This window comes from Thalassophryne amazonica, chromosome 1, assembly GCF_902500255.1.
Source record: "Thalassophryne amazonica chromosome 1, fThaAma1.1, whole genome shotgun sequence".
Lineage (NCBI taxonomy): Eukaryota > Metazoa > Chordata > Actinopteri > Batrachoidiformes > Batrachoididae > Thalassophryne > Thalassophryne amazonica.
The window spans coordinates 13495177-13615854 of NC_047103.1; the positions used below are offsets into that span (position 1 = coordinate 13495177).

General features: G+C 40.3%; 3 protein-coding genes across 7 annotated transcripts; 2 read left to right on the top strand and 1 right to left on the bottom strand.

Annotated features, from left to right (window-relative positions):
• Nucleotides 1–5646: 5646 nt before the first annotated feature.
• mtmr6 (myotubularin related protein 6) lies at nt 5647–32099 on the bottom strand. Its single transcript, XM_034164653.1, has 15 exons — nt 31909–32099; nt 22888–23019; nt 19843–20005; nt 15569–15726; nt 13756–13884; nt 12795–12929; nt 12557–12689; nt 11772–11881; nt 11324–11449; nt 11177–11226; nt 10815–10908; nt 10613–10719; nt 8975–9109; nt 8735–8861; nt 5647–6269 (listed from the first exon to the last, which is right to left on the bottom strand). Exons 1-15 carry the CDS (start codon nt 31930–31932, stop codon nt 5907–5909), a joined length of 1986 nt encoding a protein of 661 aa, XP_034020544.1. The 5' UTR covers nt 31933–32099; the 3' UTR covers nt 5647–5906.
• A 4036-nt stretch (nt 32100–36135) lies between these two features.
• nup58 (nucleoporin 58) lies at nt 36136–83149 on the top strand. Of its 3 annotated transcripts, XM_034164772.1 has the most exons (14): nt 36136–36542; nt 39381–39544; nt 39655–39684; nt 42384–42656; nt 42838–43003; nt 45323–45388; nt 47314–47488; nt 48072–48151; nt 48415–48533; nt 53543–53625; nt 53828–54029; nt 77181–77264; nt 79528–79617; nt 82288–83149. In XM_034164772.1, the coding sequence occupies exons 1-14, from the start codon at nt 36463–36465 to the stop codon at nt 82455–82457; spliced, it is 1782 nt and encodes a 593-aa protein (XP_034020663.1). In that variant the 5' UTR covers nt 36136–36462; the 3' UTR covers nt 82458–83149. The 3 variants fall into 3 exon arrangements, with proteins under 3 accessions (XP_034020663.1, XP_034020746.1, XP_034020822.1); XM_034164855.1 differs by lacking the exon at nt 77181–77264 and having other exon boundaries at nt 36137–36542; XM_034164931.1 differs by lacking the exons at nt 77181–77264; nt 79528–79617 and having other exon boundaries at nt 36137–36542.
• Nucleotides 83150–86976: 3827 nt separating this feature from the next.
• On the top strand, nt 86977–105315 carry ropn1l (rhophilin associated tail protein 1-like). Of its 3 annotated transcripts, XM_034165182.1 has the most exons (7): nt 86997–87065; nt 87970–88043; nt 89014–89146; nt 90286–90409; nt 91912–92073; nt 101998–102173; nt 104064–105315. In XM_034165182.1, exons 3-7 carry the CDS (start codon nt 89016–89018, stop codon nt 104140–104142), a joined length of 672 nt encoding a protein of 223 aa, XP_034021073.1. In that variant the 5' UTR covers nt 86997–87065; nt 87970–88043; nt 89014–89015; the 3' UTR covers nt 104143–105315. The 3 variants fall into 3 exon arrangements, with proteins under 3 accessions (XP_034020926.1, XP_034020996.1, XP_034021073.1); XM_034165035.1 differs by lacking the exon at nt 87970–88043 and having other exon boundaries at nt 86977–87065; nt 89006–89146; XM_034165105.1 differs by lacking the exon at nt 87970–88043 and having other exon boundaries at nt 86993–87065.
• The last annotated feature ends 15363 nt before the right edge of the window (nt 105316–120678 follow it).

A 120678-nucleotide genomic window follows, 5' to 3' on the forward strand; every position in this document is an offset into this window, starting at 1 on the left:
TAATCTAAAATAGCATCACGCCATGCAAAGTGGAACACCTCACATTTGGATCTACGCCATTTCCGTTCCAAACCTCTAGCCTTCTGCCTAAGGACATGCAAGTAACCATTGAACCAAGGTGATTGTGCCTTGGGAAGGCATGGCCTTAAAAGAGGAGGCACAATCTTATCAAGTGTGTTTTTGAGTGCTGAATTGAAGCTATCTGCAAGACTATCCACTGACTGAATACTCACCAAACTTGAAGTTAAAATCTCAGGCAGTCTAGCTTCAAGTTCAGTCATAGTTGAACGTTTAATACGTCGCCACGGTAATAGACAAGGTTGTTGCTCCACTAAATGCGGCAGCGTAAATGTAAACCTAATAAGCGAATGGTCAGAGACCACCGATGCAAGAGGCAAGATGTCGATATTTGTGATAGCAAAGCCATGTGCGAGGTCATGTAGGCCTTTAGTGTTGAACATATTGTGTTGTTATTTTTGATATCTACAGTCAACATTGTCAAATGCCATTCTGTGGCACTAAGAGTGTCATATTGTTGTTGGAACATGAAAAATTGCCTGAAAACCTACAGTTTGACACAAGATCACATAAATCAAATAAGTAATGACAATTTTGTGAGGGGAAAAAAACATTTTTGGGTTGCTTTGGTGTCCATCTTATAATTAGATGCTATCTTGGATTTCAGTGACACTGTAAGACAGATCCACTCTGATCGGAGGATTTCTATACAAAAAAATTATTTTCAGGACGTCATTTTGGCAGCCATCTTGAAAAATGACCATCTTGCAAAAAATTGGATCTTCAAGTGGACAATTGACCAGTTTTGGTTGGCAATCATCATGCCAAATGTGGTGCTTGTACCAGCATTTGCACAATTTTGCTGTAAAGTTGATGTTATCTGCTCCATTATGTGCATGTGACATCACATGTGGATGTGGTGCGTCCATGAACACTGTTTTTTTTGGGAGATGGTTATAGGCTTGATGGGTATTTGCATGTGTAGCAACAGTTTCTGTAGCGTGTAAGTGCGGTATTGCCTCGTCTTCAGCTGTGTTTTAGCTTGGAGTGCACTCATCATCTGAATGATTCAGAGTGCTGGGAGAACACTCAGCAGCTTGTCTCTCAATGTTTAATGTGAGATAACGTGCACTAAGTCCATTACACAGAAACCACTCAGTTCATTGTGAGAGATCTATATGCTCTGAGGAAAATTATTTCATACATTTTATTACAAATTAAAAGCTGCCAGCTGGGTAAAACTTTCTTTTCAGATTGAAGAAGATGTTTGTGCAGTAAATCCAGCCCGATAAAAATCAAATCTCTTCTGAGCTCTGATATGAAGCAGTGTTACAATATCGGTCTGGAATTTACAAAGAATTACGATGATCTCATAAACAGAATTTGAGCCAAACAGCAGTCAGGCTCAGATGTAAATGTTAAGGGCCCCTTCACACATAGTACGAATAAAGACAAATCAGGGAAAATCACAGCAAAACAGCTTGTATGACCGAACCACGAAAACATTAAGCAGACGTCAAGAGGGACATGTGGTCGGGCGGGCGAGAATGATCCCGCTGCAATGGTTTCGTGTACGAGCGTGCATGACCAGTCACGATCCATCTTCAATGCTCTTACTGAGGGAAGGTTGTTTGCCAAAATCTCACAATACATGACCCCATCCACCATCCCTTCAATACAGTGCAGTTGTCCTATCCCTTTTGCAGAAAAGCACCCCCAAAACTGATGTTTTCACCCCCATGCTTCATGGTTGGGACAGTGTTCTTGGGGTTGTTCTCATCCTCCAAACATGGCGAGTGGAGTTGGTACCAAAAAGCTCTACTTTGTTCTCACCTGACCACATGACCTTCTCCCATGCCTCCCCTGGATCATCCATTAAACATTATCCAGATGGTTACTGGTGAACTTCAAACGGGCCTGGACTTGTGCTGGCGTGAGCAGGGGGACCTTGGGTGTCCTGCAGGATTTTAAACCCTGACTTACTAAGGGCCCCTTCACACATAGTACGAATAAGTACAACTTAGGGTGACTCACGGCAGAAAAGCAAGTATGAGCGAACCACGAAAACATGATGAGGTGTGCATGATGCTGCTTGAATTTATATATTCAGTAGGCCTGAATAAATCAGACAAATTCTTGATTACCATGGTAACCAAAGTGCTTAAATTATTTCCTATTGTTCATTCTAGCTATGTTTGCATACACAATTTAAGTGGAGCCCAACATTAACTTTCTGCAGGCAGTAAATGATATTTATTGTTTTACTGGGATAATGATATGAAATTTTACAAAATTTTGGAACATATATACTTTTAATTAAGTCAAACTTTACACATACAACATGAATATTATGGGAATGTTCGCAAGCATGCCAATTGCACGCTCTCTCAAAACTTACAACATCTGTGGCATTGTACTGTATGATAAAACTGCACATTTCAGAGCGGCCTTTTATTGTGGCCAGCCTAAGGCACACATGTGCAATAATCATGCTGTCTAATCAGCATCTTGATATGCCACACATCTCGGCAAAGCAGAAATGCTCACTAACACATATTTAGACAGATGTGTAAACAACATTTGACAGAAATAGGCCTTTTGTGTATATAGAAAATGTTTTAGATTTTTGAGTTCATCTCATGAAAAATGGGAGAAAAAACAAAAGTGTTGCATTTATATTTCTGTTCAGTTTATGTAATTTAAATAAAATATCAGTCACTGGCCGGGCTACAATCTGACATTAAGCACATTAGTATAATTCATTATTAGCTTGCTAAGACAATTCTATGCCAACTAGCTGAGCTCACACAGAGCTTCTCATTTATTTCCTGTTACTTGTTATGTTAGAGTCTCACCTTGTTTGATTTAATTTCTGTGTATACAGTAGTGTTCAGAATAATAGTAGTGCTATGTGACTAAAAAGATTAATCCAGGTTTTGAGTATATTTCTTATTGTTACATGGGAAACAAGGTACCAGTAGATTCAGTAGATTCTCACAAATCCAACAATACCAAGCATTCATGATATGCACACTCTTAAGGCTATGAAATTGAGCTATTAGTAAAAAAAAAAGTAGAAAAGGGGGTGTTCACAATAATACTAGTGTGGCATTCAGTCAGTGAGTTTGTCAATTTTGTGGAACAAACAGGTGTGAATTAGGTGTCCCCTATTTAAGGATGAAGCCAGCACCTGTTGAACATGCTTTTCTCTTTGAAAACCTGAGGAAAATGGGATGTTCAAGACATTGTTCAGAAGAACAGCGTAGTTTGATTAAAAAGTTGATTGGAGAGGGGAAAACTTATACGCAGGTACAAAAAATTACAGGCTGTTCATCTACAATGATCTCCAATGCTTTAAAATGCACAAAAAAAAAAGAAAAAAGAAAAAAAAAAAGAGATGCGTGGAAGAAAATGGAAAACAACCATCAGAATGGATAGAAAAATAACCAGAATGGCAAAGGCTCACCCATTGATCAGCTCCAGGATGATCAAAGACAGTCTGGAATTACCTGTAAGTGCTGTGACAGTTAGAAGACGCCCGTGTGAAGTTAATTTATTTGCAAGAATCCCCTGCAAAGTCCCTCTGTTAAATAAAAGACATGTGCAGAAGAGGTTACAATTTGCCAAAGAACACATCAACTGGCCTAAAGAGAAATGGAGGAATATTTTGTGGACTGATGAGAGTAAAATTGTTCTTTTTGGGTCCAAGGGCCGCAGACAGTTTGTGAGACGACCCCCAAACTCTGAATTCAACCCACAGTTCACAGTGAAGACAGTGAAGCATGGTGGTGCAAGCATCATGATATGGGCATGTTTCTCCTACTATGGTGTTGGGCCTATATATCGCATACCAGGTATCATGGATCAGTTTGGATATGTCAAAATACTTGAAGAGGTCATGTTGCCTTATGCTGAAGAGGACATGTCCTTGAAATGGGTGTTTCAACAAGACAATGACCCCAAGCACACTAGTAAACAAGCAAAATCTTGGTTCCAAACCAACAAAATTAATGCCTCGCAGATGTGAAGAAATCATGAAAAACTGTGGTTATACAACTAAATACTAGTTTAGTGATTCACAGGATTGCTAAAAAAGCAGTTTGAACATAATAGTTTTGAGTTTGTAGCGTCAACAGCAGATGCTACTATTATTGTGAACACCCCCTTTTCTACTTTTTTAAACTAATAGTCCAATTTCATAGCCTTAAGAGTGTGCATATCATGAATGCTTGGTCTTGTTGGATTTGTGAGAATCTACTGAATCTACTGGTACCTTGTTTCCCATGTAACAATGAGAAATATACTCAAAACCTGAATTAATCTTTTTAGTCACATAGCACTACTATTATTCTGAACACTACTGTATGTGTGTTTGTACTTGGTGTAGCTGGTTTTTTATATTGGTGTCAAGCACCAAAACAGCTGATACTGGTTGAGTCACTAACCAGTAGTCATTTGTGTTACAGTGCATCGTGTACTCACACAACGCTGTGACATGGCAGACGTAGAATTAGACTGAACCCAGATTAAACCCACAATCATATTATCCAATCAAAATGAAATATTAAAATCAGATTAAATGATCAATGAGGCTAACCGGTGGCAGCTGTATGTCATTAGCATCTAAATGCCACACTGGGTTTTATAAAACTCACTGGTTAAACAACCAGACAATTAAACAAAATCGCTCACATTGTCCTGAAATGTATCCAGAATGTTGATTTTTTTTTTTAAGTAAATTTTTGGAAGAACATCTGCTCAAATCACCAGTATTCAGATTAGTTTGGATTAGAGCCCTCAGAAGACATTAATTTTTCTGATGCCAAAATGTTTACTAAGATTTCATGTCGGCAAATACGATTACTTATTCGTTTGCCAGAATAATCTTGAGGCACCGTGAACCTATTTAGACAGCAGACAAAAACTCTCCAATCACAGCTACTGAAGCTTCCCACCACAAAGACACTACAAGTGTCTTTTGGGATGTTATACTGTTAATTTATTCACTACATCAAACCACGTTGGGTTTTGTTTTCTGCAGGAAATTCAAGCAGATTGTGCTGAAATTGACAAGAGAAACCTTAATGATAGTAGTATTTTTTTTTTTTTACCAATTTGTACAAACATCCACCTTATGAAGACACGACCAGGCTCGTACCCCATGGCTAATTTGACTCTAGACCAAAATATTCAATTACAGGTGAAGACTCGTCGAATACATCTGATGAGTTACATGTTATTTTTCTGATTAATAAAATGTGATTTTTTTTGCGTGCTTAATTAAAATGCAATTACTTCTAGTTTCCAGAAACAGTTGTGTGCGAAAGTGATCTGATGTCCTATATACACCCTGGGGTCCATTGGTGGCAGTGCTCATCTCCATTCCATAGCATCAAGCGGATGAGAGTCTGTCGCTCCCCCTGGATGGGACGCCAGTCCGACGAGGGTTACTTCCCCAGCCGAGGCCAGTACCTATTTACAGCAGGGTGGACTGAGACAGTGTAGATTAAGTGTCTTGCCCAAGGAGACAGGCAGATAGTATGAGTGAGATTCAAACCCATGTCGGCATATTGGCATGCCGCTCCTTATCCACTGTCCACTTGGGAACAAACTAAAACACTAGCTGCATTTTTCCAGATGAATTTATTCTCTCATCGTAATCATTAACTTTCTATACTTTTCAACATCCATAAAAAATGACTTTTTCCCCTATAAGTGCAGTAAACGACATATCCGGGCTTTCCATAGAGATTATTTAGACTATACAGACACACACCTTCATCCAGTCCGTCCTTTCAGGACCATTATATAATCACATACACAACAACAGCAATCCCATCACGTGACACATTCCCTGTCCCTCGGTATTCCACAATTCCCATTTTGTCTCAGCAGGTCATACGTGCCACTCCAAACTCCAGGCTGACAACAGCTGGCTCTCCTTTGGCCAGATCACTGTTGTATTTCCCCTCCAGCTCTCCATAGCTCTGCTTCCTGCTCTCTGTGCCGCTGCTGCCCTCTACTGTCCGTTCTGTGTCAGTGCTCTCCGTGGCCTCCTCCCCCACTTCCTCCTGCTCGTCTTCCTCTTCTTGTTGCTGCACCTCCTTCTGGCTAATGGGTGCTCCCAGGATGAGGGAGTCGGGACGCGGTGGAAGAGCGATGGGCTTTGATGAGGAGCGCTGATCTCTGGTGGGAGGAGTTGCAGGAGGGTCAGAGGGCACAACAGGGGTCACTCCAAGTTGGTGGAGCCTCTGAGCAGAGAATAAGACAAAAGTGTGCTTCATATTCAGAAATATTTTTTCTGGTCAGAGGTAGGCCTGTAACAGCAATTACTATCACCTTATCGTACGATTTTAGCTGCACGATGCCAGAATAAACACAGTTATATGTACAGTACCTTGCAAAAGTATTCGGCCCTTTGGTATTTCACATATTTTAATTTGTTTACACCAATTCAAATACAAAAGTAAATCAGGCTTCTCAATATAAAAACATTATAAAATTATCTTCCTTACACTCAAACTCAAAGCAAATCTCTACAATTTGATATAAATTAATTAAAAATTTAAAAGCCAAGGTGATGGGTTACATAAGTAATCAGCCCCTTTGGTATAATACCTGCAAATAATCAATTTTAGTGCCACTTTTCTTCAGACAAGTCAGTGGATGGATACATGAACATTTCCAAGTCACTCAGTATGCCTTGGATGTTATTTACATCAATTACAAAGAAGCTGCCCTGTCATTAGGAGGGGGCTAACTAGAGCACAATAGGTGCTAATTAGAGCTATTGTTTAGTCACTAGCCTATAGCAGGCTGCCTCTCAGCAGGAGGTGTCTGGTTAGGTTTAAAACTCCAACTTTTGTGGCTTCTGTTATTCTTCTCTGCAAGAGTCAAGACAGAAGTCAGACTACCAGAGCAAAAATTTTAGCTGAAGAAGCTTCTGCGATTTGAAGTGAAACGTCCTTGCATCAAGCAACCCAGTCCAGTCAAAAATTCAAGCTTCTCTACTATGGAAACATCCTGGACAACTGAGAGCCTTCACAGAAAAAATTGCCAGAAGATTGATTCCCACCTGTGGCCTTTCTGTGCAGAGTTTGCATGTTCTCTGTGTGTTTGTGTGGGTTTCCTCCGGATGATCCGGTTTTCTCCCACATTTAAAGACATGCAGGTGAGGTGAAATGGAAACTTTATAATTGCCTGGGTCTCCCTTGCAAAACCTGGTTTTGCAACCGGGCAATAAAGGTTTTCCGACCTTTATTTGGTTAAATAAAGGTTAACTTAAATTAAAACATCTGAGATACAAGCATAGAGCTGATCTGTTTTGGTGAAGGAAAATCCTTCTCCACTCTGCTCCACGTCAGGCTCCAGAGAGGGTTCACAGCCTTCAGAGCTCTGAAGCCGAGCTGAGCAGCGGCTCATCACAGCTTACCTCCAAGCTAAGGACTGGTGTCCCAACAGAACACTGGAGCAGAGCAGGAAATTGCTAACAGATGGTCCAGTCGTTAGCTGGTAAGCTTTCAGTCTCTGTGTTTTTTCAGATGCTGTTTAGATATTTATGTTGTATGTTCATGTCCATTCATGTGCACTTTTAGCTTCTTGGTTTGTAAAGAAACTAAGCATTTGGATCGAAAGAAAATACGCGTTCGGACCGATTGTCATGGAAACCGGTCCAGAGCGTGCGTGCATAGCGTCGCAGCCATATAATAAACACTGTTTATTATATGGAAAACCATGTGCGGTGAGTGTGAGTATCCGGTTTATACGATGACGGTTTAGGCGAGTTTACTGTATATAAATGCAATGTAACTGTATGTAATTCATACAATCCAGTGGCTTCGCATTTCAAGATATCACAAAGTCCTGAGGTGCACAACTTCAGCAGAGATCTACAAGGGGCAATTTCCGGTTTGTAAGTTGTAATCTTTGTGGTTGTTTGTGTGGGAATCTGTAGTATGAACTCCTGATCCTAAGCACCTCATCCTTCCCAGATGAGCTGCTAAACAATGGAGCATCACAAAACAAAAACTACCTGTATGAACCACTTTCCTTCTTTTCAGACCAGTTAATTCGGGTGAATCACTCAAAATACTGGCACCTTCTGTGCCCACCATTGCTGTCGTCTTTACTGGAAATTGTTGTGCACTGATTTTCACACCAAAGATCGTAAAATTCAAATTGAGATTTGTAAATTTATACAGTGCCAATTCACGACAGGGTGGCCTCAAGGCACTTCACACTCAGAATGCATTACATAGTGCATTATGAGAAAATTACAATGCATTTATGGAAATGTGAAGCTACTTGATAAAAAACATTTATTTTTGGCTACTGGCCCTCCAACTGGATTCATTTATGGCTCTTCAAAGGAAACAATGTGTGCACCTCTGGTCTGTCACCTTAATTTAAGTGCTTTTTACCCTTCTTTGTCCCCAAGTCAGTTTTATGTTTGTGTACTCTTTTGTATTTCATGTGGTTTTGCTTTATTTATGTTTGTCTTGTCAATATTATTTCGCAGTCAAATTCTGATGTCTGAATATGCTTATAAATTAATGGTTCATTGCTCTTTGAAAAGGTGCAATTGCATTCACGGTGCCATAAAATATCTTTAAAATGACAATAATATTGTTTATGATCATCAAACGGCTAACTGATGTTAGGACTGCACAATAGTTTAGAAATGTGCTGCAGTGAGAATGTGTGAGTGAGAGCTCACACTCTGCAGTGCTTGCAGCGTGCTCTCCGTCTTGCAGCTGTTCTCCCTCAGAGTCAGGATGGTTTTCAGGATCGACTGGCGCGGATGCATGGACCGATCAAACTGGTGGTACATGTTCCTCCAGAACCTGGAACCATGTGGGTCGACAAGAACAGAGATCTGATTCCAACATAAAATGACAGACCAACTGAAAAAAACAGCACAAAATAACCAAACAGCAGAAAGAGGGATGATACAGACTTGAAGTGGTATGGCAGGGTAGAGGGTTCCAGCACGGGGTGCACTTCAGAATACGCAGGACTGTAGAACGGATTCAAGTAGATCTGTTGTTCGCTCAGTAGAAAAGCCCACAGTGAGTGAGTGCGCTCTCTCAGCCTACAACACAACCACACCTGTCAGAGAGAAAGCAAGGCTACAGCGCCTCCCTCTGTTCCCACATCGATATTAATACTGTTTTCATTTTTATGGCTGTTCAAATACTATTTTAAATGTCACCAAAAACAACAACAACAAAAAAACAATACAGCATTGAGACTGATTCTAGATGCCCAGAGTGAGGATAAAAATGGACAAATATATTAGCGAGTGAAATATATATATATATATATATATATATATATATATATATATATATATATATATATATATATATAAAAAGACACCACTCGGTCATATTACTCGCTAAAATCACTTGGTCATTAAAAAAAACAAAGATGTCACAATAATACGTCTCTTCAAAATATCACATGACAGTAATTTGGTACAATAGCCATAATTTGCTCTACTGATTCAAAGTCCTGCAGTATCAACAGTTGTGAACTCTATGTCGAGGATAGCCAGGTGATAGCTGCTTGGGAAAATTAGTCCGCGTGTGGCAATTTATTACTGGACCCAACTCAAAAGGTTGTAAGAGCTGCTTACGAAAGAGGAATCTGAGCAACAGCTGCCAGAACCAGTTTTTATTTAAACCAAATGGTTGGCAGAATAAAGTGCAGCATTTGTTGAATAGGTCTGGATTATGCGTCTCTTCGTAAGAAATGAAGCTGTTTCTTTAACAGAAAGCTTCTTTTCCTGGTCTAATCCTGGTCGAGCTGACGGTGCCGTGGGAAGAGGGCTGCGAGGAGGCCCACGAAAGGAAGGCTGCAAAATACCAACCTCTGGCCCAAGAATGCCGAGACAGGGGCTGGCAGGCATGGGTTTTCCCTGTAGAGATAGGGTGTAGGGGCTTCCCAGTGAAGTCCACATGGAGCTTCCTTTCTGCCATAGGGATGGACGAGCAGAGTAAAAAGCAAGCGCCTTGCCGGATGGGGGAGAGGCAGAACGTGAGTCATGCTGGATCTGGAGCAAAAGGGAGGAGGAAAGCTGGAAGCCGGGGGCAGATGGGCAGTGAGCTGGCCACTCACTGTGGGCCCACCAACTGGAGGGTGTTGTGGTTCAGGGCCGAAACACCCGGTGAAGGTTGGACACCACCTGACGACATCTGTCCCTGGCCTAAAGCTACAGCTACCTGCTAAGGTAGCTGAGGAAGGCACCAACAAGTGTATTCATCAAGTTTTCTAGAACTGTGACACAGTTCATAGCTATCATTTATTTCTGAAGCATTTTCTAAATTCAATTTGGTTTATTTGTACAGCACCAAATCACATCAAAGCTGCCTCAAGGTGCTTCACAAGAGTAAGGTCTAACCATGCCAACCCCTCTGAGCAAGCACACAGGCGACAGTGGTAAGGAAAAACTCCCTCTGGTGTTATTGAGGAAGAAACATCAAGCAGACCAGACTCAGAGGGGTGATTCACTGCTTGGGCCATTCGAACAAGGTTTTTACAAAAGACTGGGGGGTTGTGGTGAGACAAGGGCGTGTATTGGTAGTGTACTCACAGAAGCTCCTCCCTCTGTCTCTGACTGTTGCCCAGGAAGTTGCCATACTGACAAGAGTGGACGTGCTCGTGGATCTGAAGCAGGAACCACTCGCTGAACTCAAACGCCTGAGGAGAAGGTGAGATGTGCACACACACACAAAATGCATGTGAGATACACATTTTTTTGTCTGAATTGAATACACATTTGATGTGTGTCACACCTGTGGGAACTGCTCACTCAGCTGCCAGACGCACTCAAGGAACTGAGTGAAGATCGGCGACACTTCCTTTGGATCCCCGTCCAACTGGTCACATCTACAAACACGAAACACAAATATGCATTAGAATCAGTCATTCAATACCTTTGTATCTTCCCACATATTTGTGGGGGCCGATCACCTTTGTCCTTCTAGCTGTTTGTAGTATTAATGACAAAAGTTTACATCAGTGTCGCTAAAATATCTGAATGCATGGTAAGAGTTTCCAGCAAATTTGTTTCTTGTTTTGTGTTTACACAACAGCTAGAAATGAGACCTCTTAAGTATATTAGTTTTATACTGAAGTGACACAATCAAAACTGCACCTGTCTGCAAACTTGTGGCCAAAGGAGATCCAGTCTTTTTCTATCAGCACCTGGAAAATGAGGTTAAAAGAAGTATCATGCAAGAGATGCAAGGCACAAATAATATTTTATTCTATGTTGTTATCCAAGTCAAATTGTTTCTGGTACCATGAAGCCCTTGATGGTTCGGTAGTACGGATCCATGAGCAGCGCCCCCAAGGAGCAGACCTGGGCCGTTCTGTCCCATCCATCTGAACAGTGGACTAACACGCTGGCTCCTTCCACCGTCACCGCCTGGATCAAAGAATTTTTGGGTAAACGCACAACAGTATAACAACAAAAATGATCAGAACACAGTGAAATTTGTCTCTGGAGAGCAAAGGTCCATGATAATAGTAAAAAGAGACCAGAGAGAGAGACAATGATCAACTGTGAGGTTTTACTAGAAATGCAGAGAAGGAGACTCCTGTAATATGCTTTATGTCATAATAATTAAATGCATTTTTAAAGGTTTATTGTGGTAGCACATCATGTGTATACTCTTCTTCATTATCCTGATAACTACGTACACCTGTAGAGAATGAAATATTCAGGAGCTAGAAGAGGACAGAGTTACCTTTGCAAGGAAAATTGCTGCGTCTACTATGACTTTGATGTGCCGCAGCCAGCCACTGCTCTCTAACCCAACCAGGTAGTCACTCATGGACAGAGACCGAGTCCCTAAAACTGGGGGAGGACAACGCTTCATGAGCCAGTTAGTGAAGACTTTTATCTGACTCACTCCAAAATATTTATTCCAATGGCAACAAATAAATATGTTGTCATACAAAAGCACCCCCCAACAAAAACATATTTTGCAATAAAAAACTATGTTAAAATAACAACATGCACCATTGCAGTGTAATTCTGTCATACGTTTCTCCAAGAAGAGGTGGGGCTTCCTTTCATCTTAATATTCCTTAAAGATATTTATGGTTGTGTGTGTTGCCGAAACATTGACACAAACTGTCCTCTCCCTATATTCCAAACAATGTTGTTTCAGAAAGACAAATTCCAGCTAGGCAATTAAAAAAAGAAAATATGGACCAACAATTTCTAAATTAGACACATGTAACAAAATTGTCTAATATATTCATTTAAATGTACAATCACATTCATCAAAATATGCAATATGTTGATTATTTGGAGAAACTTTTATGACATTTTATTGAAAACATAGAGTGTATGTATATTTACGGTGAGGGTTAATATTTGGTAAATTTGTCTAACCTAAATAGGTCTCTATCTGGAATGAAACAGCCCTGTACCAGACATAGCCATCTGTATAACTACCTTTTGTATTAAAGTGAACTGATCAAAACCATACTTTGTCCTTTGTGGAAATAAGATTGTGTTTTTAACCTTCGAGTAATTTCTGCAGACTGGTCCTCATTACGTGGATGTTTTCGATGCCTACAAACTGGAAGCGGATGTTGGAGTAGTTGTCTTCGTTCTCGTAGCCTTTGCCTGCTGCTCGGTTAGCGAGTGCATTCAACTGCAGGGCAAAACGAACACATAAATCACAACCTAATTACAGAACTTCAAACACTGTTCGTCATGTATTTAAGCAGTGATAACAGATCGGCTGCCATCATCGTACCTTCGGCCGAGTGTCCATGACGTACAGAAATCGGCTGTTGTGATTGGCCTTGCTGATGGCCTGCAGAAGGCTCTCGTCCTCCAGGCATCGTGCACTAAACCCAGACAGAGGCTGGCTGGATCGACACACTGCTGCCTGTCGGGGTGAACGGATAGGAAAAGTAGAATTACATCTTTTATCATCCATGACAGGGATTGGTGCCAGTGCTTATCCCCAGATTCCAGGGCATGAGACAGATGAGAGTCTATGAGTCCCCCTGGACAGGATGCCCGTCTGATGTAGTTTACTTTCCCAGCCAAGGCTGGTACAGCCCAATGGACTGGGACAATGCAGATGAACTGTCTTGTCCAACAGCATAAACAGGAAGTGTGACAGGGAATCAAACCCAGGTCTACATACTGGTAACCCAATTCTTATCTGAACTATAGGAGGAAGTGTTTCATATCTGAAGGCAGTCTACATATAATTCACAGATGTTATAGTAACTAAACAGCTTGATGGAAGATCTTGGTTGTGGCGGCCCTATGGGTAGACAAGTTCTGGTGACCACCAGGATACTAACAGCAGGAACTTTTATCAGGCATTCAAACAAAATGTAGTTGATAGACTAGTTGTATCAAACTTCTTTATTTATGTGTTACTGTTAAAGTGGCCCTCAAGGGAGAAAAGAATGTGATCAGTAGTACGGATCCATGAGCAACGCCCCCAAAGAGCAGACCTGGACTGTTCTGCCCCATCAGATGGATAGGACAGAACGGCCTGGCTTTGGGAAACTTGCAATCACGACCCTGAGTGATACGACATACTTTCACTGGTGTTAAAAGACTAACTCCTCCATCATGGCACCAACTCACTGTCACAAATATTTTTAATCCTAAAACTAGTAAAACTCTCATAATGAAGAAATTTGTAATGAAGGTGAACTGTACACTGCTGCTACTACAAATAACTTATTGAGTACCTTCTTCTCTTGGTAGAAGTATGTGAGCACAGGAAAGCGTCCTTTACTTCTGAACTTGGAACTCCCCACAATGATCGGTTTACTGGCAGTGATCGGAACATATAGCTCACGAGGATATGTTTCACAAATCTAAAAAAAAAAAAAAAAACACAACAAAAAACAAAACAAAACAGCATAAACGTAATGACGCATAAAATACTGAGAGAACTTGCAATAATGCTGAATAACAGTTGGCTCATTTCTTGTACTGGAATCTGAAACAGTGAAGCTACACTGCCCTCTACTGGATGCACATGCTTAATGTTTCATGGTATAAACCAGTCTGGGAAACCTTTTGTGCTGCTGCACTCTGACAACGGCCAAATAATAACTGATGTGCATGTCCGCTTGCCTTTACAGTTGGCCACTGGGAGCAGTGTAATAAAAAGCAACAGAAAGTGCAGTGTAGAAGAAGAAACCTGAGATTTCAACCTTTTAGCATGATATCAAGTAAAGTAAAGTACCTTTATTGTCATTGTACATATACAATGAATTACCACTAGGAGCAGTGGGCAGCCACAGCTGTTCTTTCCTAGTCATAGCATGGCATTCATAGCATCTTATCTCTCATGGGGAGATGTTAAAACAAGGCCAGTACCTGGATTATCGGCATTTCTACCTTACATTTTGGATGTTTTATTGTTTATCTTCTGTGTTATCATGAAACTTTTCAATTATACTCGTATTTTTCTGTAAAGGGGTATTGTCATAATTTTGGTATAATTATCCCAGTTTGCCATGAATAAGCAGATATACATCATTTATTGTTCAGTATATTGAAAATAAAAAGTATAACATCAATTAAAAAAAATACATTAATTAGGTTTGTGATAAAAACAATTCTTGAAGTTGATTTCAAAAAGCAACAAAAATTCACTATATACAGATTTTTGCCCATGTTTTAAGTGTTATCATGGTATTCGTCTTCAACATAAAGCAAAACAATTCACATCACTGAAAAGGAAATTGAAAAGCCTTGTCAATGGTGGAAACAATTTTATGATAGCTCAAGGCAAGCAAATGTTACAAATAATTGAAACACCACACCACTTAAAACCAAGGTGCAAATAAAATGAGGAAAAGTGAAGCACGGATAGCCTCACATAATTGACCATTACTTGGTAGTGCATACCTCTACAACATGACAACCTTGATATTCTTACTCCTGAAGCTCTCGTCTTTCCGTTAATATAATTTTCAGGTATATAGGATGACGCGTGAATGGATTTGAAAAAAAATTACCCCTTGGATTTCACAGTATGATGTTTTATTTCCTCAGTAATCATAGATTAACTGGACCCAACGTAATCAAGCTACCGACAGCAGCTAAAAGTGCTAACATGGCAAACATACAAAATTAACTTGACATAAACGCTGGAGCTCAGATCCCTTAAATTTTTTACTAGGAAAATTCACCACACAGCAAGCCATATTATAGATATTTGCAGTAAAATGCTAAGAAAGGAGGGACATGGTCCTCCACAACAAGCAGCAGCCACAGCTAGCAGTCACTGGCTTAAAATATGTTAAACTGATGAGTTATTTTTTTTAAATGATCCACTGTACCGTTTTCGTGGAAGGAGACCAAAACTGCTTTTGCACCACACTGTAAACATGTTTAGTCCTCCTCTAAATTTGGACATTTTAACATGGGCTTCTATGTGAATCTGCTTGGATTTGGAGGCATCTTCAAATGGCCATTCGCGCAACTGCCACTTTTCCCTCTTCTGGGCAGGTTTAATTTTAGACGGTTGAGGTTGAGGCTCGCTCCTACCTTGTAGTCTCTGTTGATGTCGGTAAGCTGCCATTGGTCACAGGGGACACCCATCCTCTCAAACTCTGCCCCCAGGTCGATGAGCTGCCATCCTTCCTCTCTCTGCTGGTCGTTCTGTTTGGGGTTGTAGGAGAATGCGTAGAGATCCTCATAGGCAACTGCACAGAGGAGACAATTAGAAAGAGAAACTATGCAAAGGTGCTTTCAGACACCAGGCTGCAACCACCATCACTTCTGCCTCACTATGTCACCAAAGGTTCATGCATTTTTCCTGAAGATTTTCAGTGAATCAAAAGACAATGCAGCTGATGAAAGCAAAAGGTTGCTACACAGTCCAAAAAATAATAAAGAATAATAAAAATAAGAAGAGAACCCAACCTAACACAAACAGCGCAGTTCATGCACAACAAACTGCATCTCAGCAGCTGCCCCTCTGCATGATGTTTTAAATCCACAGCTTATAAGTGACTCAGCTCCACCTCCATTGTGAGAACATCAGTTCTGACCCTGCAGCCTGCTCTCATAAATGGACTGCATTTATATAGCGCTTTTCCATCTCATCAGCCAAACTCATCAACAAAAAGATTTATCGCATCCAGTAAACAGAGTGATTATCACTGTGGTGTGGTTTGGAATGGAAAAAATATGTTCTAATTAGCTTCAAAATATAGACACAGTTATTGATGGATTTATATCTCCCTGTTTGTAATGCATCTGCTGGTCAGGTCCAGCAAGGCACTACTTTTCCATTTCAGATTTTTTTTCTACCTCACACAGTTATAAAGTGAATTCAACATTTTTTTTAAATTGGGTGAGTTTTGAGTGTGTACGTGTTTATGGGGACGATCTAGGTGTGATTTCTGTGGTTGACATTATCAATCCACAAAGACCAGCTGTAAAGACTTAGTGAAGGTCAGCAGCAAAAATTGTCACACATGCCTGCTACGGCTGTGCAACAAAACAAAACAAATATTATATCACAATAACGATGACTATGATATTTAGCAATATATGGTACATTTTCTGTAGATTTTAATGAAATAATAGCATATATAATGACCACATGAAAAGGCTTATTTGTTATTATATTTTAAATTAGAATCTCAAACATAATGCAATGTTAAAAATACCCTCAGCTGTATGAGCATAAAAATAGAAATGTGACCTTTTGACCTCTTAAAATAGGTCTAGGTCAGCCATCTTTGAACTTGTCCAAGGTATGTGTCCCAAGAATGTTCCCTGTGAATTTGAAGACCCTGGCAGCAATAGGACTAGACTTATGCTGAGAACAGACAGACAGACGGACAGACACATGGATGGATGCAAAGCCTTCACAATACCCAATGGCCATATTTTAGCCTCGGGTAAAAATTAAAGACATTCACTCGTATTGGATAAATGAAAAAATCTGATTGCATTTTAACAATGAATTTTCTTTGTATATAAACTTTAGCTTGCAACAACACTGAACTGGAAAAACATAAATACAACCAAGTTGGATTTTAAATGGTTAAAACAGAACCCCCCCCCCCCCCCCCCCCCCCAAGGCCACACCTACAAAACACTTGTGTGCGTACTGACCGTATGTCTAATGGGCCTTTCACACTGAATACGTCAGGCCAATCCATCAATGTCTTCCAATCCGTCGGATGCATTTCCAACACGTCTGACGCATCCGACGCGTGACGTCAGACGCTTCGCTTCGGAAGCGGGTTAGGGTTAGGGTCTGGCTGTTTCCACAACCTCAAAAAAGTTCAGGGATCGCCATCTTGAATTTGGGTCGCCTGAACCACAAAAAAGCTTTAAAAAACAGCAGTAGAACAATTCTCCCATCACCCTGCTGGTAGAAGCTTTTTTCAGCTGATTTTCGGAGTGACGCCGACCGAGGAAGGACTGACGACTTGGTGGGATATCGATCGAACTGCGACAGCGGGCCGACCCGAACAGAGAAGCCGGCCTTCAGGCATCATCACTGGGCAGACCGAGGCAGGCAGCCAGGGTGATGGAGCAGACCCACTCAGTCCGAAGTGTCCCACTTTTTGTATATATGCGAAGTCCCAGTTTGCTCAACGGAGTTTAGTTCTACAGCTTTATCGAGGTGGGAATAATGTAAAAATAAAACGTAACGTTTACTGAACTGCTGTGAAGGTTTAATGATCAGCTAACGTTAGCTTAGCCTTTTAGCACAGTTGATCTGAGTGAACGCTTTAATTTGTAAATGGTTCAGTCTTTTTTATTTTTACCAAATAAAGATACAGCTTTTTTTTTTTCAGAGACTACAAAAGCTCAACTTTAAATAACTTTTTTCGGCCGTTTTTTCCATCAGGTTTTTTTTTTTTCATTTTTCCCCCTTTTTTAATGTATAAACTGTTTAGTGTTTCTTTATATTTAAAGAAATATTTTTATTTGTCCCAATCAGGAACATTTGCTGTGCACACAACCAAACTTCCATTGATGAACTGAACACCATGAAGTCCAGTCGAAAGAAAACATCTTTGCTCTTCAAAATAGGACAAAAGTGTCTTCAGCAACACCACCAGAGTTCAAAGCTGCAGAAGAGACCTTCATCTGGTCCCGAGAATCCAGCATAACATCACCTGCTTCTAAATAAAAGGCTCTTTCAACAGCAACTATTTTATTATTTTTTAAAAAGCTGTTTCATTTTATATTTTAACAATAAATGAACGGATCATTAAAAATGTCCACGAATCAAAGTCCAAAGACATTTGCACAGGTAGAAGCTCTCCACTTATTGTGCTCAAATTCATATTTTAGAAATGACTCTGTCCTGATAACAACATTAAAGGCAATTACATATTTTGGCGAAATTACAAGTTGAAATGACCATTAAAAAAATTCATCATGAGGTTTATGTCACAGAAATCCTATTTTACAATCACACTGCAGTCATTGTTAAATTATTTCCTGTTGCATTTATAATAAACATTTGTATTTATTTACAGTGTGTGTTTTTCTGGTTGAAATGAGATATAAATAATCGACCAGACTTTAAAAAATGTACAAATTTCCATGTTATTTTATTTGTCTAAAAATAAATGTCCGAGGTTCCTTATGTTAAACAAGAAATTATCTAATCTGAAATAACAGGTGGTTTTAATTTACAGATGAAAGGTTTCTAAAGAACCATTTATTGATTTATTTAGCTATTTTAATTACAAGTGTTCTAAACTTTTTTTTTTAACAGTAATCAGAAATTCTGAGGTAACAAACAACAACAAAAAAAAAACATTTCCAAGGATTTTTCTTCAGAAATCTGCTCTATAAATGAGCAGTCCTGTGACACGTTTCTGTTTTTGTACAGATCAGTGGTTTCTGCATCGATCCGTTTTGTATAGATCAGTGGTTTCTGCCACTAGTCTTCTGTGTTTTGGCCCGATGCATCATTCCTATTGGACAGCGCGAAGATACATCACAGCTCAGCGCGTCAAAAGTTGGATTGGATTGAACTTTGACCGCGTCAGCCTGCCGACAAGCGGCAATACGCGCTCCCGTCAGAAGCATTGTTTAGCTCGACTTTAGACGCGACGCGTCTGACGTGTCTAAAAAGCAATGCGTCTCATTCAAAATAATGCTTTTTAGACCGATTTTGACGCTTCTGACACGTCTGACGCTTTCAGTGTGAAAGGCCCTTTAGGCCAGTTTGCTGTAGGGAGGACAGACAACTATGTTTCACAAAGGTTACAAACACAGCCACTTCTGCAAACATGTGGAAAGTTGTTTTTTTTCTTTTAAATCAATATCACTGAATTTGAAGACCCTGGCAGTAATAAGACTGGACTTATGCTGAGCACACACAGACAGACAGATGGATAGATGCAAAGCCTTCACAATACCCAATGACCATATTTTGATGGCCATCAAGAATGTGACACCATGAAATAAATGATACGGCATAATATGAAATGATCTTGTTCTTCTGTCATCTTATGATACATATCGTCACAGCATTAAAAACCACGGGAAACAAAGGATATGTGAGCTACAGTAGCTTGGTGTGTAAAAAAAAAGAAACAAAAACAAAAAGAAAACACTGAAAATATTCAACTTTACTTTCATTGCAATATTTATTTGTTGGGTGTATCAGGCAATTTAAAGAGCACATAAAAAAAGTTGAAATATTTACGCAACATGAAATGAAATAAGCTTGAAAAATTTAACTTGAAGAATGGGGGAGGGGAAGCAATAAATGTACAGAAGTTAAGTGGACATTAATGGACGGACAGATGGAAAGAGACAGACACACTGATACCCACCAGGCTGTAGAAGGTGCTGCAGCGAGCTGTAGATGTCATGGCAGTCTCTCTCTCTCTGCACCACAAAGTGAACAACTCTGAAGTTACGACACTGAATAACCAGAGGACAGCCTGAGGTGGTCAGGGACAGCTTCTCCACAGAGGCTATGTGATGGTGCAAGATCTGCATCAAAGGGACAAAAGAACGAGGCACAGAGAAATGCTGAGGCAGATGATTTTAATGTCAAGGGGATGAACAATTTAGTAAAAGCATAGTTCAAACCACTTATAGTGGTCTTGTCCCTGGAACACAGCGATGGACAACAGCATGCCACGGAGGGCCTCTGGTCCTCCCTTAAACATCCTGATCACCTGTGAAATCACCTGGTGAGGTGATGGGTCATAAGGAAAAACTGCACCGTCTTGACCTTTTGGGATCACTGCACCGTATGGAGACTCATAGCGTGTGCAGTTTAGTTATCAGTCTGTGTGTCCTCCAGGACACCTGTGCACAAAACTCTTTATTCTGTTTTGTGGATTTTGTGGACATTTGAATTTAATACTGAAAAGTCCATTTATTGTACATTTTGCATTTTATCTCAATCAAAAGTGCCCCAATTACTCATTTGTAACAATGAGGTGCCAGCTGGCACGCTCACTGAATAGACTACTGTAAGTTTGATCCATATTGCGGATTTAGCGGATATTTGATGATAACATTAAAAAGCCCTTTTGATCTATATTTTGTATTATATTTCAGCTTATGAAAAGCTGCTTCTAACAGGACTTTGATCTTGAAAATGTTTTCCACAGTAAAAATGGGTGGAATTGGAAACTAGTGTTGGCAGAGGTTTGTGCTCTATGAGCGCAACGGTCTAGTTTGTCTTCATATGTAATGATCGGACTCATCTCTGATGGGGATGAGTCCGCCTACAGGCTGGAGGTCCAACGACTGGTGTCCTGGTACAGCTATAACAACTTGGTGCTGAACACTGAGAAGACAGTGGAGATTATTTGTGGACTTTAGGAAGAACACAGCCCCTCTCCCCTTCATTACCCTGGCAGACACCCCCATCACCATAGTGGACACCTACTGTTTCCTGGGAATCACTCTACCCAGGACCTCAGGTGGGAGTCCACCATTACTTCTGTTGTCAAGAAGGCCCAGCAGAGGATGTACTTCCTGCGGCTGTTGAAGAAATTCAACCTGCCAGCAAGGATCATGGTGCAGTTTTACACTGCCATCATCGAGTCCATCCTCACCACCTCCATCACCGTATGGTACGCTGGAGCCACCACCAGGGACATGCAGAGACTACAGCGCATTGTACGCTCTGCCGAGAAAGTGATTGGCTGCAACCTTCCATCTCTTCAGGACCTGTACATCTCCAGGACACTGGGGCGTTCAGGTGGCATCAGAGCCGATTCTTCTCACCCTGGACATAGTCTTTTTGACCTTCTCCCCTCAGGCAGGAGGCTACGGTCCCTTCGGACCAGAACCTCCCACCATAAGAACAGTTCTTTCCCCTCTGCTGTTAGCCTCCTCAACAAGAACCTTTAGAGCTCTACATTGTTGCTATCACCACCATTTATGACCATTTATCATCACCATTTATTTATCTTAGCTCATACATTCTGTACATTTTGTAACATTGTTATAGTGTAAAGTTTTATTATATATTACTTGTTTTACTGCTCTATTTTTTTTTTGTTAGCACCAAGTACCAATGGCAATAAATATGGCAATAAAACTTTTCTGATTCTGATCGACATTCACATGAACTTGCTTTAGACAAGGAACCATAATCATCTGTTGGGCAATTACAGCCACCATTTGCTGCCAAACAAAATTGTCATTTTCAAAAATATCTGCTAAATCAGGATTAACATTTACCCTCCTGTGAGTGCAACAAAAAAGCTGATAAGAAAAAATAAATAAAAATCTAAGTGGACTCACGTGTTATTGTAGTGTTTGAAACACTGTGGGCTGGCAATCTGTGTCAATCTGATGATTTCTTCTGTTTAATCCGCATCAAATATATGTTGTCCACTAAGTTGTCCAATGCACGATTATTAGTTCAGCTTGCTTATTTTTGGAATTTAAGAATCCATGTGTTAAGAAACAGTACATGCTGTGGTGTGCACACATGCTACACTGAGTTCCGGTACATTGTTAAACTCACCCCCCAGGGAAATATTGCTACAAACAGAGTTCCACACACAGAAAAAAGGTGCGACTTATATGCATGTTTTCCCTCTCCATCTAAAAAAAAAAAGTATTTTTTGACAGATGAGACTTATTCTCAGGAGCGAGCATCATGTTTGTTGCACATGTCAAAGAAACAACTAGAAACAACTTGACGGGGATACAACGGCAAATCCGGAGTTAACGAAAGTCAACAGGGACAAAAGAAGGATGTCAACATGTTTAATGACTGCAATGTGAATTCCAAAGGGAGTCCACTGTGCATATAATTAAAATGTGCATTCATTAGCATCAGTAATGAACATTTAAACTCACTCACAAGCTTTGTCATAATGTTGACCTCACCAGCTGTTGGTGCACAGAAAATCAACCACTGCTGAATATTTCATGAGGGACAACAACTTTCGGGCAAACTCGAAGCAACAGCCTGATCCTCATACATGCACACATGCACGCAAACTCACACCTGCATGATACAGTGAAAACCCCAATGCACAAAATTTACTTTTCTCAGCACATAATGCAGGAAGGATGGCGGTGGAAGTGTTGGGGAAGTTGAGGTTATGACCTGGACTTTGCTGCCCAAAGCATTTGCAGAAAGGTTAGACAGTCCAAAATGGAGGCAAGACACTGTAATTAAGCTAATACTGTTATTTTTGTAACATATCTTATCCAGGCAGAGTGTATAGATATTCAATGTTTATTTCCTTCGATTAAGCACAGGCACCAAATTAAAAGACAGCGGGACTTTTGTGACCTCTAACCTTGATTATCATCTGATCCTAACCAAATAACTCAACACACTGTACAACAATGTAAAAGTTGTCTCACACACTGTTTTGCATGTAATGTAAACGTACCCATATCTCGTGAGTGGCTGTTGGTGAGTTGTTGGAGGTGCTCTCTACAAATATGAGGTGTGTCGCTGTGAGATACAAAGTGCCGTTGGTGGATTTGTTGCTGAAGCGATCCAACAGCCGCACCTGCTCCACCTGTAAACACATCGGTAAGAAAAGGATCAATATGTTAATAAACTGTTTGGAACAAGTCGCAGCATTGGTTACTTTGTGATCAACAAGAGGCCAGTGAAGGAATACAACCTTAGGGTTGATTCTTGTTTTGAAACAAGGTTCGGTCAGATCGGCACACAGAAATGATCACACAGACTGCATTTTGCTAGAACAAACAGGCGTAAATTTATTCCCCACAAAAGCAGTTACATCAAGCACAAGTGGTTGCAGCGCATAAAATATCTCTTTCTCTCTTACCGTGACGCCTTTAAGGTGGAGAGCCAACACCTTCGGCAGAGTCTGCTGTGGGTTACGTACGAACGCCCAGCCGGTTGACAAGCGCACTCTGCCGAAGGTGTTGGCTCTCCACCTCAAAGGCGTCACGGTAAGAGAGAAAGAGATATTTTATGCGCTGCAACCACTTGTGCTTGATGTAACTGCTTTTGTGGGGAATAAATTTACGCCTGTTTGTTCTAGCAAAATGCAGTCTGTGTGATCATTTCTGTGTGCCGATCTGACCGAACCTTGTTTCAAAACAATTCTTTATGAGCTTTACAGTTAATCTGCCAAATCTGTCATGCAAATATTCTGCAAAACAAATGTAAGTTAAACAGGGCTACAATGCAAATAAGTTATTAATAGAAAACTTAATGAGTAAAATGCAGATTGGGAATATATATATATATATATATATATATATATATATATATATATATATATATATATATATATATATATATATATATATATATATATATAACACACACAACAAATTCAGCATTGAAAATAGAACCACGTTTAAAATGAATGAACTCCTCTGCTATATTGGTGAATAAATGTATATTTGGTTGATGAAACCGGATTAAGGCTACAACTGACCATTTACAATAACTTGAAAAAATTCAAAATTAATGGATACTGAAACTAGATACTATATATAGAAGAACGGGCACACTGAGCGCAACATGCACCTTCTGTGCAACATAGAATTATTTTATCGTTGACTAACACACAACCATTTTACCATATCAGCTCCAAACTGTTTGACTTAAACAGTTGTGGCATTCAATTTAGCAGTGACATTAAGTTTGTCACAACTGTGCACCTTCAAGGCCACCCAAGGTCAACTGTGACCAATCAAAAAGTGATATGTGACTTCATACTTCATTACTGCTTAAGCATAAACAAAGTGTATGTTTAACCAATTCCTCAACACTGCCACTCTAACAATTCCCTAAAGGCATTACGCCAAATCTGGGATCTTGTCACTTGTAACCGATTTTTCTCAAAATCATGGTACTTTATTCTTGGTTAGCACCAATCATTCCATCAAGTCTGGTCCAAACTCTTTGGGTTACGTTGTTCACAAACATACAGACACACAGGATCATCCATGCACTACCACAGTGGTAGCACATTATTATTGGACCACTGTGCACAAGTGTCTCTCAGATGATCATGAAAAAAACAGATCTGCCAGATAATGAGTTAGACAAAAAATTCAGTTTTTTTTTCTCCCCCTCACACAGACACATTTTTAAACAAAATGCACAATAAACAAACTCATGAAGGTGAGAGCCGCTGACCAAATAATGTGAACAGTAATATTCACATTTACACGATGCACGCCATATTGGCTTTGATTTTCCAACCTCCTTTAAGCAGTTACCAGCATAGTCAACACACGTTATATATTTTTGTACTGGAGCGTTCTCATGGTTTGGTCTGTGGTCAACACTTGCATGTCTGTGAACAAAGACACAAGAGTAAAACATTTACCAAAGTCACAGCTTTCACACATCTTACCAGGGATCATAAAAAAAAAAATCCAGCTTTATAACAAGTGACAGTCAGAGCAAACATTAGCTGTTAGTTTGAGCCTATCACCAAATCTCCAACACACAATAAATGGATTCATGACCCTATGGTCACATGAGCTACAAATGACAGCCACAAGCAGTTGGCTTTGTTGCTTGATGGGCGTTCCTGTGGCATGCATGCGTATATCTCCTTAAGATGTCCTGTAAATCACTTCAGAGGTGTTACCTGATTACAAAATGCTCACTCTGATTGAAAAGAAATGGCAAGTCATGACTTTGCCTCTGTCACTTGTAGCTAATGTGACCGCAGGGTCATATTCAATCAGAGTGGGTCTTTTGCAGTGACAAGACAATAGTCGCTATGCCACTAGCTAATAAACAAGAAGTCTATTTTATACAAATAGTTAGCGATCCGACACGGTGACTGCCAATCCAAGTAAAAAAGGCAGTGTGACGTCTGCTGGCTGCTTGGTCAAACAAAATAATCCAAGATGGTGGAATACGCTCCGAAACATCTTATTTCCATATAAATCTAGCATGTTTCACTTCTAAATCTAAAAAAACATTGTTTTTGTAACCAGATAATCCATCTGAAGTGAGTTACAAGACACGTTACGGCAATGCTAGCACGCTAACTAGTGAGACAGGAGCATCATTGCAAAACACGTTGGACCGAAACAAATCAAACAAACTTTGGTTCTGTTAAGCAGTCAAGCATGAACTCATAGTGAGAGTGTTGCATTTTCTCATCCTTTATAATCTATCATTAAACATTGTGCACATTAGCGCCAAGTAACCACATTGGCCACGCCCCGGGAGTGCCCATCAAGTTGACAAACGTCAGCTGTTTGTCACCCTCATTTGTGGCTAAACTCTGGCCACCAGTATTGGATAATTTTCAACTCCATCTGACAATAATTGTTTTGTTTTTTTAAGCCAAATGTTGACTTGTTCCAGCTTGTCAATGGTAAACCTTGTGATACCGTTGAAATAAAATACTCCATACAATGATTTTCTTGTGAAAAATTGCAGAAATCAAAATGTGCAAACAGAGATAACACACAATATTAGAATTTGTGGTTAAGGCTTATTGACTGATTTGTGCTAAACCCACAGAAGGTTCCCAGTTCTTTTTCTTGAATATTGATCAGTTCCAGTGAGGCAGCTGGGCCGTCCAGCTGCCTCACTGGAACTGATCAATATTCAAGAAAAAGCTGTCAAACGAGCCGACATAAACTTCCCAATTCCACCAGGATAACTACAATCATCACATAGCCAAAAAAGTCTCAACAAAAGCTCTCTAAATCCATGATTCATCACAATTGCGCTTCTCTTGTTGCGTCACACATCCTCTCATTCATTTCCGTTTTCCTGTTGCTCTGAGAAACGGCAGAATAATCAAGCCCAGCACTGTCTCCAAGCAGCCACTGCAGCACAGCTCTGTGGTCGACTGTCTCCACAGACTCAGAAAACTCAGACACGCTTTGCAGAATCTGCACCACTGATGAAGAAAGCTGATCGTGTGTTTGTATTTTTCCAACAAAGTCATGTCGCAATCTAATCTAGCGACCTTACAGCACTTCAGACGGGTTTGTGAGAGACGGCAACTTCAACAACACCCAAGATTAAACTGGTCCGAAAACCTTGATCACCTCCCAGGCTTTACAAAGTTTTGAAACAGTCAAGTGACTGAATTTGAAAGGGACTTTTTTTTATATTTCAGCCCAGTATACACTAGAGTATGGAGTCTACACTCACACCACAGTTCTACCTCCGCCAATGAAGTTGAAGGAGGTTATGTTTTGGCCATTTGTTTGTTTGTGAACAGCCTGGAGCCCACAATTTTTCATATATCGTTCTAAAATTTTTACTGAAGATACATATCCTGATAGGCAAGAACTGATTTAATTTTGAAAGTCATAGGTCAAAGCCAGGAAAAAAATCCCTATCTTTAACAGTAAATGAATTTTCAACAATTCATAACTCCATCAAGAAAGATCAAATTTCTTTCATATTTGAGAGCCTTATGTAGGATGGCATCCTTTACCAACCAAGAAAGTTTGATCCAGATCTGATCCAGATTACAGATTTTGTGGCCATTTACGAGGGCTGTCCATAAAGTATAGGTCCTTTTTATTTTTTTCAAAAACTATATGGATTTCATTCATATGTTTTTACGTCAGACATGCTTGAACCCTCGTGTGCATGTGTGAGTTTTTCCACGCCTGTCGGTGACGTCATTCGCCTGTGAGCACTCCTTGTGGGAGGAGTCGTCCAGCCCCTCGTCGGAATTCCTTTGTCTGAGAAGTTGCTGAGAGACTGGCGCTTTGTTTGATCAAAATTTTTTCTAAACCTGTGAGACACATCGAAGTGGACACAGTTCGAAAAATTAAGCTGGTTTTCGGTGAAAATTTTAACGGCTGATGAGAGATTTTGAGGTGATACTGTCGCTTTAAGGACTTCCCACGGAGCGAGACGTCGTGCAGCGCTCCCAGGCGCCGTCGTCAGCCTGTTTCAAGCTGAAAACCTCCACATTTCAGGCTCTATTGATCCAGGACATTGTGAGAGAACAGAGAAGTTTTAGAAGAAGTCAGTTTCAGCATTTTATCCGGATATTCCACTGTTAAAGGAGATTTTTTTAATGAAAAAGTTTGGGGGGGGCTGACAACACCACAAAAAAAAAAAAACTTTGATTCAAGTGCATGAACTAAAGACATACTCTTGACATTTGATCACATCTAATTTATCTTATGAAAAGCCACTTTTAACAGGACTTTGACCTTGAAAATTTTCCAAGGTAAAATTTTGTGGAATTGGAAAATACAGTAGTGTTGGTGGAGGTTTGCTCTCTATGACCACGGTGCTGTAGTTATTTTGTTGTGTTTTGCAAAATTAAAAAATACTTTATGCAACACGTTTTACAACACTAAAACTCAATTTACATTATGCAGAAAAAAGTACAAGGCAAACTGTTCCGAAGTTCCTAAGTTTCAAGCAGCATCAGTGAGTAGAGTTTTAATAGTGTGCCCTAACCCTAACTGAGCCCAGAAACACAGGTTACTATTTTCAACTTCACTGTTTCAGCCATATGATGTGAAAAATGACTGCCAGTAGTCTAAGAGGTACGATAACTAAATACTCTGCAAACACATCAAAAATGTGGATATAATCCTTTCAAGTCATGCGTAACAGTTGGTACAGTCATGCACCAACTTCACTGTAAGACTAGCAGATATTTTACAATATTTAAAAGCAGTTTATTCAAAACTAGGTCAAAGTTCTCCTATTAACAACTGCAAAACTTTTACATCAACATGGATGAAGCCAAAAGTAATTATATCATTAATATGGACAGAGGTGAAGACTCTCACTGCTTAATCCAGGTGATATAATTTTTTTTTAAATGTCACATCTGATCAATTAGTGTGACGCCTACAGAAACACACATTTCTGCACACCAGATCGAAATTAAACATTTGATGTGGATTATTTTCTCCAGTGGAAGCCTCCTCATATTTACTTTATTACAAGTTTCGAAAAATCATGTGAGAGATGAGCCACAATGTTCAAAATGATACAATAAGAAAAGAGTAGTGCATAAACTGTTCCAGATTATCTGATCTAGGATTACTAAACCACACCCTGATTTGGGGGAAATGTTCAGGCCGGCCTGTGGTGCGTCAAATATGATTGATTGCAGTCACTGTTTAAGCTCTGTCTTCTGGTACGTGCTGCCTGGTTGGCAAAACATCTCTGGTAGCAGCGTGCAGGAAAAGACATTAGTGTTGCCAGTTGTTGATGTCATTCTGCACTCTGCAACATGCTCTACTGTCTGATAAAGACATTTATTCATGTTTGTTTAACGTGAGCATGACTGCTAATTAGATTTTCTCTGTCATACAACAATCAACAAAAATATGTGGAAAAGCTCAAAGCAGTGATAGCATCGCCATCGACTGTATGGACCTCTCTGTTACGCCACATAACTGTCGGGGGGAAAAAAAATTAGGCTCCAATCTTGGTGACGCACATACATGCAGTGCCAATGCTTTTAAGGTGTGTCCACTATCACACTGTTGTTTAGACAAAGCTTGGCGCACACGCAACCAAGCTGGGGTAGTTCTCCACAGTTATCGGGTGTGTTGCTCATCTGGTCTGGGAGCAGTACTGGTGCCACATGTCGCCACATCCACCACACCAAAGAACCACCTCAGATCCTGGATGACAACCCCCCAAGCAGGCAACCAGTCCATCCCCACCTCTTGAAAGTTATCATCCATCTTCTGCAGGCAGGTCAAATGCAGGTGTGTCCTTGCCCTTTTCCAGCCACTAGAAGTCACAAGACACAGTCGTTTGACAAAAAGTAATGCCAGTGGTACCCAGGAATCCTCAGAAGAGAACTAAAGACATCTACTTGTCACCTTAGATCAATGGTTAGTGTCCAAGTCTCACAACTACAGTCAGACAGGGAGCACCAGAACCCTAAAGACTTGGGGCCTCATGTACAAAGCGTGCGTACGCACAAAAACCTGGTGTACATGCAGATGTGTCAAAAGTGACGTGTGCGTGGAAATGTGCGGTGCGTCACGCAAAAATCCTGGCTGGCGTACACACATTTCTACAGTTATTGTGCCATCTCCGACACATACAGGTGACACGGGGAACCGTGAATAGTGTGAAAACAATAAGTCATCAGAGTGATGTGCACATCAGAGACACACCGATGAACATTACACGCTCACGTTTGCAATTATATGGATGGACATAAAAGCATGCGCAAAGTGATGTATAAAATGCCACTAACAGTGGCTGCATTAGCGTTGTTAGAGGACCTTGCAAATGGTGCAATGTGAAGTGAGCGTGTATTCAGGGAACACAAGGTTTTACTTCCAAATTTTGATAATTGGCTTATAAACTGATTTCGGATAACAAGGCCACTGTGACTGGAGGTGCACACAGAACTGCGGTTGACCCAGAGCCCAATACAGCGATGAGCAAGGGGTTGCCTGTGTGCACACAGGTGCTGACCATGCTGGGCTTCCTGGCATAAAGGGCATTCCAGCGTGAGCTGGCTGATCAGTCAGGAGTGTGCCAGTCAACCTTGCGCCGAGCCGCAATCATCCAAATCTCATCCAGGTACATTACAACATTACAGCATATTTTGCAGCCAGTTTCCCGAATGTAATCGGACCTATTAACTGCATCCATTTTGCTATAAAGGTGCCATCACATGATGAATTTGTTTCTGTTAATAAGAAACATTTTCATTCCATCAATGTTCAAATCATGTATGATGCGCAAATGCGCCACATTAGGCTGGAGGCTGTGTAACTGTAACGAAAACCAGAGCGGGCACATTTGGGGAAGTGCGCATTCAAATATGTTATTATTATGATTATTAATATCTTGTTTTTATTTTTACTTGACGGTAAGCTGCAGAGCTTCTTACCAGGCTTCCTGTGTTCAGTATTTGTCAGTAAACGCGTGTGTAAATTGTGAATGTCACACTGCTCCAGAGGCACACCTCACCTTTTTAACGTCAGTGTGTGCGCGCTGTTCTGCATGTCAGCCTCTCACTCACACACACACACACACACACACACACACGCTCCGTAGCTTCCACGAACATTTTTTCCCAATTTCATGATTAATCCATTTAACACTGAATAGGTACTGAATAAACTGTCCCTGTGTGTCTCCACATAATTTCCAGTCATCTATAGTATAATATATAGGCCTATTTACATGAAATTGCATATTTAAATGGGGCGTGGCCAGGGAGGAGTTTGGTTCCACGCTCAATTCCACGTTCAGTGGGATGTACAAATGGAACGTGCGTGAATTCATGCCTACGCACACTTTGATACATCAGAATGTATTTGTGCTTATGCCAGATTCAGGGTTTGGGTGTGTGCCAACTTTTAGTAGAAAGTCCATGCAAGTCTTTGTACATGAGGCCCTTGGACTTTCTTGGACTTGCAAAGATACTGGCATCGCCAAATACCTCTGTCCAGCAACCTTATGAGTCATATGTGGCCAACAATAAATTATTGTTTTGTCACTGCTTTTTGACTTCCAAAGACAAAGTTATTGGACAAATCAATCATGTTAAAACTAGAAGGCTCTCAGAGAGCCAAGGCCACGTGTGTTCCGTAAAATATGTTCTGGATCAAATTCAAAATAAAAGGTCACTGCAACCAACACCATACCACACAGAAAACACAAATGTCTATTCGTATGGCACCCATTGCTTCAACGAGCCAACATCATGGTTCATGCACAATCCTGACCCTTAACCTTAACAATAAAGTTCAAGCTTGAACTATGTCCATCTTGACCTCACAGTAGTCACAACACTTTGTTATTGGATGCCCTATGAAGTGACAGAATACAGTGTCATATTAATAGCCACTTCAAAATAAAATCCATCATTTTCTGGGCCATCTTCTCACCAAAGTTCATCAACGTGCTCTCATGACTTTTTGAGTTAAATGTTGTGTCAAACATTCTTCCAGATCTCAGTTCTAGAATATATTCCAGATCATTTCCCTTATTTCCCAGAACATTATCTATCTGCTCGCCAAATATGACTGAAATCCATTCATGCATTTCATGTTTTATGGACCAGAATGGAAATAAGTTATTACACTTTGCTGTGTTGTCCTTGATGTGCATTAATTACATTTTACTAAACAATTTCACTCAATCATCACATTTTAAGTTATCCCGCTAAAATGTAAACCAACAAACAATATAAAACCTAAACGCAGAGGGGGGAAAAAAAATCCAACAATAAATTATCAAATAATTATAAATAAATCAGGATGTTTTGTTGTGTCCTGCACACTTTATTGTCAGAATCAGTAGAAGTGTGTGTGATTCAGCACAGAAGCCGGAAAAAAACAGCTAGCTCACATCCGACAACATTGATGCCAGCAGACACACGAACATGAATATTTATGAGATGTTAAGAACAGACATGTTGAGAAAAAGCCAACGGAGCAGGCCGAGCGGCACCAGCTAACATCATTTAGCTGGTAATGTTAGCTACCTTTGGCGTTCGGATATGCTCCATTTTCCAAACAGCTCCCCGCAACTCAAACGACTCCTCCTGGATATAAATGTATCATTGATGACAATAAGCTGATATAAATACTGCACAGACCACCTTTATTGTGTCGGTGGCACCCGATGGTGTTTACTGTCAAGCGTTTTTTTTTCTCATCCGGTTTCATCCGCGTACAGTTCACCGCAATCACATCGGAACCAAGGATGCCGACTTTTCAAATTAAAACCTCAGTCACTTAGCTGATGAAATAAAAATATAATGAGCTATTATAGAAGAAGAGTGGAAAAATAATAGTATTACATTTACATAATTGTCGTGGCAATCCCTCAGTGGTGAGGAAGCTTGTCTCTTGGTCGATTCTTGGATGGGATGGTGGAATTTTACATCCAGGGTCGATACAGACATAGCTGTGTGTGAGTTTGTTTAACCCTCGGGGGTCCGAGGGCATTTTTTTGGACAACTCACTCGCCTGGCATTAATGTTTTATTATTGCTGTTAATAGCTCTCCCTGCATCCCACAATCAAGTTTTATGTCTCTTTTTTTCAGGACAACCTGTACTTTCAAAATATATATGCTATAGTTGTGTTTTATAAGTGTAATAAAGGTTTACAATCAAAAATAAGGAAAAAATAAAGCGAAAAATCATTTTCCACACACATTTATTCAAAACACACAGCAAACTATAATAAACAACTGTTTTGACACTTTATAAAGGTAATTTGAGGTCTTGTGTGAAAGACTGTACAACAAAAAGGTTCAAACAATAAACACAAATGCACATTTTAAACAATATATACAAAATGGTCTATGCGTTTTGTTGTCCATTGATACGGTAAACAGTGCCTTACGCAGAGAAAGCAACAGAGTTATCCAGTAACATTCACATGCAAACTAGTGGAACAATCCTGATAGTTACACACTCTTTGTTTGAGCATGTGAGATTGTCATCAGAGGCTCTCCATCTGGGAAATCCCAGATCGGGGTCTGAGGACCTGCTGCAGCCTTCATCCACCTTCACAGCCATTGGATTACAAGCCATCATCTGTTCCGCCTGATTCACCCTTGAGGACTTCTTGCTTCACCAGAGCCCTGTTAGCTGTCTCGTGTTGAGGGTTTCTGTTGGGTCTTCATGGCTACACTCGTGGCCACAGAGCACAGGGCACCATATTTCACGCCAACAGACAACCCCAACTTGATCCGTTACCCAGGTGTCACAACGTGGATGAGGGGTTAGATTTTCACATTCACTACGTAATCATACTGGATTACTAATCACCAAATGTGATCACCAAATCAAACAAACCAATCTTGTCATATTGTCAAAAGAAAGATCTTGCGGTGATTATTGGCAAGACCCTCACGTTTCATGAACAAACAACTGCAGCCATGAAGAAAGTGTACAGCGCACGTCCCCCAATCTAGATGAAATATTCATCCTCTTCAAGAGCTACGTCAGACTGCACCTCGAGTAAGTCAACGTCATCTGTGGCCCGATCTTCAACGGCAATCAGGGTGCCATCGAAAGGGTGCACCATCAAGCAACAGAGCCACTTGATGGACTCAAAGACTTATCTTACCAATTCAGACTTCAAAGGCTTCAGCTGTCCAGTTTGTAGCAACACAGTTGTAGATTGGATATGATCCATCTGTACAAGATTATCCTCAATATATAGACTGTCTATAAACCAAGCTCTTGTGCCCGATGTCAGCACCCATGATTATTCTGTAAAGCTCTTCAAACCTTGAGCAAACCGGTACAGCAAAGCAATCTTCTTCAGTCATAGAGTTAATAACTGGAACAATAGCTAGCTCCTGAGTGGACAACCAGCTCGAGTTGAACAGATCAGAACCCAAAGGCATATATGCCTTATTCCTCAAAGACTAGCCTATACTACTACTATATTAATAATACATCATTTTGAAGAGTAGAATTAAACTGCACTGCATGTTATGCTAACCATATGTCACGCTTGTGCAAGCATAATATAATAATGGTCGTGACCGTATAGACCCAAACCTTAAACAAACCTTACTCGACCCTTCCCCTATTCACCACAGAAAAATAAATTGTATTTTCAACCAAGAATTGAGCGAATATTGCCCTGTTGACAGTCAAGATCATTGATGATTACACACCTCAGTCACTTGTTGAAATGATTTTTTGGTTTGATATGCTGTTCTCCTTTTTACATGAAGTATGGATAGCTATGCAGGTATGACTAGGAAAAATGTAAACCTAAAGCCAACCCTACGTGGCCTTTTAATTAGCGGATCTTCTGAAAACAAATCAGAAGGCTAACTGCCACTCAAAGAGATGCAATGGCTTCAACTCAGACCAAAGCTTTTGGACAATTGCAGTGTCTTCCTTTTGTCAGCCAATTTTTTGACTTCACTTAACATCCGCAAGAGGAGCAGAAGCCTATGCAGGAAACCATGTTTCAATATCTCATCTAATTCCTGAGATATAGTTATTAATATATTGTAAATGACTCTATAGGCTCTCAGTCATCCAGGCAAAGATCAGAAACTGCCTGAAGTTTAGCTGAGACAACTGGGCTACTTGTTGAGCTGGGAAATGTTTCACCAGTCACCCAAGTGGCTTCATCAAAAACGATGATGTTGACCTTGATCGATGACCTTGACGTGACCTGTGCTGTGAGAAGATTGTCCACTGAGTTTATCCACTAAGAAGATGTAAGTCCTATACAGGCCTTGAGACTATCCCCAGATTCTTACTGTGAAGTAAGTGAAAGTCTACAGCTTCCCTTGGATGGGACACCAGTCTATCACAGGTTACTACCCCAGCCAAGGCCAATATCCATTTACAGCTGGATGGACTGCTATAATTAAATGAAGTGTGTTATTATCCAAGAAGTTTAAATGAAGTTGCTCTTTGTGTTTTGACAGGCAAACAAACAGACAGACAGACATGACCAAAGATAATAGACCTGCATGTACGTAGCATTAGTCAAATAACAACATTCTAAAACAGTAATGCACGAAATGATACAGTACCTAACCAGAATGGCAACATCCAACATCACAATGGAAACATTTTCAACATATCTACTACTATGAGCAACAGGATTGTCCTTGTGTCTCACATCAGCCTGTAACCAAGGTTCTTGAAATGAAGCAATATGTCCACCTGGTGGATATTTTTCCATTAATGCAGGTACAACAGAATTTTGCCAAAAGCTCAAGTATATACTGTAAATATTTCATGTGATAGTTGTGGACAATTCCCTGAGCAAAAATTGGAGCAGCCAAAATAAACATTACAATTATCAGGCTGGTTGGTCAGAAACAGTTAGACACAAATACACGACTTGAACAAACAGCTCTGGTTGCTAAAAGGCTTTACTTGTGAGGATAGCAGAGATCAGTACACGAGTAGGCAGTCCAGAAAATACAGGAGTACAAAAAACATCAGGCTGAGGCATAGTCGATCAAACGACAGGAGGTCAGGAACATTCTGAGGCAGGCAGAACTATGAAACACAAGGAACAGAGCTGGAAAGAGGCACAAGGCACATCAATCCGGTGAGGGACTAAAGCACCCAGTGACCTTATACAACCCCAAGTGAGGAGCTGCAAATCAGATGTGTGTGGAAAGCACCAGAACAAGGGCGTGGCCAGAGGGAGTGAAACACCCACCACCAAGAACTAAGAGACAGACAAGAGAGACAGAGACAAACAGACCCAAGCAGAAAAACCCAGCAAGAGAAAAACCATACAGAAAACCAATGAATCAGAAAAAAACTAACAAAACAGACCAGAAATGTAAAACCAGTTAACAAGACAAACCTCAAACCCTGACCACAATATCAGCAACATTTACAGATATTTGACCACGTTTTAGGTATGACACCAATAATACAAATAGAACATGACATCAGTTTCCCTCTTTATGTGTTTACATTGTGCCTATACTTATGTTCCAGTGCTTGTTTTTCTAATATAAATTTTTATTTTACAAGTTTTTGTTGTTTTTAAACTACGGTGTTATTATGTAAATTTGGTATTGTTAAGCACTTTGAAATATATGAGCTTAGGTGTTCATATTTTTCGTAAATGTCAATTTTCATGATTAAGGAATTTTATTTTGAAGTCATAACCGATTGAACACTAGGTTGCATTTACAGCGTAGTTACAGAAGGTAAATGTCGTGTCACGTGATTAACAATAGACTTGATGGGAAATGTAGTTCAGGAAAATCAATGAAATTACCCAGTATGCACTTGCGTTTTGGAAACTACGGGCGCGGAAAAGGAAAAGTATAACTTAGTTTTCTTGAGTGCAGGGCGTTTGAGCAGCCGTTAAACGTTTGAAGAAAACGAATGTATTTAATAATGTAGTAACAAATGTTTGTACTGTTTCTCCCGATATGTTTTAGCTTGAATAAAAGCGCGTGTTTGGCCTTCACGTCGGCATCTCTTTGGGCTAACTAGCGTATTAGCTGTGATGCTAATAGTGGCTAACGCGACACCAGCAAGTTGATGTTAAATTTAGACAACTGTTTAAAATAAAAAAAAAATGTCTGGCTTCAATTTCGGATCGGGGACTCTCAGTTCTACTAACACAGGTGGAGGATTTATGTTTGGAGCCGCAGCCAGGTAATAACACTTCAAAACGTAACTTTGCTAGCATTAGCGTAGCCAGTGTTTAGCTGACATTAGCATGTAGCTGAATGTGGGCGTTCTGTTGCATAAAAATATTAAGCGATACATTATTCGTAATATTTTTCAGAAATCGAATTTAAGCAAGAACATGAGCAAGAAAGTTAAGACATACAAGAAATTTATTTTCAGGTATTAATAATCTTAATGTGGCAAAAAAGGTTCAGAAACACATGCAAGTTTAACCCATCTGTCAAGTCTAACAGAATTTTTATTTAAGATCTAACTCTGGATAGGAAAATGTGTGCCGTTAAATTTGAGCTGGACAATATGGCAGAGATTTTAATCTGGATATGTTATTACAGTTTGTTTCTAAAATGTAAATTTTATTTGTGTCCTCCCTCTTTTGTTGTACTTTTGCAATGACCGTGAAGAGGTTCTGATTCATTAAACCTTGAAAGGTTCTGAGACACTTCGCCCCGTCAGTTTTGCCTCCACATCCTCCCTATTATATAACTGTGATATGGTATTGCGTGCATATTTAGTATGCTTTATTACTATGTTTATTGAATGTGCACAGACCCAGCAAAAGCCATCCAAACTTTATCATAAATGCTTATAATACAATATCAAGTGCTATACCTCGTATAGACCACGAGGTCCATTGGGGTTGCTGCTGATGTCTGGATTTCGAAAGCATGAATGGGGCGAGAGTCTGCGGCTTCCCCTGAACTAGATGCCAGTCCTACAAGGTTAATTTTCCAGCAAAGGCGGATACCTGTTAACAGCCAGTGTCACGAGCTGAGATTACCCCCATACTAGAGTTGTATATTCGTGCCTGTGCAAAAAACAAGTACATTGTTCTGTACCATGTTTACCCTGTCTGTGTGCAGACCAAATTCAGGTTTTTCTGATCTTAGCTCCACAAAAACAGGAAGTTTGTACTGTAGCGAGTTTATCCTTCCTGTGTGCCTACCAAAAGCAGGTTCACAGGCAGGTTATTTTTCTTCATAAATTGAAACCAGCTCTCATTCCTTTCTGACGATCCCTGTTCATCATTAATGTGCCTTTTTTGTGGGGCATCCAACGATGCGGTTCTCTGCCATGGACAGAACCATTATTATCCCCCTTCACAGCTTCATAAACTAAAGATATTGTCCCTCATGTAAAAGAAAATAATAATATCCTTCACTCCGTGTGTGTTGTGGGATTTGCTGCGGCTCTCTGCCATCACTTTTTACCAGAATTGGGGCAACTTTAACTTTTGACCCCTGTACAAACTGAAACTGACCTTTGTCACCATTCTTGCTGTAAAAGGTATAGTTTGGACTATCTATGAGGACTTTTATGAGGTTTAATTTAACACAATTTTTTCATCAACTTCTTCTGCGTTTAGAATGCTCAATTTGGTAACCTCACAGAATGCGAAGATACTTAAAACTACATGTTAGCAATTAACTTTATGCTGATGTTCTATCAGTTGATGTAGTCACAAACTTAAAATTTATAAACTCAAATTTACTGCTCACCCAGATTTGGCCCTGAAAATGCTCACCTATATTACAGAAATATAAGGAAATATGTCACAAAAAGAACAGTGTTTTTTTTTTAAGGTCACTGGCACCCCGTATGAGGAATTGCACTCACTTTTTCTATTATGTAACAATCTTGGGCCATTTTGACATCAAATTTTGAACTGACCAAAATTCAAGTAAAATTTTGCCTGTTGGAAAAACTAACTTTGCCAATCCTATTCAATCTACTTGATGGGTATATGGTGAAAACTTCATCACAATCAGAGTTGGCCATCCAGCCACCCCCGCATGATTTTCTCTGACACAGCTCATTAAGGTGAATTTCCATCCCATTACACAGAGGGGAAAAAAAAAATCCTACTGAGAACCATGGTGCTTGGTTTCAGTGTGAAAAATTCTTGATTCACACCCCACCCCTGCCCTTTTCGCCGTGTAATGTTGGAATTGCGTCAGGTTGACCATCTGGTGTAAAAGTTCTGTCAAATCAACATGCAGATCCACATCGGCTCTGCTGTGGCGACCGCAAGTGCAAACGGGAGCAGCTGAAGGAACTTACTTTTCTAAAATTCCAATAATAAACCCTCAGGTTTCTTCATGTTTCAGTCATTATAGCCGTCACACTGACAGTATTACTCAATTTTATATTGTGATAAATACTGATCAGTAGGATGGAAAATAGTTTTTTGTCATATTACCCAGCCTTTTTTACAAAACATTTAATTGCTTATTAAAATATTTGGTAAAATTTGGTAAAAAAAATCTGTGTAAAGTACAGTTTTGGCAGTAGGTCCTGGTCAAATTTGCTTTGTAAACTTAATGTTGTGCTCCTGTAGTGATTAAAGGTGCCCTGACACTTGCACTACTTTGATCCACACACTTGCACACACTTGTCGTGACGTTCTCACTCGCTGTGTTCCCAGCTGGACAGCGTGCTTTGTTCCACTGGCTGCCACGCATTGTGCGCTGGAAGCTGCATATGTAAAATAATTATTTTGTAGCGGGTTAGTCATTTTCTGTCTGAGTTGGCTATTGAAAGTAGCTCTAATCACTTCCGGAATCACAGAGGAGCACTCCAGCTGCTCCTTTTCTCATGCGCGCGCGTTTAATGAGGTGAAGAACGTATTTGGAGCCATCTAAAAATGTAATGATTTGTCATGTTTATATTGTAATGGTTTTTTTTTTTTTTTTTTTGGTTATATCATTTTAATTGTAACAATGTTCTGGTTTCTGAATGTGTTTTACTTCTGCTGGTCTGGAAGAGCAGTGATTGAGACTTTTTTTCTCTCTGTCTCCTTTTAAGTGCACCTGCAGCCAGCACTGGTGGCTTCTCCTTTCCTACTGCTCTGGGTACAGCAGCTGCAGTCCCTGCCTCCACTGCCAGCACCACCACGTCTCTTGGTCTCGGAGGGAGTCTCTTGGGTCAGAAGCCCTCTGGAGGTTTCACTTTCAATACACCCTCCTCCAGTAAGGAAACTACATTAATACCCAAATGTCAGCACCAACAAACTGTGCTTTGCTTTGCTTTAAGCGTGCAAAATTCAAACCTGTTATCTTACAATGTTGATTTGTTACAGGTGCGGCACCAGTGACTGGCCTTACATTGGGTAAGATGGTGATTTGAGAGGCCTATGAAATCAGTTGGTGGACACGTCTGGGAAATAACACATTGTGATGTTGATGTACTGATCTGTCTGATGTTAAAGACTTAAAATATTTGGAAAAGATGACAGGAAAACCTGTCACAATGTTGAAAAAAATTTAAAAAGGGAGGAGGGGCGGAAGAACACATTTCTTCCCTGACCCAAGGACCATCGCTCCACAAACACTTGTCCTGTGCACAGACATACAGAAGCATTCGCAGCAGGGCTGCCACAATTAGTTGTGTAGTCAGGATTACCTTGACTATCAATATCAGTAGTGACTAATTTCATAATCAACATCATCTTTTTTTTTTTTTTTCTTTGTTTTTCTTTCAAAACTGCCGCTGTACCTTCTGCTGACTTTCTGTCCTTGACGCACATGCATCGTAGTGGTAATCCGGGTCAGCTATGATGTCACCAGAAAAGATATGCCCAAACAATGTCATGACTAGCCGGAAATGGAGCTGTAAAGTTTGGAAGCATTTTAACCAAGTTAAAGAGAAAAACGTGCAATCCAAAATCTGCAAGGCAGAACATGACTTCCACGGCACTACAACAGTGATGCAGGAGCATCTGAGAAGAAAGCATGTTGTGGGACAGTCGTCGTGGTAAGCTAATTGGTTAGTTATAGCCGCTAACATTAACGTCTGTAGCTACTTATTTATATTGATAACTGCAAACGTTGACATTAACGATGATTTCATTAGCCTTAGCACATATATGTTATGTGTTTGCTGTAACGTTATAACAGCGATGTCTTGTTTGAATAGGAAATGTGATTATGCTAATTAGAGCTGGGCGATATGGCCTAAAATTCATATCACGGTATAAATTGAATCCCTTCATGGTAACAGTATATATTGCGATATGAACGCAAGTGTAAAAATTATTATGGAATTGTTTCTGAATGGGTTATATACTCCCTTAGCAAAGCTAAATTGATTTAAAAAAATAACAAACAAAAACATAATGTAATTTTGAACATGAACATTTATTGTGCAGTTCTCAAAACTCATAATTAAAACACAGCACTCTATGGTGCAGATTAGTGCAAACGAACACAAACACCATTTTTATATCTTAGAATGCAAATATAAATTGTAAATTTCAAAAACATGAACAAATGTAGCAAAAAATATTTACAGCTATTTCCATTAAAATGCAGGAAATGCTTCAGGTGTTTTTTTAATTTTTTTATAAACAACTATGTACCTGCAATAAGATGCCACCCAAATTCGTTTTGTGCCACTCAGGAAAAACAATTTCTGTCCAAAACAAGACCTCTCTGACTTGTGTTGGAGATGTAATTTTGTACATTGGAGTGATTTCACACTTTGTCATTCTTGCTTCTGACCAGCTGGAGGCAGTCTTAGTACTTTTGTCTGCCTTTGGTGGCATTTTGTCCAGAAAGTCCTCAGAGACCACCCCATGTGGGTTGGTGATCCTGATTGGCTTAGGTCATTCATTTCCACCAATGATAAAGGGGAAGGTGTGTTTTAATCTGCATCTCCTGCCCCGAGATGATGTTGAATGAGGAAATGAGACTGTTTGCTGCGGCATTCGGCGAATACATGCACCCAATTACGACCATAAAATTCACAAAAAATCATTGTGAAAATTATTAATCATAATTCACATTGTAGTAGGCCTATTAACAGAATTTAACAACTGGTATAGAGCTTGAAGTGTGCACCGTTTTTTTTTTTTTTTTTTTTTTTTAAACCACCTCCTCCTGCTCTGTTATCTCTGTGTTTGCATCAACAAGCATTATCGCGATTGGTCGCTGGAGTCCAAATCTCTACCACATATACTGCTCACCCCTCATGTTAATGCTTTATAACGCTGCGTTACAATGCTAAAAAATGTTTCTCTTCAGTGGAGGACTTTGTTACCAAGCCAACAACATGGGGGAGGTGATGGTCTAGTGGTTAAGGTGTTGGGCTTGAGACCAGAAGATCCTGGGTTCAAATCCCCGCCTGACTGGAAAATCACTAAGGGCCCTTGGGCAAGGTCTTTAATCCCCTGTTGCTCCCGGTGTGTAGTGAGCACCTTGTATGGCAGCACCCTGACATCGGGGTGAATGTGAGGCATAATTGTAAAGCGCTTTGAGCGTCTGATGCAGATGGAAAAGCGCTATATAAATGCAGTCCATTTACCATTTAACATGCACACCTTGGCAAGCAAATATCCTGACTGAAGCAATCTTGAGCATGTTTTTGACTGACATGAGACTGATCTCGCTTCACCACAATGATGGAAAAGAAATATGATGCAGCCTTTGAGAAGGCCAGTCTCTCTCTCATTATTTTTATTTTTATTTTTTTGTCTCTCTTGCTCTGAAGTTCAATTTGCTTTATTGGCATGAATGTATTAACACTATATTGCCAACCATAGCACATAGTCAAATAAATAAATAATTAAATGATATAATAAATAATAGTAACATTCAAAGACAAATGACAGCTGCATGCTGGTGCGATAAGCCACAATTTCCGTATGATCTGATTTGTCGACTAATTGCAAAAATAATAGTTGACTAGTCGATGATCAAAATAATCGTTTGTGGCAGCCCTAATTTGCAAACCCCGAGGCCTCGTCTGTCTGTTTGTCAAGATAACTGTCAAGGCCACAACCTGCTCTAGCTTTCCTTTAATCTCTCTCAGGCGCTGCAGTCAGCACCGCTCCCTCAACTGGCTTCAGCCTGGCTTTCAACAAGCCCACTGCTTCAGCAACGCCCTTCTCTCTCACCACCACCACTTCCTCATCTGCTCCCACAGGGGCCGCTTTAACATTTGGCTCTGTCCTAACCTCCACCGCTCCACAGCAGTCTGCATCCACTGGTTTCACTCTTGGTCTCGGTGCCCCAACAGTTGGTACTGCGGCATCCACAGTCCCCTCGCTAGGTGGAGGTCTCTTCACCAGCACAACGTCAACAGGTGAGGAGCAAATAGGTGACCTCTGAGGATGCACATCAGTCTTTACATGTGATCTTGAACTACAGCAGCACAGTGGTGAGACATCAAAGGTGCCTTAGCTCTAAAATGAACAAGCTGTTGCTGCTGCTTTTTGCAACAATTCACACATCTAACTAGTACATCACTTGTGTTTACGTTTCAGGTTTGGGCCAAACCACTCTGGGAGGTGGTGGATTAACGTTGGGTTCTTTGTTGGCTACCTCCACAGCAGCGTCGACTGCTCCGGCTCACAGTATTGGTCTGGGTGGAGTGGACTTCAGTACGTCATCCGATAATAAGAGCGACGCTTCATGTGGAGCCACCACACAGTAAGTCCTGTGAATCATCTGTATATGGTGTGCAGAAGCCATAGTTTTATGTCATGCTTTATATGCACTTCTTGGCAAAAAAAAAAAAAAAAACATATTTCATTTCATCAAACTACGAGGACTGTTAGAAAAGTATCTGACCTTTTATTTTTTGCAAAAACCTGATGGATTTGAATCACGTGTGCTTGCATGAGCAAACCTTGAACCTTTGTGTGCATGCATAAACTTTTTCACGCCTGTTGATTGCATCATTTTCTGGTAAGCAGCCTTTGTGTGAGGACATGTGCAGTGCGCTCGGTGGATTTTCATTACAAGGAAAAAGACGGAACGACTGGAGCAGCGCCGCATCAAATTTTGCCAGAAACTGGACGACAGCCAGGTGGAAACCATTTGGATGATTCAGACGGCTTTCGGTGACTTTTCATTCGTGTGACTATCCGAGAAATTGTGGAAGAGGTGGGCATGTCACAGCATGTCCTGTGAGACTTCAACACGGAGGCGCTTTTGGTCCGCCGTTAGCAGCAGCATGTCTTTCACAGCCACTCTTTTCATGGCCAAATCTTCTGTCACAGTGGAATGTACCGAAAAAGTGCTGATGTCCACCTCTTCCGCAATTTCTCGGACAGTCACACGACAGTCCCGCATCACCACAGCGTTCACTTTGGAATGATCTGCTCATTTCAGCATGTTGATGGCCGACCAGAGCGTGGCTCGCTCTCCACCGTTGTGCGGACGTCTTTAAACCGGTTGTACCGCTCCTTAATCTGTGTGATGCCCGTAGCATTGTCACCGATGCATGCATGTTTTTTTTTGTTTTTTTTTATTATGAATGGCTTTTAGAAGTATTTCTTCAGTCTTCTGTTCTAAGTGGCTTTCATCTTTGTGTATGTACTAGGCATGTGGAGATTAATTGATACAAATTGATATCGAGATAAAAATGTGTGCAATGCGAGTGCATCGATTCATTCAGTGTGCACAGATTCAATTGATGGGTGAACTTGTGATCGCATCGCTCGCTACCTGCTTGCATCATTTTTTTTTTTTTTTGTTGTTATTAAATGCACCACGGACAAAAGCCAGAAAGCACATTTCTACCACAACAAAGCCACATCAATAGCCTTTTTTGCTTAACGATTCCCTTATCGGTCCTTCAGTTCGGGACATCGGAGCGGCCGTTGCATTTGAGGGTGTGTATTGGGAAAATGATCATTTCTCTACGTTAATTGTAGACTGCAGCAGGTCTGCTCAAAGCAACGCTTCTACCCGCTATTCACTGGTTCTCTGCTTTGCTGGTTTTCAGAAGTGGCAAGTCCACAGTTTCTTCATTGACCCCTCTCATAGCCATTTAAAGATGTCAATCGTGAGACAGCTTTGTGTAGATTAAAGTCATGAACTGGGACTCTTGTCTTGTTGCGGGGAAGAAACGAGAATCGTCCTCCGTTCCACACCGGAGTTTTACGCAATGATTCTCTGGCGTGAACACCAGCTGGTGCTTAAACTGAAGTTGTCCATTAGATAATAGTAATAATAATATCCTCTGTTTTATGGGACTAAGTGCATAGCTCCAAAGAGCCGCATAGATTTCGGTCAGAATTAATAACTTCAGAGCAAATTGCCCTTTTAAATCAAATGACACCTCTTTCCAAATGTTATAATACAAAATGAGACGTCCTCCATTTTTTATGAATTACATCCTGATGTGCAGTGCAGCCAGCAAGAGCTCAGCTCAGAGTCTATGGAGTTACATTTGTGTCATTAATGCTTTTGACAAAAACTACAGATTTTATTTCTATTTCTGTCCAGAGATCAAGAATCCATCATGAACATCAAGGATCCAGTAACCATGTACAGATTTGATTAATTTTCATTTATGTCCAGAGATCAAGGATCCGGTGACCTTTAAGACACAATAAAATGTTGTTGACATAGAAAACCTGTAAAGCCTACTTTTAGTACACAGAAAATTCACAAGAGTCTGATAAGAAAATTGATAAAGAATCAGATTGATAAGCGGAATCGATAATGGCATTGGTATCGATAAAATCTTATCAATACCCATCCCTATCGTATAGCACCAAATCGCATTGTGAGGAATTGAATCGCCATCAAATACATATCACATCGCATCGAATGGGGAATGGGGTGAATCATATTGTCACGTATCGTATCGCTGACAGTGTATCGAAGTGCGTATCGAATCGTCAGTGATGAGATTCACGTGCCTAGTATATACTGAAAAGTTGACTGATTCTATCACAGTTTGATTGGTTTAGTTTTCTGAGAACTATTAATGTTTCTCTCACTCTCTCTCTCTCTCAGGGACAGTAAAGCTTTGAAAGATGAGAACCTGCCCCCAATCATTTGTCAGGATGTGGAGATTTTCCAGTAAGTGTGGTACAAGTACCAGTGATGGTACTCTTCATTCTCATTTAGAGCAATTTGTTGGGGGGGGGGGGGGCGGTAGAAGAACTGGCACCTAGAAAAAAATTCTATATAGACACAGGGCCAAATGCGTTCATTGGAGTAAAACTTTCTATTCAAATTTGTGTTTGTAAACTTGGCGCACTGTGATGGTCAGAAAAGATTTAATACAACTGAGTCCTACTATAGTCTTAGTATGACAGTCAGTAGACATATAGGGCTGAATGATTTATTAAAAAAAACATTCAAAGCTGATGAACCCGCATGGAGATAACACCAAATTTGACATTTTGCATTAACTTGAGTATTGCGTGCCACTGAAGCAAAAAGTAGCATTTTTCAGCACTTTTGACTGCCTTTCAGAATTTGCCAATTTTCCAGAATTCCTCCCATCTCAGATTGACACTGATCGAATTGAAGCTGGGAAGTAATTGCTATATTGAGACATTTCAACCCTTGTGTCTGATGATTTGCGGGCGTTGATGCTAGATTTTACAGTCGCAAATCATCAGACACAAGGGGGTTATTCCCATTCTAATCCAATTCCATTGTTTGCATGCTTTATTTTTCTGTAAGTAATTTGGCCGGTGAAGCTTACCGTAGCAACAGCGTCTTCATGCCAAACTGGAAATCCTGTGAGCAGACCCACAGATTTCTCCATCTCGTCAACTGCATTGAGTAATTCCGCATCAGAATCCACACCATTACTTTTGTATGATAGATTAAATTCACCCATTCGGCATCGTCATTGCTCCATCAGTTTCTCTCGCTCTCAGCTGACAGTGGCATTATTGACATCTGTGTAGCAACGCGGTCAGGGTGCAGAGTAATACATCAAATGTGAAGCAGTCGAATATTTTGCCACATCAATTTGATATTTTATGGACTGAAATCTCACATGATTAACCAATCAGATTTGTGGAACAAATATAATTGGATTTGAATGTGGGTTTTCAGCACTTACTACAGATGAGTAATATTCAATACATTTGTGTTAATACTTTTTTATTAAGTAGAGCAAGAATTAGGTTCTCTTTCATCTTCATGTTCAGTCATTAAAAAAAAAAAAAAAAATTCTTGCCAGCACCCATAAATTTGTTATACTGTTTCTGCCCTCACTGCTGACATAGCAACAAAAGCAGGGCACTTCTGACACAGATTAACTTAAAAGAGGGGAAAAAAAAAATCCAGAGTATTTATCATTGTAACGGTGTAACTTTGTAGAAAGTGACTTTGTTTCGAACAAACCTGGTTTTGAGAGAATGTAGTGGAATTTTGATGTAAACAGCACATCTCTCTGCCTCGTATTTAATGATTAAACAACACAAATGTGCATTTGTTCTGACTTCTTAATGAATTTGCAATGCAAATTTGCTGATTGACTGATGCATGTTTTTCTTTTTTCTTCATCTGTGGAAACGCGATACAATTTCAATTTATTTTCATTTATATAGCACCAAATCACAACAAAGTTGCCTCAAGGCGCTTCACACAAGTAAGTTCTAACCTTACCAACTCCCAGAGCAAGCACACAAGCGGCAGTGGTAAGGAAAAACTCCCTCTGATGATTTGTGGAAGAAACCTCAAGCAGACCAGACTCAAAGGGGTGACCCTCTGCTTGGGCCGTGCTACTGACACAATTTACAAAACAGTTCACAAAATGAATATACAGGAAATGTTGCTTTGTGACCCGCAGACCTTTTATTCACCCTAGGGACACAAAGTAGTCCTGCACCCTGAGATACAGCTAAAAGACATGCTGTTTGTTTTGAAAAGATGCACAATCTGTCACATAAATGAAGGTTTCTGATTAACTGCTTTGTGTCAAAGAGCTTTTTGTGTTGTCTGAGTCTGACCCATCATTAATTTCCACTTTTGCTATTTTGTAGAAAATTTGTGAAAGAGCAGAAGCAGGTTCAAGAGGACATCAGCCAGATGTCCTCGAAGGCCATTTCAAAAGTCCAGGATGACATCAAAAGCCTTAAACAACTTCTCTCTGTCAGTGCCAGTGGCTTACAGCGACAGGCACTGGCCATCGACAAGCTGAAGATGGAGACGGCGCAGGTAAAAAAAAAGAAAAAAAAAAGACGACAATTACAATACAAACCTGAACAAGCTGTCAAAGTACAAAATGGGAAACCAAAATTGTTGGCCAGTGTGTACTGAACACAGTATAGATAAAAGATTCACAGACTCTGAGCAGTATTTTGCACGCACGCACACACACACACACTTTTCGACCAAAAGATTTTTTGAGTTTTTGTTCTTGATGTGGTGAATCTTGAGGTATAGTCAATAATTACTCAAACCAGTGTGACTTTGACAAACCGAAAAGCAGTTGGTTCTCGTCGAAATTTTACTTACCAGAATAATGTGGATTTTGTGTATTGTGCAATAGCAGCAGTTTTACAAGTTTTTGTTTCTGACTGCAGCAGTAGAAGATGCAGAAAGGCCCACATCAGTTCTCAGTTGACTGTAGGACTTGTTGTGCTTATGGGCCTGTATAATAGCAGAGTGATATTATTTTAAATGGTGAACTGTGTTTGTGTGTGTGTGTGTCAGCTCAAGCTTATGTTCTGAAAATGTAGAACCAAAAACGTACCAGAACTTGTAATGCAGAAAAGCAACTTTCTTCTTCCCTCTTAAGGAGTTGAAGAATGCCGACATTGCACTGCGTACCCAAAAGACTCCCCCTGGTCTTCAGCACGAGAACACAGCTCCCTCAGAGTAAGTGAGCATGTTGGAAAGCAATTTAGAATCAATAAATAAATAGGTGTTTGTGGTTGGTTGATCTCCACATTTTCTTTTCTTTTTTAAGCAGAAATTCACAAGTTTCTTAAACTCTTCTAATTTTTGTCTCCCTTTTGACCTCACAAAATCTGATGCTTAGCTTCATAAATCAGTATGCCCATCCTCACAAAGTAGTCAGACATTTTGTATATGTCAGGTTTTTTATTAACAAATTTATTCATGTTGTGTTTCATTTGTAGTTATTTCCGTAGCCTGATAGAGCAGTTTGAGGTGCAGCTGCAACAGTACCGGCAGCAGATAGAAGAGCTGGAAAACCACCTGACCACGCAGAGCAGTGGTTTCCACATCACCCCGCAGGGTCAGAGGAATGTTTTCTGTCGACATGCATCCAGATTGTCTCATAGGAGACAAAATAACTGTTTATATTACTGCTGAATCCTGTATCCAGACTCCAGGTCTGCTGTTGGGGTATACTCGCATATTAAAGGACATGTTGCACAAAAATCATAAGAGCTTGGAGTTAGGCGATTAGTGGCCATCCAGTGACACTTTGCACCGATCGCAAGGTATATAGCATTCGCAGCAAACAGTTACGGAGACAGAGTACTTGTGTTTCAGACAGCATTTATGTAGCGTTGAGGAAACATCCCAGGGCCTTGTTGAATGGGGTATACATAGTAAATGGACTGCATTTATAGAGCGCTTTTCGATCTGTATCACAAGCTCAAAGCGCTTTACAATGATGCCTCACATTCATCCGTTCACACAGACACTGACACATCGATGTCAGGGTGCTGCCATGCTAAGTGCTGACTACACACTGGGAGCAACTAGGGGATTAAGGACCTTGCCCAAGGGGTCTTTGTGGTTTTCCGGTCAAGCTGGGGTTAGAACTGAGGATCCTCTGGTCTCAAGCCCAACGCTTAACGACTAAACCATCACCTCCCGTGTAGCTACTAACGTTAAGAATGGAGTCGCAGATTAATTGCAGTTTACATAAATGTGATGTCGTGTTATGATCACTCATTTTTATTGAATTGAATTTATTATATGCCCATGCAACAAAATTTCACTCATATACAACAACAAAACTCATAAAGTAGTCAAAGAAAAATAGACGGTAAGAGAGAGAGAGAAAAAACTATGTACATGGTGCCTAAAGGCGTAGGCAGAAGCAAAGCTTATCAATGCCTACACCTCTCCGTGAAGTCAAATCAAACCAGGCATGTGTGCCTGTTCATAAACGTTAATTTTTTAAACGAAATCTGAACAACAGCAGTTCATAATTACAATTAAAAGAAAACAAATATTTCCCAAACAGCTCCCAGTACAAGCTAGTTACCACCTACGTATTTCAGTAGAAATGGTTCAAGAATAACACCACCTTCATACAACACAGCTCAACCACTTTCATCTAATACATATCTGGAGAATACATTTCTTTGTATAAATATTTGAACCGGTTGATATCTGGACATCGCTTGAGTTTCTCAGGTAGATTATTCCATTTTTTTAGGACCACAAATGGAGACACAGACGTTTTAAATGAAAACTTTTAATTTTAATGTAGTCACAGTAAAACCAGCAGCTCTCCACTGTGAGAGGACTTAGTGCATGTGCACATCCATTAGTCATGAACGTAGCCTGTTAAACAGTCTGCTCGAGGCTCATCTTTGTGCATGCTTATAAGTGTTGTCATCAACGTAACTGAAAAATCTAAGGCAGCCTGAAAAATGGCTGACAGTTCCGCATGCACATTCACAGTGGGCGCTATGTCGAGATTAAAACAGTGTGCTGCCCCTTTAGATAGCAGACTCTGTACACATCAAGATCCAAAATCTGACACTCTGTCAAAGTAAAATAAAAAATAGCAAGGAGAACAAAATACAAAAGCAAAAAGACAGAACACTTGTAGAATGAGTTCTAAGATTAAATATGTATTGCCCACACCATCATAAATAAAATGAAATAAATTGAAATCAAAGAAGTCGACACGCACAGATGGTGCACAGTTGACAGCCGGAGAACAATGTCTATGTCCATGCCAGCAAAGAGGTCCCGACTGGCACTGTCATTAATCAAATGAATATAGAACTGAGTGTTATCTTCCAATGTACACTCAGTATAAAAATGATTATTAATTTTGACCCTCAAGGTTTTTGCTTTTGGTGAAATAATGTTTCTCTATATGCAGTAAAAGAACTGTAAGCATCCAAAATAATTTCCTTGCCGTGTTTATAAAATAGGAAATGGGAAATTTTGGAAGACCTTAAATGAAATTAAAACATTAACTTTCACTGGGGGCTAATAATTTTGTCCTCATCTGCATATACTGTTAGTATAGGCCCAAGTAGTACAGTTATACAAAATTATCAGTGATTTCTCCCCATTTTGTATTTCCCACTTGATCATTCCTGACAGCTACATCCTCCACGTCAGTGGCAGCAGCCCACTGCTCGACCTCTGGCTCCAAATGGTAGGGCAGTATTTCAGCAGACCCTACTGCAACTGCCTCAACCATCATAATCATCATCAAATTTGCTGCCAGATGTCAGGGTGACTTCCCCATCGTATCTGATAAATCAGAGCCATCACTTTCAAATGAACGCTCAGAAGCTTTGTTATCGGACATAGCATCATTCGTTTCACTCTGTCTGTCAGCCATCGGAATGTTACTGCATTTGCTAAAATATACGTCACATGGTGAGAAATACCGAGTAAATGCACCTTGACACTTGCACAAATTTGATCCCCGTACTGTGATGCAATCTGGTGTGCCAATGAGTAAACCCACCGTAAACTGTGCACAGCTGTGTGCCAGTGTGCAAACAAAATTTTGAAATGTTCAAAATTTCTGGTACGAATTAATTTCGTGCCACTTGCCTGAACTAGTTGTGAACATTGTGCAGCCTATTTTGAAACACTGCGCGTCCATGTGCGCAGGGCATCTGAACCTGAAATTAGATTATGAAGAGGTGCGTGTTGCCCGTGGGGATCCACGGGCACTAGATTGGGTAGTGTTTATGAAATTGGTAGCTGGCATTTTTGTGGTAAAGGTGGTAATAAATTAAGCAAAACTTCTACAATGAGTTGGAATGGCGTGTGAGTCCAGAATGTTTTAGAACCTTTGACCTCAAGAATTTTTAGAAGAACTCAACCATTTTATTTCCTGTTAGTCATTTTTTATGTTAACCTCTTAAACCCTAGAGTCCCCAAATTTGGGGACTTGCCCTGTTTTGGAACATTTGAACACTCATAACTAACCAATGCTGACACCAACATACACTTATTATACATCAAAATGTCAAGCGAAGTCTCCTCTACAAATGTATCCACTTCATTCACATATCAACTAACCACATCTGAAACTCCAAGCAAATAAAGACATAAATTGGAATTCATTTTTTGTGGAAAAAACCTCATTTACTCCTACCAATTATTATTTGCTTTCATTTTTTTTGCATCCACAACATCCCCTAGGACCTGTCTTTTAGCTTATCCAAACTTTTGCATTTTTGACCTTGTACAAGCTGAGAAATAAATCATAATGTATGGGTATGTGAGTTTGGTGAAATAGGCTCTAGGGCTTAAGGGGTTAATTTACTGTCTTAATGTATTTATAAATTGTTTAGGTTCTTGTTATCATATACACTGTTATTTCATTTCTACTTTTACTATTTTGTCATTTGATTTTTAAATGGACCACAATGGAAATAAGTGTTTTCACTTTCTTGTGTCATCCATATATTTTTATTGTATCTACAATTATATTATGTACTTGCATTGACCTTAAAATCACTCACCACACTCACGCTTTTATTATAAAAACGACTTACCACCCCGTGCTGGAATGGCGTGAGTCCAGAAAGTAGTTAGCAACAAGCAGGCACGCATGCACGCACAGCTGCTGTAAGCAGGTGGTTTTAATTTGACAGACAGTGGGTGAAGACATTAAAACCACTAAACATTTCACTCATAGTACCAACATGAAACTTAAGTCACTCCTGGTAATAGCAACATGAGACGTCTAAATTGCCGAAACCAGTTGTGCAACAAAAACACAAATCAATAACACTAACAACACTGTTAAACTAACATAAACCAAAATAACATTTAAAACCTCAAAACCCCGAACTCCCATGGTGCATTGCAGCACAGCGTCTATTTTGTTTATTGGTTAGCTAAAATTGCTAATGTCTCCAAAAATATTTGCCCTATCATCTTTCCGTTTTCACAGCATTCATCCTTGACCCAAAATACATAAGCAAGCTAAATGGCAAATGTCAGCTCTCCCTGGTTTTTGCGTGATTGAAGCCACGCACACACACACACACACACACACACACACACAGAAGCCACTTGCCTATTATAATATAGATAACTTTAACTTTACAGATACATTATCCAACTCTTAAGAAGGAATGAAAATGCAACTGTTTTACCAATCCATTACTCTGTGTGTGTGTGTGTGTGTATATATATATATATATATATATATATAATCAACAATTACCTTTGAGACAAGATTTCAAATGCGTTCTCCACCACATGACACACACGAGACAAACTGCAGCTGTAGATAATTTCTCTGCAATTCTGGGAGCGACAAGAGAATGGTTTCATCAGTCAGGTTCTGAGCGAGAATGCGTCATTGGCTACGAAATTATTTTTTGTAGTGTGGCGTCAAGTGTGACAAAGAGGGATGCATTGGCACAATGAATTGCGCAGTAGTGTGGGGATCAAATTCATGTAAGTGTCAAGGTGCCTTAAGATGTTTTCTGGAAATGCACCTGCTGACTTGCTGTGCGACAGGAATAATTAGCAATAAAATACATCAGCTACCACTTATTATTGCCGTATGTGCGCAGATAGACTTACAATCATGAATACTTTGATGTTGTTCTTTGGTAACCGGGATGTTAAATAAGTGCAACATGTCCTTTAACGTCGCAGTTTTTCCAGTTCTACAGAGTTTTTTAGACTCTTTCAGCTCAGTGTTTTATTTTTGCAGATTGCACTCTTGCTGTAAGTTTGAATGTCATCACTGTTAAACCATCACTGGAAAAGTGCATAGAGCATGAAACATTTTGTTAGGAGTTGGTGAAAACTGTGATGAGAAACCAGGTTTCATCTTGCCGTTTTCTGTATCACAAGATTGTAGCTGACAACATCTGTAACAGACACTTGTATTATTTGTATTTTAATATAATTGCAGTCTGGTGGCCAAATGATTAGTATTTTTTCCTTCCCTCCAAGTTGGGGGGCGGTGTATTAATATTCCTGCTGATCCTTATTTTTTTTCTCTTCCTTAACATTTGCAGATGTGCTCACAGATGGTTTCTCTTCTTTGTGTCTTTGTCCTCACAGATCTCACCCTGGCGATGCAAAAGTTGTACCAGACTTTTGTTGCACAGGCCGCCCAACTCCAGTCTGTTCATGAGAATGTGAAGGTCGGTTCCTGTGTGTGATCATAGACCAGTTAAATATTATTATTCCACAGCACGGAGTGGAAAATGTGGGTTTTGGCCTCCGTAATCTGTCCCATGAAGATCTTAGCTGTTTAAATCTCGAGTCTTGAAGTTATACTTCAGAAAAGGCGTTAACACTTTTTTTTTTTTGTCTTCTCATTTTTATTCATCTGTCATGTCACAGATTTTAAAGCATCAGTATCTTTCGTACCGCCGGGCCTTCCTGGAAGACTCCACTGACGTCTTTGAATCCAAGCGTGTGTCGAGGAGGAAGTGGCAGAATGCACCGCGAGTCACAACCGGACCTGCCCCGTTCTCCAGCGTTCCCAACGCTGCAGCGGTTGCCATGGCAGCCACACTTACCCAGCAACAGCAGCCAACTCCAGGTCTGACTGCCTACAAGTTCTAGAAAGTTCTCCTTCTCTACCCCTGTTTCAGTAAAAGACGGGAGAGGAGAGGGAATGCAAAAACTGTTTGAGGGAAGAATCTGTGCATTTTAAGGGGTGGAGAATATTGTGCACCCAGGTATTTAAAAATAGATTAGAATGAGCGATTAAGAAAACAATAAATTGTGCCAAGCTGTTTTACAGGTGCTTTCTCAAATGGTAGAAATGTAGGAGGCAGACGTTGCTTGGTAAACTTGTGCTGCCTTACCACATCATCTCTGGTAGTGCTGAGAAATTTTTGAGACAAAAATACTGTTTGTTTGGACCCATTTATTGGGTGAGCCTTACAATAACAGCTTGAGGATGCATTACAGGAAGACCGTGTGGGAACTTTGTCAGACCCGGGCGGTGTTGGTGCCAAGTTGCAGAACTACACACTTGAAAAATGCCACACAAACCCAACGCGATACCAGTGATGTGATGGGCCTCACTACCAAATGACTCTCTGTGTCTTGGATGTTGGAGCAGATGTCAGGTTGTTGAAAGAAGGATGCAGCCTTAGAGAAAGTTCAGCTCTCTCTTTGACTCACTTGAATCTCAAAATTAGGGCTTCAGGTTTGGAGCCAGTTTTATTCTGCTGATGTGGGGAGCACCTGATGATTTAAATTTTCAGTGAGGTTACAAATCTTAGTCTTGCTGTGTTTTAGATCGTAGCAAATACAGTGCTAGTCAGGATTAGATGTGTATCTGTGTGTGTGGCGGGGAGGGGAGGGCTAGTATTCTAGGATGTGTTTGGGTGACCGGTTTATTTATAATTCATAGACTTGTTATAAAGTAGCTCCCACTGGGTTTAGTCCGACTACTAAGAGGTTGTTTGCATGTAAGGAAGGTCTAACATATTGAACGGCACTTGCTGGTTTCACTGAAAATATATTTTGTAGAATTGAACGAAGCATGCATCTTATATCTTTCTCCAGGTTCGAACCAATAACAGGCCGCACGTACTTAAAAATGAACAGTCACTTATGTGTGATACGAGGCCTACATGAACTTGATCTGAACAACAGCTCTTTTGTAAATCAAAAAAGGCAATGTACATTGATTGTGTACACTACTTAGACTTATTCTGAGAGTACAAAGATGTTTTATTTAACAGTATTATGGATGCAAGAAGATTTAAGATACTACCTAATGTTTATTCAGAGACCAGTGTCTTCAGCTTTTATTGTAGATGAACATATTCCAAAAAGTTAAATAAAGGCCTGTACAGTAAAATAATAATTAAAACCTGTGGGCAAATTTTACCTCAACACCATTGACATGTTTATTTATGATGCCGTTTTTACGGGTATATCACCTTCTCCTTGGAAAAACAAAACAAAAATGACTGTACTGAAGTTATTGTACTTGGCCCCACAAATCTTAGAAACATGGTGTCTAACCAGATCCTTACTCTGGATGGCATTACCCTGACCTTTAGTAATACTGTGAGAAATCTTGGAGTCATTTTTGATCAGGATATGTCCTTCAATGCGGATATTAAACAAATATGTAGGACTGCCCATATTGGCCTCTCTTCATTGGCTTCCTGTTAATTCTAGAATAGAATTTAAAATTCTTCTTCTTACTTATAAGGTTTTGAATAATCAGGACCCATCTTTTCTTAGGGACCTCATAGTACCATATCACCCCAATAGAGCGCTTTGCTCTCAGACTGCAGGCTTACTTGTAGTTCCTAGGGTTTGTAAGAGTAGAATGGGAGGCAGAGCCTTCAGCTTTCAGGCTCCTCTCCTGTGGAACCAGCTCCCAATTCAGATCAGGGAGACAGACACCCTCTCTACTTTTAAGATTAGGCTTAAAACTTTCCTTTTTGCTAAAGCTTATAGTTAGGGCTGGATCAGGTGACCCTGAACCATCCCTTAGTTATGCTGCTATAGACTTAGACTGCTGGGGGGTTCCCATGATGCACTGAGTGTTTCTTTCTCTTTTTGCTCTGTATGCACCGCTCTGCATTTAATCATTAGTGATTGATCTCTGCTCCCCTCCACAGCATGTCCTTTTCCTGGTTCTCTCCCTCAGCCCCAACCAGTCCCAGCAGAAGACTGCCCCTCCCTGAGCCTGATTCTGCTGGAGGTTTCTTCCTGTTAAAAGGGAGTCTTTCCTTCCCACTGTCGCCAAGTGCTTGCTCACAGGGGGTCGTTTTGACCGTTGGGGTTTTTCCGTAATTATTGTATGGCCTTGCCTTACAATATAAAGCGCCTTGGGGCAACTTTTAGTTGTGATTTGGCGCTATATAAATAAAATTGATTTGATTTGTACTGCGGCCTGTTTCTGCAGCTTTTCTCTCACAGTTTGTAGTTAAAGTGCAGTTATTTATCTATGGTTATCAGGGTCATTTCTAGTCATGGTGGTGTGGCATTAAATTTGAAAGCAATATTCAAATTTAATCAGGCTGTAAAAGCAGCAGGGTTTGACAGCTCACATTGTAAATTTGAAAAGTCAAGCCCAGCACTTAATCCACAAATGTATTTCTTTAAATTTGTGATACTAATCCTAAAATGCAAAATGTCTAAAGCGAGAAATGAAAGGCTGAATAAAAAATATTTTGGAAATTAGTAACCAGGTAGCAGTGTGACATGACTCAAAATCGTTAACATGAAGTTTGAAGTTCTCTTTAAATATGAGTCCCACAACTCTTCTTTATTATTTGGTTACAGTAGCATGCACGAGTTTAGGAATCTTTGGTGTATTATACATCTGAATTTTCTTTGATTTGGCCTCCATTACAATCACTAAAATTTATGCTTTTTAAACAAAATCGAATTTCTGCAACATACAGTGAGGAAAATAAGTATTCGAACACCCTGCTATTTTGCAAGTTCTCCCATTTAGAAATCATGGAGGGGTCTGAAATTTTCATCTTAGGTGCATGTCCACTGTGAGAGACATAATCTAAAAAAAAAAAAAAATCCGGAAATCACAATGTATGATTTTTTTTTTTCTTTTTTTATATAATTTATTTGTATGTTACTGCTGCAAATAAGTATTTGAACACCTGTGAAAATCAATGTTAATATTTGGTACAGTAGCCTTTGTTTGCAATTACAGAGGTCAAACGTTTCCTGTAGTTTTTCACCAGGTTTACACACACTGCAGCAGGGATTTTGGTGCACTCCTCCATACAGATCTTCTCCAAATCTTTCAGGTTTGGAGTTTCAGCTCCCTCCAAAGATTTTCTATTGAGTTCAGGTCTGGAGACTGCACAGGCCACTCCAGGACCTTGAAATGCTTCTTACGGAGCCCCTTCTTAGTTGCCCTGGCTGTGTGTTTGGGGTCATTGTCATGCTGGAAGACCCAGCCATGACTCATCTTCAGTGTTCTTACTGAGTGAAGGAGGTTGTTTGCCAAAATCTCGCAATACATGACCCCATCCATCCTCCCTTCAATACGGTACAGTCATCCTGTCCCCTTTGCAGAAGAGCACCCCCAGAGTATGATGTTTCCACCCCCATGCTTCATGGTTGGGATGGTTTTGTTGGAGTGGTTCTCATCCTCTAAACATGGTAAGTGGAGTTGATTCCAAAAAGCTCTATTCTGGTCTCATGTGACCACATGACCTTTTCCCATGCCTCCTCTGGATCATCCAGATGGTCACTGGTGAACTTCAAACAGGCCTGGACGTGTGCTGGCTTGAGCAGGGGGACCTTGCTGCCCTGCAGGATTTTAAACCATGACAGCATCATGTTTACTAATGTAATCTTTGTGACTGTGGTCCCAGCTCTCTTCAGGTCATTGACCAGGTCCTCCTGTGTAGTTCTGAGCTTTCTCAGAATCATCTTTACCCCACAAAGTGAGATCTTGCATGGAATCCCAGACTGAGGGAGATTGACAGTCATCTTGTTTCTTCCACTTTCTAATAAATAATCATAACAGTTGTTGTCGTCTACCAAGCTGCTTGGCTGTTGTCCTGTAGTCCATCCCAGCCTTGTGCAGGTCTACAGTTTTGTCCCTGGTGTCCTTAGACAGCTCTTTGGTCTTGGCTATGGTGGACAGGTTGGAGTGTGATTGATTGAGTGTGTGAACAGGTGTCTTTTGTACAGGTAACAAGTTCAAACAGGTGCAATTAATACAGGTAAAGAGTGCAGAATAAGAGGGCTTCTTAAAGAAAAATTAACAGGTCTGTGTGAGCTAGAATTCTTGCTGGTTGGTAGGTGTTCAAATACTTATTTGCAGCAGTAACATACAAATAAATTATTTAAAAAAAATCATACATTGTGATTTCCGGATTTTTTTTATTTTTATTTTTTTTATTTTTTTAAAGATTATGTCTCTCACAGTGGACATGCACCGAAGATGAAAATTTCAGACCCCTCCATGATTTCTAAGTCGGAGAACTTGCAAAACCGCAGGGTGTTCAAATACTTATTTTCCTCACTGTACATTAAGTGTAAAAAAAAAAAATGTGTATGTCAAAGCCAAAATAATGGAATGCATAAGTATGGACACACTTCGAGCATAATACCACTACATGTGATAAGTCAGGGCATGGACACATGAACAAATTTCAGAATCACAGAATATGTCTTGGAGAAATTGTTTTAGTGCTGTGTGGTGAATTTGTCTGGAGTAGGCCATTTTCAAGGAGATTAGTGAGGGAAGCCACCAAGATGCCATGACGAATCTGCAGGAGTTACAGGTGTTTGTGGCTGTGATTGGAGGAATATGTGCTTACAGCTGCTTTTGTCTGTTGCTTCATGGTAGAGTTCAAGCCCCAGTGATTCCCAAATATTTGTATGCCACTGTGCGGTAGCTATCCAGCACTCCATGCTAGCCATTCAGCTGTATAGCTGCTGGGTTGAGCTAGAATAATTAGTGACTACCCAGGTGAGTTAATTACTTGAACGGGATGTTTGCATGATGTGCGCTTATCTATCAACTGACAGCAGACAGTCTGTGTTTTTGGAGCTGTTTAGTATGAGGTACCGCATAATTTAATTTGCATTTGAATACAGCTAAGCTAACGAAGATAACTTTATGCTTGTTGGGCATTATTCACATCTTCCACCCCAAAAGTATTATTCTGAAGTTGGCTTCTAATTCACAGCTTCCAGTCTGACAGTTAAAAGGAAAGTTGTGGCAAAACCTGTTTTTCTGTGGTGTTTTTAAATAGAGTCTCAACATTGTCTGAAATGCATTTTCAGGGTTATGAGAACTTTGTTTTTGTGAAAATGCAGGAAAGGGGCGTTTCACTTTTCTTTATGTCTGAGCACATTGGATGTGGTCTAGGTCAAAAACCTGATATACTTAGACTTATCAAACCTGCTCTACATTTAATGCGCCTTTTTAATGGAGCTCTCCATCACTATGACCTAAAAAGTTGTCGACCATGGATGAAACAATTACTCTAAAATCAGCAGTCAGTTTTGGATTATTGGGTTCGCCCATCTGTGTTAATTCCTTAGCTGTTATTGATTTTCTGGCAGAACTTTAGAACAAATGTATAATTCTGGCATGTTAATGTGGACGTCCTTCCTCAGTGATGCCAAGTCTGTCCCTGGCTTTGTGAGATATTGTTTTGCTCCAGAATCCTTGGCTTAATTCTTTAGACTTCTTTTTTCCCTCTCCCTTTTAAGTGCCAAGTATAAAGAAGGCACCATTTCTTCAGGTTTGTTCTTAAATACAACTAAAGATTCTGCTATTAATTGTCAAATTGTCAGTCATTCAGAGGCTTTTAAAAGTAATTCAGATAATTTCAGGAATCTTAAATGCTGCTTATGAGGCATTCATTTGAGTGTATGTGGACCTTTGACTAACTAGTACATGAATCCAGAATTGACATGACTAGGTACAGTGGTTTTTGATCTGGGCCTGATGGTTTGAAAGAGGAGTTAAAGAAGCCATCTATGTCCACTGTGAGCAACCATCACTGAACAGAGGAGTTGCATTATGACACCAGCTTTCCCCCGTCTACAATGCAGTCCTGAAACCCTTCCCAGGTACCTCAACCCCCATTCAGTTTTTCTACAGGAAATTGCAATAGGTCACTTCTTAAGGTGCCCTGACACTTGAATGACTTTAATTCACACACTTGTACTCACTCTGGTGTGCACGAGAGTAAACTCATTGTAAACTGTGTGCAGCTTTGTGCATGTGCGCAAAGAAAATTGTGACATGTTCAAAATCTCCATCACACATTAATTACGCAAATTACGCAAACAATTCAAAAACACCTCGTGTGAGTGAGAGTGATTGAGTCAGCGCACCGCATCAGAGGGCAGCTTATCTGAACGATTATAATGACATGTTAAATCTATCATAAACATACTTTTACAGCTGCTCTCAAGAAGGGATGAACATGCAACTGTTTTACCAAACCATTACAATATAAACATGATAATTACCTGTTTAGATGGCTCCAAATACGTTCTCCACCTCATTAAGCTCGCACGAGAAAAGCAGCAGCTGAAGTGCTCCTCTGTGATTATGAAACCGATTACAGGCATTTTCAACAGCCAACTTGCACAGAAAGAGTAATCCGCTTCAAAATAATTATTTTGTATACGCAGCGTCCAGCGCACAATGCGTGGCAGCCAGTGGAACAAAGCACGGCCTTCAGCTGAGAACACAGTGGGTTTGATCCTCATGACGATGTGTGTGCAAGTGCACGGATCAAAGTCGTGCAAGTGTCAGGGCACCTTTAGAAAGGGACAAAGCCCCCACATTGGTTTCACCTGAAACCACTGATGGTGGTGACCCCCGCCTTCTTTCACACCTTGGTGCATGTGATTAGACACATGACCAGTTGTGGGTCACATACTACCTCCATGGGACAAAACCCCCCACTGGGGTTTATGTACCTGGGACGCTTCACCTTTTGTTTTTTTTGTTTTGTTTTTTTTAAACTGAAGAAGCCTTTTGGATGCGAGGTGAAATGTCTTCAAAGTCCAGTCCCTACACAGAAACATAAATGGAATAAATCTTTCACAAATCTGAAATCACATTGTAAAGAAACCTCAGCATCTCTGGGCTAATCTAGTCCAGATTTGACAACTTTTAAGTAGAATCAGTTTTGATCTGGATCAGGGCCAATGTGGTCCAGACAGTTTGGGGGTGGAATGATGAAATGTCCCTTTCTTACATCTTCAAAAACAGTTTTTACATATCAGAAAGTGCATTGCAGAAAATGTTGCGGCTTTATTTAAAATACTTAACAGACTTTAACGACTGGAAGATGTGCAAGAAGAAAAAGACGAACTGTTTCAGCGCTCAGTGGATTTCCCCTTAACTTTCCCTTTAACTGCTGAGTCAGAAGCTACCTTTCCATCACCTCATCAGCAATACCATTTGTGACTATGTATCAGGTGTGTGTGTGTGTGTGTGCGCGCGTGCGTGCGTGCGTGTGTCGCTGTATCCTATTTACTTAAAAATACTAATGTCTGGGGGCCTAAGACATAAAACAAAGTTGTCAGTTTAGAAGTATATTTCAACGTTCTCACACCTCAGATCTCTTTGCAGAAGCTCTTCTAAACAAACCTCAGGCTCATTTATCATATATGGCACGTAAGAATGGGAACTTTATTTCAGCAAATTGCTTACTACTCAGTGTTACAAACTAAATTAAAGTTTATATTGAAAAGTGGAAAAAAAATGAAGTGCTGCTGTTCTTGGCATTTTGGTTTGTGTTTCTGAGATTCTTATACAACCCCTGGCAAAAATTATGGAATCACCGGCCTCAGAGGATGTTCATTCAGTTGTTTAATTTTGTAGAAAAAAGCAGATCACAGACATGACACAAAACTAAAGTAATTTCAAATGGCAACTTTCTGGCTTTAAGAAACACTATAAGAAATCAGGAAAAAATTGTGGCAGTCAGTAACTGTTACTTTTTTAGACCAAGCAGAGGGAAAAAAAATATGGAATCACTCAATTCTGAGGAATAAATTATGGAATCACCCTGTAAATTTTCATCCCCAAAACTAACACCTGCATCAAATCAGATCTGCTCGTTAGTCTGCATCTAAAAAGGAGTGATCACACCTTGGAGAGCTGTTGCACCAAGTGGACTGACATGAATCATGGCGCCAACACGAGAGATGTCAATTGAAACAAAGGAGAGAATTATCAAACTCTTGAAAGAGGGTAAATCATCACGCAATGTTGCAAAAGATGTTGGTTGGTTGGTTGCTTTGTCTAAACTCTGGACCAAATACAAACAACATGGGAAGGTTGTTAGAGGCAAACATACTGGTAGACCAAGGAAGACATCAACGCATCAAGACAGAAAACTTAAAGCAATATGTCTCAAAAATCGAAAATGCACAACAAAACGAATGGTAGGAAACTGGAGTCAACGTCTGTGACCGAACTGTAAGAAACCGTCTAAAGGAAATGGGATTTACATAGAGAAAAGCTAAATGAATGCCATCATTAACACCTAAACAGAAAAAAACAAGGTTACAATGGGCTAAGGAAAAGCAATCGTGGACTGTGGATGACTGGATGAAAGTCATATTCAGTGATGAATCTCGAATCTGCATTGGGCAAGGTGATGATGCTGGAACTTTTGTTTTGTGCCGTTCCACTGAGATTTATAAAGATGACTGCCTGAAGAGAACATGTACATTTCCACAGTCATTGATGATATGGGGCTGCATGTCAGGTAAAGGCACTGGGGAGATGGCTGTCATTACATCATCAATAAGTTTACGTTGATATTTTGGACACTTTTCTTATCCCATCAATTGAAAAGAATGTTTGGGGATGATATCATTTTTCAAGATGATAATGCATAGAGCAAAAACTGTGAAAACATTCCTTGCAAAAAAGACACATAGGGTCAATGTCATGGCCTGCAAATAATCCAGATCTTAATCCAATTGAAAATCTTTGGTGGAAGTTGAAGAAAATGGTCCATGACAAGGCTCCAACCTGCAAAGCTGATCTGGCAACAGCAATAGGAGAAAGTTGGAACCAGATTGATGAAGAGTACTGTTTGTCACTTATTAAGTCCATGCCTCAGAGACTGCAAGCTGTTATAAAAGCCAGAGGTGGTGCAACAAAATACTAGTGATGTGTTGGAGCGTTCTTTTGTTTTTCATGATTCCATAATTTTTTCCTCAGAATTGAGTGATTCCATATTTTTTTCCCTCTGCTTGGTCTAAAAAAGTAACAGTTACTGACTGCCACAATTTTTTTTCCTGATTTCTTATAGTGTTTCTTAAAGCCAGAAAGTTGCCATTTGAAATTACTTTAGTTTTGTGTCATGTCTGTGATCTGCTTTTTTTTCTACAAAATTAAACAACTGAATGAACATCCTCCGAGGCCGGTGATTCCATAATTTTTGCCAGAGGTTGTACTTTAAAAATTGGCATAAAATTGGTCTATTTCTGATGTCATATGTCTGAAGATTTTGTAGTGCTTTATTTCTGCCAAGGATGTGTGTTTATAAGTGATTGTTGGTGTCAGACTTGACATCACTCAAACTTTTCAGCTGAGCTCCATAAAATTTGGAGGCATAAACAATCATATTGAGGAAAAAAACACTAGTTTTCCTGCTGATCTGGAGTATGTTGTCGATTCTCTGGGTCTTTGTTTACTTGTTTTTTTTTTTTTTTATAACTATATTATACATGGTGTGATGGAGCATTTTCTAAAACTAATAATAGTAATTTCTGATTGAACTTGGTGTCATGCATATCCTGTGATGATGAAATTTCATACAGAATATGAATTTGATTGGGCTACAAGTACTTAATAGTGTTGGTATTTGCCACGATTTCCAAGTGCCTTTCTAAGCCGTCAAACAGTTAATAGCAGCAGCCAGTAGGTTGAATTGATGGTACAGGATGATAATTTACATAACATACTAGCAAAGTGTTAATGCAGGTTATACTTTAAATATATTCCTGTTGAATTGCTTCTTGTTGAAATTGCTTAATGCTATGTTACAGCCAGTTAACTGATTATGTTGGGAAATGCAAATAAATCAACCCGGCTGCTGAAATCAGTGCATTTAGGGCCTGATTTACAAAAGGCTTTTGCGTGCGTGTAAGTAAAAAATGGGGGGGGGGGGGGGTGCGCAAACACCATATTTCCCACAAAAAAAAGGGGAAAAAAATGGGATTTTGGGGGTGTATCCACCCAAGTGCGCAAAACTGAGTGTTGAACATTCAAATAAGTGAGGTTTGCACATGCAACATGATTTATCAAAGCTAAAAACAATTTCAGGGGCTGAAAGTGGGTTTGTAATTTAGCACTTTTAAAAACTTGGTGCCAGCTTACCCACTGTTGCGCAATCAGTTCGCAACTTACTGTGCAACAGTAAGTCCCTTCGGCTGCTCCCTTGTTTGCACTCGGGGTCGCCACAGCAAATCCAAGGTGGATCTGCATGTTGAATTGGTACAGGTTTTACGCCGGATGCCCTTCCTGACGCAACTCCACATTACATGGAGAAATGTGGCAGGGGTGGGATTTGAACCCGGAACCTTCTGCACTGAAACCAAGCGCATTAACCACTTGGCCACCACCCCTGCGCAATCAGTGCACACACAAATCTGCAAATCTGATTGTTATTCCCTGTGAGCTGTTTGCATATGCATTTTTATATTTTCATTCTATAATCTACATTAACACAGACAACACCACAATAAAATATAAATATATAGTGGCCTGTTTTTAATGTAACAAAACATCCACTAGCAGTCAGCATCACAGTCTGTGGTCAGGAATGTGGACAGATGCTGACATATAGAACAAATAAAAATGATTCTTATTCTGTGTCAATTTCTCCAACCACAGAAGCCTATAAATATTCTCTTCATGTTCACATTAACACCAGAATCTGTTCATGCGCTGTGGAAAAACACCTCTGTGACAGGAAGGCGCATTCGAAGATCGTTGCCTTAAACCAGCAGTTTAATAATAATAATAATGATGATAATGATAATAACAAATATATTTATCCAGGATATCCTCACTTGCTACAGTGTCCAGACAAAAGAAATGGGCCCTGAGTAAGTTTCTGGCAGTGTGAGTTAAATTAATATCATTCATGCGTCTGGGTGCTTTAATCCGTGCTTGTCGCACGCTGTATCTTCTGTGAAAGACTAATCATTTTCAAGGCACTTTCATTTAATGGTAAATTGGTAAATGTTCAGTAAGTGACATTTTCAGTTAAAATGTCTTGTGTGCATACCTGCAAGTGGCTTGTTGAATTTTATTTTGCTCTTATGGTCATTAACAAACGCAAAATTCTCTTTGACATACTGCTGTCTACATCATGTTGCCACCTGCGGTCGTATTTGCTGCGTAAATCACCTGCAAAACGTTCTCCAGCCAAATTCGCAAAAGTTTGAAAATTCAACCCGGTTATCACTCGTTACACGGATCTTAGTAAATTAGTCCAGTGGTGTCTTAAATGTTTGTGTGGTAACTCACAAAAATAAGGGATGATCTTGAAGAGCTACATACAGACCCTCTGTGACTTAATCAGTGTTTGGTTGTGGAAATTATGAATTGGCTTTAAAAGTAACAACTAAATATTGTACCAAATGAAGTGATTTTCTTTAACTTTGCACTTTCATTGTTAAGACTTATGTTTCTCTTGCGTACATAAATCAATGGGTCGATGAATCTGTCTGCATTTGAAATGGTTTAACTGTCACTGGCCACATACCTCCATACAGCCTTTACATTAGCATGGACGTTGAGCAAAACATCCACTAGAGGGCACTGCTTGAAAGTTTGTGACATCAAACGTGACAATGGTCTAAGAAGTAATAATAATAATAATAATAATAATACATTTGCAAAAACACAAGTGTAGCCAGCAGTGTAGATGGAGTTATTCTGTAGTTAATTCATTTTCTGCCACTTTTCTGCCAATCCGGGTCTGTGGTCGCGGTGGCAGTAGACTGTCCTTGGCCAGGCCTCTTCACCCTTTGTCAGGGTTCCTGAGGCATTCCTAATCCATCTTGGAGATATCATTCCTACGGTGTATTCCGGGTCTTCCTCGGACACGCTGCCTCTGACCATTTGGACGTGCTTAGAAGACCTCCCAAGGGGGATCACCAGGAGGCATTCTCACCAGATGCCCAAACCACCTCAGTTGGATCCTTTCAGTGTGAACAAGTACTGGCTGTGAATCAACACCTTATTGTGGTGGAGGAGTTTGTGGGCTCCTGGTATTGCTTCCTTGGGCCAATTGGTCTCAAGTGAGGAGACAGACTGAGGGTCATTCAAAAATGACTCACTCACCCCTCCCTCTTCCAGCCTGCAAGCACCTGGTGGTTGGGCCGACAGCCATGAGCTCAAGCCAAATGAACAATGTGGTGGCGTGTCCAAGTGGACTCGCCACCCAAAGATGGACAGTGAAAGGTCTGGTGTGTTGTTTGGTGTGCATTGGACAGAAGTGTAAACCCACACAGACTGATACTGTTGGTATATAACCATAACTATAGATTCTGGCCTTCAAAGATGTTTTTCTTTTTGTAGTCAGGTATTTAGTTATTGTATTTTGTTCCAGCCTATAGGTTTGTGTGCAATTTAGTCCATATTTGGAAAGGTATGGCAGATGTTGAAGAGTACCACAACATACATCTGTGCCTTTTAGTTTCAAGTTCAAGTTTTTTTTTTTGACGTGGGCCTGGGCAATTAAACTCTCAAACAGGGATCACAAACAAATTTATGTCTGTTTCGTGATAAGACATGCAACATTTTACTGTATGGATAGGTGTTTCCTCTTGCTTTGTTTCAGATATGCAGTGCAAGCTTAGTCGTTGTGCATATTTTAAAAACATTAATGTGTTCTTGTAATTATGAAACAAGCCTATTTTTATTCACACAGATCAACACTGCATTATTCTTGCTCTTTAATAAACTCAAAAGCATAATCATATTAATAATAGTATCGGCCAATAGCAGCCAACTTGGTGTCACAGTCAGTGTTGTAGCAGAGCAAGTTTTAAAACCAGATTTTGCTCCCCTTCTCTTAAAGTATGCATTGGGGCTGTTTTTAATAGATGACACTTGATATACCTTTAGTACTGGCCAGTCAAGGTACCACTTGTACATAAATACATTTTTCTCCTCATCTTTTTTCTCCCTCATGGTAACAGAGACTGGGTCCCTTCTGTAGGGACCCAGCCATCCATGGGGCCACTGTACCCAGAGGAGCAAGTGAAAGAAAGCGCTCTCCACTTTAGAGTAAAGGTCTACTTTTATAGTGCAGCAGATAACTGAAACAATCCTTCACTTGGTGATGCAAGCATCAGATTTGACATGAATGTTCTTCATAAATCAGTGTTTGAGGAAAAAGTGCTGGCCACTTGAAAATCCAATAGGGCGGCCAGGTAGGGGTCAATGAAGAATTGCACAAGGGTCAAAATCTAAAAATTCTCCAATCATATTGAAAGCTATACCACATTATGTGTCTGGTCACAAAGTTTGCAAAAAGGTATAGTTTGGATGATCTATGACTGAATGTTCTGGAGTAATGGGGTAAAAACAGCAAGAATGGTGACAAAGGTCAATTTCAGTTTGTACAGGAGTCAAAAGTTAAAGTTGCCCCAATTTTGGTAAAACATGGTGCAAATTATTGGTTGAACTAATAGGATTAATAAATGGAATAGTTTTCACTGTGTTGAATGCTTGGTTTGCAAAGTAAATGTCAAACAATGTCGACGTCCACTGGATTCTATGGCATGTGACAGATGTTACCCTGTAACGTGACAACTGAGCATGACACACGGTTAACTCAACCAATAATTTGCATCACATTTTAGAAAAATTGTTGCAACTTTATCTTTTGACCCCTGTACAAACTGAAACTGACCTTTGTCATCATTCTTGCTGTTTTTACCCCATAACTCCATAACAGTCAGGCATAGATGGTCCAAACTATACCTTTTTGGAATATTTATAATCAGACAAATATTTTTGGAATATTTATAATCAGACAAATAATGTTATACTTTTCAATATGATTGGATCATTTATAGATTTTGACCCCTGTGTAATTCTTCATTGACCCCCACCTAGCCGACATATTGGATTTTCAAGTGGCCAGCACTTTTTCCTCAAACACTGATTTATGAAGAATATTCATGTCAAATTTGATGCTTGCATCACCAAGTGAACAATTCTGGCCAGAAATCATAGTTATCTGCTTCACTATTAAAGCTATTTGACATTTTGCACATAACAGTAACAAAGAGAATGAATGTATCTTTAACAACTAAAATATCATTCAATCACGATTACTGTGTCCTTGTCTTAAGCCGTGGTCACAACCCGCCGTACTTGCACGTGCGTGCAGTCTACTTGCAAAAACGTGGGCTAAATTTGGAGATCCGTACTTCGTAAGTACTGCCTCAGTACGAATTTAGGAGCACGCAGACACGCCATAGAGGTTTTAGTGCATGCAGAACCTTCGCTGTGGTCAGGCTGCGGATTCACCAGCAGTACAGATAACGCACGTTGTGAGTACTGCCTCAGTATGGATTCAAAGCAGCACATTTTCATTCAATTACTATTGAATTAACCAAATCCGTACGTAGGCGGTACAGATTTGGAGGCCGACAGACTTGCATGCACAACGCAGCTTCTCACTTGAACTTGGACATTATTTCCAAACGTCAGCAACACACACTCCACAGCTTCAGTCTGTTAACTAGCTGTAACTTTTCGAGGCACGTAAACACTCGTACAATTGACTGCTGCAGGCTGGACATGCTCATGCATCGCCGACGCCAAAAAACACCTGCCGCTCCGGTCCCGCTCATAAAAAAAGAAAAGCGACCCCCCCCCCCCCCCCCCAACACACACACACACACACACACACTGTATTACTGTCATCTCTCTTTATCGTTACACTCCTAGAGACGTGCGTTGAACGTACTCCCTCCCTCCTCTTGCTACTGCCTCCGTACGTTTTCACAAAAACGTACTGGCCGTGGCATCCGCAGAAAACGTACGGCGAAAAAAAAAATGCACGGTGGGTTGTGACCGGGGCTTCACTCTGACAATGTTGCAGTAAATACAATTAATGAGACTTTTGTGGTCTCTGTCCACAGTCAGACAATTTATCACACAGTCTATCAAATTAAAAAACAAAAACCTTATCTGTGATGGCAGGTTTGACTAACTGCATGTTCCTGCTGAGGGGGAGTGTTTTTTTTGTTTTTTTTTAATCACCTTACACATTACAAGCTAGTTGTTACCCATTTATTGTTGTCAATCAAATAACTTATGATTGTGTATTGCTTTAAGGCAGTTTTTTTGCGCAGTTCAGTGTTGCCATTATTCTTTTTTCAAGGTGCTAAATTGTTTTGTTTTTTCATATATATAAAATAATTTTTTTAGTGCAAATAATAAGCCCACTGGTCTCTTCAGGCTTCAGTCATTATGCATTTCAAACTGGCAGCATTTCTAACTTGATAAATATTGAAATCAAGCCACAGGAGTTCTGTGACAGAGTTCTGCTTTTTTCCAGTTTTTTTAGGTCATTTTTTAGATTAGTGCAAACCTGTTGTGTTGTAAATTTCTTTTAGCTGTTGTTTCCTTTAGCTGTTTCTAGGTCATTTTTTAGATTAGTGCAAACCTGTTGTGTTGTAAATTTCCTTTAGCTGTTGTAATGTATTATGTTATTTAGGTCAGGCACCAATTTGGGCACCCCCAACGCGCCATTAGGCTCGGTTGCATTAGTGGAGGACCATAGTTTTTTGGCAGAGACAACGCTGCGTGAGTTACCTATTTGCAGAGGGTTTCTACTTTATCAGAGATGGATGTTGCGTGGGGTTGACAGTGATTCCTGCAGAGTGGGGATGTTTAAGTGGTATTATTGGGCAAGGGCTAGCTACCTAGCTGCTATGTGTTGTTCTTAGAAGATGTCTGCTTATGTTAAGTAAGTTTGGCCAATTCCTGTCATGTGTATTATACTTGCATAGCACTGCAGTTATTGGTGTTTCACTGATATTAATGTATTAATAAGCACTGTGTGTTTAGGATTTGTATTGAAAATCAGTTTTATTTGTGTTTCTGTCTTGCAGAAACCATTCATTTGTCTATTCATCCATCCATTCATCCATACTATTCATTCAGACCATTCTCAATAGTTTCTGGATGTGTTTCATTCCAACTACTGTGCATCCTGAGCCATTCAAGTTAATCTCTTGCGCAACAAATCTAAAGGCTCTGAACTGTTCCTGCATGTCCATGCTTACTCTCTGACCAGAGTTCTGTGGTGGATAAAGTAGATCAGCAAATTGTAAATTAACAATTTTCTACGTATCACATTCCCACGTGTACGCAGTTCTGTATTATAGACCGATGTACTTTCAGGTCATTACCAGACTCTGATGTCGTGAAATCTGGGTCCGTCATGCACTTGGTTTTTGTACTACGTGTTAATGGTGTTGTTACCTTTGCACCGCAAGCTGTTAACGACCAGCCATAAATGGGTGATTCTTAGACTACGGGCACTTATTATGTCCCTTGATCATATTGTATGAAAAACAGACAAAAGGGGAAATTTCACACTTTTATAGTTATCTTGACAATGAAAGTGTGTTAAGAAATTTGTTCTAGTAGTCTATGATGACTTTTTCACCTTTTTTCAGCATCATTATATGCAAATATTGTTTTGTGCTTGTCCCACACCCAGACTTTTGATCTTCAATGATAAAAATGAATGGTAAAGAAACATTTTTTCTAATGTTTTAAAATATCTCTGAATAAAATATCAGTAAAATAATCAAAACATAATTGGGGTGTTCAATGTCATACAACTGTTGTGATTTTTCTTAAACAAAATGTAGTTGTCCCACACTATTGCTGTAATTTCCACCACAACACTGTAATGTCCCTAAACAGTTTGTATGAAAGATTGTTTGGGTAGTTTCTATGAAGATAAACAGTGACATCAGAGCACATGTATATAGTGCCAAATCACAACAAACAGTTGCCCCAAGGCGCTTTATATTGTAAGGCAATGGTGTGGTGGAAATTACATTTACAAGGCCAATAATGCCCGTAGTTAAAGAATCACCCAAATAGGTTGTCTCTTTTGTTTTTTGTTTTTTTTTTGTGCCAAATAGCAATATAGCAAAATGGCTAACAGGATTTTGGACTGTAAAGACAACTCGCGGCTTAGACTCTATCAACTCTGTAGTGAAGAATCGTTTCAGGTGGGATTGGCTTGATGGTGTTGTGCAAACCAAGCTAGCGGGAAGAGAGGACACTTGTATTGCATCCTCTGCGAATGTTTTGGCAAGCTTGATTTTTCTAGAAAAGTGTTGTGCGTTTTCTGCCAAGATTCCATTAGTTACACTTTATGTGGCGTGAAAGCATTGGAGAGTCATGTCGCTAGCAGTAAACATTGTAAAGTTATAAAGACCAGACAGACAAACAACATGCTTCTCAGTTCTAGCAAATCCTCAAAGATGTAAAGACAAGACCAGAGGTGGCCAAACCAATCATATCTGTAGATGACAGGTCAAAAAATTCAGAAGTAAATAGATTGAAGTATATTCATGTAATAAAGTGGTTGTGCAGTACTTTACAGTTATGATTACTTTCTGTTACTTTATGTTGAAAAGATATATTTGTAAATTCTTATGAGAATGCTACTAGAGTAGTGATTTTGATTAAGGAAAATTGTTTTTTTTTTTTTTTTTTTTTTTTTTGTCCTTCTCACCAAAATGGGTGCTGCACTCACTGCAATTTATTGTCTAGAATAGCCCCATGTTGCATCTCAGAGCTTCTAGAATTCAAAAATTTTCTGGGGGAGTCATGCCCCCAGACCCACCTCGTAATTTTGGGTTTCAGCTTCTTTTTCTTTTTTTTTCCCACCACTTTCATGCCTGAATCCAGTGTTTGTTTTCGGGGGGGGGGGGGGGGGGGGGTGTGTGAATACTTTGTGCCATATCACCCTTTTCGTCAAGTGGTCCATTGTTTAGGCTAGAAGCCAATTCCGTTTTTGTTTGTTTGTTTGTTGTTGTAGTAAGACTCGGGACTTGAGACTCAGGACTTGAGAAAATCTGGGATTCAGTCTTGATGTAGAAATGAGCCCATTACCTTTGTGAAGTCAATTCCAGTCTCTCTGTTATTGCTGGTCAAAGTGAATCAGTGTTAGTCTGGCTGTATACAGTTGAGTGATATTAAGAAAGTTAATGTATGTATAATATGATTTCCTTGTCAAACATGAAGGTGACTGCTACATTATATCAGTGTGAAACACTGCATTCTATTTGGTTGGTTTGGTTGTTTGTGGCCACACCACTGTAACTGGATTTAAGCTGTTTTATTTAAGGGCTACTGTCAGGGCAACAGGGTTGGACTATTTTGTGTGAAATGAAAATGTGGGTCAACCTTTGCTGACATATTTCATAAATTGGAGATATGAAGATGGATGACAAAATAACATGCCTGTTGGATCACCACGAGGTGCCGAAACAGCTTTAATATACCTTTTTTATGTTGGTTTTTCAAGTTTGACATGAACGTGGTCACTTTTTTTTTTTTTTGCAGGTGAGGATGAATTTTGTTTAGTACATTGGATTAATACCTCTGATAGATTTGCAGTTTGGTTAACGGGCAGTCGGCGGTTGATACAGTGGGAATGACATACAACAAAAACTAAAGTTTGTCAGGCGAACTTGCTTGATCCATGCAACTGTTATTGATGGCAATGTGACATAAATATTTGCACAAAACACGCAGCTTCAATGGAAAAAAAATATATTCTTTTTTTGACGGTTCATCGCCAAATGCTGTGACTCATGTTTTCTTCAGGGTAGGTCAAAATTGGTTGTTATACAAAAGCATTTTCCAATCAAAGGCCCAGATATTTACAATCATGTGGGGGTTGTGCCCTCAGTTCACATTATTCATCACAAGTTATGGATTATATCCAGCAAGTAATCAATGCCACAGTTGGCACATATCGTATTTTTTCAAGTATAAGTCGCACCTTTTTTTTTTTTTTTGCATTTTCAGCTCTTGGGATTTTTGTGCATTGTTGTGGTGTACTTTCATTGTTGGCATTTATTCTTTTATTAGTTTATTTTGTTTTGTGCTCTGATTCCTAGAAAAGTCCTATATAAATAGTCATGATTCTTATTATTAGTAATGAATGTGTGATTTTGACTTTATAAGTCGTGCTGGAGTATAAGTTGCTAGAGCTCCCAAACTAGTCAAAAAGAAGAAAAAGGAAAATACAGTACATAAAAATAGATACAAATATACATCTTAAGAAAAAAATTAGACAGCCAAAAACAAAACAAAACAGCAAGGACGTCAAAGATCATTTTAAGATGATAGTATTGCAGATAATCTATTTAAATTGTTACATGATGGGACTGATTTTTAAGTAGTTTTAAAGCTGTTTCAAATGGGTTTAAAACCAAAGATTGGCTGTTGCATATTTGTTTTAAATGGCTGAAAACTAATGATGAATTAACTGAAACAATACATAAACTGGCTACTTTGAACTGTTATTTTGGTTGAAATACACAATTTATAGTCAGCTAAGGTAACTAAACTGTTAATCTGTGATGAATGTTTTTAAAAAATAAAGAAAATGGCTGTAGCCTAATTAAAAAATACTTGAATGTTTGTAGTTATTACACTCACTACATGTCTCTTTATGCATCTAGAACAAAATTCTGTGCACTTTTTGAATGTAAATAATGTGACATGAAAGGAAAAAAAAAATCTTCAAACAGTAATTGTTCTCTATTTTCATTACAATTTAATATTTCAGAAAGTTATTTTTGCTGCAGGTCTCCAAGTAAAACACATTTCATTACATCAGTAAGGGTGTCCCACTTAAAGTGTGCCAAACCCACATGCTGATGATCCACAGTGGATCTACATGTGGAGTGAAAAAATGGAGAAGCCAAAATAATGTATTTTCTCAGGCGTTGTAACACAAACCTGATTCAGTAGACTTTCCAGAACTAATTTATGTATCACTCAGAGCTAGTGTTGTGCAGCAAACGTGACTTAATTTATTCTTCCACTGAGGAGCCGTTTTGTGCTGCTTTGGTCAGTCCAGGCCTCATAAACAACTCTAAACTCTTTATCAACACTTGAGACAGTATTGACATTACTGAATGTACATTAACCAGTTTCCCATGTTGTCCAGAACGTTGACTTGTCTGTAGTCAACTGTTACAAAAATAGAGGGTCTTCCACCTCGTCATATTGAAGTGGTTTCAAACCTGAAGTTTGTGGATATTTAGCCTCCTTATTTTGAATATTTGCATTCATTTATAAGCAGGTGTTGTTTTTGTGTTTAAATAAATGTTAGGTCAGTAGGTAGGATCTCATTTACTTCCTAACCTTTTGTTTTGAAGTAAAGGAATTTAAAGTATGAACTTTGTGATTGTTAAAGTAGTACATACTACTGCATACTCTACAGGTCAGTGAGAATAGTGTTGATGGTTCCTCACTGTTTCTTAAATTGATAAATTGTTTTCTTGGATTCGCCGGTCTTTTTTTAGTACATACTGTTCTTTAAATTATTTACAATGTTCTCATTGTCTCACTTTGTTTTGACTGAACTTCAACAGAATTGTAACTACTGCAGATTGTTTTTTTTGAAGGGGGGTGTGTGTGTGTGTGTGTGTGTGTGTTTATATTTATATGATCCCATTATCTGAATGGAATCTTATGTGTTGAATCATTTGAATTAATCTGAGCAAGAATGCATATATACAGTGCTTTTTAAAACACACTCGCCTTTCCAGGCTTTCTACATGTTTCTGTATAACATAAAAAAACCACTAAATGTATACACTTCAATCTCAAAACATGAACTAAATTACATACTTATCCTTTGAATACACCACAAAAAATCACTTCTGCAGCAAGGTGGCTTTAGAAAAACTGGAGATGGATACAAAACAGTTTTCCACACAGTTTTGCTGACTGTCCCGTTGGCTAAAAGTTAAATTATTAAGAAATGGAAAATGAAATGTGGTAAATCTCTATTGGGCCAAATGACCGTGCATGATAGAGATGAGTGAGGGAAGCCACCAACATGCCCATGACAACTCTACAGGAAATCCAAGCTTTCAGAGCTGTGATTTGAGATGTCCATATCACCTTAAGTTGTCATGAGAGTCTTGGTGGATTCTGTCACAAGCCTTTGTGCACTTTGACTCACTTTTGAGAGTGACCTGTTCCAAGCAGGTTTGCTGGACTTTTTTAAATAACTGCACACTCCAAAAATAAAAAAAAAATGGGGAGGTATACAGGAGTCATGCTGTCAGTCTGTCCGTGAATCTCTTTCTGAACTGGATTTCAATGAAACTTCACAGGATTGTTGTAGCACACCACTTGAAGGTTTGCATGAAGGAAAATAATTATGTTCCAAGCTTGTCATTAATACCTCATTTTACAGTCATGTTTGCTGAGTCTAACCAGGTGGTTAATTCCAATATTTACGACCGCCGACATGTAATACATGCAAACAACCAGTATGCCAGAGCAGAGGGTATAGGTTTGAGAGCAGAGTTGATTTAATTAAATTCTGACTCTGTGATTTTGTGTCATTCTTGTATCATCACTGTATCTTGGCCTTTTCTACAATGGACTGGCTGTAAAAGTGAATTATTTTGTGGTGTATTAAAAGGGCTTAAGTGCAGTCAGTTAGTTTTGATTTTAATTTAGATTGTATTAAAGATTTGATTTCATATTAAGATTGGAAGAGCCTAAATTTCTAAAGGTTTCTTTAAGGTGAGCATTTTTATTGGCACTGTGTGTTTGTGTTAAATAACATGTAACATTCAGATTCTTGATTGCTACGTATACACTGGTGAAAGTAATGAATCTGAGAAGTCACAAAGGTTTTAATCAGATTTCTCAAAACCTGATCACATTGACTTTTCCAAGCCAACACCACAGTGTTTTTTTTTTTTTAATCTCTTAACACTGAGAGTCTGCCATGGAGGCTGACGTATTATCTTTGTTGTAGATGAGTGTGCTTAAACCTATAACTGATGCCTGTTGATATTTAATATAATAATAATAATAATATGGTGTGCCTTTGAAGCTATATCCAATAATTATTATTTGTGTGTTGCATCTTTTGACATATGCTAGTTCATTCACTCTCAGAAATCTTGAAAATTTGGAAACTTGTCAAATGCAGTAGCATTTAGCATTTAATCGGTTTTGTTTTAAACTGTTTGTGTTTCTGTAAGTGGAATTGCATATTAAATTGACAATAAATCAGTTTTTAAATAAACACTTGTCCTTGCTTCTTTTCGACTCAAGGTTTTTTGTAGAGCACACCAATTGGCATTGTATAAATTGGTTTGTGTTTTTTGTTTTTGTTTTTTAGAGAAAACAATTAGAGGGGGGTAAAAAGACAAGTTTCTGAGTGAAAGAACTAGCAGCATTTCTTTACATTTTGTCAGCATTTAGTTTGACACAACTGTATTTTCCGGAGTATAAGTCATACCTTTATTAAAAAAAACAAAAGCCTTTTGCAGAGAGAGCGAAAAAAACCCATATACGTATGTGTTACACTGGAGTATATGTCACACTTTTTTCTGGATTATCAACTTTGTAATTTGGGTTTTGTGCATTGCAGAGTTCATTTTGTTATTGCTACTTATTCTTTTATTATTTGAGTTTATTTTGTGTTGTGCTTTGATTAAAGGAAAATTCTTACATAAATAGTCATGATAGTTATTATCATTATATTAACATTGAATGTGTGAATCTCCTCCCCCTTTCAGTATATAAGTCACCCTGGAGTATAAGTTGTAGGACCTCCCGAACAAGTAAAAACTCCGGAAAATATGGTACTTTGGTGTTAAAATCTTTACAACTACCTAATACAGTTGTTACTATACAATATTTTCAAAGTATCTTCAAGCTAGTGTTGTTTCGGTTCCTGACTTCATGGATGATTAACACATATCCAATTAACAGATTTTTATGTCTTTTAAATGGTACTAGAACTAGATTTGTCTTTTTATGGAAAACTGCATGTTTTCTATCAGTAATAACTAACATTTGGCATAATCTTCATATTTTGGTTATTCTGTATTTTTTTATTTTACAAAGGCAACAAGCAGACATCATGTGTCGCTCATTAGAAGGCTTCAGAGGAGTAAAGCGTATGCTCTCTCTCTGCTGTAGGGACCCAGGCATCCTTGGGGGCAGGGTTTGGAAACCCTTTTGCCTCAGCAGTGGGCACTAGCTTGGGCTCGTCTACCCTTGGAGGTATCGACTGTTGTTTTTTTTTTTTTTTTATGACCATTCCGTCTCTTCTCTTTCACTCTTTGCACCCTCCAGACTCTGGTAGCAGGAACTGTGCATTGGTGTGAGTGATGCCGTTTCCTTCTGCAACGTGTAAAGTGCATTGAAATGACAAAAATCAAGTTGCCAGCCGCTTGCTGCCTTCCTAGTTTGTTTGTTTATATTATAACTGCCTGTTTTAACAGCTTGTCAAGTTGTTCTGTTAAAATGGTGTCCTGCTTAATGCATAATTTCACTTTTTTAACAACCTTACTCCCAGTCAACTCCAGCTTGCATTTGGCAACTGCTTTGTTTGTGGAAAAATACTTTACTGTATGTTGAAACTTTTATTTTTGGAAGAGCAGCCCGAAAACCTACCATACAATCAATGTTTTGATGCCACCAACCCACTATTTTAAAACATTTGTCTGACTGGTTGAAGAAATGCTTCCAGCTAGGTGTGTTTTTCGAACATACTGGTGTTTATAAAACCTCTGCCAGTTAGGCTGGAGCCGTGCTGCACTATAAATTGTTTACTTAATGTAGTGACTCATAGGTTTGTTAACATATATTTTTCTTTACATACATATTTGAAAACTACACACTTTGAAATGGCTTCTGAAGGGAGGAATCCACAAAACGATGTATCCATTTTTGTACCCCCCCCCCCCCCCCCAAAAAAAAAAGGTGGTTATGGCCACCATCTTGGGTTTCCAAAATCTGTCACCTTTGGAAATAGCCGGGTTCCTTGTGTAATTCTGTTAAAGGTTCTTTTTTTTTAGATTTGGTAAACTATCCATTTGGGGTATGAAATGAGGAAAACAAAAGTGTCAATTTTTGTCAGAGGTTGTTATGGTGGCCATGATGGATTTCTAAAAATGGAAAGCTTTGGAAACCAACTTTTCACTCTTTGGACTTCTAGGTAACCGAGGCTCATGTCTGAAGTGACAAAATAAGAATTTTGGAGGGCAAGGATACAAAGATACTAATTAGAAATTGTGGAAGAATAGTAATAGTATTAGTAATTTTGGATTTTTATTGTATGTAGCTGATGTCATTGACTTGGACACTTGATCCATGATCGTGTCTTCTTTACAAATCAGATGCAGGTATTTGTGTCTATTTAAAAAATAAAATGTGTTCAATTCTTTGTGGAATTGGTACCAGAGACATTACCCCTTAAAGAATGGTGCTGTTATTTGTTGACTGCATACCACAAAGTCAACCTACAAATAACCAAACGATAAAGTGAAAAGTTTGTTTCTAAAGGTCACCAACCCTTTTGGGGGGAGGAATTTTTTTATTTTTATTTTTTAAATTCTTCATTTCATAACATTTCTACAAGTTTATAGTTTACCAGATCTCCAAAAAGCTTAATGAAATTACACAAGGAACCTGTCTATTTCTAAAGATTGAACATCACAAGCAGTGTTTATTTTGAATCATCATAAATGCAAGAACACGTAAAAAAAACTACACTACAAAATGTTAAGGTTCAGGGAAATGCCGGTTGGGCTCATATAGAACACGACTGACGGTGCTCAATTGATAATCATCAGTAACCTGTCAATCAGTTTGTTGGCGTGTCTTATAAGAGCAGCGCCCCCCCCCCCCCCCCCCCCTCAAAAGCAGTTGGTTTATTGATTAAAGCTTCACACTGGTGTCACAACAAAAGATGTGTGTGAAGGATTGAATGATTCCAGTCGGATGCCGTGCTTGTGCAGGTTCTGAGGTAACTTCTTACGATTAGTGCTGTGTAAATATAATATTCTGAAACCATTTTAGGCAGTGTACAGGCACGACACTATGTACACAGAAATGTATTTTGTGCAAACCAGAATCTCCAGTCTGCCTCATGTAAATAGCTTCGCATTCATTGAATTTAAAACTTCTAATTTTTCCATCACAAAAATCTAGTTAACACTGGATTTCTGTGAGAATTCAGCTGACAGGCGAGTGCAGCACTCAGGCGCTTGAATGCTAACAGTGTTTTAATATGAGGACCGTTGTAAAACTGACCTTTACCTGCTGGACCTCCTCAAGTTTGCACCTGGTTGAAAGTGGTTTGAACGCAAAGCGGGAAGCTGTTCCGTGCACTGCGCGGCCTGTCAGACAGACAGACAGACGGACGTTAGGCCGCCTGCTGCACCTTCACTTAGACTGCCACTTGTTCTTGGCTAATTCTCGGCTGTGAGGCGCCACTCCTTGATTTCACTCCTTGTCAGCTAAAAGTCGCTCTCGCCTGCAGGTTTTGGTGGCGGTCCAGGTTTTGGTGGGGGAGGGTCTTCTTTCGCCTTCTCTTCTGCCAGTAAGCCCACAGGAGGCAGCCTGAGTGCAGGTACACACACAGATCTTGCAAGATGTTTTTTTTCCCCTCCAGTGTTGCCACAGTTACTTTGAAAAAGTAATCCAATTACTGATTACTGATTACTCCTTGAAAAAGTAACTTAGTTACTTTACTGATTATTCAATTGTAAAAGTAACTAAGTTAGATTACTAGTTACTTTTTTAGTTACTTTTCCCAGCTGCCGACAACAACCCTCTGCCACCTCAACATGACAATGATACCTGTTTTGCCAAAACTTACTTTATAGTCGCCCTTTCTTGACTTCAATGAAAATAAATACTTGTTTTATAAAAAGTAAAATAAAGACCTCTTTCTTGACCTCATATTTAACTGTTGACAGCACTGTAACAGTAAAACTTGCAATTTCTAACCTACATTGTTTATAAATGTAACTATTAAATTCATTCTAGCATTTTTCTAACATTTAAATTCTCTCTAAATATTTTACTTGTCAAAATTAATATTATTTTAAGTAGTATTAGTAGTTAGTATTAGTAGTAAAAAAAGGCTTCAAAACTGGACCTTTAATCTAGGGGTGTTGTGAGGGGGGCACATCCCTCCCCCACGCCCCCATTCCATCTGGATTCGCCCCTACTTTGGCGTTTGAGCACAAAGAATGGATAACATTTATTTATGCAGAAAACGTGACCAGATTTACAGGTAAGAAAGTTTTATTGTGTTTTCACATCATGTGGTCCTCAGAAAGAGAGTTTAGGTGCATTTGAGTGGAAAATAGTGTTAGTTGTTGACGCGTCGCGGAGGATCAGCTGTTTTAACGTGCAGATACGGAGCGGCTCAGCTCAGAATTCTAAATAAAGGAGGAAAAAAAGTATAAAAATGTCTTTGTAAAGCTCAGTGCAGGTGTGCTGATCACCGTGCTTTAAGAGGAGACGACGAGTCGAGCAGCTGCAAAAAACCGTGGATGATAAGCTCACAGCTCGCTTAAAGTGGGCAGTTCAGTCGAACCCCGACCTCCTGCTTATAGACCAAGTTTAATGCTGCTATCGACCCACAATGAAAAATAATAGTAACGCACAGAGACATGGAGAAGTAACTTTAATCTGATTACTGATTTGGAAAGATTAACGCGTTAGATTACTCGTTACTAAAAAAAAAGTGGTCAGATTGGAGTAACGCGTTACCGGCATCACTGTTCCCCTCTGGCTTTCTGAGCTTGAGGTGGATGTGTTGTATTTCAGCTTGCTGCAGGATTCGTACACACAGTTTAGTAATGCACCATCAGGTTTGGAAGCATGTGATGGGTCTGCATCATGGAGCGTCCACCACCTTCCCGAGTGGTGAATGCCAAAGCAGATCTACCATCAAGCTTATAGCTGCAGAAACAGCGCAAAACTAATAATTAATGGGCATTCGGAAAGTGCGAACCTCAACTTTCTACGTTGTGCATTTTGTGCCTTTTTAAAGAAAATTTATAAACCCAATTGAACATTACCCCAAGTTGGTTTGAACTTTTATTTGTATTTGTTCTAACTCCTGCATATTCCTGGATGTTATTGCAATAAATACGCCCAATTTTATTTTTTCATAACCGGAGGACTTTATTACATGTGCATTACATCTTATGGGTTCTATTGCACTTATAGTCATTTCTGTAAGTGTTGGGACAGTGAGTGAAATTTAGAATACTGAAACAATACTGCATTAACTATTTATTTAGGAATTGTAGCTGTTTTCAGATTTGAAGTATATCAAGGCTTGAGTCTCTCATGTCTTCTGGAAAACTATCTGAAATTTCACTTCTAAAAAAGAAAAATCCTGTATAACTGGTGGTGCGGAAGCGAATGTGCAGTTTCTCCAGTCACAGCCACCTAAGCCAGAAGAGCATTCAGAGATTTCTGATGTGCCATTCCGAACCTGGATTGGCGGACATAATCATAATTAATATTAATAATTGAGTCTTCCATGCCCTAATATCTATCTGTGGTGCGAATTTGGTGAGAATCTGTGAAGTAGTTTTGACGTAATCCTTCAAAGCCTATATAAAGTGAATCTTGATCCAGGATCCGGATCACCTCAATTTCAATTTTCAACTTATTTTCATTTATATAGCGCCAAATCACAACAGAGTTGCCTCAAGGCGCTTTACACAAGTAAGGTCTAACCTTACTAACTCCCAGAGCAGCAGTGGTAAGGAAAAACTCCCTTTGAGGAAGAAAACTCAAGCAGACCAGACTCAAAGGGATGACCCTCTGCTTGGGCCAAAATGTAATGGTGCCTTCCATGGCCTAATATGTTATCCGTGGTGAAAATTTGGTGAGAATCTGTGCAGTAGTTTTGATGTAATCCTGCTAACAGTAATCCTTCAAGCCTACATAAAGTGAAACTTAATCCGAATCCGGATCAACCCAAAACTTAATGGGTTCTTCCGTGGCCTAATGTCTATCTGTGGTGAAAATTTCATCAAAAGTGGTTATTTGTGGTTTTGATGTAATCCTGCTAACACACAGACAAGCAAATAAACGCAGGTGATTTTATTATGTCCTTGGCGTAATAACTTCTTCAGAGCAGTGCATGTAATTTTGTTGACACTATAAACAAATTGTGATTGTTTGCAGTCAACTGTCCAAATACATATGGACCCAGCTTGTGGTCCTCTCTAACCTTTGGCCTTTTCCGTCTTTGTGTGTCTTGTTGCTTCAGGTTTTGGCAGCAGTAGCATGTCAGGGTTTAACTTCAGTAACCCCGGCATCAACCCGTCGGCCGGCCTGACCTTTGGTGTGTCCAATCAACCTGCCACCGCCTTTGGCACGGGGACCCCCCTAATCCAGCTGAAGAAGCCCCCCGCTGGCAACAAGAGGGGCAAGAGATAGAAGCAGTAAGAGAGAGAGAGAGAGAGATAAACCATGTGACTGACCAGCATGTCACTTTGTAGCGGTTGTGGCCTGATCGCCATAACAACTGTTATTAAACTCCACAACAACAGAAATGTACAAACGTCAGCTTTTTTTAATGATTGTGAACATGTTTAAATAAGGGTCACCCGTTTGAAATTTGTCAAAGCGTATGCCTGTTAAATAATAAAAACTCACTGGTTACAAGCAGCATTTTTATTTTAAATCAAACATTATTCTGTGATCTGTTAATTTTCCCTTTTACTCCAAATTGTCAATAATTCAGCCAGTGTAGCCCCTTTGGATTTGATATAACTGGCGCGTACGTTCTTATTAAAGCTGGGAAACTGTTAAATTACATTTCTGCTTTGAAGTCCAGCTGTTTTTAAACCGAAAAAAAGTGTGTTTTTAGCATTTGTAGGCGCATATTTTTTACACCAGACTGCACTACCAAAGTGAAATGAGCTGCAGATTTTATTTTATTTTTTGACATTGTGCTGCGATCGGCTCATGTCATCAGTTTAAGCACGACTGACGTGACTCACAGGTGTTACTCATTGGCACCACCTAATGGCAGAGATGCTGAACTACAGGATATACGTTCATAGTTGTGGTCCTTTTTGTAGGGAATTTGGGACCAACAAGCAGGAGCGCAGCTTCATATCATCTTTGAAAGAACACGTGACGATTCATAGTTTTGGGGGGGGTTTTTTTGTTTGTTTTTTTGTCGTCATTGGACAAGGGTGGGTTTGGGGGGGGGGGGGGGTTATTTTTATATATGACGTGGGCATCAAATTTAGACAGCTTTGGAGTATTCTATCATTGTGTCCTTTGTCCGTCTTGCTCAGGTCCATCTTTTGGTGTTTTTTTGCAGTGTATTTGTTGGCCGAGGAAACAACGATACTAACGTTACACGCTTCAAAATACATGTTGAATCAGAAAAGGGAATTCAGCATTCAGATTGTAGGATCTTGGCCCGATTTATGTGTGTGCTGGAACAGGTTTTGGGTTGCCTGGTCATGTGAATGAGCATAAAAACGAGTTTGTCTTTTATCTTGTAGCTCCCCAAATTCTTTTGTTTCTTTGGTTGGAGCAGATTTGTTTTTTTTTAAGTGTTCTGTTAGTTGTGCTCTTTCTAATTTCACTATGTAAACGTGTATTTTCAAGAGGCTGTTTAATAATAAAACCATGACTAAGGTTTTGCATCACTTTGGTGAATGTTTACAGTTGAAGGCTTTTATTTATTTATTTTTTTTTTTTAAACATTGACACCTTTCAATCAGTAAGGAGGTTTATTTCTGCTCTGATTTTCACATACTTACCTGAAAGAAACTGACATGAGCCTATTTCAGGCTACATGTGACGTCAGCCATACCTGCTCCTAATTTCGACCATCTGTCCAGTATCTACCCAATATCCAGCAGGTGGCAGTGTTAAACGGGTAGCATGCAAATCTGTGGCATATTACATATGCAAAATTCATGTTTTTAGTGTTCACCTGGTGCATCACAGAAGCTGTTTTAAAGTGGTGAGTTACAAAATGATAGCAACTGTCCCAATTGTCACCAAACTTGGTATACTACGCTTTGTACGTTAAAAAAAAAACAAAAAACTATGCTTTGCACGTACTGACTCCAAGAAAGGTATTGTGGTAGAGGTGGTGGCCAAGTGGCTAGTGTGCTTGGTTTCAATGCGGAAAGTTCTCAGTTTAAACCCCACCTCTGTCCACTCTCCATGTAATGTGGACTTGCGTCAGGAAGGGCATCCGGCATAAAACCTGTGCCAAAATCAACATGCAGCTCCACCTCGGATCTGCATGATGTGACCCCCGAGAGCAAAACAAGGGAGAAGCCGAAGGAGCAGAGACCCCAAGAAAGGTATTGTTTTTGTTTTCAAGGGGTCAAAGTTCAAGGACACTGGTGTATACTTTATAAAAATGTTGGAAGTGCAATAACTTCTATTTAACTGCTCACTTGTCACTAAACTTGGTACATGTGTTGGGTATATTGACCCCAAGAAACCTGTTGATTTTGGGGTTAAAGGTCATAATCATTGAAAGGCCCTTTGTAAAAGCCCTCTGCAAAAAAGGATCACTTGACAAAGGTAAGTTTATCAATGTTTGCAACTGGTACCATGGGTTAGTGCAGATGACACTCTGGTTGGGTTAAACAAGCTGAAAGACTCGCTACATTTTACAGGATATGTGGGAATAGAGTATTTTCATGTGATGTCACAAACCCGGAAGTGGCCGTTTCAGTGGTGTGCTGCAATCCATTCTGTTTATACCTGCATCTAGAGTCCAAATGCTGTCATGGTGAATTATAATGTTGGCTGCCACAGTCAGTGAGACAGAGCCGACCTGTGTTACTATAGATTACTGAAGGTGATCAGGAATCGGGGTGAAGTTTGTGAAAAAAACGCCAGAATGTGAAAAGTGATTGTCTACAACATGACCCCTTTAATAATTATCTAATTGGATCCAAGATCATTTTATTTTTAAGCCTGTCCATTGAAAACCATGAATCAAACATTTTTAAACCATTTTAAACCTGTAAGGAGCTCCAGGCTCCCACATTTGAGATTTAACAGTGACAGATATTAAATATTATTTAATAAATATTAAATAATATAATTTAATAAATTATTAGATATTATTAGTTAAATTTAGTTTGAAGAATATTTAACATGTATCTTACCTGTATGTGTGGTACAATGATCGCATTGGTTCCGAGATCGTATTGCTACCACTGTTGCCAAGGTGGTTTGGTGCAGAGGTCACACTTCTGAGTCCATATCTATATCTTACAGCTGTCTCACAAAGTTTTGCAACGTTTTTGCAAAATTTCTGATGACATGGCCAAAACGGCTGGCATGCCAAAAATTCTGACGTTAGTGAAAACACTATACGAACATGCAATTCTTTGGCATTTACATATTTACACGTGTTGAGCCCTCGTTCTTTGAGTCTGTCCTGGATCAAACAGACTGTTATTACACAAGTTGCAGTTTATTTATTTCAGGTGAAGTTGTTCAGACCTGGTTCTCTCACGGACAGAGCATGTGGGAGCTCTACGAAAAAACCCAGAATACAGTTTACAGTAAGGGTTTTGTAGACATCCATTGACATCATTCACAATAAAGAAGCAGCCCTCCCATTTGTGTGCTTAGGTGATCAAAAAATTTCATGTCATGCTTGGGCCATGTGGCTAACTGGGTCAAGCATGAAAGACATTAAAAACGGGGCCTTGGGTTGGTGAAACCATTTAGTCCATGGGCCAAGCAGGTTTTCGGTACCACTGAAGGTGACCAAATGACACTTAGAATCCGGCCTCAGTATACCATGGCCTACACAAAAATGTATGATAACCATCCCAGGGTGGTAAGCGTCAATGAAGAATTACACAGAGGTCAAAATGTAAAAATGCTCCAATCATGTTGAAAACTATATCACATTATTTGTCTGATCATTATGATTCCAAAAAGGTATAGTTTGGACCACCTATGACGGAATGTTCTGGAGTTATGGGGTTAAAACAGCGAAAATGGTGACAAAGGTCAATTTCAGTTTGTATAATGGTCAAAAGTTAAAGTTGCTTTAATTTCAGTAAAAAATGATGCAAATTATTGATGGGTTGATAAGGAATAGTTTGCACCATCTGTCATGCTTAGTTATCACGTTAGAGGGTAACATACCACCTGTCATTGAATTCAGTGGATGCCGACCTTGTTTGACCTTTACTTTGAAGACCATACATTCAACAGTCAAAACTATTCCGTTTATTAATCTTTTTATTTCAACCAATAATTTGCATCATTTTATTATATAACATACATATTGCTAAGTTATATATCAACATGAATTGATACTAGTTTTTACATTTAGAACCAATTTCACAATTATTTTCATAATTAATAGGTGTGTGTGGATCGGGAGGTCTGGGCGGCTTTGCTTGAGCTGCTGCCCCCGCGACCCGACTCCGGATAAAGCGGAAGAAAATGGATGGATGGATGCCACATCCCGTCTCCCAAATATTTTTATAGTGTGAAATAGGTTTAAGTTGCTAAATTCAATTACTCAAAAAAGGGGCAGAAAAACAAATATGTTGCTGTATGCTCTTGACCAGAAGATGGCACTAAATTTAACCGCTGTGACCAGCACAAACAACGCTGTTGCTAGGCGACGGTACTACGCCACTCGTCTCGAGTGCTTTTCGAACCGTTGACTCAAGCTTCATAACTTAAACGTTCATGTAGCTCGCGGCTGCCATCTAGGGGAGAAGCTGCTGTAGTACAGTGCTCATTCCCGGACTGTTATTCTACTAACAACATCCGAAGCGTTGGAAAGGCTTGACAATATACTAATTTTGTGAATTACAAATTTTAAATCTCATAATATCTGTCTTTAGTGTCACAAAAAGCTAAGAATTCCAATTTTGATGCTTCCGGGTCCTGAACAAAGCACATCAGTCAGAAAGCTTCGGCACAGTGCTTCAGGACCGCTATCAATACAACTCGACACACGCTTCGAGCCTCACTGGCAAACGCAGCATTACTCTTTGGTGCTCGTTTTTGCTCATTAATCGAAAGGTAACGTGCACAGAACTCTTTATTTAAGTGGTTTAATAAGAAAATTGTATTTTTTATTGTAAGCTTGAGGTCAATAGGTATAAATGTTAAACGGTAACTTTGACCCACGTAGCTAACAAGACAGCGTGATGCTGCTTTTTAACAGTTACCTTTTTTTTATTCTATATTATATTTTTTGTATTTCTTATTTTATTTTGTTTTATACGATGGTTTCCAGTATTGTTTAAATTTAAGACTGAATTATATCCAGAATAAGCGCAAACTCCAGTAATATACACTGTACTTTGTACAGTGCAGAAGAAGGTAGAAACTATGTAAAACTTGCATAATAGTCCTGTGACTGAGACTTTACACTCGGAGTAAGTGTTTTTGTTTTCTTTATTCATTTATTGCTAATGAAACAGGTAGTCCTGCTGTGAGAGTACAACTGTTTTGCTAGGGGACATAAAATTAACGTTTTGTGAGGAAGCACAAAAGCTGCCACAACACAGTAGGTTGTTGTCCCCATGCAAAATATTTGCATCCCTCATAAAATTGTTGTTACACACAGTTTGTGCTTCACTGTGACATAGAGCAAAATCTTTCATAAAATGCTTTACATTGCAGCATGTTTTGTGTTTCCTTGCACACTTTACAACTTTTGTGTTACTTTGTAAACTTGTGGCCTTCCTCATGCCAGATTTTACATTCCCAAGCATCACTTTTGCACTCAAAAGAGGTTTTGTTTTTCATTTCAAAATAGTTGCATTATGAGCTAAATTTGTTGCATTCTCCCCTGATAGGTTTTGTCAAACATAATGTGTGTTTTCTTACAGGGTTTATGTTTTCGTGAAAACTTTGATAAAATTGCTGCATTCCTTCACAAAACATTGTGTTCTTGCATAACTTTTTTTCCCTGTCACAGGTTTTGTGTTTCCTGATATTAACCTATAAAACTGCTGCATTTCATCCCAGCAGATTTTGTGTTCCTTTTGCACAGTAAGTTTTGTGTTCTCTCACCTAGCTTTGGTTTTATCTGGTAAAACTGTTGCACTCCTTCACAACAGATTTTGTATTCCCTTGCATAACTTTTGTTTTGTGTCGCATTTGTTTTAAAGAGTTAAAGAGTTGTTTTAAAGAGTTGACAAGCTTGTCATTGGGGACCAACTCCAGATGTAGAGACGCTGCCTTGGTCAGGGGCAGAGAAAGGAACAGACCCTAAATAATAATAATTAATAATAATGAAATAAAATAAATAATAATGTTTTTGATTGTGGGAGGAAACCGGAGTGTCCAGAGGAAACCCATGCAGAGACAGGGAGAACATGCAAACTCCGCACAGATCATCAGGCATCATCACCATGCTGCCCTGGTCCACCTGTTGTGCACAGAGACTTTTACTCTTAAAGAAACAAGCACAAAGTAAACAGTTAACTCTTTAAATTTGGCTCACGTTTACGATGAATGATTCTTTTCTTTTTCATTCTGTCTACAAGGAGGCGATTTCTTTTGACCCTGTTAATTCACGTTATGTGTGCAAACCTCATCTACTTGCATATTTCCTCCCACAGATTTGCCGACTCAGGTGGACACACCCAAACTTGCATATTCATGAAAAGAAGTGTGTTTTGCTTAGAAAGACATGGTCCTCAGTGTGTGTTGTTCATAAATCAGCATGCACTTTTTTTTAAGACAGTGCTACAATGTTAAAACATTTTTAGGTCACATGTAGACCTTTAGTAAATCTGGACCTTTACTGTATGTTGGGTTTTCCTGTTATTTGTCACTGTATCAGTTGTTATGTATTTTGTGTATACATATATTTTTTTTGTGTATACAATAGCTCGATTTACATGGTGTTGTGTTTTTATGTTAGAGGTCTGTTGGTCTCAGGGTGATTTTTCAGTAAATACAGGGCCGTTTAATTGATAATTGTGCTTTTATTCCCTTTTTGTTTTAAATGTTGCAGCGATGCCTCTTCCAGACACGATGTACTGTGCTGAGCAAATCAACATCCCTCCTGAGCTGCCTGACATTCTGAAAAACTTTGCTAAAGCAGCCATCCGAACACAGCCTCGGGATTTGCTGCAGTGGTCTCAAGCGTAAGTCTTCGTTGGCATTTTGGAAAGATGGTATTTGATTTTCATTTGTTCTGATCTTGATCTCTTAAACAGTATCATAAACCGTGTCCCCAGGCACCATTTCTCAACAAAAGACGGTGAGCCCTTTTCACCTGTGAATGTCTCGGCTTTGGCTGTAATTGGATCTCGTGGGGCATTCGTGTTATTGTGGGAGCTAAACTATCTGACTTTTCCCAACATGGAGGGACAAAATATACAGCTTTGGATGCAATTTAAATAACAGAATCACAGAGCTTTTCTGCCCCTTGGGGTTGTTATCTTATTCTCACGATGCGTTGTTGTCCAGTTTAGCGTGGCAGTGTTTACAGCTGAAAAAGTAAAGGGAGCCATATGGAGAAACAAAGGAAGTAAAATGCCTGCCAGGTTGCAAGATGTTTTTTCCTCTTCTGTTTATGTAAAACTCTGAGGCATACGTTCCGCTCAGGGCTGCTAAACATTAGATTGCTTCTAAAATCATGATAAAATTTAAACAATGCAGTAACAGATGTAAGAGTGTGTATAACAGCAGTACAGGCATGAGAGTGTGCATATTTCATTTAAAATATGATTAATGGATTTCTGTGAGGGATTATTTATTGGCTCACCTAAGTTTGAAATTATAACACTTGTTCAGAGATATGTTTTGTATTTGAAGATGTTACCAATAACTTTTTTATTTTTTTTTATGAGGCAGTCATCGAGTGGGTGATGTCCGTTGGATCCTTTGTTGTACAGAATTGCTCCAAAATACCTGAGTTTTGCAGATTGGCACCATTATTGACCCTGTTTTGCATTACAAAAAGAAAGAAAGCAATAACAAGGGCATATGTTCACCATTTTCCTCACATTGTAAATTGTTGTAACCAAACTCGAACCAAAATGTGATAGGTCCACTTAACTGTCATTCATCATATGTTGTGCGTATGTTAATTTTGCTCCTCAGATGGTACGCTTTCCACACATACACTGATATATTTTGTGAGAAGTTGCAAACATAAAACAGAGAAAATATTACTTAAGTCAGCCCTGGGCTGCTCCAGTTTTTAGTTAATAAATAACCTTGCATCCAAAATCCAGTAGGGACCAAATTTAAAGAAAAATGTCTGCATTTCTTGTTGCAGATATTTCAGTGCGCTTGCTAACGGAGAGCCTCTGCCTGTTAAAGACCAACTGGAGGTGAATGTTGCAACCCAGGAAAGCGACACGGGGCTGACCCCTGGTCTGCTCAAGACGCTTCACAAACAGGTATTTTCACTGGAACTCACTGAGCCCATCTGTAACATATTAGCGTATCTTCCTAGTTTGAGAGGTCCTGCGACTTATACTCTGGTGCAACTTATATACTGAAATATCACACATTTGTTATTCATCATAATAATAGCTATTTATATTGGGCTTTCCAAGGAATGAATGCACTAAACAAAAATCTCCAATAATAAAAGTACACTACAGCAATGGCCAAAAATTCCAATTTAAAGAACTTATATTAAAAGTGTTTCCAACATTGTGGGCCAGCCATCTGAGTTAATCTGCATCAAATATGTTGTCCATCTTGCTTATTTTTTGAAATCATTTTGGCACTCACCACAAGCAGAGGGCTATTCAATTCTCCATCTTATGAGTACTGATTGACTGTTGTCCTAACTGTGCCAGATAACTTCCAATATGTTGTCAATCACACATTTAGTTGTCTATCTTGCTTATTTTTTGGAATTTAAAAATCCTTATGTTAAGTAACAGCACATGCTGTGGAGTGCACATTTGCTACACCAAGGTCCTGTCTAATGTTAAACTCGTCCTTAGGGAAACGCTATGTTAAAAAGTGGGTTCCACATACAGAAAAAAGGTGTGACTTATGCTCCCTTACAACTTGTATGTTTTTATGCTTAGGGGAGGTGATGGTCTAGTGTTTAAGGTGTTGGGCTTGAGTCCAGAAGATCATGAGTTCAAATCCCCGCCTGACTGGAAAATCACTAAGGGCCCTTGGGCAAGTCCTTTAATCCCCTATTGCTCCTGGTGTGTAGTGAGCGCCTTGTATGGCAGCACCCTGACATCGGGGTGAATGTGAGGCATAATTATAAAGCGCTTTGAGGGTCTGATGCAGATGGAAAAGAGCTATATAAATGCAGTCCATTTACCATTTACAATTTTTGATAGGTGTGACTTACACTCCAGAAAATACTGTAAGATAGTGAATTTATTAAATATTTTAAACTTGCATATTTGTGAATAGTTATCACCACACTGACATCACAGTAGCAGTAGCACTGAACCTCCAGCACGTCACATTCCAACAGGCTGATGTTGATACCTAATCTGAGATCATCAGAACTATCTTATGTGTGTATGAAATTCTTTCTGTTCCGTATTTGCTCATGAAATGATCCTGTGCTTTTAAATGAATAAGATGAGCTCAGTGTTACTTCAGGGTGATGTGATCTATTAGTACGGAGCAGGAATAAAGTCAGTTCTTCTGTCTTTGCTCTTTCTTAGTTTATTAGCTTTCCACGTTTTTTAATTGTGACAGTTTAAACGAAGCGATAAACCGATCTGTGTGCACGGATGCCAGATCCTACAGCTGGCTGATGTTTATGTGACAGGAGGCATGAAGTCATGCCTCTTTTCCTAACCTTGAATTATTATTTTACTTGTGTTTAGAAGTGTGAGAGGAGATGAATGGACTGTGTAATCTTTGTAAATTTGTCATGTTTTCTAAACTTTTTTCCTCCTCCTCTATCCGCTCCTAGCTGTCTCACAGGCAGACATGCAGCAAAGAGGACCTGCAGAAAAAGTGGAGGGCTCTGTGTCTGCCCAGGGTGCAGCTGGAGATGCTGCTCTCGCTGGGCGACTTTGGCTCAGATATCAGCTGGATGGAGTTCTTTACACTGGCGTGCAGCGGTTTGGGAGGGGTGAGACATGACATGTACTATAAATCCAAATGCACGTTCATACTGTAACATTTTGTTGGAACTGAATCCTTGCTGTGAGGGCAAATACTTTCTTTGTTCATCTCACAGTCTAGTTGGAGTCAGACTCAGACTCCACCTTCAGGGCCACCAGATTCTGTAATCTGGCGCTGTAATGACACAGCAAGCAAAATGCAGAGTTTTACAAACATATTTTTAAACTTTTCTTTTCTTTCATAGTCTGCACTGAGTGTCTCTCTGAGTGTCTTTTCTGTGGTTAATCGAAAAACACAGCTGCAGACCCACTATGCACAACAACAAACACTAACACCCCCCCCCCCCCAAAAAAAAAAACCTAAAATCTCTTTCTAAGAATGGTATGACCTAAAATATGCTCATAAAACCTTGCGCTTTCCACCTAAATACACAAATTCTTGATTGTTCTTGCTCAGAGACTGCAAACCAGGGGTGAATCCAGAAGGAAAGACGGTGTTATGGTGCGGACGTGCTCTCCACAACACCCCTTGATTAAAGGTCCACTTTTGAAGATATTTTTCATACTACTACTATACTACTTAATAATAATAATCATAATAATTAATTAAGAATTTTAACAGCTAAAATGTGTAAATCATAATTTCTTTGGACCGAAGTTTTACTGTAGTTCTGGACTAAGTTTAATTGATGAGCCATATAATAATAAGTTTAGTTTATGTAACTTGTATGCATAAATAAAGTGGGATGTGAAGCAATATCTTTTTCATGTCATGTGTAAGCTCAGCAGTACTGGGTCTGTTTGTGATTCTATCTTAAAAATCTGGTCAGTTAGGATGAGGGACCCCAAAAATATGAAAGTGATTACAACTCTTGTGGTTAGTAATATTATCAAACAAACATGTAGATTGTGATATCAAAAAAAAGGTGAAAATGTGCAAAAGAAAATACAAATACAACACACATTATGCATTATAACCAAAATGGGGGGGGGGGGGGGGGGGGGGAAGAGAAAATAATCGCCAAAACAACCCTCCAGAATGCATCTCTGAACATCAAAAACCCAGCATTTTCTGGTGGCCCCCTATTTCAGATTCTTGCTGCAGGATCTGAAATGACATTTTAATTGGTACCGAATTAAGTTAAAGATGTAGAAAATCTGTCCCCTTCAAATGTGTTTATCCTGAATTATTTAAATAATGTGCAGGTTAAAGTCTTTCTACAACCCCTGGCAAAAATTATGGAATCACCGGTCTCGGAGGATGTTCATTCAGTTGTTTAATTTTGTAGAAAAAAAGCAGATCACAGACATGACACAAAACTAAAATCATTTCAAATGGCAACTTTCTGGCTTTAAGAAACACTATAAGAAATCAGGAAAAAAAAATGTGGCAGTCATAACGGTTACTTTTTTAGACCAAGCAGAGGGAAAAAAAATATGGAATCACTCAATTCTGAGGAAAAAATTATGGAATCATGAAAAACAAAAGAACACTCCAACACATCACTAGTATTTTGTTGCACCACCTCTGGCTTTTATAACAGCTTGCAGTCTCTGAGGCATGGACTTAATGAGTGACAAACAGTACTCTTCATCAATCTGGCTCCAACTTTCTCTGATTGCTGTTGCCAGATCAGCTTTGCAGGTTGGAGCCTTGTCATGGACCATTTTCTTCAACTTCCACCAAAGATTTTCAATTGGATTAAAATCCGGACTATTTGCAGGCCATCACATTGACCCTATGTGTCTTTTTGCAAGGAATGTTTTCACAGTTTTTGCTCTATGGCAAGATGCATTATCATCTTGAAAAATGATTTCATCATCCCCAAACATCCTTTCAGTTGATGGGATAAGAAAAGCGTCCAAAATATCAACGTAAACTTGTGCATTTATTGATGATGTAATGACAGCCATCTCCCCAGTGCCTTTACCTGACATGCAGCCCCATATCATCAATGACTGTGAAAATTTACATGTTCTCTTCAGGCAGTCATCTTTATAAATCTCATTGGAATTGCACAAGACAAAAGTTCCAGCATCATCACCTTGCCCAATGCAGATTCGAGATTCATCACTGAATATGACTTTCATCCAGTCATCCACAGTCCACGATTGCTTTTCCTTAGCCCACTGTAACCTTGTTTTTTTCTGTTTAGGTATTAATGATGGCTTTCGTTTAGCTTTTCTGTATGTAAATCCCATTTCCTTTAGGCGGTTTCTTACAGTTCGGTCACAGACGTTGACTCCAGTTTCCTCCCATTCGTATATTGCTTTAAGTTTTCTGTCTTGACGCTTTGATGTCTTCCTTGGTCTACCAGTATGTTTGCCTTTAACAACCTTCCCATGTTGTTTGTATTTGGTCCAGAGTTTAGACACAGCTGACTGTGAACAACCAACATCTTTTGCAACATTGTGTGATGATTTACCCTCTTTTAAGAGTTTGATAATCCTCTCCTTTGTTTCAATTGACATCTCTCGTGTTGGAGCCATGATTTATGTCAGTCCACTTGGTGCAACAGCTCTCCAAGGTGTGATCACTCCTTTTTAGATGCAGACTAACGAGCAGATCTGATTTGATGCAGGTGTTAGTTTTGGGGATGAAAATTTACAGGGTGATTCCATAATTTATTCCTCAGAATTGAGTGAGTCCGTATTTTTTTTCCCTCTGCTTGGTCTAAAAAAGTAACCTTTACTGACTGCCACAATTTTTTTTCCTGAATTCTTATAGTGTTTCTTAAAGCCAGAAAGTTGCCATTTGAAATGACTTTAGTTTTGTGTCATGTCTGTGATCTGCTTTTTTTCTACAAAATTAAACAACTGAATGAACATCCTCCGAGGCCGGTGATTCCATAATTATTGCCAGGGGTTGTATAATATGATGCTGCATTAGAAAAGAGCAGCAGTTGTTAGTGAGTGAAATATAATCTTGTTTACCAGGAGAACAATTTGCTGTTTTCTCAGCTGTCTCCACCTTGTTTTACCTTAAATTCAAGGTCATGATCACAAAATGGTTTCTGTAAAAAGGTGAACAGCTTATGATTTGGCTGTGGAAAAAAAAAATCAGTCAGAAGATTTTTTTGTTTTGTTTTGCTTTAATCTCAGCTCATAGGAAACATCTAGCATTCACTGAAAAAAATGCTACTTTGGATCAACTTAACTCCCCCTCTAGCTGCCACCTTATCGTGGTGGGGGAGTTTGCGTATCCAGATGATCCTAGGAGCTATGTTGTCGGGGGCTTTGTGCTCCCTGTAGGGTCTCCCAAGGCAAACAGGTCCTAGGTGACGGGTCAGACTAAGGGCAGTTCAGAACCTCCATGACCAGTAAAAGATCAAGGACCGAGACGTTGCCCAGTATGGCGGAGCCGGGGTCCCACCCTGGAGCCAGGCCTGGGGTTGGGGCTCACGTGCGAGCGCCTGGTGGTCGGGCCTTAGCCCATGGGGCCCGGCCGGGCTCAGCCCGAAAGAGTGATGTGGGCCCGCCCTCCTGTGGGTTCACCAGCTGCAGAGGGGGCCATGGGGGCCGGGTGCAGAGAGGATTGGGTGGCGGTCGAGGGCGGGTGGCCCGGCGGCCCGGTCCATGCTCACAGCCCCTGGCTGTTGGGACGTGGAATGTCACCTCTCTAGGGGGGAAGGAGCCTGAGCTTGTGCGGGAGGTTGAGAGATACCGACTAGAGATAGTCGGGCTCACCTCCACGCACAGCTTGGGCTCTGGTACCCAACTCCTGGAGAGGGGCTGGACGCTTCATTTTTCTGGCATCGCCCACGGGGAGAGGCGGAGAGCTGGGGTCGCATTGCTTATTGCTACCCAGCTCAGTCGCCAAGTGTTGGAGTTCACTCCGGTGAACGAGAGGGTCGTGTCCCTACGCCTTCGGTTCGGGGTCTCTCACCGTTGTTTCGGCCTACGGGCCGAGCAGCAGTGCAGAGTACCCGACCTTCCTGGAGTCCCTGGGAGGGGTACTAGATAGCGCTCTGACTGGGGACTTCATTGTTCTCCTGGGGGATTTCAACGCCCACGTGGGCGGTGACAGTGAGACCTGGAGGGGGGTGATCGGGAAGCATGGCCTCCCCGATCTGAACCAGAGTGGTGTTCAGTTGTTGGACTTCTGTGCTAGTCACAGTTTGTCCATCACGAACACCATGTTCGAGCACAAGGGTGTCCATAAGTGCACGTGGCACCAGGACACCCTGAGCCGGAGGTCGATGATCGACTTTGTAGTCGTATCATCTGACCTTCGGCCACGTGTCTCGGACACTCGAGTGAAGAGAGGGGCAGAGCTGTCGACTGATCACCACCTGGTGGTGAGTTGGATCCGCTGGGAGGGTAGGAAGCCGGTCAGACCTGGCAGGCCCAAATGTATCGTGAGGGTCTGCTGGGAACGACTGGTGGAACCCTCTGTCAGCGAGGTCTTCAACTCCCACCTCCGGGAGAGCTTCTCGCAGATCCCGGGGGAGGTTGGAGACATGGAGTCCGAGTGGACCATGTTCTCCACCTACATTGTCGATGCGGCTGCTCGTAGCTGTGGTCGCAAGGTCTCTGGTGCCTGTCGCGGCGGCAATCCCCGAACCTGGTGGTTTACACCGGAAGTAAGGGATGCCGTCAAGCTGAAGAAGGAGTCCTACTTATCTTTGTTGGTAGGTGGGACCCCAGAGGCAGCTGACAGGTACTGGCAGGCCAAGCGTGCCACAGCCCGTGTGGTCGCAGAGGCAGGGAGGAGTTCGGGGAGGCTATGGAGGAGGACTATTGGTCGGCCTCGAAGAGATTCTGGCAAACCGTCCGACGCCTCAGGAAGCGGAAGCAGCTCTCCACCAGCACTGTTTACGGTGCGGGTGGGGAGCTGTTGACCCTGACTGGGGATGTTGTCGGGCAGTGGAAGGAGTACTTCGAGGATCTTCTCAGTCCCATTGTCACTTCTTCCGAAGAGGAAGCAGAGACTGGGACCCAGGCCGAAGTCACCGAGGTGGTTAGAAAGCTCCTCGGTGGCAAGGCTCCTGGGGTGGATGAAATCCGTCCTGAGTACCTTAAGTCTCTGGATGTTGTGGGGCTGTCTTGGCTGACACGCCTCTGCAACATCGCGTGGCGATCGGGGACAGTGCCTCTGGATTGGCAGACCGGGGTGGTGGTCCCTCTGTTTAAGAAGGGGGACCGGAGGGAGTGTTCCAACTATAGGGGGATCACACTCCTCAGCCTCCCCGGTAAGGTCTATTCCAGAGTACTGGAGAGGAGAATTCGACCGATGGTCGAACCTCGGATTCAGGAGGAGCAGTGTGGTTTTCATCCTGGTCGCGGCACACTGGACCAGCTCTACACGCTCCATCGGGTGCTCGAGGGTTCATGGGAGTTTGCCCAACCAGTCCACATGTGTTTTGTGGATCTGGAGAAGGCGTTCGACCGTGTCCCTCGGGGCACCCTGTGGGGAGTGCTCCGGGAGTACGGGGTCTGGGGTCCCAGTGGTGGGCACAGATAACCAAAAAATTAACTTCAGTAACAAATAATCAGATGACTGAAAAGTTATCTTCGATAAAGATAAAACAATAAACCACCCAAAAATGTATCGGTAGTTACAGATAACCGATAACAGATAAATTCCAATATTATCTCTGGCACATTTACAACTACTAGTGAAACAAACTTAATAGCTTATAATAATATTAAAAATAACAACAGACCCAAAGAATAAAGCCACACTTTTTTCTTTCAACAGTCTGCCCCTGCTGGAAGCTCTTGTCTATTACAGCGCTCCAAGCACAGAGGCACCCCGAGATCCAAATAATAAGATCACACTTTTTTCTTTCAACATTCGGCCCCTGCTGGAAGCTCTTGTTTATTACAGCACTCCCAACACAGAGGCACCCTGAGTAACAGCCGTAAAGCCAGCTCTCTATCAACGACAAAGCTCCGGTCATGCGGAGGTCTTGAAAAATAAAGTCATATTGAGTTATGGTGTTGATTTATAAATAACATTAATACCGATAGAATAACTCCATTAATGTCAATTCTGTCATTTGTACAAAGTTAAAATATAACATATATCTTTTAATGTTGAATAATGCACTAATTCTGACGTTTTGTAACAAAGAGACAGATCGCAAAGGATTCTGGGTAAACATGCCTCTGCTAAACACTGATTGGTTCAGTCATTCATTATGTAAACCAACACGTTAATGTGACGCCTGTCGTGTGTTGGTGTTTAAATGTGCTTTTGTAAAATATTCCAGTTTTTTATTTGTAAAAACAGGCATTTTTACGGAGTCCTGGAAGTGTCATCGCAAAATTTTTTGCATGTGGAGAGAATGTGCGCATGTTTGCGCACATTCTCTCCACATTCTCTCTTTACAACATTCATTTGATGTTGTAAAACGTGCTTTACAGTGTGCGAGATGATTTTTCATGCAGGAATTTTTTGGACCAAGTTTCAGGTTAATCGTGCGTCCTGCATCGTGTAGTGTTCATGGAGTATCAAGCTGCGGTCAACATCTGACGACCACCTCCTGATCGCCGATCGTATGGTGGAATGAGAATCAAACCTGTTTGATATATTATTGTGGTCGGCCGTCGTGAGGTTATCCTGCTGCTGAAAGCTACAAGTAGCATCCAACCTTTCGCACTGTGCCTGTGCAAACACTGCAGAGCTGTCTTGTAATAATGTTATTATTATTATTATTATTGTTTTGCAGTTGTTTTGTTTTTAAACTTCATTTAAAAAAAAAAAAAAAGCCATTTGCAAAGCAAAAAAGTTGATTTGACTAAAGCAAAAGAGTTATTAGCCCAAGAATAAAACCAGAGGATGTGACTCTAGAACGACTCAAAACAGTTATTTTAATGTCATGGAATGAAGCCCTCCTTTCAATCCAAATAAGAACTGGATGTCAGACAGGGATGGATCCGGTAGGGAAGCAACACCATCTCACCCCACCAGAATGTTGTCCAAATAATACAATAGAAAATTGTGTTATTTGGACATTCTGATCATGTGTAAGGGCCCCTTCACACACAGTGCGAAGTTTGGACGATGTTTGGGCAAATCGAATTTGCGCACCACAAAACATTGCGCTGATGGGCAGGAGTGCATGATCCCGGTACGAGAGGTCGTGCACACGACGGTGTCTTTCAAGCAGGAACAGTGTGAGGTGCACCACATTGCGCCGCTTATGTGGAATAAATAAAAAACAAAAAAGAAAAAAATACACCACCCACGAGACTTGAACCCGTGCCTTCCAAAAGTTCTGATTGCCAGTCAGAAACATTACCACTGAGCTACGGAGCTGTCCTTTAAAAGCTGCGGGAAGCTGCCTCATATCAGGAAGGACATGGAAGTATTACAAAAAAAAAAATAAAATCACACCATATAAAAACACCGCATTCATCAAGTGAGCAATACAAATATGATCCATCTGTTCCTCTGGTAATGACCCATGGCCACAGAAATACTGTCATGAAATTTCATGAATGAGAAGCATTGTGCTCTGATGTCCACATTTACTGGTCCGGTGTGTCCAGTCGTGGCGTGTGCATGTTCTGTCCGACATGCGTGTCTTGTGGACGGCGCGCCGCAGCACAGACACCATTTCATGTGAAACAGAGCTCACGTGGGTGACATGACAGATCGCCCACTGCGTGTTCTGATCTGACGGTCCATCTCAACTTGACAGGCTGTCGTTGTCCGCTTCTTGCGCGTGCTCACTCGCTGCAGCTTGTCGCCACGGCAGTATATGTTTTTATTTATGCCCACGTAAGTACAGCAATCAGACACACGCACCTCACAGTGGACAGTTGTTAGTCTATGTCTGTCCAAACACAGTAGGTGTTGTCCAGCTGGAATGCCCAGAATGACAGGTCCCCTCAGCTGCTCCTGTCGGAAGCCACGCCTCCTGTGAGTGAAGCGCACACACCCACGTGTCAGTGTGTGTGTTTGCAAAGTCACACTCTTGGGGAACTTAGACAAATTTCACAGCAGTACGACACTGATTGTCTGCAGTCTGTTGTCATGCCAAGAGTGCAATTGGCCACACATTTTCTAACTGCCAAGTGAGTGGCGAAAGGGTGCAATGGGCTCTCACAGCACACACTCTGTCTGTCAGCCGCTGGTGTGCGCAAATAGTTGTAGCAACAGGTGCACGAGGCGTTGGAGGCAGGTATGAATTTACACGGTTTGCACACGATTCCTTCATCATGCTCACTTCGACCAAACTTCGCACTATGTGTGAAGGGGCCCTAACCGATGCACATATTTCAATCATGTGAATCCAACAGATTCATTTTTTTTTTTCTCAGTGTGCAGTGGATTTGGATAACATTGCAGAGCGCCATCTGTTGTTTTCTGTCACTTCTATTTGCAAAAAAAAAAAGTAATTAAATCAGCTGTGGTGTAAAATGTTTTTATATGCACAATAGTGTATAAATTAATTTGCACAGATAATTTATGGTTAACTGTGAAACAGCACAGACTAAGTGACAGACTTGAGAACACTCAGTCAGGAGGCTGATGTAGAACATTTCAAACACATGAGGGCAGTCACGTTCTATCTTGAGGCGCATGTCAATGTCAGTGTCAAATTTATTTATATAGCACATTTAATACAGAAAAACTGCCCAAACTGCTGCACACACACAAAAAATAATAATAGTAATAATGAAAAACACAACAGGAACAAAATGGCTAAAATGATCATCATACCCAGATCAGGAATCAGCTAGCTTGAGTCGAAAGCCAGAGCAAACAAATGAGTTTTTAACCAAGACTTGAAGATGTTTAAAGACAGGGCCATATGGACATTCAAAGGAAGCCTGTTCCAGAGTCTCGGAGCTGCCACTGAAAATGCACGGTCTCCCCTGGTTTTCAGCCGGGATCTCGGCACTTCCAGAGTCAGTTGATTGGCCGATCTCATATTTCGACCTGGAGCATGAACCGACAGAAGCTCGGAGAGGTAGGAGGGAGACAATCCATTTAAACATTTAAAAACCAACAACAACAACTTGAAATGAATCCTGTAACTGACTGGAAGCCAGTGCAGAGAGGCCAGTACAGGAGTTATGTGGTCCCGCTTTCTGGTGTCTGTAAGCAACCACGCTGCAGCGTTTTGAACCAATTGCAGACGGTGAATGGACATTTGATCTAGCCCACAGTACAGGGAGTTACAATAGTACAAAAGACAGGTGACAAAAGCATGAATCACTCTAAGTCAGCCCAGGGCAAATAGGGTTTAACTTTACCCAGGAGACGAAGCTGAAAAAAGCTAGACTTGATTACAGAGTTCATTTGCTTTTCAAATTTAAAAGAACTGCCAAAGATGACACCAAGATTCCTTACAGATGGGTGGCAGTGGTTACTCAGCGAGCCCAGAGCAGTGGCATCAAATGAGTTCCCAAATACCACAGTCTCGGTTTTAGAGTCATTCAGATTAAGACAATTATGGGTCAACCAGTCCTTCACTTCCTTTAAACAATTATTCAAAAGTTTAAAATTGTCTCTGCCCGGGTACAGTGGAAGATAAATCTGCAGATCATCTGCAAAGAGGTTAAAAATAAATATATTTTCTAAAAACTGACCCGAGTGGCAGCATCTACAGAGCAAACAATAAAGGGCCCAAAATGGAACCCTGTGGCACTCCGCATTTTAGTGGGGCAACATCAGACTAATAAGGGCCAAGGTGCACAGCAAACGACTGATTTTCCAAATAGGATGTAAACCAACGTAAGGCAGTACCTTTAATGCCAACATGGTTTTCAAGGCGCAACAACAGAATTTTATGGTCAACTGTGTCAAACGCTGTCATTAAACCTAAAAGAATTAAAACAATAGAATGACCAGAATCAACAGTTAAAATTAAGTCATTAAAAACTCTTAAAAGTGCAGTTTCAGCATGGATCTAAACAAATTGTAGCATGAGTTAATGACGTATGTAAGTTGTGGTTATGACTGTGTGTGTTCTCAGACTATCATCACGGCCTTGAAGTTTGCCTGTGAGATCCTGACGGAGGATGAGGAGGGAGGTCCTGCTCGGATCCCCTTCAGCACCTTCGTCCAAATGTACACCTACCTGGCTCACTTGGACGGGGACATAACACAGGAGCACATGGACAGTTTCCTCGGCGGCCTGCAGACACAAGCGTAAGTGCTGTTTTCACACGCGTCATCAGTCAGACACACAGCCGTCAGCGTGTGATACTGACCCGTTTGAGAGGATTCACATACACTTATTTAAGTACATGTGAAGACAAATATTGTCTTTATTCAAATCATGTCCTTTTGGACTTTGTAACATTTCATTAAAAAAAGTTACACATACACCCCCAAAAACGTTTTGTCTAAAAATCAGGCCATGTGTGTGTCAGTGATTTACACACACACACACATGTAGACAGAGGGCGAGAACTCTAGATTTTGTGTTTGTGGTAATAATAATAATTCTAGCTTGTTGCTATGGTGATGAGCACATCACTGTAGATTGGAGGCTATGATAACAAGGCTGAAATCTTTAGCACTTGAGCACGCTATCTAGCAGTTAAACAAACTGTAACCCCTAAATCAAACTTTCCTGCAGTTTGAAAAGCCGCATTTCAGGGGAAAGAAAAAAAAAGGGGGGGGGGGGGGGAGTGTGTGTGCGAGAAATCACATTTGTCATGGACTTGTAAAAAGTTACGATTCCATGAGGAATCAAACCCGGGATGTCTCATTTATGGTTATAGCCATTACACTACAGACTGGCTGAATCAAATGTGGAACTTAAATTATTTAAAAGCAATCGATGAATGATTTTAAAAAGAATTATGGTTACAATTAAAAGTTTCCAAAAGAAAAACCTCAGGTTGTATTCCAGTAATACTGAGTATTGCTTAACATACTGAGTATGTAGGATTTGGGGGCTTTTGTTAGCAGAAATAGGATGTAGCATTAATAACCATCTGTTCATTAGCGTATAATTAACTGCAACACTAAATCACTGTGTTTTTATAAGCTTAGCATGAGCCCTTAATAGCTACATGAGAACAGGTCCCCACATGGAGGCTGTTATTTTGCATCCATATGTTGACACAGTAGCTGCATTCTGCAGCATGGCGGAAACACTGATGACAAAAGGAAGAGGAACCGATGGTTGCTCCCCTGTACACGTGTAACAGACGTCAGCAGGTGTCGCTGTGCATATGTATGTAGTTAGTAAACCTCACTCCCAACAGCTCAAAAGGCTTCTCTGGTCACAAGGCCAGAGCCCTGGGTTTTAGCCTTCTGGTTAGAGAGTCCGACTCCCATGCCGAGGATCGTGAGTTTGTGTCCTGAGGGGAGCGAATGGGGTGGAGTCATAACAACACAACGCAGAGTGCAGCCGCTACACACATCTACTGGTTGCTAGTGCAGACTAACATCTCTGAGAACCTTCAGTTTTGTGAAATGTGGGGTCATACATAATGTTTTTCACGAGAAGGCAAGGGAGCATGAATTCCCATCACCAAACAAGCAAAAACATGAAGGGAAACAAAATTACAGCAAGTGGTGCATAATGCAATCTGCTACCTCACCACTAGATGACACTAAATTCTACACATTGTAGCTTTAATAGGTGAATGTTTTAGGGAATACTTGTTTTCGGGAATACTTGTATCACTAAGTTTGATTATCTTGTAATAAATGAGAGCTCTTGGCAGAATTCTATTACACCTGTGGTAATAGTAGATGTCCACCAGGTGGAGATATTGTTCCATTTCAAGAACCCTCAGTACAGGCTAGAATACAATAGAAACGTTATTGTCATTGCACATATATACATACATACATACATACATACAACGAAACTTGTCCTCTGCATTTAACCCATCCTAATTACAGTTAGACACAATCTATTCTATTCTAGGCTGTTTTTTATAGTAGTAGATAAGACCATTATAATTATTTTATTTTTAATATTAAGAATTATTATTATTCATGAAGTTTTTGGACATTGTTATATGTGTGCAATTACAGCTGCAGATTGAGGTTTACAACTGTGGTTTCTGTGTTTGACAGCAACCATCAGAACGGAATGATTCAGGTCTCCAACTTTTGCACCAGGAAGGGAGGCAACGCCAGATTGAATACACCTTAAAAAAAACAACAAAAAAGAAATAACATAAAAGTGTTGTGTTCATAAATGTGGTTATTCCTGCTGTTGTGAGGACAGTTATTCCAAAAAGCTGACTGCTGCCCTGGGTTCTTCTTCATCGTTGTCCACATGAGTCAGGCTTCTATTTGGAGCTGGAGTGGAATGTTGTAAGGAGTAGTTTGAGAGGCTCAAAGCTTCTACACAACGTGTCAGGTGGAACATGTTTGCTTTTTATTAGCGCTGCTGTTAGTACGGGGTTAGCTGAGGTTTGTTTACCGTACACACAGCACACAGACTGTTTGGACTGAACCTAACGAGCGAAGTAAAATGACGAGAGCAGAGGGTATTAAGAACACAGAATTCCTTCTGAGAGTTAAAATCCACTGAATGCTTTCTTCACAGGGTGTTTTTGTTTTTTTGTTGTTAATGGTAGAGGACAAACACACACTCCCAGAAGCTGATGACACTAAATTAGTAGCGTACTGCTGTTTATATCAGGTGTTGTTATATCAACATGCTGAGTTTTACTCTTACTAACTCATATTACAGATGTAGTAGCTGAAGCTAATGTTAGCACTAACCCTGTAACACCAAGTACAGTTGACGCTAACTGTGTTTGTTGCTAATGTTAGCATTTGCGTTAACGCAGATGTGCCATGTTGATGAAACAATGTCTCAGAAAAACAGCAGAATGCTTCAAACCAGGAAAACTAGCTTGGACTCCTGAATAACAAGTACGCTTCTTTGCATGCATGCAAATCTGCACAAGTTCATGCAAAACTTTTAATGTGTCCACTAGGTGGCAGTAACACATTGAATGCACAGAAATCCACAAATCTCTTTTGTGACCTACAGCAAAGCAAAGATGAGGTGATACAAACACTTACTGCAACATTTTGTGTAATTAATATTAAAGAAGTAATTTTGTGTTTGTGTAATTGTAACCACGCCCCCTACACCTGGTGGTGAGGAACAATCTGACCAATCATTTTGTTTCTGTGTTCTGTTTGGGAGTTTGGAGGTCTGCATATTTGGATTTACCCAGAATGCCTTTCTGTGAATAAGTTACATATGTGTTCTAAAAGAATGTATGAAACAGCCTTTTAATGCACACTTTGTTTTCAGCTGTGTTGTTTTGAAAATTTCTTTACACAAAAAATATAAATATTCAACAAAGCATCTATGTTTCTTTGTTGTTGTGAATATGATTTTTGAAAGATTCCCCGTCTTCCCAACTGGCTGATGATAATGATAATAATAATAATAATCACTGCTGCCCTGTCACTTTATTATTATTATTATTATTATTATTATTATTATTATTATTTTATCTGCTGTAAGATGTTATTCCTGTTATCAAAATGTGACTGTTTTTCAAGGCTGGGGTGAATCTGATCACTGAACTAATGAAAAATTCTGGATGAAAGGAATCAGGATCAAAGGCAATCCAGATACACCCAAAAAATGCAGTCATCTCTTCTTCAAGCCAGTGGGTTAAAAAAAGAATGTTCTATTCAGGTTCTTTTGAGATATCCTGCTGATAATCACTCAGACCAACAAATAACAAAAACAAACAAAAACAATGTTCTTGATGGAGATAATAACATATCAATAACATATGGCTGAGTAAAATGACATCAGATTTTACTTGATACACAGAACCAAAATAATCAATCTGCTGCTAATATTTAATGACGTAACAACCAAACAGTCTTTGTTTCTGTGTTCTCTGCTGTGCCTGCTCCCTAACGAAAGGGCTGATGTTTGGACAAGTGTTCTGGTTTGGGGAGTTTCCGTTGTAAAGTTGCGCGCACTCCGTGTACAGCTCCATACTGCTGGTAGGGTTTTTTTTTGTCCTTCTTAGTGATGATGTAAACAATTCATGTTTCTTCCCACCTGGTTTGTGACATCACTGTTGTCAGACTCCACACCTGCATAAAAGAGAGAGAGAGAGAGAGAGAGAGGTATTCCTGGAAATAGTGACATTCTAAAAACAACCCTATTTTCCTTAAAGTCCTCACACTTTTTTCACTTTTGCTTTGAGCTCCACCGGTCAAATGGGTTCCTGTCACTGGTGTTTTCACCTGCATCATCTGTTAGCAACATTATGCAAAATGTTATGAACTGACCATCACAAGGATTTTTGTCAATTTTTCCAAAACAAATGCAAGGACATGGGCAAAAAACAAAATCTGTTTGTAATCTTACAAGCCCAACATACATGTCTAAATGAAGCGGCAACCTCCATTGTTGAAAAATTAAGCCCACATGGAAGTGCCAAAAACTTGTAGTTCCTTAAATGGCCACCCGAGGCTGGCTCCAGAAGTGAGTCACTGATACTCCCGCCCCATGCTAACCCCCCCAAGAAGGATTTTGGTCTCTATTGCTAGTTTCTCCATTCATGACAAGCATATAACTAATCAGTTTAAGATATTATAAGCCACAAGGTTGTGAATAATTAGGAGTGTGGTCACTTTGCAGTGGCTGCTGTTGCAGTGGTTGATGCGCCAGTATTTCTGATGAGTGGAATTTTAGTGTAATTTAATTTATATGCTAGCACCACTGACATGAATTAGCAGGAAAGGATAGCTTGGTGACATTAATTGCATTGGTGGTACCAAGCCATGCGCTGTAAGAAGTACCGCCCAGTCCCTAAAAAAGTACATTAATTAAACACCCAAACAAAGGTTAGCCTTTTAGCCTTAGTTTAGCTTGGTAACTTTAAGCTAGGTGGGTGTGTTTTGGCTTCATTTGTCAGGCCGGTCTTTCCCATGCTTCACCTCTTTACCCATTTATTGGTTGATCAGGAGTTGGATGGAGCCCGTCACTGCCAAAATAGTGACATTTGGAACCACGCCATTTGAACTTTGAACCCGCTCTTCCGAAATCCTACAAGTGATGTCACACAGGGTTTGTTCAGTGTATTCACAGTTTGTGGATCTCAGCCTGTGCAACATGAACAGGGGCATGCACTCTATTTACCACCGCGATAGTCAAAAACAAAACAAAAAATAAAACGATGGCGTCTGCAGGACATCTTGGAGATGCGTCCGGAGCTCTGTGCTTTTTTGTTTTTAACATTGGCTCTGCTGAAAGAACATGATGTCACTGCAAAAATGTCAGTGATTTTGGAATGTCCGCTGCAGGCTCCTCCAAAATGCACATCTCCAGGGACACGGCGAATGTAGCAGAGCGGCGTGAACACCACACAAAGGCTCCTTTCAGTCGTACGGAAAAAAACGGGTCTGAAGAAAACACGCTTCATCTGTCTTACTGTTTGGGTAATTTATCAGTTGGCTTCTACTTTACTTTCAGAGAGTTAAAGGGGAAGCTAGTTTTCAATGTAGGCTCTCTATTTTTACACATTTTGGGGGTCACCTTTGGGGGGTGGTGGAATTAAGAGCAGTATTATTGATTTCAAATGCAAACGCTGTCACGGGTTGACCTGCGAAGCTAAAAATGTTCAGTCAACCGCTTTTTGTTGTCTGTCTAATCTGTTGTTTTAAAAGGTATACTTACATTTAGTGAGGTAAACGTGTGCACGTTCCCCTCTGCAGGATCCTCTCTGTGCTACTCGACAACTCTAATCACACTGTTTATCTGTTCAGCAGCAACAAGCAGTTAACTCAGTGTTTTTAGCTTGGACCCTCCGCTATTTCATTAATTAGCCGTTTAGCCTGTGACGTGTTTGCATTCAAAATCAATAAAATGCACCAATTTGTTTTTTGTTGCAAGTGAAAAGATGACACTTATACTGACTTGTAATGTAAAATATCAGAATTCCCCTTTAAAACTGCTAGTTTTAAACCCCCCCCCCCCCCACCTCCATTTTGCACAATTGTCACCAGACTAGAATGTACTATTTTTACCATTTTTTTAATCATAGATTGGGATTATAGCAGATGTGCACTCGTTCAAGTGTGTAGACTCGTGAGGGAAGCCACCAAAGGCTTTGATTGGAAAAACTGCATAGTGCAGCTTTAGTCTCTTCACAGTGCAATGGCACAGAGAAGGAAGATTAATGGATAAAATAGAGGAACTCCACCTGCCACAGTGACAGTCGGTTAACTGAAAGGTCAGTGGTTCAATTCCCGATTACGCGTCTGTGTGAAGTGTCCTTGAGCAAAGTAACAAACCCCAGATCTTCTGGTCCTCACGCCCAGGTGACATTAATCAAACTGCCAAAACACGAAAACACACACGATGCAGGTCATGGACAACATTTCTGTCGCATTGTTGTAACTTAGAAGAAAATTTCTGACTTTGTATCTCATAATTGAATAATTAAAAAACGAAAATAATAATAAAAAAGTTGTCTCATAATTATCAAGTAGAAAGTCCATTTTAAAAATCTCAGTTACAACTAGAATGTCAGATTAAGACTTTTTATGTCATGATGTCATACCTCATTACAATTTAAAGCCACAATTACAGTATGTCTTTATATGACTTTGAAAACAACATTTTGACATTTTAATCTCTGATTTATAAACTGAAGTGTCCTCCTTGGTATCATAATTACATGTCTAAATTTGGACTTTTGCCAAATCATTACTTTGGATCGACCGTGAGTGAAACCAGGGAGCAGCTAAAGGGACTTACTTTAGCTGCAGGTGGCCAAGTTGTTAGTGCACGTGGTTTCGGTGCTGAAGGTTCTTGGTTCAAACCCTCCCACCCCTGCCACATTTCTCTATGTAATGTGCATAGAGCAGGCCATGGAGCAGGTGATGAGAGACCCTGCAAGGTTTATGAAAAATGTGGGTGTGGAATCCATTAGCTTAGTGGGGAAATCAGTGCAGATAATCCACTATGGTGATAGTGGAGTTTATCTGCCAGGGAGGGAAATTCAACAAGTTGAGACTGTGGCCTGCTTCTGTAGTCGTGTCCATAAAAATCATACAGGGATATGCTTTGGAAACTTAATACCCATTACTACATTGGATGATGTTGAAATTGAGGATGGCCCAGTGGTTGTTCCAGCAATATGAAAGATTTTGTCTGCTACCTACAACACGCGTGGAATGTCTCAAACCTAAACTTACCTCCAGACATCTTATACGAGGTCTATTAGAAAAGTATCCGACCTTATTATTTTTTTCAAAAACCATATGGATTTGAATCACGTGTGATTACATCAGACATGCTTGAACCCTCGTGGGCATGCAAGAGTTTTTTCACGCCTGTCGGTTACGTCATTCGCCTGTGGGCAGTCTTTGAGTGAGGAGTCGCCCACCCTCTCGTCGATTTTTTCATTGTTTAGGAATGGCTCAGAGACTGCTGCTTTGTTTGATCAAAATTTTTTCAAAACTGTAAGGCACAACTGAGTGGACACCATTTGATAAATTCAGCTGGTTTTCGGTAAAAATTTTAACGGCTGATGAGAGATTTTGGTCTGGTAGTGTCGCTTTAAGGACGGTCCACGGCGCCTGACGGCGATCTGCGCTTCGAGGTGGCAGCGTCTCGCCGTTTCAAGTTGAAAACTTCCACATTTCAGTCTCTGTTGACCCAGTAAGTCGTCAGAGAACAGAGAACTTTCAGAAGAAGTCGGCATGAGGAGTTTATTCGGACATTCCATTGTTAACAGACATTTTGTAATGAAAGAACGTGCGGGCAGAGTCTCATGTCGGGCCGGACCCAACCGCGGGGGGTCGCGACAGGAAAAACACCTCCGTTGGAAACCTTAACGGGCAAGTTGGAACATGCCCAAGCTGTTAAACAATTTCTCAGTTACTCACTTGTTGAAAGCCATCAAAAGCCGCCTGAATTTTACAAATGGTGTTGTGTGGGCCGCTGAAGAGGAGGTACTGCTGGCCCACCACCATTAGAGGGCGCCCTGCCTGGAGTGCGGGCTCCAGGCACCGGAGGGCGCTGCCGCCTTACAGGAGCAGCCAGGATGACAGCTGTCACCCATCACTGGAGACAGCTGGTTCTAATCAACAGGGAGGTATATCAGCAGGACGGCATCTCCACCTCATTTGCAGAGATATCGCCTAATCAAAGAGGTAACGATCTCTGCCCGAACATATAAATAACCATTGTTGTATTTCTTGTTGAGTATTGGTAGGACAGCAGACTACTGGACAACAGTTGGATAAGTACTCACCTTCCTACACTCCTGCATTGTTGTTAACGAGAGGTGGAGGTAGACTCTCCACCCTCCGTGTTGCTGGGTGCAGCCGCATCCACACCTGACTGTTTTTGTTCCTTGCCAGCAGTACCGGATCCCACGAGCGGAGGCAGTGGCCACCTGGGAATTCGGGACTTGGCGGCTCCAGTATTCCCGGGGTTCGGTGGCAGAGGAAATCGGGTTGGTTCCGGTTCGACTTGGACAGACGTCTCCTATCATCGAGCCTGCCCACACGACACCGTTGTAATTGGACTTAGTCTCAATATTGTAATCGGCTGTGTTGTTGTGCCTGTTTTCACAACAGTAAAAACAGTGTTATTTGACTCCTCCATTGTCCGTTCATTTGCGCCCCCTGTTGTGGGTCCGTGTTCCTACACTTTCACAACAAATGGTTTTCAACACGGAGGTGTTTTTCCTGTCGCGGCGCACACAGATTCACCGACTCGTCACGGAAACGACTCGGCAAATTTGCGCGCACGTCTTTCATTACAAAATGTCCTTAAACAGTGGAATGTCCGCATAAAGTCCTCATACCGGCCTCTTCTGAATCTTCTCTGTTCTCTCACGATTTCCTGGGTGAATTAAGCCTTAAATTAGGATGTTTTCAGGTCGAAACAGGCCGACGACGGCGCCTGGAAGCGCTGCACGACGTCCCGTTCCGTGGGAAGTCCTTACAGAGACAGAAACACCCCATAATCTCTCATCAGCCGTTAAACTTTTCACTGAAAACCAGCTTAATTTCTCGAATAGTGTCCACTCGGATATTCCTCACAGGTCCAGAAAAAAGTTTGATAAAGCAACGCGCGCCGTCTGGAGCAGCGTGTGAAACAAAGGAATTCAGCCGAGAGGGCGGGATGACATCTCACTCAAGGCCTGCCCACAGGCAAATGACGTCACCGACACGCATGAAAAAACTCACACATGCGCACGAGGGTTCAAGCATGATTGGTGTAATCGCACGTCATTCCATATAGTTAAAAAAAAAAATAAAAGTGTCGGTTTATTATCTAATAGACCTCGTATATGCTACTCTGGAACCACCCCTAAACCCAGTCCAACCATCAACCCCACTGAGGTCCTTAGTCTGGGTCTCATTAGCATAAGATTACTGTCCTCGAAATCATTGTTGATTAATGATCTAATTATGGATCATCACTTAGATATGATTGGGTTATGTGAAACCTGGCTTAAACCTACAGCTGTCCTCCTCTTAACTGAGGCTTGCCCACCAGTATATACATTTAGTCACGTCCCTCGTGATGCGAAGCAAGGTGGAAGTTTTGCTGTTATTTATAAATCTAGGTTTAGCTTATTAGCTGTTGGGGGTCACAAATATAACTTGTTTGAGCATTTGATTCTCCACTCTGCTCATGATATTATGCATAGACATGGTCAGAAGAATAAAAATCAGCCGTATTACTTTGTCACTGTATATAGGCCTCCTGGCCCATATTCTGAATTCTTACATGAATTTGGTACGTTCATCTCTAACTTGTCAACTAGTGCAGATAACATTCTGATTATTGGTGACTTTAACATTCATATAAATAAGCCTTCCGATCCCCTCTGCAAATCATTTATGGAAATTGTGGATGCATTAGGATTTCAGCAATGCATTCAGGACTCGACGCACATTAGTGGAAATACCCTGGATTTGGTTTTCACACGTGGTATTGCTGTCATGAATATTGACATCATGCCTTGTACATCAGTGGTCTCTGATCACTCACTTATTAAGTTTACAGTTTTGCTGCCGTATTTAGTGGAACAACAACCTTATTTATCACTACGCGATGCATCAACTCCTCAACTACGACTGAACTCAAAGCTAGACAAATACAATAACATGCTTTTGGAGGGCGGTATGCATTTTCAGAGGCCCGACGTCCATGCCCAGTCACCCAAAATGACAGATATTCGCCCTAGTTAGACGAGGGCCAATATCTGTCATACTGCACAACATATCTGTCATACCACAGGACAACTGCATGTTATTTGCATTATTATCACTTACTGAGATACCCAACACATGGAATCACATTAACAATGTTTAATGTACTTTCAAAACGCACGAAACCCAGCAAACGCGTACATAAAAAGTTGGCTCACTTTAACTTTTGTCGTGTTGGCTGGTACTGCGCTGCTCTCCAAATTTGCCAGTGCATCCTCATCCAGCTGGCTGCTTTGGCTGCTATTCATTGTCAGACTATCCATGATAAAATCATCTGTAATATCCATACTGGGATCAACTAATTTCTTGCCTTTTCATCTTTTCCTCTGCGGACAGTTCTTGGGCTGCGTATTGGGATAGCCACCCACTACTGTGGGCAGGTATAGCCAGGTAGTGTAAATGTAAATCTATGCTACCGGCCCAGCAACGCCTCAGGAAGTGATAATAATGCCTGATGTCTTAGCTTCACGTTTGGAAAATGCCCAATCAGTAGACAGATTTGTGGATAGTTTAAACTCAGTGCTCAAAACTACACTTGACATGATTGCGCCACCTTTGTTAAAACCACGCCCCCCCAAAACACAGTCACCTTGGTTCAGTGATTACCTGTGTGACCTCAAGGATTAAATCTAGAGGTCTAGAACGAAAATGGCGTCATTCAAAATTAGAAGTATTCCACCTTGCATGGCGTGATGCTATCTTAGACTAGCATGTATTACTGGCTACAAAGCGGACCTATTACTCTGATTTGATCAACAAAAACAAGCATAACTCAAAGTTCTTGTTCGACACGGTGGCAACACTTGTTCATGGACAACCACTTGTAGTTCGCTTTCCTTTTACTGCACAAGATTTCCTAGATTACTTTGAGAAGAAAATAGATGACATTAGGTTGAACATATCCCAGCATACCTTAACCCAGCCACTACACCCTGCTATTGAGGTGGGCGCCATTATTGAGGTATTACCTAGATTTACAGAATTTGAGAGTATCTCTCTAGGCATGCTGACGAAACTCATAACATCAACAAAAAGCGCAACCTGTTTATTTGATCCTATACCAACAAAACTGTTTTAGGACCTGTGGTCCACTCTTGGGTCGACTGTGCTGGAAATGATTAATCTCTCATTTACTTCTGGATCTGTCCCTAAATGTTTCAATTCTGCAGTGATTAAACCATTACTTAAGAAATCTAATCTTGACCCTAGTGTATTGAAAAACTATCAGCCGATATCAAATCTATCATTTTGCTCTAAAATTTTGGAAAAAGTGGTTTCACGGCAGCTTGTGGACTATCTTACTGAGAATAATCTCTCTGAGCCACTGCAGTCTGCTTTTAGAAAATATCATTCCACAGAGACAGCGCTCACTAAAGTGGTGAATGATCTTCTGCTTGCAATGGATTCAGACACCACTACAGTTCTGGAGCTGTTAGATCTCAGTGCTGCATTTGATACAGCGGATCATCATATTCTACTTGATAGGCTGGAAAATCATTTTGGGATTACTGGGAGTGCCCTTGCATGGTTGATGTCATACCTGACCAGTCGTTCTCAATTCTCACGTGTTTTGTACAATAACACTACATCTAACCTTAGTGACATGAAATTTGAGGTCCACAGGGGTCCGTCTTAGGCCCCCTGCTTTTCTCCCTTTATATAGCACCCCTTGGGCACATATTATGGCGTTTTGGGGTTCCCTTTCATTGCTATGCTGATGATACTCAGATATACATGCCAATAACTGCTGGTCATCTCATCTACATAAAATCCTTAGAAGATTGCTTTGCATCAGTGAGAAGCTGGATGTCTACAAACTTCCTTCTTTTAAACTGATAAGACTGAAATGATGGTTCTTGGTCCAGTGAGACATTGGCATCAATTTGAACATTTAACGCTTAGCCTAAGTTGTGTGTCATACATCACACTGACAAAGTGAGGAACCTTGGGGTAATTTTTATCCTACATTGTCCTTTGATCTCCACATTAGAAATATTATGAGGACTGCTTTCTTCCACCTGCGAAATATAGCGAAGATTCATTCCATCCTGTCTATGGCTGATGCTGAGACCCTGATCCATGCATTTGTCTCTTCTAGAATGGACTACTCCAATGTTCTATTTTCTGGTTTACCGCAGTCTAGCATTAGAGGTCTCCAATTGGTTCAAAATGCTGCTGCCAGAGTTTTGACACAAAGCAGAAAGTTTGACCACATTACACCTATTTTGGCATCTCTTCACTGGCTTCTTGTCCCTGTGACATCAGCTTTTAAGGTTCTGCTACCATCCTATAAAATTGTTCACGGACTGGCACCTCCCTTCCTAGCTGACCTAATTAAACCCTACGTACCGGCATGGGCTTTGCGTTGTCAAGGTGCAGGTCTTCTTAGTGTCCCTAGGGTGAATAAAAAGTCTGCGGGTCACAGAGCTTTCTCTTATCATGGCCCTGTTCTGTGGAATGATCTCCCTGCATCAATAAAACAGTCAGATTCTGTAGAGACTTTCAAGTCCAGACTTAAGACGCACTTATTTTCCCTTTCATATGGCTAGCATACTGCCATAGTACAACCCCAATTCCAATGAAGTTGGGACGTTGTGTAAAATGTAAATAAAAACAGAATACAATGATTTACAAATCCTCTTCAACCCATATTCAATTGAATACACCACAAAGACAAGATATTTAATGTTCAAACTGATAAACTTTATTGTTTTTGTGCAAATATTTGCTCATTTTGAAATGGATGCCTGCAACATGTTTCAAAAAAGCTGGGACAGTGGTATGTTTACCAGTGTTACATCACCTTTCCTTCTAACAACACTCAGTAAGCATTTGGGAACTGAGGACACTAATTGTTGAAGCTTTGTAGGTAGAATTCTTTCGAAATTCTTACTTGATGTATGACTTTAGTTGTTCATCAGTCCAGGTTCTCCGTTGTCATATTTTTTGCTTCGTAATGCGCCACACATTTTCAATGGGTGACATGTCTGGACTGCAGGCAGGTCAGTGTAGTACCTGCACTCTTTTACTATGAAGCCACGCTGTTGTAACAGGTGCAGAATGTGGTTTGGCATTGTCTTGCTGAAATAAGCAGAGATGTCTTTGAAAAAGACGTCCTTGGATGGCAGCATGTGTTGCTCCAAAACCTGGATGTACCTTTCAGCACTGATGGTGCCATCACAGATGTGTAAGTTGTCCATGCCATGGGCACTAACACACCCCCATACCATCACAGATGCTGGCGTTTGAACTTTGCGCTGGTAACGATCTGGATGGTCTTTTTCCTCTTTTGTCCGGAGGACACAACATCCATGATTTCCAAAAACACTTTGAAATGTGGAATCATCAGACCACAGCACACTTTTCCACTTTGCATCTGTCCATTTCAAATGAGCTTGCGCCCAGAGAAGGCGGCGGTGTTTCTGGATGTTGTTGATGTATGGCTTTTGCTTTGCATGGTAGAGTTTTAATTTGCACTTGTAGATGTAGCGACGAACTGTGTTAACTGACAATGGTTTTCTGAAGTGTTACTGAGCCCACGCGGTAAGATCCTTTACACAATGTTGTTGGTTTTTAATGCAGTGCCGCCTGAGGGGTCGAAGGTCACGGGCATTCAATGTTGGTTTTCAGCCTTGCCGCTTACGTATAGAAAGTTCTTCAGATTCTATGAAGCTTCTGATTATATTATGGACTATAGATGATGGAATCCCTAAATTCCTTGCAACTGAACATTGAGAAACATTGTACTTAAACTGTTGGACTATTTTTTCACGCAGTTCACAAAGTGGTGATCCTCACCCCATCTTTACTTGTGAATGGCTGAGCCTTTTGGGGATGTGCCTTTTATGCTCAATCAAGACACTCACCTGTTTCCAATTAACCTGTTCACCTGTGGAATGTTCCAAACAGGTGTTCTTTGAACATTCACCAACTTTCCCAGTGTTTTGTTGCCCCATCCTAACTTTTTTGAAACGTGTTGCAGGCATCCATTTCAAAATGAGCAAATATTTGCACAAAAACAATAAAGTTTATCAGTTTTAACATTAAATATCTTGTCTTTGTGGTGTATTCAATTGAATATAGGTTGAAGAGGATTTGAAAATCATTGTATTCTGTTTTTATTTACATTTCACACTACAGCACAACTTCATTGGACTTGGGGTTGTATGTTTCTATGCTTTTTACTCTTATAAATTCATTTTATTAGGAAACGGAGCGTGCCGCGGCCTCAACTTTATCTAAATTCTGGGTCTTTTAGTGAAGCTTGGGGCTAGTGGCTGGCGATCACCTTAGTATTTCCTGTTTTTATTGTTGCCAATTTACACTGTATTTGTTGTCTTTCTGATGCTTGATTCTGCTATTTTCTTTTCTCTGTTTGAGGTGCGGCTCCATCCAGAGATGGGTGTGTTATCTGTTCCAGAAAACTGCCTGTGCACCAGCAACATTTCCTGTATATTTGTTTTGTGAATTGTTCAGTAATTTATGTTTGTAGCATGGCCCAAGCAGGGGGTCACCCCTTTGAGTCTAGTCTGCTTGAGGTTTCTTCCTCAGAGGGAGTTTACCACTGTTGCTCTTGGGGTTGGTAAGGTTTCGACCTTACTTTGTGAAATGTCTTGAGCGAACCTTGTCGTGATTTGGCACTATATAAATGAAAATAAATTGAAACTGAAATTAATGTGGAATTGCGTCAGGAAGGACATCTGGTGTAAAACTTGCTCTAAAATCAACATGCAGATCCACTTGGATCTTCTGTGCCGACCCCGAGTGGGGGGTGGTGGACAAGGCAGCAGCCGAAGGAACTCTTAGTATATAAGTCAGTTATGATTAGAAAATCAAAATTTTTGAATTCTTATGTCATAGTATCTCTTTATCACTTAAAGTTAAAGCGTTTTTTTCTACTCACAATTATAAATCACAACCACAATTTTGACTTTCTAAAATATGACTTTGAAAGCTGAGCGTCTCAAGAGCATAACGTTGAAAGGTCAAACATACAACAAAATGTTGACTTTGTTGCCTATTTGTCATAAGGACAGTCAAATGCTTGACTTTCAACGTCATCATTTTTAGTGATGTCCACTGGATGTCAGTGGATGTGACAAAGAACAAAGAAGGGTTTAAAGAAAAAAAAGGGACATCTCAGCTTCACTTTGCCACAGTGGGAGACATGAGCCTAGATTTGATCTGTTTTTTTTAGTTAAAGTTCTTTGTTTCACTCCAACTAGACAAAGGTTGGTCCATCCCGAGTTTCTGTCACAGCCATAGAAGGCTATAACTCTTTTAGAGTTGTTATGGTGTCTTGGTGGCTTCCTTTGTGGTCAGACTGGTGTCTTGGTGGCTTCCCTCACAGACATTCACTATACTGTTTGTGTTTCTATAACTTTTATAGTTGTCATGGTGTCTTGATGGGTTCCCTCATGGTCAGACAGATTCACTATACTGGTTGTATTTCTATAACTCTTTTAGAGTTATCATGGTGTCTCTGTAGCATCCCTCGTACTCAGACTGGTGTCTTGGTGGATTCCCTCAGTGTCAGACTTGTGTCTTGGTGGCTTCCCTTGCTGTCAGATAGATTTACTATACTCTTTATATTTCTTTAACTCAGAGTTGTCATGATGTCTTGGTGGCTTCCCTCGTGGTCAGACAGATTTACTACACTGTATTTCTATAACTCTTTTAGAGTTGTCTTGGTGGCTTCCCTCGTGGTCAGGCAGATTCACAATACTGCTCGTATTTCTATAACTCTTTCAGAGTTGTCATGGTCTCTTGGTAGCTTCCCTCATCGTAAGACTGATGTCTTGGTGGCTTTCCTCATGGTCAGACTGGTGTCTTGGTGGCTTTCTTCACAGTCATACAGATTTATTATACTGTTTGCATTTCTCTAACTTTTTCAGAGTTGTCTTGGTGGCTTACCTCATGGTCAGACAGATTTACTACACTGTATTTCTATAACTCTTTTAGAGTTGTCTTGGTGGCTTCCCTCATGGTCAGACAGATTCATGATACTGCTCGTATTTCTGTAACTCTTTCAGAGTTGTCATGGTGTCTTGGTAGCTTCCCTCATGGTAAGACTGGTGTCTTAACAATTTTCATTGTTACGCAGATGATACCCAGCTTTACCTATCCATGAAGCCAGAGGACACACACCAATTAGCTAAGCTGCAGGATTGTCTTACAGACATAAAGACATGGATGACCTCTAATTTCTTGCTTTTAAACTCAGATAAAACTGAAGTTATTGTACTTGGCCCCACAAATCTTAGAAACATGGTGTCTAACCAGATCCTTACTCTGGATGGCATTACCCTGACCTCTAGTAATACTGTGAGAAATCTTGGAGTCATTTTTGATCAGGATATGTCATTCAATGCGCATATTAAACAAATATGTAGGACTGCTTTTTTGCATTTACACAATATATCTAAAATTAGAAAGGTCTTGTCTCAGAGTGATGCTGAAAAACTAATTCATGCATTTATTTCCTCTAGGCTGGACTATTGTAATTCATTATTATCAGGTTGTCCTAAAAGTTCCCTGAAAAGCCTTCAGTTAATTCAAAATGCTGCAGCTAGAGTGCTAACAGGGACTAGAAGGAGAGAGCATATCTCACCCATATTGGCCTCTCTTCATTGGCTTCCTGTTAATTCTAGAATAGAATTTAAAATTCTTCTTCTTACTTATAAGGTTTTGAATAATCAGGTCCCATCTTATCTTAGGGACCTCATAGTACCATATCACCCCAATAGAGTGCTTCGCTCTCAGACTGCAGGCTTACTTGTAGTTCCTAGGGTTTGTAAGAGTAGAATGGGAGGCAGAGCCTTCAGCTTTCAGGCTCCTCTCCTGTGGAACCAGCTCCCAATTCGGATCAGGGAGACAGACACCCTCTCTACTTTTAAGATTAGGCTTAAAACTTTCCTTTTTGCTAAAGCTTATAGTTAGGGCTGGATCAGGTGACCCTGAACCATCCCTTAGTTATGCTGCTATAGACTTAGACTGCTGGGGGGTTCCCATGATGCACTTAGTGTTTCTTTCTCTTTTTGCTCTGTATGCACCACTCTGCATTTAATCATTAGATTGATCTCTGCTCCCCTCCACAGCATGTCTTTTTCCTGGTTCTCTCCCTCAGCCCCAACCAGTCCCAGCAGAAGACTGCCCCTCCCTGAGCCTGGTTCTGCTGGAGGTTTCTTCCTGTTAAAAGGGAATTTTTCCTTCCCACTGTCGCCAAGTGCTTGCTCACAGGGGGTCGTTTTGACAGTTGGGGTTTTTCCGTAATTATTGTATGGCTTTGCCTTACAATATAAAGCGCCTTGGGGCAACTGTTTGTTGTGATTTGGCGCTATATAAATGAAATTGATTTGATTTGATTTGGTGGCTTCCCTCACGGTCACACAGATTTACTCTACTGTTTGCATTTCTCTAACTCTTTCAGAGTTGTCACAATGTCTTGGTGGCTAACCTCGTGGCCTGAGAGATTCACTGTATGGTTTATACACTCAACAAAAATATAAATGCAACACTTTTGATTTTGCTCCCATTTTGTATGAGATGAACTCAAAGATCTAAAACTTTTTTCACATACACAATATCACCATTTCCCTCAAATATTGTTCACAAACCAGTCTAAATCTGTGATAGTGAGCACTTCTCCTTTGCTGAGATAATCCATCCCACCTCACAGGTGTGCCATACCAAGATGCTGATTAGACACCATGATTAGTGCACAGGTGTGCCTTAGACTGTCCACAATAAAAGGCCACTCTGAAAGGTGCAGTTTTGTTTTATTGGGGGGGGATACCAGTCAGTATCTGGTGTGACCACCATTTGCCTCATGCAGTGCAACACATCTCTTTCGCATAAAGTTGAAGAGAACACCTCTCCAACGTGCCAAACGCCAGCGAATGTGAGCATTTGCCCACTCAAGTTGGTTACGACGACGAACTGGAGTCAGGTCGAGACCCAGATGAGGACGAGGAGCATGCAGACGAGCTTCCCTGAGACGGTTTCTGACAGTTTGTGCAGAAATTCTTTGGTTATGCAAACCGATTGTTTCAGCAGCTGTCCGAGTGGCTGGTCTCAGACGATCTTGGAGGTGAACATGCTGGATGTGGAGGTCCTGGGCTGGTGTGGTTACACGTGGTCTGCGGTTATGAGGCTGGTTGGATGTACTGCCAAATTCTCTGAAACGCCTTTGGAGACGACTTATGGTAGAGACATGAACATTCAATACACGAGCAACAGCTCTGGTTGACATTCCTGCTGTCAGCATGCCAATTGCACGCTCCCTCAAATCTTGCGACATCTGTGGCATTGTGCTGTGTGATAAAACTGCACCTTTCAGAGTGGCCTTTTATTGTGGGCAGTCTAAGGCACACCTGTGCACTAATCATGGTGTCTAATCAGCATCTTGGTATGGCACACCTGTGAGGTGGGATGGATTATCTCAGCAAAGGAGAAGTGCTCA

Bases quoted from the DNA above. Each gene is read 5' to 3' on its own strand.
- mtmr6 (XM_034164653.1), bottom strand. From the start codon at position 31,932: ATGGAGCATATCCGAACGCCAAAG. The intron at 20,006-22,887 runs GTACGTTTACAT...CCTTTGATGCAG, and splicing joins CAGCCACTCACGAGATATGG to ATCTTGCACCATCACATAGC. The intron at 12,930-13,755 runs GTACTCAATAAG...TCACCCCGACAG, and splicing joins ACTTCTACCAAGAGAAGAAG to GCAGCAGTGTGTCGATCCAG.
- nup58 (XM_034164772.1), top strand. From the start codon at position 36,463: ATGTCTGGCTTCAATTTCGGATCGGGGACTCTCAGTTCTACTAACACA. The intron at 39,685-42,383 runs GTAAGATGGTGA...AATCTCTCTCAG, and splicing joins AGTGACTGGCCTTACATTGG to GCGCTGCAGTCAGCACCGCT. The intron at 47,489-48,071 runs GTAAAAAAAAAG...TTCCCTCTTAAG, and splicing joins TGAAGATGGAGACGGCGCAG to GAGTTGAAGAATGCCGACAT.
- ropn1l (XM_034165035.1), top strand. From the start codon at position 89,016: ATGCCTCTTCCAGACACGATGTACTGTGCTGAGCAAATCAACATCCCT. The intron at 90,410-91,911 runs GTATTTTCACTG...ATCCGCTCCTAG, and splicing joins TCAAGACGCTTCACAAACAG to CTGTCTCACAGGCAGACATG. The intron at 102,174-104,063 runs GTAAGTGCTGTT...TGTGTTTGACAG, and splicing joins GGCGGCCTGCAGACACAAGC to CAACCATCAGAACGGAATGA.